We start from the raw sequence: 139026 nt of genomic DNA, 5'->3' as shown, positions 1-139026 counted from the left end.
TCGTGCGAGAGTTCTTCGAAATCAGCGTTCATGTTTTCTTTGTATTCGCACTTAAAACATTCAAATCTTTATAAAAACAATCAATATTCGTTAGCTTTATTTTAAAGAAAACACTTGTTATTTCAACGTTTATAACCTCTAATCACAGTGCAAGGAAGTGATTCGATAGCTTGAATGATATTATTGCGGAGCTTTACAATTCTTTCGCTCGTGGCGCTAGTGAAAAAAGGCTGAGGACGCACATAAGCTCCGATTCCACGATGTATTTTAACGAAATTTAACTCGTTAATAGAGAATTCACACTGCGTCCGATGTATGATATTTAATCCAATAGGAGAATTCGTTTTCTAGAGATTTTACACGCAATGTGAATTCTCCATTAACGGGTTAAATTCCGGTTAAGGTGATCCTGGAGTTGCTAGTGACCTATGTTTTCACTATAGCGATGGTAATTGCAGTTTCGAAAATTCTCTTTATTGCTTGTGCAGAATAAAAAATCCTTTTCCACAAATGAAGTATAGATAGAAAGCCCGCTCTACAGGACTTTATATTCAAAATGGAAAAAAGTTAAAAACTTGCATTTGTCTTTTCTAACTTTTTTCCATTTTGAATATAAAGTCCTGTAGAGCGGACTTTCTTTCTATCTATACTTCATTTGTGGAAAAGGATTTTTTATTCTGCACAAGCAATAAAGAGAATTTTCGAAACTGCAATTACCATCGCTATAGTGAATTATTTTTTCACTATAGCGATGGTTTTTAACTTTTTTCCATTTTGAGTATAGAGTCTTGTAGAGCGGACTTTCTTTCTATCTATACTTCATTTGTGGAAAAGGATTTTTTATCCTGCACAAGCAATAAAGAGAATTTTCGAAACTGCAATTACCATCGCTATAGTGAAAAAATAGTTCACTAGCAACTCCAGCTTCCCCTTACAGCAAGTTGTAGAATTGAGAGTTGCGCTACTGACCCAGATAGCCAAGTCTGCCGAAAGCAGATGATGCTAACCATTTGCTATCAACTATTGCCAGCCAAAAGACAACAAATTTGATACAGAAGTTGTTGTTAACGATTAATTCGACAAATTGGTGCCAGAAATGTAACAGAGCTTGCTCACAAAATCTAAGAACAGATTGGCGGCAGAAACCGAGCAGAATCTGTAAACATGGCTTGAAGTCGGATTGTCGACAGAAACCGAGCAAGATCTGCGCGCGCGGAATCTAACAGCAGATTGGCAGCAGAAACCGAACAGGATCTGCAGCTTTTGACAGTATTCAAATTTACACGGCTATGAATATGTGTTTTCGCTGCGCACCGCTATGCGGTGCACGCGTCGAGTTCTTGCTCGATGTTAAGATTTAGCCTAACAGTTATATAAGTTAATATACGCGCCTTGGCATGATAATATTAATTTTTCTGAACATTTTTGCGCTTGCGGCACAGAGGCTCCCATGGACAACGTCCATATAGTTCACGCACGCCACAAGCAATCTGAAGTTCGAAAGCGAAATTCGGACTTCGGATTAGAATAAATCAACAATAAGAGAGAGATTATGCAACGAACTGTCAGAAAGACACATCAAGCCAAATGTACTTTAATTGAACAAACAAACAAATGCGTTCTTTTAACAATTTATAGTGTGTTAAAAGTAAACACATGCTTTAATATATCGTAAATATGAATGGCCAAAAGCTACAGATTCTGTTCGGTTTCTGCCGTCAACCTGCCGTCAGATGTTAACAGATCCTGCTCGGTTTCTGCCGCCAATCTGCCGTCAGAGTCTGTTAGCAGGCTCTGCTGGCAGATCACTATCCTAACGCGGACATAACGGATGCCAATTTGCTATCAACTTCTGCAGTAATCTGTTGCCAATCTGCTGGCAGATTGCACGCATTTTGCTTACCCAGATAGCCAAGTCTGCGGAACGCAGATGATGCTAACCATCTGCTATCAACTATTGCCAGCCAAAAGACAACAAATTTGATGCAGAAGTTGTTGTTAACGATTAATTCGACAAATTGGTGCCAGAAATGTAACAGAGCTTGCTCACAAAATCTAAGAACAGATTGGCGGCAGAAACCGAGCAGAATCTGTAAACATGGCTTGAAGTCGGATTGTCGACAGAAACCGAGCAAGATTTGCGCGCGCGCAATCTAACGGCAGATTGGCGGCAGAACCGAGCAAGATCTGCGCGCGCGGAATCTAACAGCAGATTGGCAACAGAAACCCAACAGGATCTGCAGCTTTTGACAGTATTCAAATTTACACGGCTATGAATATGTGTTTTCGCTGCGCACCGCTATGCGGTGCACGCGTCGAGTTCTTGCTCGATGTTAAGATTTAGCCTAACAGTTATATAAGTTAATATACGCGCCTTGGCATGATAATATTAATTTTTCTGAACATTTTTGCGCTTGCGGCACAGAGGCTCCCATGGACAACGTCCATATAGTTCACGCACGCCACAAGCAATCTGAAGTTCGAAAGCGAAATTCGGACTTCGGATTAGAATAAATCAACAATAAGAGAGAGATTATGCAACGAACTGTCAGAAAGACACATCAAGCCAAATGTACTTTAATTTAACAAACAAACAAATGCGTTCTTTTAACAATTTATAGTGTGTTAAAAGTAAACACATGCTTTAATATATCGTAAATATGAATGGCCAAAAGCTACAGATTCTGTTCGGTTTCTGCCGTCAACCTGCCGTCAGATGTTAACAGATCCTGCTCGGTTTCTGCCGCCAATCTGCCGTCAGAGTCTGTTAGCAGGCTCTGCTGGCAGATCACTATCCTAACGCGGACATAACGGATGCCAATTTGCTATCAACTTCTGCAGTAATCTGTTGCCAATCTGCTGGCAGATTGCACGCATTTTGCTTACCCAGATAGCCAAGTCTGCGGAACGCAGATGATGCTAACCATCTGCTATCAACTATTGCCAGCCAAAAGACAACAAATTTGATGCAGAAGTTGTTGTTAACGATTAATTCGACAAATTGGTGCCAGAAATGTAACAGAGCTTGCTCACAAAATCTAAGAACAAATTGGCGGCAGAAACCGAGCAGAATCTGTAAACATGGCTTGAAGTCGGATTGTCGACAGAAACCGAGCAAGATTTGCGCGCGCGCAATCTAACGGCAGATTGGCGGCAGAACCGAGCAAGATCTGCGCGCGCGGAATCTAACAGCAGATTGGCAACAGAAACCCAACAGGATCTGCAGCTTTTGACAGTATTCAAATTTACACGGCTATGAATATGTGTTTTCGCTGCGCACCGCCATGCGGTGCACGCGTCGAGTTCTTGCTCGATGTTAAGATTTAGCCTAACAGTTATATAAGTTAATATACGCGCCTTGGCATGATAATATTAATTTTTCTGAAAATTTTTGCGCTTGCGGCACAGAGGCTCCCATGGACGATGTCCATGTAGTTCACGCACGCCACAAGCAATCTGAAGTTCGAAAGCAAAATTCGGACTTCGGATTAGAATAAATCAACAATAAGAGAGAGATTATGCAACGAACTGTCAGAAAGACACATCAAGCCAAATGTACTTTAATTGAACAAACAAACAAATGCGGTCTTTTAACAATTTATAGTGTGTTAAAAGTAAACACATGCTTTAATATATCGTAAATATGAATGGCCAAAAGCTGCAGATTCTGTTCGGTTTCTGCCGTCAATCTGCCGTCAGATGTTAACAGATCCTGCTCGGTTTCTGCCACCAATCTGCCGTCAGAGTCTGTTAGCAGGCTCTGCTGGCAGATCACTATCCTAATGCGGACATAACGGATGCCAATTTGCTATCAACTTCTGCAGTAATCTGTTGCCAATCTGCTGGCAGATTGCACGCATTTTGCTTACTGGGTGATATAGTGTTTAAGCTTTTCAGTCAAATGCTTCATATCTAAATATTCATGCATCAAAACTGCATATAACAATTTAATTTTATACTGTTGTTTGTGCGGGAAAATAAGACAAAATGTGTAATTAGAAAGTAGATGCGATAGATTGCACAATAGTAAATCAAGAAAAAGTAATCCTGGAATTTTCATTAACAGACATTCCATCGGAAAAAGCGCGTATTCAGAAACGAAGGCATACACGCTGCATTTTCTTGTCCGAAAATCCAACCTACTTGATTCATTAGGGGGGAAACGAGTTGCACCGATATTTTTCTACAATTATTTTAATAGAAAATATATGTACACATGTTCTGTTATAAAATCTATCTATTACATACTACATCGATCAGCAACATTTTAATAGTAAACTTTTTGGACAATTTCGTCATACTCGTTCCGAATCGTGCGTTTTACTTCGCTTATACAATTATTTTCTTATACGATGCGAAAATCATTCGCAATGAGTATATTAATATAATGGAATACAATTGGCACTGTACACTGAGTAAACTTCATTTCCTGATAGCGATAGATAAGCTTAAATAAAGATCGCACCGTCGGAAATTATACATCACAGAATGAAAGGTGCGATCGCGGCAAAGCGCGCGCGCGCGCGATGCTCCGCGCGCAGTCGTGTGCGTTTACGCCTGACCACCACACAGTGGCACACGAATAAAAGGGCAGAGACCGAATGAATACATTCTTCCCCGGCCGCTATTCCACCATTCTTCGAAGTTTAAATTTAGCACTCGCCACGTTCTCTCATCTCCACGAACATTTCAGCGGATAAATTTAATGGCGTGTCCGGAAGCAAGACGCGATGATACAGAACACATAAACTTCCGGTAGATTATAGCTTTACGCGAGTCTACAAAAACAAGCAAGGTCAATTTCGCTCGCTATGGATATTTGATAAAAATTTCGTTCTGTCTCAAGTGGCTTAAAAAGGAGAGCCATATACATTTATATAAAATCGTGAGATAAAAGTAGTTGCATTATTTGTTGCCGAATCCGAAAGACGCAGGAAGAGATTATCGAGCGAGCGATGCAACAAATAATTCGAGTTAATCAGAACGGACAATTTCAAGTGTCCGTGCACAAAGAGATGGGCAGACCGAATATCTCGCTCGTATCACTTTTGTGTGCCGTAGGTCAAATGTATAACGACACATTGAAGGCACTTGGGGGCGGACAGCTCGATTGCGCATTCGCTCGTCGACTTCAGACTTGCGTCTCGCTGCCGGAATGATACTTTCGGTGCTTCCGATACTTCTTGTGGTTCCTGTGCGGCATCTGCGAGCCCGCGATCGCCTGCTGATGCAGCAGGGGATGCTGCGGCGGCGCGAGATGCCCGAGATGATGAATCTGGTGCGGCACCGGGCTGGCGGTGCCGGCGCTGTAACAGTGCACGACCGGCACCGGATGGCACTTGTGCGGCGGCTGCTTGCAGCGCGACAGCCTGCGGCACACGCTCGTCACTTCCGGCCACCAGATCCACGCGGCTGACATGACGCCGGCGCCGAGAGTCATCACTAATCGCAGCACGAAAACCTGCAGGAGCGGCCGCGCGGGCACACGCGGGGCCGTCGACGGTTCCGGTGCCCGCAGCCACGTCTCCCTGCCCCACCACTCGTAGAAGGTCGTGCTGGTGAGGCATATTATCAGGACGGCGTAGAGATAGCTGAAGATACCGACGCGCGTCAATAGCCGCTTCTGTCGCCGATGTATCTCAGCCGGCGACAGTTTGCCCGGTATTTCACGTTGCTGGCGCATCAGCGGATTTGCGTGAGACGCCGCCGTCACCGCTCCCGCTGCCGACGACGACGACGACGTCGCGGTTAACGCCGATGTCACCGTCCGACGTCGTAGTAGCATCAGCGACGCCAAACCGATCAGCAGAAACGTCATGCCGAATGAGAGATAGAGAAACTGCGGCACCAGCACCAGCACCAGCAGGGAGCGCGTGTTCTGCTGGCCGACGAAGCAGTTCGCTGCAACGAAAACCAGAATATTTTATAGCACATTCTCATAAAACGTGTATAATACATGTGTATGTTATACGTTCCCAGCAAGCAAAATGTGTGCAATCTGCCAGCAGATTGGCAACAGATTACTGCAGAAGTTGATAGCAAATTGGCATCCGTTATGTCCGCATCAGGATAGTGATCTGCCAGCAGAGCCTGCTAACAGACTCTGACGGCAGATTGGCGGCAGAAACCGAGCAGGATCTGTTAACATCTGACGGCAGGTTGACGGCAGAAACCGAACAGAATCTGCAGCTTTTGGCCATTCATATTTACGATATATTAAAGCATGTGTTTACTTTTAACACACTATAAATTGTTAAAAGACCGCATTTGTTTGTTTGTTCAATTAAAGTACATTTGGCTTGATGTGTCTTTCTGACAGTTCGTTGCATAATCTCTCTCTTATTGTTGATTTATTCTAATCCGAAGTCCGAATTTCGCTTTCGAACTTCAGATTGCTTGTGGCGTGCGTGAACTACATGGACATCGTCCATGGGAGCCTCTGTGCCGCAAGCGCAAAAATGTTCAGAAAAATTAATATTATCATGCCAAGGCGCGTATATTAACTTATATAACTGTTAGGCTAAATCTTAACATCGAGCAAGAACTCGACGCGTGCACCGCATGGCGGTGCGCAGCGAAAACACATATTCATAGCCGTGTAAATTTGAATACTGTCAAAAGCTGCAGATCCTGTTCGGTTTCTGCTGCCAATCTGCCGTTAGATTCCGCGCGCGCAGATCTTGCTCGGTTTCTGCCGCCAATCTGCCGTTAGATTGCGCGCGCGCAAATCTTGCTCGGTTTCTGTCGACAATCCGACTTCAAGCCATGTTTACAGATTCTGCTCGGTTTCTGCCGCCAATCTGTTCTTAAATTTTGTGAGCAAGCTCTGTTACATTTCTGGCACCAATGTGTCGAATTAATCGTTAACAACAACTTCTGCATCAAATTTGTTGTCTTTTGGCTGGCAATAGTTGATAGCAGATAGTTAGCATCATCTGCTTTCGGCAGACTTGGCTATCTGGGTAAGCAAAATGCGTGCAATCTGCCAGCAGATTGGCAACAGATTACTGCAGAAGTTGATAGCAAATTGGCATCCGTTATGTCCGGATTAGGATAGTGATCTGCCAGCAGAGCCTGCTAACAGACTCTGACGGCAGATTGGCGGCAGAAACCGAGCAGGATCTGTTAACATCTGACGGCAGATTGACGGCAGAAACCGAACAGAATCTGCAGCTTTTGGCCATTCATATTTACGATATATTAATGCATGTGTTTACTTTTAACACACTATAAATTGGTAAAAGAACGCATTTGTTTGTTTGTTCAATTAAAGTACATTTGGCTTGATGTGTCTTTCTGACAGTTCGTTGCATAATCTCTCTCTTATTGTTAATTTATTCTAATCCGAAATCCGAATTTTGCTTTCGAACTTGAGATTGCTTATGGCGTGCGTGAACTACATGGACGTTGTCCATGGGAGCCTCTGTGCCGCAAGCGCAAAAATGTTCAGAAAAATTAATATTATCATGCCAAGGCGCGTATATTAACTTATATAACTGTTAGGCTAAATCTTAACATCGAGCAAGAACTCGACGCGTGCACCGCATAGCGGTGCGCAGCGAAAACACATATTCATAGCCGTGTAAATTTGAATACTGTCAAAAGCTGCAGATCCTGTTCGGTTTCTGCTGCCAATCTGCTGTTAGATTCCGCGCGCGCAGATCTTGCTCGGTTTCTGCTGCCAATCTGCCGTTAGATTGCGCGCGCGCAAATCTTGCTCGGTTTCTGTCGACAATCCGACTTCGAGCCATGTTTGCGGATTCTGCTCGGTTTCTGCCGCCAATCTGTTCTTAGATTTTGTGAGCAAGCTCTGTTACATTTCTGGCACCAATGTGTCGAATTAATCGTTAACAACAACTTCTGCATCAAATTTGTTGTCTTTTGGCTGGCAATAGTTGATAGCAGATAGTTAGCATCATCTGCTTTCCGCAGACTTGGCTATCTGGGTAAGCAAAATGCGTGCAATCTGCCAGCAGATTGGCAACAGATTACTGCAGAAGTTGATAGCAAATTGGCATCCGTTATGTCCGGATTAGGATAGTGATCTGCCAGCAGAGCCTGCTAACAGACTCTGACGGCAGATTGGCGGCAGAAACCGAGCAGGATCTGTTAACATCTGACGGCAGGTTGACGGCAGAAACCGAACAGAATCTGCAGCTTTGGGCCATTCATATTTACGATATATTAAAGCATGTGTTTACTTTTAACACACTATAAATTGTTAAAAGAACGCATTTGTTTGTTTGTTCAATTAAAGTACATTTGGCTTGATGTGTCTTTCTGACAGTTCGTTGCATAATCTCTCTCTTATTGTTAATTTATTCTAATCCGAAATCCGAATTTTGCTTTCGAACTTCAGATTGCTTATGGCGTGCGTGAACTACATGGACGTTGTCCATGGGAGCCTCTGTGCCGCAAGCGCAAAAATGTTCAGAAAAATTAATATTATCATGCCAAGGCGCGTATATTAACTTATATAACTGTTAGGCTAAATCTTAACATCGAGCAAGAACTCGACGCGTGCACCGCATAGCGGTGCGGAGCGAAAACACATATTCATAGCCGTGTACATTTGAATACTGTCAAAAGCTGCAGATCCTGTTCGGTTTCTGCTGCCAATCTGCTGTTAGATTCCGCGCGCGCAGATCTTGCTCGGTTTCTGCCGCCAATCTGCCGTTAGATTGCGCGCGCGCAAATCTTGCTCGGTTTCTGTCGACAATCCGACTTCAAGCCATGTTTACAGATTCTGCTCGGTTTCTGCCGTCAATCTGTTCTTAGATTTTGTGAGCAAGCTCTGTTACATTTCTGGCACCAATTTGTCGAATTAATCGTTAACAACAACTTCTGTATCAAATTTGTTGTCTTTTGGCTGGCAATAGTTGATAGCAGATAGTTAGCATCATCTGCTTTCGGCAGACTTGGCTATCTGGGTCAAAACGATGCACAGGATCGAGTTAGATCCTGGTAATTGTCTAAAATTAATTAATCTAAATTATATTTTGAGTTATAATATGATTAATTTTTGACAATCATAGCGACTAGAGTTGCGGAGGCGTAACCGAGCTTAGCAGGCTCTTTCCATCGAGACTCGTAAATTGGTCTCGTTACCATGCGGTCACGCATCGATGCGGAATTGCGCTTTGTCGAGCCAACGGACGAGTATAACGAGCTATAATTTAATGCATCGTTAGTTTTTTTATACAATTTTAATAGCAACGTAATGAGTTCTTCAACTTTCTCGATAAACAATGACGCGAAACATAAAGTAACGTAATCGCGGACATTCAATCTGCAAAATAAAGGCCGATAATAGGGGAATCCGAGGCTAAAATCTCTTATGCACGACGGCTCGGGTCTTAAAGTAGCTCGTGGTCCTATCGGCGGACAGTGATAAGTTGCGGGACAAGTTTGAAGGTATGTGCATTGAGTGTCGCCTGCTAGGAGAGAGAGACGGAGAAAGGATCTCGACTAACCGGGCACGTTGCCTTACACGCGCTCGCGGATGGCTTCGTAACTTCGCGAAATGCTGCCAGCAAAGTGACCCGATTGCACGTAGGGAGTATGCAAATTCAGCGGCGAGCATACGTTTCTCGAGCATTCGCGCATTTTACGGGGCGTAAAAAAATTATACGTTCAAACGCTTCGTCTTCATCTAATTGAATCATTTTGCGCGAGAACAATTCTTGGTGTATAGCATGGAACGTAAATTTGGGAAATAATGCGTTAACGCGTGAGCACGCGCGAAGAATTTCATGGTCTCGCCGCCCACACGCGTGCCGGGAGCATTTTTACTTCGCGAGAGGGAATGCGGCAGATTAATTCGACGTGGACTGACGGTGGAACGCATTGCCGACATTCCTTTCGCGATCCACGAATCACCTGGATCGATCCAATTTTTTTCTCCTCCGCGGTCCAGAATTGAAGGATACCGCGAGTAAAGAATATTAAGCGCAATTTTAATAATTTTAATTTCCGCTCGATAATACCAGAAATGAGATATTTCCTACAAATCTTACAACTCTGACGCTAATAATTCACACGGTACTGTACTTATATTTTTCACTTATGTTCGCTACGACTCATATTTACATTTCGAAATAAATAGGATGATTATAAAAATATTCGAAGGTTGTATCGCCGTGGCGGGGACCGGTCGTTTAAATTCAAAGATGCTAATCTCGGCCGCAGTCGCCTTCGAGCATAACTTATCGGGACCATAAACACGGGAGAGCGGCACGTATTAGCATAAAATAGCCTCAGCTGGACCACTCGAATTAAGATAGATGAAGAGGAGAGGCCTAGCAAGGACAGATAAAGATAGATACAGATAGCTGGGTAGAGATGAGTAGGCTTAGGGATTAAGAAAGAAAAAAAGAAACAATTACTGGAGAACTGGAAAAAGGTTTGCACGGACGAGGGACGAGTCCCGCGGATCCAACTACGCCAATGGGGCAACCTCATAAAACAAACGGTATAACGAGGCGTGGCCGTAAAACCCTCCGGGCGTTCTTCTTAGAGGCTGACCAAACGCGAGTTCTATTAGGAGTGTGATTTAGTTTTGAGGGTTTTGCAACAGATGGCTGTAGTGTCAGTTTGTTCCAATAGCTGTTTCCGATAACTGTTCTTTCATACAGTCTTGACATTATCCATGACATTTAGTAGCATTATAGCAATAGATGCAATAACAGTCGTGTTTATATCATCGTAAAAATGCAACTTCCGAAACAGCATTTTCGACAGGCGTTGCTTTTGTTTTTTAATCAAAAGAAAACTGCGGCTGACGGTTATAGAATCTTGTCGAAACTTATGGTGATTCTGCCCCATCAATTAAGACGTGTGAATACTGGTTTAGACGCTTTAAAAGTGGTGATACTGGTGTGAAGGACAAAGAACGCTCGGGACAACCAAGAAAGCTTGAAAATGCAGATTTGCAAGCATTATTGGACGAAAATCCAACACAATCCACTTCAGAACTTGCCAGAGCATTAAATGTTGATCGTACAACAGTTACCAAACATTTACATGAAACGGGAAAAATTCAGAAAGAAAGGAAATGGGTTCGACATCAATTATCGGAAAATGCGATTGCGAACCGGTTGAACATTTGCATTTCGTTGACCGCCAGGCAAAAAAAGAAGAGTCTTTTGTCTCGGATTGTTACTGGGGATGAAAAGTGGATCTATTTTGATAATCCGAAACGCAGAAAATCATGGGTGGATCCAGGCGAACCATCAACATCCACTCCGAGACGCAATATTCACGGTTGAAAAGTAATGCTCCGTATTTGGTGGGATAGTGTACTATGAGCTGTTAAATCCTCATGAGACTGTCACGGCTGATCGTTATCGACACCAATTGTACAAGTCGAAGCAAGCATTGGACCAAAAACGACCAGCAATTGCGAGTAAACGACGGAAAGTGATTCTTCTTCGTGGCAACGCTCGACCTGACGTTGCGTTATCAGTGAAACAAACACTCTTAGAGCTTGAATGGGAAGTCTTACCGCCCCCGCGTATTCTCCGGACCAATGAGCAATCTCCATGCAATTATTATTTGTTCCGGTCGATGCAACACGCTTTAGAGGATACACACTTTCATAATTTGGAAGAAGTGCGAAAATTCGTCGACGAATGGATCGACTCGAAAGAAGAGTCATTTTATCGTGGTGGAATCCATCTCTTGCCAGAGCATTGAATGTTGATCGTACAACAGTTACCAAACATTTACATGAAACGGGAAAAATTCAGAAAGAAGGGAAATGGGTTTCACATCAATTATCGGAAAGTGCCATTTGAACATTTGCATTTCGTTGATCGCCAGGCAAAAAAAGAAGTCTTTTGTCTCGGATTGTTACTGGGGATGAAAAGTGGATCTATTTTGATAATCCGAAACGCAGAAAATCATGGGTGGATCCAGGCGAACCATCAACATCCACTCCGAGACGCAATATTCACGGTTGAAAAGTAATGCTCTGTATTTGGTGGGATAGTGTACTATGAGCTGTTAAATCCGCACGAGACTGTCACGGCTGATCGTTATCGACACCAATTGTACAAGTCGAAGCAAGCATTGGACCAAAAACGACCAGCAATTGCGAGTAAACGACGGAAAGTGATTCTTCTTCGTGGCAACGCTCGACCTGACGTTGCGTTATCAGTGAAACAAACACTCTTAGAGCTTGAATGGGAAGTCTTACCGCACCTCGCGTATTCTCCATGCGATTATTATTTGTTCCGGTCGATGCAACACGCTTTAGAGGATACAGACTTTCATAATTTCGAAGAAGCGCGAAAATTCGTCGACGAATGGATCGAAAGAAGAGTCATTTTATCGTGGTGGAATCCATCTCTTGCCAGAGCATTAAATATTGATCGTACAACAGTTACCAAACATTTACATGAAATGGGAAAAATTCAGAAAGAAGGGAAATGGGTTTCACATCAATTATCGGAAAGTGCCATTTGAACATTTGCATTTCGTTGACCGCCAGGCAAAAAAAGAAGAGTCTTTTGTCTCGGATTGTTACTGGGGATGAAAAGTGGATCTATTTTGATAATCCGAAACGCAGAAAATCATGGGTGGATCCAGGCGAACCATCAACATCCACTCCGAGACGCAATATTCACGGTTGAAAAGTAATGCTCTGTATTTGGTGGGATAGTGTACTATGAGCTGTTAAATCCGCACGAGACTGTCACGGCTGATCGTTATCGACACCAATTGTACAAGTCGAAGCAAGCATTGGACCAAAAACGACCACCAATTGCGAGTAAACGACGGAAAGTGATTCTTCTTCGTGACAACGCTCGACCTCACGTTGCGTTATCAGTGAAACAAACACTCTTAGAGCTTGAATGGGAAGTCTTACCGCCCCCGCGTATTCTCCGGACCAATGAGCAATCTCCATGCAATTATTATTTGTTCCGGTCGATGCAACACGCTTTAGAGGATACACACTTTCATAATTTCGAAGAAGTGCGAAAATTCGTCGACGAATGGATCGACTCGAAAGAAGAGTCATTTTATCGTGGTGGAATCCATCTCTTGCCAGAGCATTAAATGTTGATCGTACAACAGTTACCAAACATTTACATGAAACGGGAAAAATTCAGAAAGAAGGGAAATGGGTTTCACATCAATTATCGGAAAGTGCCATTTGAACATTTGCATTTCGTTGACCGCCAGGCAAAAAAAGAAGAGTCTTTTGTCTCGGATTGTTACTGGGGATGAAAAGTGGATCTATTTTGATAATCCGAAACGCAGAAAATCATGGGTGGATCCAGGCGAACCATCAACATCCACTCCGAGACGCAATATTCACGGTTGAAAAGTAATGCTCTGTATTTGGTGGGATAGTGTACTATGAGCTGTTAAATTCGCACGAGACTGTCACGGCTGATCGTTATCGACACCAATTGTACAAGTCGAAGCAAGCATTGGACCAAAAACGACCACCAATTGCGAGTAAACGACGGAAAGTGATTCTTCTTCGTGACAACGCTCGACCTCACGTTGCGTTATCAGTGAAACAAACACTCTTAGAGCTTGAATGGGAAGTCTTACCGCACCTCGCGTATTCTCCATGCGATTATTATTTGTTCCGGTCGATGCAACACGCTTTAGATGATACAGACTTTCATAATTTCGAAGAAGCGCGAAAATTCGTCGACGAATGGATCGAAAGAAGAGTCATTTTATCGTGGTGGAATCCATCTCTTGCCAGAGCATTAAATATTGATCGTACAACAGTTACCAAACATTTACATGAAATGGGAAAAATTCAGAAAGAAGGGAAATGGGTTTCACATCAATTATCGGAAAGTGCCATTTGAACATTTGCATTTCGTTGACCGCCAGGCAAAAAAAGAAGAGTCTTTTGTCTCGGATTGTTACTGGGGATGAAAAGTGGATCTATTTTGATAATCCGAAACGCAGAAAATCATGGGTGGATCCAGGCGAACCATCAACATCCACTCCGAGACGCAATATTCACGGTTGAAAAGTAATGCTCTGTATTTGGTGGGATAGTGTACTATGAGCTGTTAAATCCGCACGAGACTGTCACGGCTGATCGTTATAGACACCAATTGTACAAGTCGAAGCAAGCATTGGACCAAAAACGACCAGCAATTGCGAGTAAACGACGGAAAGTGATTCTTCTTCGTGACAACGCTCGACCTCACGTTGCGTTATCAGTGAAACAAACACTCTTAGAGCTTGAATGGGAAGTCTTACCGCCCCCGCGTATTCTCCGGACCAATGAGCAATCTCCATGCAATTATTATTTGTTCCGGTCGATGCAACACGCTTTAGAGGATACAGACTTTCATAATTTCGAAGAAGTGCGAAAATTCGTCGACGAATGGATCGACTCGAAAGAAGAGTCATTTTATCGTGGTGGAATCCATCTCTTGCCAGAGCATTAAATGTTGATCGTACAACAGTTACCAAACATTTACATGAAACGGGAAAAATTCAGAAAGAAGGGAAATGGGTTTCACATCAATTATCGGAAAGTGCCATTTGAACATTTGCATTTCGTTGACCGCCAGGCAAAAAAAGAAGAGTCTTTTGTCTCGGATTGTTACTGGGGATGAAAAGTGGATCTATTTTGATAATCCGAAACGCAGAAAATCATGGGTGGATCCAGGCGAACCATCAACATCCACTCCGAGACGCAATATTCACGGTTGAAAAGTAATGCTCTGTATTTGGTGGGATAGTGTACTATGAGCTGTTAAATTCGCACGAGACTGTCACGGCTGATCGTTATCGACACCAATTGTACAAGTCGAAGCAAGCATTGGACCAAAAACGACCACCAATTGCGAGTAAACGACGGAAAGTGATTCTTCTTCGTGGCAACGCTCGACCTGACGTTGCGTTATCAGTGAAACAAACACTCTTAGAGCTTGAATGGGAAGTCTTACCGCACCCCGCGTATTCTCCATGCGATTATTATTTGTTCCGGTCGATGCAACACGCTTTAGAGGATACAGACTTTCATAATTTCGAAGAAGTGCGAAAATTCGTCGACGAATGGATCAACTGAAAAGAAGAGTCATTTTATCGTGGTGGACTCCATCTCTTGCCAGAAAGATGGGAAAAAGTGATAGAAAACGAATGAAAATATTTTGATTAAGGTATTCATTCATTATTATATTTAAATACATGCGTTTTTGAGCAAAAAAACCCTCAAAACTAAATCACACCCCTAATAATATCGCGCCCTACCGGCCCAGGCGAGTGCCGGCTGCAAGCACAAAAATTGCTCAGAATCCATCATTTCAGGGATTAACATCCGTGAGCGCGCGCGCGCGAGAAAGCGCGCGAGGAGGCAAGGGCACGATTTGAGGAGTGTGCTCGATTGTTAAGCCGTTATAATTCCGTAGGATTTCCCTTGGATTTCTTCGACCTGTGGAACACTAAAAGACCCAACGTTGAACCTACCGGTCAACTCGTCGGCGTCGACATCTCTTGTGACCAGCACGGCGATGGTGTGTGCAGCGGGCAGACCCCAGGCCGCGACGGCGGCGACGGTTGAGAATCCCTGCTGCAACCCGAAACTATCCTCCTTGCAGTTGCCGGCCGTCCTCGTCCATTTTCTGGCCATTATGCACCACCACGCGCATATCACGACCCACCTGCAAACGAATTATATCGAGTAACATGAAGAGAGATCTCTGCAGGGCTGTCCGGATTCGGAAACAAAAAAAGAACGCGTTCAGTTATTTCACGTGGTCCCGAAAGTCGAAACTTAAGCCACGTCAGGATTAGATTAAGGGATACAAGAAAAATCAGGAAGGTTGTTAATGGACGAGAAATCTGCCAGTGGACCCGGCAGCCTCTCGGACCTGAGTGTTCCTCGGAGGCTTCTTCGAAGTCGATTATACGGCCCTGCAAAAGAGTTTACAGCTCGGAATAAAAGGAAGAATGCGAGGGGTCCGCGAGAGGGATGCGGCTACCCGGTGGAGGCGCACGTGAGAGCGAGACGGAGTTGCGCGAGGAGGCCGAGGAGCGTTTGCGCCTCGTTTGACCTGTTCGCGCTGCTTTTCGATCTCGTCAAAGACTCGCGTGATTAATTAGTCGGCTTTTCACTGCGACCACTTTCTCGACAGACTGGTTGCCGGCGAGAACGTGGATTATAGCCGACGCGGCAGTACGCGAGAGGTGCATGCGCGTGTACACGATGCTGTCGGAGAGGAGGACGCGCATACCGTCTCACGCGACCGACCGACCGACCGCTGGACCATTGTTCGTCCGGGTTCTGAGATACGACGGACGGTTCTCAGCGAGTCGATGGGCCTTGTTTCATCGTTCTCTCTTTCATTCTCTCTCTTCCTCCCTTGAGAGGAACACCTCTTATCTCAAATTCTTCTACACAGAGAAAGAAGTTTACTCATACATTTCACGCTGGTAAATAATTGCGTCAGTCATATGTTATTATTATAATATATATTATCGTTATGTTATTATACATTGTCGAATAGAATTTTATTATTTATGTCGGAGCGATGACAATCTCGATGATAAATTGTATTTACTGGAGATATCGTATTTTATTTAGCAACAAGTTAAATTCACTTTAGCATCAGATTCGTACTTTGCAAGAAAATTCGTACAGCAGGTTTTACATTCGCAAATAAAACAGGTTTTGCTGCAATCGGTTAGTAAAGTAATCGTTTTAATCGTTTTCTCATATCAGATATGCAACAGTGCTGATAATTGACTACGTAATTATCTTTCTTTATGTATAAAGCGAAGTAAAATCAGATCGTGATATTATTGCACAAAGTATGCCAGTAATCATCATAATCTCGTCGTTACTGAAATAACATAATTTAATATTAATAAACGATTAACGTTCAATGTGATGTAAATTTAAACAAAGCTAAAAGCTAAAAGCTGCATAAAAGTGATACAAATCTCACGTTGTTATATTGTTTAAAGGGGACAATCATCTTTACTTTGGACTTCCAGTCTGGATGGTCGGACACCAAAAGCCAGTCTTGTAAGGCAGTCAACCTCGTCGAGTGTTTGCCGCCGCTGGTATTTACCGAGTGGATGACAGTAGTCGTGTCTCTTCGCGCGGATCGACACGATCTACAGATCGACTAACAGGTAACTCTCGCATATTTGCGTCGTAATACGTCTGAGAATGTAATGAATTATTTATTATGTTTTTCTTTCACGATAAATATATCTTTAAATAAACCGTGATCTTCAAGGTTTTTTTACCGAAGCCTTCCAAGCATCGGGTTTGATATCTTTATCACAATTCTTTATTCAAGTACTAGCAACGACCCAGATAGCCAAGTCTGCCGAAAGCAGATGATGCCAACTATCTGCTATCAACTATTGCCAGCCAAAAGACAACAAATTTGATACAGAAGTTGTTATTAACGATTAATTCGACAAATTGGTGCCAGAAATGTAACAGAGCTTGCTCACAAAATCTAAGAACAGATTGGCGGCAGAAACCGAGCAGAATCCGCAAACATGGCTTGAAGTCGGATTGTCGACAGAAACCGAGCAAGATTGCGCACGCGCAATCTAACGGCAGATTGGCAGCAGAAACCGAGCAAGATCTGCGTGCGCGGAATCTAACGGCAGATTGGCGGCAGAAACCGAACAGGATCTGCAGCTTTTGACAGTATTCAAATTTACACGGCTATGAATATGTGTTTTCGCTCCGCACCACTACGCGGTGCACGCGTCGAGTTCTTACTCGATGTTAAGATTTAGCCTAACAGTTATATAAGTTAATATACGCGCCTTGGCATGATAATATTAATTTTTCTGAACATTTTTGCGCTTGTGGCACAGAGGCTCCCATGGACAGCGTCCACGTAGTTCACGCACGCCCATGCAATCTGAAGTTCGAAAGCGAAATTCGGACTTCGGATTAGAATAAATTAACAATAAGAGAGAGATTATGCAACGAACTGTCAGAAAGACACATCAAGCCAAATGTACTTTAATTGAACAAACAAACAAATGCGTTCTTTTAACAATTTATAGTGTGTTAAAAGTAAACACATGCTTTAATATATCGTAAATATGAATGGCCAAAAGCTGCAGATTCTGTTCGGTTTCTGCCGTCAGATGTTAACAGATCCTGCTCGGTTTCTGCCGCCAATCTGCCGTCAGAGTCTGTTAGCAGGCTCTGCTGGCAGATCACTATCCTAACGCGGACATAACGGATGCCTATTTGCTATCAATTTCTGCAGTAATCTGTTGCCAATCTGCTGGCAGATTGCACACATTTTGCTTACCCAGATAGCCAAGTCTGCCGAAAGCAGATGATGCCAACTATCTGCTATCAACTATTGCCAGCCAAAAGACAACAAATTTGATACAGAAGTTGTTGTTAACGATTAATTCGACAAATTGGTGCCAGAAATGTAACAGAGCTTGCTCACAAAATCTAAGAACAGATTGGCGGCAGAAACCGAGCAGAATCCGCAAACATGGCTCGAAGTCGGATTGTCGACAGAAACCGAGCAAGATTTGCGCACGCGCAATCTAACGGCAGATTGGCAGCAGAAACCGAGCAAGATCTGCGCGCGCGGAATCTAACGGCAGATTGGCAGCAGAAACCGAACAGGATCTGCAGCTTTTGACAGTATTCAAATTTACACAGCTATGAATATGTGTTTTCGCTCCGCACCGCTACGCGGTGCACGCGTCGAGTTCTTGCTCGATGTTAAGATTTAGCCTAACAGTTATATAAGTTAATATACGCGCCTTGGCATGATAATATTAATTTTTCTGAACATTTTTGCGCTTGCGGCACAGAGGCTCCCATGGACAACGTCCATGTAGTTCACGCACGCCACAAGCAATCTGAAGTTCGAAAGCAAAATTCGGACTTCGGATTAGAATAAATTAACAATAAGAGAGAGATTATGCAACGAACTGTCAGAAAGACACATCAAGCCAAATGTACTTTAATTGAACAAACAAACAAATGCGTTCTTTTAACAATTTATAGTGTGTTAAAAGTAAACACATGCTTTAATATATCGTAAATATGAATGGCCAAAAGCTGCAGATTCTGTTCGGTTTCTGCCGTCAGATGTTAACAGATCCTGCTCGGTTTCTACCGCCAATCTGCCGTCAGAGTCTGTTAGCAGGCTCTGCTGGCAGATCACTATCCTAATCCGGACATAACGGATGCCTATTTGCTATCAACTTCTGCAGTAATCTGTTGCCAATCTGCTGGCAGATTGCACACATTTTGCTTACCCAGATAGCCAAGTCTGCCGAAAGCAGATGATGCCAACTATCTGCTATCAACTATTGCCAGCCAAAAGACAACAAATTTGATACAGAAGTTGTTATTAACGATTAATTCGACAAATTGGTGCCAGAAATGTAACAGAGCTTGCTCACAAAATCTAAGAACAGATTGGCGGCAGAAACCGAGCAGAATCCGCAAACATGGCTTGAAGTCGGATTGTCGACAGAAACCGAGCAAGATTTGCGCACGCGCAATCTAACGGCAGATTGGCAGCAGAAACCGAGCAAGATCTGCGCGCGCGGAATCTAACGGCAGATTGGCAGCAGAAACCGAACAGGATCTGCAGCTTTTGACAGTATTCAAATTTACACGGCTATGAATATGTGTTTTCGCTCCGCACCGCTATGCGGTGCACGCGTCAAGTTCTTGCTCGATGTTAAGATTTAGCCTAACAGTTATATAAGTTAATATACGCGCCTTGGCATAATATTAATTTTTCTGAACATTTTTGCGCTTGCGGCACAGAGGCTCCCATGGACAGCGTCCACGTAGTTCACGCACGCCACAAGCAATCTGAAGTTCGAAAGCAAAATTCGGACTTCGGATTAGAATAAATTAACAATAAGAGAGAGATTACGCAACGAACTGTCAGAAAGACACATCAAGCCAAATGTACTTTAATTGAACAAACAAACAAATGCGTTCTTTTAACAATTTATAGTGTGTTAAAAGTAAACACATGCTTTAATATATCGTAAATATGAATGGCCAAAAGCTGCAGATTCTGTTCGGTTTCTGCCGTCAATCTGCCGTCAGATGTTAAACAGATCCTGCTCGGTTTCTGCCGCTAATCTGCCGTCAGAGTCTGTTAGCAGGCTCTGCTGGCAGATCACTATCCTAACGCGGACATAACGAATGCCTATTTGCTATCAACTTCTGCAGTAATCTGTTGCCAATCTGCTGGCAGATTGCACACATTTTGCTTACTGGGGAGGTGGCCTGACGATATTGCGAAACAAGAGGAGATCAGCTAAGGGGATGCTAAGGGGATTTCGGGGGTGCCGAACCGCTAATTTCTTTCCGACTTATCGCGTTGTCCCACGGAAACGCATAAACTCGCCCGACGAATCGTGCCGTTCGTGCGGTGATGAATGGAGTGATGCGCGGCGCACGATGCGCGACTGTTTGCGTCCGCTTGGAACGCTAACAAAAGGAGAAGAGGAAAAATCGCGACGTACCTTAATGTGAACCTCGTGAGACACGATCGGTGAGGAAGACCGAGTCAAACGGAAATTTAGGCGCTCAAAAAGGCTTGATATGTGTGCAGGAATGAGATAAGATATATAAGAGAGCAGCGAATTTGCTCGTTTCCCAAGATCAGGGATGTCGATCGGCCCAATCAGCACGATCACGAAGATTAACGAGCCTAATCTCGTTAAAACTATGCGTAATAGGAGCGATTAGTCGCGGCACGAGATTCCCTGCTGCCTCCTCGTAACGCACTAGACGGTACACACGGCTGGGTGGTCGAACACTCGCAATTTCCGTGCAACTCCGGACTCCGGCGTGGGAAGAGGAGGAGAAGGTGAAGGAGGAGGATGCGAGGGAGAGAGAGAGAGACTACCTAACGACTCGCTAACTAACAAAACAAACAAGAGGTAGCTAGGTGCCCCTCTCATCTCATCTTGCTGATTATATACCCCGCGGGCTCCGCTATACATGACGATGCCTCCTCTTCCTCCTCCTCCCGCGTTTCTTCCTTACTCCGCCTCACCGTCAATTTCTCTCCCTCTCCCCCCCCCCGTCTCGCTTCGTCTCCTTTCACGATGAATTCGGAAAAGTTAAGTATTGGCAGCATTCGAAGGTTCTCCCGCAAGAGCGCCTACGTAAAGAACGTGCACGCGAGCGCTCATACGAGCTCACCATGAGTTCACGAGTTCCTGACTCGCGCGACTTCTCGAAAAACTTCTGGATTTCATTTAGTGATATCGAAAGCCAACGTTATTAACTTGTTAAGCGAACGCACAGCTGATTGCTGAAAATCTATAGGGCTCTTCGCAGCCACGACGCGCGTCCTTCCGGGTCGCATCGCTTCGAAAGAAGAAGATCATAGAGGATCGTGCGAGTCTCGCGGATCTCGCGATTACGTCTATTACGATGTATCGACATCGTACTTGTATGAACAGCGAGCAGGGCACTCCTCCGTCCCCCTCGGAACAGCAGACAGACGGCAGGATGCGCCGGATAATGCCGACGGCTTGTTATCGGGGCCCCGATGGCCCCGCCGTTCTTCATCGGTGCGCGGTCGTCTCGGTGGTGCGCTCTTATCTCGGATAAATTATCGAGAAATTCTCGGATCCGGGTCCTTAAGCTTTAAGACCCGGCTGAGCGCCGAGAGAGAGATGATGGATCAGCTCTTTCCTCGAGCCCCTCTTTCGACTTATCCTTTTTTTCCTCGTTCCTGAGACGGCCGTCAAACCCTCGCGAAGCAGAGGGCAGGCGTGAGGGACGAAGAAGAGGGAGAGAAAAGAGAGAAACGGAAACACGAAACTGCCGGACTACCTACTACCGCGGAGCCCATACAATCCTCTTTGTCAATGGCGTAGCACCGCCGATTATTGATTCGATCCTTCGGATGTGGGAGAACTAAAAGCCCTGCCTTGTTTCTTCAAATTTAACGCGTCAATAATTTTTCTCCTTAAGGGGGGAGCCTGCTTTAGAACGTTGAAAATAAGGTATAATTTTACGAATTTTTTTGGAGAAACTGTACAGCGGATCATTATAAAACTTTGATGCATTTATTAGTACATGTTTAAAGATAAAAAAAATTATTTTTTGATTTGAATATATCGCCTGTAGAGGTCGTCCTGGAGGCGTCTTAGTGCAGCCGGCATTGCAAATTGGTGAGCATTCTCCCGCCTCCAAATTTCATCCAAACTGAAAAATTGAAATATTTTCTCGTTATTTATGAATTCCCATCGTCGATGAACCTTTAATATTCATAAAAACATTAAGTTAAACAATTATTTTTGCATGAAAAAGTTCAAAAACTTTGCCTAAAAATCGTACTTTTGTGTTCTAAGCTCCACCATTTTGGCACTTTTCAACTTTTTTCTTCTCTCCTTGGTTCATCGACGATGGGAATTCATAAATAACGAGAACATATTTCAATTTTTCAGTTTAGACGAGATTTGAAGGCAGGAGAATGCTCACCAATTTGCAATGCCGGCGACGCGGCTGCACCAAGACTTCTCCAGGACGACCTCTACAAGCGATATATTCAAATCAAAAATAATTTTTTTTATCTTCAAACATGTACTAATAAATGCATAAAACTTGGATGCATTTATTAGTACATGTTTAAAGATAAAAAAATTATTTTTTGATTTGAATATATCGCCTGTAGAGGTCGTCCTGGAGGCATCTTAGTGCAGCCGGCATTGTAAATTGGTGAGCATTCTCCCGCCTCCAAATTTCATCCAAACTGAAAAATTGAAATATTTTCTCGTTATTTATGAATTCCCATCGTCGATGAACCTTTAATATTCATAAAAACATTAAGTCAAACAATTATTTTTGCATGAAAAAGTTCAAAAACTTTGCCTAAAAATCGTACTTTTGTGTTCTAAGCTCCACCATTTTGGCACTTTTCAACTTTTTTCTTCTCTCCTTGGTTCATCGACGATGGGAATTCATAAATAACGAGAACATATTTCAATTTTTCAGTTTAGACGAGATTTGAAGGCAGGAGAATGCTCACCAATTTGCAATGCCGGCGACGCGGCTGCACCAAGACTTCTCCAGGACGACCTCTACAAGCGATATATTCAAATCAAAAATAATTTTTTTTATCTTCAAACATGTACTAATAAATGCATAAAACTTTGATGCATTTATTAGTACATGTTTAAAGATAAAAAAATTATTTTTTAATTTGAATATATCGCCTGTAGAGGTCGTCCTGGAGGCATCTTAGTGCAGCCGGCATTGTAAATTGGTGAGCATTCTCCCGCCTCCAAATTTCATCCAAACTGAAAAATTGAAATATTTTCTCGTTATTTATGAATTCCCATCGTCGATGAACCTTTAATATTCATAAAAACATTAAGTTAAACAATTATTTTTGCATGAAAAAGTTCAAAAACTTTGCCTAAAAATCGTACTTTTGTGTTCTAAGCTCCACCATTTTGGCACTTTTCAACTTTTTTCTTCTCTTCTTGGTTCATCGACGATGGGAATTCATAAATAACGAGAACATATTTCAATTTTTCAGTTTAGACGAGATTTGGAGGCAGGAGAATGCTCACCAATTTGCAATGCCGGCGACGCGGCTGCACTAAGATGCCTCCAGGACGACCTCTACAGGCGATATATTCAAATAAAAAAATAATTTTTTTATCTTTAAACATGTACTAATAAATGCATAAAAGTTTTATAACGATCCGCTGTATAGTTTCTCCAAAAACAATTCGTAAAATATACCTTATTTTCAGCGTTCTACAGCAGGCTCCCCCCTTAAGAGCCCGCGATGAATATTGTCGGACTGTTCTGAAGGTATCGCATTTGGTTTCCACCTCTGATTTTTCTATGTCTCAATCTTGATTTTAGCAACAATTAATTAACATCTATTCTTGCACCCTTAAGAAAATAGAAACATAGAAATAAACGACGAGTAAGGGGTGGTTTAGATAAAAAAAATGCAGTTACGAGCTGTAGAGTACTCTGGGGTTGCGAGCCGCGCGACGCCTCTTTATCCGGCTAGAGATCTCGGCATTAAATTCGGTGCTTTTCGCACAAACTTGTTACAGAGGGACGTTACGCAGGGACAGGAGGAAAGGAAGGTCGTAGAAAGCCGAGACAGGACAATGCAACGGCGAGGGCTGCCGAGGGCCCTATGGGTCCATGGTGCACGGCTTCGTGGCTTCGTGTCCGCAGGGCGCGATGTTTATCGGCTCTTTCGATGTAAATTATGGCCATACGCTATACAGTTCGCTACACCACAGCGCGCAAAAGTATCCGGGCCCCAAGTTCCAGGGCCGGACCCACGCTTCCGCAGGTAGGTTTCTAATAAGTCTCTGGCCGTGTCGCATCGATTACCTCGTCACTTAGGACGCAAATCGTAAACGAAAAGGGGTGTATCGAATTTCGAAATTCGCGAAACCGGAACTTTTAATTTATGCAATGAACGGGAAATTACCCTCTAGTGTCGCAAAAGATCATAAGCAGGATAACAATGAACGTAAATAATCAAATAAGCAATACAATAATCCAAATCGCAAACTCCAGAACCGAAAAGTTCAAAATCGAGTGAAAGCAGGATAAAGAAAAAAGGCATTATGCCAACCAAATATTCTGATTAAAGTCGTTAAAAAAGACAAATAAATTCCATTGCACACAAAGAATATTCGTATTACAGCCCAATAAAATTAATTAAACGCATGTAACTTAAACTTAATAAACGCATATCAAGACAACTAAATTCAATTGCACACAAAGAATAAAGATACAGCCTAATAAAATTAATTAAACGCATGTAACTTAAACTTAATAAACGCATATAGCAAGTAAAAAAGTCCAAGAACGCAATAGAACATTAAGGCAAGACAGATGCAAATACGAACGCAACGTATGCAAAATAAAAATAAGCTAAAGTAAATACAAACCCTGATACAAACGCAAGGCATAAAGGCATAATCACAATAACCTAGCCGCATGTAACAGTGTATAAGTATGCAAGGTATAAAGATATAATCATAATAACCTAACCGGATGTAATAGTATAAAAGTATACAAAATTCAATATTGCACAAGAATAAATAAAATTGTGCAAAATTCAATATCGAGCAAGAAAAAATAAAAGTATACAAAATTCAATATTGAGCAAGAATAAATAAAAACTCACACAAAGACATAATCATAATAACTTAGCCGCATGTAACAATATACAAGAATACAAAATTCTTGTATAACAACAACTTTACGTGAACGAAGGGTTGACAAGGCCGGGAAGCACGTGGAACGAAATTTTGGGACTTACATGGATGATTTACGCTTAAATATTCATAAGTCTCGCGAGGATCGAATGGCTGATCGAATTCGCGAAACTCATTTGCACAATCGCGACCACAAATTGCATCCATGCATTGCGAATCATCTTGTTCCCTTGGCTCGGTTCGAAGCGCCGTTTCGTCTATCGCCCTTCGTTTTTCATTCTCCCTCTCGCTCTTCTCCCTTCATTCTCTTTCTCTCCTTCTCGTTTTACTTTTCTCGCACTTTCTCTCTCTCTCTCTCGAAGCAGCTTGCTTTCTCTAAGATGGAATGCCATTATCAAAAAATAATTTTTTTATCCTTAAACATGTACTAATAAATGCATCAAAGTTTTATAATGATCCGCTGTATAGTTTCTCCAAAAACAATTCGTAAAATATACCTTATTTTCAGCGTTCTAAAGCAGGCTCCCCCCTTAACTCAACGTGACAACGTGTGAATTGTAGATTTGAATCGACGAACTGCGATACTTTTTACGAGACGTGAAGCGAAACATTATGGTTTTAGGACTCAAGTATCCAAGTACTGCGAAGAAAAAGCTTCGTCACTTTGTATCGTTCCTTATGTTTTCGTCGGACCTTTCATCTTCGTTCAGATTTGAGTCCTAGGTCTCGCAACGCAGACTCAAATCCAGAGGATTATTGGCACTTTCGGTTTCGAAATTCTTTGACCCTTTAAAGCTTAATACCTGTCGCTTTCCTCAAGTTTACGACTCTTTTGATTCTTGAATACACAAAAAGGTCACCCGGTATATGAGGTGGGTCGAGAGGAACCTTGTTGCCAGATATGCATGGAGTCCAGAAATTTTGTTTTCCCCCCCGCCAAAACGGGGTCCCCCCCAGACCTAAAAATAAAGCCGCGGCCTTTCTCGCTTTGGGTTTGTAAGCCCGTTTGGGGTTTTTCGGCGTGAATGTCCTTGCGGGGCTGCTTCAATTCAGCCGTTCACACCACTGATGTGAGGCCGTTTAACGATTTGTCCCCGTAGAGTATCCACTTGTTCAAATCGGCAGGTGACATTCGAGTTAAAAAAAGATTCGCCATTTTTTGTGTTGACGGGGAAAGCAAAGAAAGGGAAAGGCCTCTAGACGTTGCGAGCCTGCTGCGCATCGGTCAATTCGTTGCGGGACCGCGTTTGTCCAACTTCTGTTATCTACCATTGCGAGCTAATATGAAGCCAAGTATGGTGGGTAGGAGAAACAATTGAATATCGATGCCATATTGCCAACGCTGTACTTTTGAGATGGATGCGAACTCTATACTACGGCTCCAAGTGATCAATTATCGCACCTTCGTCTCTTGGGTCTCCCCAGCGTGGCTCATTAGCGAGGCTGAATCTGCTCATCTCTGAAGTTTTGAACCAAGTTGCCCACCGATTGCTTCTAGTTAGGTTGAACGCTTCACCAAAATTACAGCGTTTGATATTAGCGAGCTGTCGTCCGACGCACTTGTGGTTCCACGGTGGAACTCATATTCATAAATCACACGAAATCTTTGGACTTTTCCATAGTTCTATAAAGAATCCACCAGAGTAAAACTAATGAAGAATATTTGAACAAACAAAAATATGACATTTGAAGAGCAGAGCAAATACATCTATCAAGCTAACCTAACCTGGATCAGCTGACGTCTGGCGCAAAGTTTGAGATTAACAAATGTTTTAAAGATGTGCGCTTTTGACATTTGGTAAAGTTTCATACTTATGACCCAATATATTGGTTATAATAATAACAATAATATGAACTTAAATACTGCGATGTTGTGTATAGACTTGTATATATTTGCATATTGATTCGTCTATGTTATATACCATTTTTTAAACATAAGAGCATGGAGTCGTTGCGCGCTAGCAATGGCTTCCGTTTCTCGTATGCAAATATGAATACAAAATATATATGAAAACGGTGATCACGGCAAGGGCGGTACAACTTGTGATTATAAGGTCCTATTTCTGACAATGAAGTGGGTGAACATTTTCTGGAACGAATAATAAATAAGAGCAAAGTTAACGAACTCTGCATAACGTTTAAGGGGAAAAAAATTTTAATTTTTTTAAAAAAGCAAACGCTATAGTTTGTAGAAAGAGGAAGAAAGAATAATTATATTTCATTTATGTAACATTAAATAACATTTTAGTAACACGTTATATTACTGTTATATTACTGCAATTTCGTATGAGTGGGAAATTACAACTAAGATGTACATTACATGTAACGAACATGTTATATTGCGTGTTACATTCTGTTATATTATGGCAATATCACTGTTATATGACTGTGTTTGCTGGCGGTTTACCCCGTTTACACGCAGAGAATCATCGTAAGTTACTATAATTCGAGTAAGTTACTACAGAAGTAGCGCTCGTGTAAATGTAGTAATTGTCATGCTATATTTATTTATTTTATTATAAATATAATTATATAATATATAATATGTAATTAATAATATGAGAATGCAATGACGTTTGCTTCAAACCGATTACAGAAACGTTATTATTATTATTTATTAATATTATTAATAAATTATAGTAACAATTTATCAACTATGCAGGTGGCCAAACTGAAGAAGAAATATGGGATAGCGATCGAGCTGCTGGTCGAACTGGCGTCGTTACAGCACAACTTCCGGGTCCTCGACCAGGTAATCAAAGAAACGAATCGTCGCGTGAACGCTCTCCGGTACATCATCATACCGCGATTAGAACGAACCCTTGCATACATCATCACCGAACTCGACGAGTACGAGCGTGAAGAGTTCTATCGTCTTAAGAAGATACGGGAACAGAAGGCAAGACGGCGAGCTGGAAAGTCCTCACATGATCTAACTCGAAACCCGGGCCATGCGGACATGCTCGACAACACGGAGGAGGATCTTCTTTTTTAACATTGTCACAAAGTCACAATAACACGGGACACGTGACTTCCCCTGAATAGCTCTGTAAAGATATATGATTCTCGACTGCCGCTGCGTGATAATTTGAAGAAATAGAATGGACTATATAAGTGAAGAAACTTATTATTGCAAACTATATAACACATATAGTGCTATATATAATATATTATATTATACTATATTATTATATATATTATAAGTTATATAATATTAATAATTAATAAATTAATATTATATATTATATATTATATATAATATATTATTATATATAGCACTATATGTGTTTATATAGTTTGCAATAATAAGTTTCTTCACTTCACTCGAACGAGAAAAATAATGACCACCTGCAATAATAAATGCTGGGACGCCAACAAGGAGAGAAGAGAGTGAGAGAGAAAGAAGAATGCAAAGAATGCCGACAAGAGAGAGAGAGAGAGAGGAGGGGGAGTACGAGCAGTGGGCCCAATTATACCAAGAAAATACAGCCCATAAAACCAGCCTTAACTGCCGCCAAACATCAGGATATGATAATGAGAACGTGACTGTTGCTACTCTTTTTCCACCCTTCCTAACTTCTTCCTAACCCCGCTGATAGATCTTGCGGATGTAGCAGCTATCGCGAGACGTGGAAATGAGAATTCCAGCCCGCCAGATATTTCGCATCCAACTTTTGTCCTAATTATTTTGAATGAAAGTCCTCCGGAGCCTTCGGCTCCGATAAGATTTTGTACATGCCTTTTTTGCTACTCATAATATATTCATTCAATTTTAATGATTTTTCGAAGTGCAATTCTCACGAATGAATAAATAAATAAATAGCATATATCTACATATATATTTTTAATATTTTAATTTTAATATATTTAATTTATATATAGAGGAGAATCCCCTATTATGAGATATGCTCCTAATATGAGATAATGGGGTTTCTGTTAAACTAGTGAGCACCATCTGTTAGTTCCACCATAAACTTATTACTCTTGGTGTAAAATGTATTTAGTGAAAAATTCATTGTTCGTTATTGCGTTTAGCCTTTGCAAGAAAAGGTTTGTGGAATTGTGAACATGTCAAAGGAACTTGAGGTAAGTCTTTAAACTTGTTTATTACATAATAAAGAAATGGTTGGCAATAAATTCAGTATGCAATGATAGAGTAGAATCGTAGTAACAGGAAAATACGCAATTTGTTGAATTGCTTAATTGTAGAGGTTAGATTTCATGATCGCGAAACCGCTGGGCGTGTGGCTCGTATAATGAGATATTCAGGGTACTCTTAATATGAGATAATTATTGCTCGAATATGAAGATTATGTAGTGTAATAAAAAGAAAGAAAATACTACGTTAAGGTTAAAGAAAAGTTAATACGAATTTATATTACGAATTTTTGTGTATTTAATTTTTATAGAATCTGACTATGGAGGTTAGAGAAACGAGGAAGCGTCGACAGTGGAATCGTGAAGATTTGGCGAAGGCTGTGGCAGCAGTATTTTTATAAAACTATCTAATAAAGTTTTTTACTTGCAATACTGATGTATTTTGCACTTGTAACACGATTTCTCGAGGTATCTTATATTAGGAGCACACTTTCTCGATCCTGAGTAAAGCTCTTTTTTCAAATTTTTTTAATTTTCAGAAAAAATAACATTTAAATTAGATTTTTCATTTGACCAACCTAAAGCTTATTAAATTCTCTTCAAGATAACGTATTACATTTTTAAATTCTGCCTATAGATTTCCTTACATTCGGCAAAATCGATATGGTATCTCATAATCGGGGACTTTCCTCTATTAATATAATTTAATTTATATATTTAATTATTAATTATTAATTTTAATATATTTTATATATTACATATATAGGCTATTATAAAAATTGGTTATATATATTATATAAAAATACATTTCTCTCTCTCTCTCTCTCTTCCTCCGCTGAATAACAAAGCGCGAAGCGATCTGGTCGATCGGACCGATCGACTTGATCGCCGCCGCGACCACACAGAACACCTGCGTACATATACACGGAGCGTGGACGGAAATCTCGGCGGGGGGAGAGAAGGAGCCCTGCCAGAAGGCCCTGCGAAGAAGCGAACAAGAGGGGAGGGATAAACAGACGTCGCTAGGGCGCGATCGTGGGCGAGAGCTCAGTTGTACGGAGGCTGTCTAGGGGAGAGGTGTACTCGAACGTTCCGCATTCGATCGTCGACTTTCAATCGTGATGACTTCCACGAGCGATTGTCGCAGCACACGTGACTGCTTTCCGTGATCGGCGATATTCAGTGTTCGATAGACGACGGACGCGTGACGATTTTCTGTGTCTTTTCACGTGAGAACGCGACTGCCTTTGTGATCAATTCACGTCGCTGGAACTCACACTGGAGCCGGAGTGCACTCCCGCCCTTGCTCCGAACACGCACGTGTCACGTGTTTCGCCGAATTGTGGCTAATTTCGTTTTACAGTTGCTGCATACGTCCGCGTATACGTGCGTGCATGCGTGCTTGCTGCGGTCTACACGGTTGTCTACGGTTGCGTATGCACGTGCGTGCACATGAATGGTTCGTGAACTGTTTCGTCTCGGAGGAGGAAACCACGAATCAGGTTTGACTGGTTAAAAGAAACTTTTTATTATTTATTGAAATACGGTTGTGCGCGCTGCATTGACTAGTGGGTGCTCCAATAAGTTACGTCCAGTGCAGTCTGAAGTTTCAACTGTTGTTGAAGTGTTGAACCGAAATCAAGATCGTGATTACACCGTGCAGACCCAGTAAGCAAAATGTGTGCAATCTGCCAGCAGATTGGCAACAGATTACTGCAGAAGTTGATAGCAAATTGGCATCCGTTATGTCCGCATTAGGATAGTGATCTGCCAGCAGAGCCTGCTAACAGACTCTGACGGCAGATTGGCGGCAGAAACCGAGCAGGATCTGTTAACATTTGACGGCAGATTGACGGCAGAAACCGAACAGAATCTGCAGCTTTTGGCCATTCATATTTACGATATATTAAAGCATGTGTTTACTTTTAACACACTATAAATTGTTAAAAGAACGCACTTGTTTGTTTGTTAAATTAAAGTACATTTGGCTTGATGTGTCTTTCTGACAGTTCGTTGCGTAATCTCTCTCTTATTGTTAATTTATTCTAATCCGAAGTCCGAATTTTGCTTTCGAACTTCAGATTGCTTGTGGCGTGCGTGAACTACGTGGACGCTGTCCATGGGAGCCTCTGTGCCGCAAGCGCAAAAATGTTCAGAAAAATTAATATTATCATGCCAAGGCGCGTATATTAACTTATATAACTGTTAGGCTAAATCTTAACATCGAGCAAGAACTCGACGCGTGCACCGCATAGCGGTGCGGAGCGAAAACACATATTCATAGCCGTGTAAATTTGGATACTGTCAAAAGCTGCGGATCCTGTTCGGTTTCTGCTGCCAATCTGCCGTTAGATTCCGCGCGCGCAGATCTTGCTCGGTTTCTGCTGCCAATCTGCCGTTAGATTGCGCGTGCGCAAATCTTGCTCGGTTTCTGTCGACAATCCGACTTCAAGCCATGTTTGCGGATTCTGCTCGGTTTCTGCCGCCAATCTGTTCTTAGATTTTGAGAGCAAGCTCTGTTACATTTCTGGCACTAATTTGTCGAATTAATCGTTAACAACAACTTCTGTATCAAATTTGTTGTCTTTTGGCTGGCAATAGTTGATAGCAGATAGTTAGCATCATCTGCTTTCCGCAGACTTGGCTATCTGGGTAAGCAAAATGTGTGCAATCTGCCAGCAGATTGGCAACAGATTACTGCAGAAGTTGATAGCAAATTGGCATCCGTTATGTCCGCATTAGGATAGTGATCTGCCAGCAGAGCCTGCTAACAGACTCTGACGGCAGATTGGCGGCAGAAACCGAGCAGGATCTGTTAACATTTGACGGCAGATTGACGGCAGAAACCAAACAGAATCTGCAGCTTTTGGCCATTCATATTTACGATATATTAAAGCATGTGTTTACTTTTAACACACTATAAATTGTTAAAAGAACGCACTTGTTTGTTTGTTAAATTAAAGTACATTTGGCTTGATGTGTCTTTCTGACAGTTCGTTGCGTAATCTCTCTCTTATTGTTAATTTATTCTAATCCGAAGTCCGAATTTTGCTTTCGAACTTCAGATTGCTTGTGGCGTGCGTGAACTACGTGGACGCTGTCCATGGGAGCCTCTGTGCCACAAGCGCAAAAATTTTCAGAAAAATTAATATTATCATGCCAAGGCGCGTATATTAACTTATATAACTGTTAGGCTAAATCTTAACATCGAGCAAGAACTCGACGCGTGCACCGCATAGCGGTGCGCAGCGAAAACACATATTCATAGCCGTGTAAATTTGAATACTGTCAAAAGCTGCGGATCCTGTTCGTTTTCTTTTGCTTTTGCCAAGTTTCTGCCGGGTTTAAGATTCCGGCCCCCGCGGCGGGGGCAGAAGATTCTTTGGCTCGGTTTTTTTCTTTGCTGCCCCAATCTTGGGGCCGTTTTAGAGTTTTGCCGCGTTTTGGCGCAAAAAGAAAATTTCCTTTTTTGCCTCGGTTTTTTTTCTTTGGTCCGAAACAAAATTTTTTTTTTTTTTTTCCCGGACCCTTTTTTTTTTTTCAAACAAAAAGAAAAAGGGGCAAATTCCTTTCTCCTTTCTTCAACACTTCAACAACAGTTGAAACTTCAGACTGCACTGGACGTAACTTATTGGAGCACCCACTAGTCAATGCAGCGCGCACAACCGTATTTCAATAAATAATAAAAAGTTTCTTTTAACCAGTCAAACCTGATTCGTGGTTTCCTCCTCCGAGACGAAACAGTTCACGAACCATTCATGTGCACGCACGTGCATACGCAACCGTAGACAACCGTGTAGACCGCAGCAAGCACGCATGCACGCACGTATACGCGGACGTATGCAGCAACTGTAAAACGAAATTAGCCACAATTCGGCGAAACACGTGACACGTGCGTGTTCGGAGCAAGGGCGGGAGTGCACTCCGGCTCCAGTGTGAGTTCCAGCGACGTGAATTGATCACAAAGGCAGTCGCGTTCTCACGTGAAAAGACACAGAAAATCGTCACGCGTCCGTCGTCTATCGAACACTGAATATCGCCGATCACGGAAAGCAGTCACGTGTGCTGCGACAATCGCTCGTGGAAGTCATCACGATTGAAAGTCGACGATCGAATGCGGAACGTTCGAGTACACCTCTCCCCTAGACAGCCTCCGTACAACTGAGCTCTCGCCCACGATCGCGCCCTAGCGACGTCTGTTTATCCCTCCCCTCTTGTTCGCTTCTTCGCAGGGCCTTCTGGCAGGGCTCCTTCTCTCCCCCCGCCGAGATTTCCGTCCACGCTCCGTGTATATGTACGCAGGTGTTCTGTGTGGTCGCGGCGGCGATCAAGTCGATCGGTCCGATCGACCAGATCGCTTCGCGCTTTGTTATTCAGCGGAGGAAGAGAGAGAGAGAGAGAGAAATGTATTTTTATATAATATATATAACCAATTTTTATAATAGCCTATATATGTAATATATAAAATATATTAAAATTAATAATTAATAATTAAATATATAAATTAAATTATATTAATAGAGGAAAGTCCCCGATTATGAGATACCATATCGATTTTGCCGAATGTAAGGAAATCTATAGGCAGAATTTAAAAATGTAATACGTTATCTTGAAGAGAATTTAATAAGCTTTAGGTTGGTCAAATGAAAAATCTAATTTAAATGTTATTTTTTCTGAAAATTAAAAAAATTTGAAAAAAGAGCTTTACTCAGGATCGAGAAAGTGTGCTCCTAATATAAGATACCTCGAGAAATCGGTGTTACAAGTGCAAAATACATCAGTATTGCAAGTAAAAAACTTTATTAGATAGTTTTATAAAAATACTGCTGCCACAGCCTTCGCCAAATCTTCACGATTCCACTGTCGACGCTTCCTCGTTTCTCTAACCTCCATAGTCAGATTCTATAAAAATTAAATACACAAAAATTCGTAATATAAATTCGTATTAACTTTTCTTTAACCTTAACGTAGTATTTTCTTTCTTTTTATTACACTACATAATCTTCATATTCGAGCAATAATTATCTCATATTAAGAGTACCCTGAATATCTCATTATACGAGCCACACGCCCAGCGGTTTCGCGATCATGAAATCTAACCTCTACAATTAAGCAATTCAACAAATTGCGTATTTTCCTGTTACTACGATTCTACTCTATCATTGCATACTGAATTTATTGCCAACCATTTCTTTATTATGTAATAAACAAGGTTTAAAGACTTACCTCAAGTTCCTTTGACATGTTCACAATTCCACAAACCTTTTCTTGCAAAGGCTAAACGCAATAACGAACAATGAATTTTTCACTAAATACATTTTACACCAAGAGTAATAAGTTTATGGTGGAACTAACAGATGGTGCTCACTAGTTTAACAGAAACCCCATTATCTCATATTAGGAGCATATCTCATAATAGGGGATTCTCCTCTATATATAAATTAAATATATTAAAATTAAAATATTAAAAATATATATGTAGATATATGCTATTTATTTATTTATTCATTCGTGAGAATTGCACTTCGAAAAATCATTAAAATTGAATGAATATATTATGAGTAGCAAAAAAGGCATGTACAAAATCTTATCGGAGCCGAAGGCTCCGGAGGACTTTCATTCAAAGATAATTAGGACAAAAGTTGGATGCGAAATATCTGGCGGGCTGGAATTCTCATTTCCACGTCTCGCGATAGCTGCTACATCCGCAAGATCTATCAGCGGGGTTAGGAAGAAGTTAGGAAGGGTGGAAAAAGAGTAGCAACAGTCACGTTCTCATTATCATATCCTGATGTTTGGCGGCAGTTAAGGCTGGTTTTATGGGCTGTATTTTCTTGGTATAATTGGGCCCACTGCTCGTACTCCCCCTCCTCTCTCTCTCTCTCTCTTGTCGGCATTCTTTGCATTTCTTCTTTCTCTCTCACTCTCTTCTCTCCTTGTTGCGTCCCAGCATTTATTATTGCAGGGTGGTCATTATTTTTCTCGTTCGAGTGAAGTGAAGAAACTTATTATTGCAAACTATATAAACACATATAGTGCTATATATAATATAATATATTATATATAATTATATAATATATAATATGTAATTTATTAATATTATTAATATTATAGTAACTTATAATATATATAATAATATAGTATAATATAATATATTATATATAGCACTATATGTGTTTATATAGTTTGCAATAATAAGTTTCTTCACTTATATAGTGCCATTCTAGTTTCTTCAAATTATCACGCAGCGGCAGTCGAGAATCATATATCTTTACAGAGCTATTCAGGGGAAGTCACGTGTCCCGTGTTATTGTGACTTTGTGACAATGTTAAAAAAGAAGATCCTCCTCCGTGTTGTCGAGCATGTCCGCATGGCCCGGGTTTCGAGTTAGATCATGTGAGGACTTTCCAGCTCGCCGTCTTGCCTTCTGTTCCCGTATCTTCTTAAGACGATAGAACTCTTCACGCTCGTACTCGTCGAGTTCGGTGATGATGTATGCAAGGGTTCGTTCTAATCGCGGTATGATGATGTACCGGAGAGCGTTCACGCGACGATTCGTTTCTTTGATTACCTGGTCGAGGACCCGGAAGTTGTGCTGTAACGACGCCAGTTCGACCAGCAGCTCGATCGCTATCCCATATTTCTTCTTCAGTTTGGCCACCTGCATAGTTGATAAATTGTTACTATAATTTATTAATAATATTAATAAATAATAATAATAACGTTTCTGTAATCGGTTTGAAGCAAACGTCATTGCATTCTCATATTATTAATTACATATTATATATTATATAATTATATGTTATAATAAAATAAATAAATATAGCATGACAATTACTACATTTACACGAGCGCTACTTCTGTAGTAACTTACTCGAATTATAGTAACTTACGATGATTCTCTGCGTGTAAACGGGGTAAACCGCCCAGCAAACACAGTCATATAACAGTGATATTGCCATAATATAACAGAATGTAACACGCAATATAACATGTTCGTTACATGTAATGTACATCTTAGTTGTAATTTCCCACTCATACGAAATTGCAGTAATATAACAGTAATATAACGTGTTACTAAAATGTTATTTAATGTTACATAAATGAAATATAATTATTCTTTCTTCCTCTTTCTACAACTATAGGTTTGTTTAATTAATTTTCCTAAACGTTATGCAGAAGTTCGTACTTTGCTCTTATTTATTATTCGTTCAAAAATGTACCACTTCATTGTAGAAATAGACTTATAATACAAGTTGTACCGTGCCGTGATCACCGTTTTCATATATATTTTGTATCATATTTTGCATACGAGAAACGGAAGCCATCTAGCGGACGACTCGACATCTGTATGTTAAAAATGGTATATAACATAGACATAATATGCAAATATTACAGTTATATAACATCGCATATTTAAGTTATATTATTGTTATATTATAACCAATATATTGGGTCATTAAGTATGAAACTTTACAAATGTAAAAGCGCCATCTTTAACATTTGTTATCTCAAATTTGGCGCCAGACGTCAGTATCAGGTTAGGTTAGTGTGATAGATGTATGCTCGCTCTTCAAATGTCATATTTGTTTGTTCAAATATCTTCATTAGTTTTATTGGTGGATTCTTTTTTATAGAACTATGGAAAAGTCCAAAATTCGTGTGATTTATGAATATGAGTTCCACCGTGGAACCACAGTGTCGGAGACAGCTCGTAATATCAACGCTGTATTTGGTGAAGGTTCAACTACTAAAGCAATGGTGGGCAATTGGTTCAAAAACTTCAGAGATGGAGATTTCAGCCTCGCTAATGAGCCACGTGGGAGACCAAAGACGAAGGTGGATAATGATCACTTGAGAGCCGTAGTAGAGTCCGATCCATCTCAAAGTACACGTGAATTGGCATCGATATTCAATGTTTCCATACCCACCATATTGGTTCATTTAGCTGCAATTGGTAAGATAAAGAAGTTGGACAAACGGGTCCCGCACGAATTGACCGATGCGCAGCAGGCGCAACGTCTAGAGGCTTCCCTTTCTTTGCTTTCCCGTCACAAAAATGAATCTTTTTTTAATCGAATTGTCACCTGCGATGAAAAGTGGATACTCTACGACAATCGTAAACGCTCACATCAGTGGTTGAACGCTGATGAAGCACCGAGACATCACGCGAAACCCAACGTTACACAGAAGAAGCTTATGGTGACCGTTTGGTGGTCCAGGTCAGGTGTTATCTACTACAACTTTATGAAACCTGGTACATCGATAACGGCTGAAGTATATTGCAAGCAACTGGACGAAATGATGCAACAACTTGCTATTAAACAACCGAAATTGGTCAATCGGTCAATGCCAATCCTGTTGCATGATAATGCTCGACCGCACGCTGCACGACTGACCGTGGCAAAGCTACGGGAGTTGGAATTGGAAACTCTCCGTCATCCACCATATTCACCAGATCTATCACCTACCGACTATCACTTCTTCCGGAATTTGGACAACTTGTTGGTGGGAAAATTCTTCAATTCTCAACAGGCAGTCGAATCAGCCTTCCGCGACTTCATCGATTCCCGTACTCCTGGCTTCTATAGTAGAGGCATAGACCAACTACCACTAAAATGGCAGAAGTGTGTAGATAACATGGGCGCATATTTCGATTGAAAATAAATCATGTCCATGTGCCAAAAAATGCAAAAGTTTATGTTCTATTTGTAAAGTTTCATACTTAATGACCCAATATAACAGAGCAATATAACAGTTTTATAACGCAGTTATATTGCAGTTACAAAGAAAATGATGTAACTTTAACATTAATAACATATAACAGTTGTTATTGCGTGTTACTTCTGTGTTATATAACAGTTATATTTTGTGTTTGCTGGGCGATAATTCACTGCGTGTAAACGGGGTAAGTTACTATAATTCGAGTAAATTACTACAGAAGTAGCGCTCGTGTAAATGTAGTAAATCATTACTTGTTGGCCGCCTCTGCCTAACCCAGCAAGTTCGAAAGGATCACGGCCGCTGTGGAACGGCTCGTAAATCCGCAATCGAACGCCGCCGATGATCTCTTGTCTGCAATGGATTCTCGTTCTCGCCTTGTCGATCGTCTGCAGGACCAGTTCATTTACGCCACCTGTCGTATAATTGACTTCGGCCAATGAGAAGGCCGCCTCCCTCATGACCTCGCCGAGCCGCGACTTGTTCATGACCAATTGCAATAGAACCGCGCGAAATCGGATTAAGAGACCGTCGACTTTTTTCGCGAGCAGGTCACGACCCCTGCGCGCACAAATCAATCGGCACTTCACTTTCGTGTACGAGCTGGCTGTCGGGAACACCGCCAGCCTGTCTACGATCTCCATGACTCTCCGGAATCCGGAATAGATCATCAATTGCCGATCAGAATGTACGATGACCATGGCGATTATCAGCGACTAATTGCCTATCTTCAGGTTGAATATATTCATTGAAGCTCCCCATCAAACTTCAATTATTGAATGACATACAAGCATCGGTGGTTCAGTGGTAGAATGCTCGCCTGCCACGCGGGCGGCCCGGGTTCGATTCCCGGCCGATGCAAAATGATCTTTTTCTTTTGCGATTTATTTTTTCCTTTTTATTGGGTTGGCCAAAAAGTAATTGCGTTTTTTTATATAAATAAAAGGCGAATTTTTCATGGGAAACAAAAACTTTATTAAACAATATATTGTCCATTTTGTTTGATTATCTTTTGCCATTTTTCAGGCAACTTCATGGTTCCGCGCTCAAAAAAGTTCTTATCTTTTTCAGCAAAAAACAATTCCAACAACGATTTGATATCCTCATCAGCAGTCAAGGTTTTACCATTCAAGGCGTTTTGCAAAGAACGAAACGAATGGTAATCTGATGGTGCCAGGTCTGGCGACTATGGTGGATGTGGTAACATCATGGTAACACATCCCATCCAAGCTGCAACAATTTTTCACGAGTGACCAAACTTGTGCGTGGTCTAGCGTTATCGTGGTGAAACACAACACCTTTGCGATTCACCAATTCTCGACGTTTCTGTTTGATGGCATCATTTAATTTATCCGGTTGACGACAGTATACGTCTGAATTAATGGTTTGATTCCTTGCAAGCGGCTCAAAATACACAATACCTTTAAAGTCCCACCAGACTGACAGCATAATCTTTCTTTGGTGAATATCTGCTTTTCAAGTGCTTTCAGCAGGTTCATCACGATCTTTTTCGTTTGACGTTGTTGTAGACGATCGATTTTTCGTCGCCTGTTATCATACGTTTCAAAAATCGATCATTTTCCTCACGTTTCAAAAGAGAATCGCAGATGTCAATACGCTTAGTGAGATGAATTTTTTTGAGCTCATGTGCTACCCAAATATCGAACTTACTAATGTATACAAGTCGTTTTAAATGGTTTTCAACACTCGATTTCGATACGTTAAGATTCTCAGCAATCTCTCGTGTCGTTAAACGCCGATTCGAATCGATCAGTGCCTTTATTTTGTCATCATCAATTTCGATTGGCCTTCCTGAGCGTGGTGCACCTTTCACATTAAAATCTGCAGATCGAAATTTAGTAAACCAATTTTGACACTGCCGCAGTTTTAAAGCATCTTCGCCATATATTGGGTCGTCCGAAAAGTTCGTGCCGATTTTGAAGGAAAATTCAAAGGCAACATTTTTTTATGTCGATAAATATTTATTGACTTATGTGTGCACCGTTTTGTTTCACAACCTTTGTCCATCTTTCACGCAACTGGAAGATTCCATTCTCCCAGAACTTCTTAGGTTTCTCGGCGAAAAACTCCTCAAGGTGGTTTTTTATGTCGATCAAAGAGTTGAAGTTCTTGCCGTTAAGAGAATTTTGCACAGACCTAAATAAGTGAAAGTCTGAAGGTGCAATGTCTGGTGAATACGGTGGGTGAGGTGGCACATCCCAGCCAAACTCTAACAATTTTTGTCGGGTAGTCAAAGAAACATGAGGTCTGGCATTGTCCTGATGGAACACGACGCCCTTCCTATTAGCTAATTCTGGACGTTTTTCCTGAATCGCTGTCTTTAATTCGTCCAGTTGCGAGCAGTACTTATCTGCATTTATCGTTTGGTTGTGTGGTAGGAGCTCATAATATAGGATTCCTTTCCAATCCCACCAGACACAGAGCATGACTTTTTTTGGATGAAGGCCGGCTTTCGGAGTGGTTAATGCTGGTTCATTTCGCTTACCCCAGGATCTTTTTCGTTCTACATTGTTGTAAATGATCCATTTTTCGTCACCCGTCACTAATTGCTTCAAAAATGGTACGTTTTCGTTGCGCTTGTACGGCGAGTCGCAGATGGAAATGCGATCCGTTAAATTTTTTTCGGCCAAATTATGCGGAACCCATACATCATAGCGACTTACGTAACCAAGCTTCACTACATGATCGTGGACAGTGGTTTTCGATATTTTCAGTACCTCTGCTAATTCACGTGTCGTGTAGCGCGGGTTATTCTCGATCAGTGTCTTGATTTGGTCATCATCAGTAGTAGAGGGTCTGCCCGAGCGTTCTTGGTCTTTAAGGTTAAAATCACCAGCTCTAAACTTAGCGAACCACTTACGTACGGTTCTTTCAGCTAAAGCGCCTTCTCCGTAAACAGAACATATCGAATTTGTTGCTTGTGAGGCATTTTTGCCTTTCCGGTAATAGAAAAGCATCAAGTGTCTAAAATGTTCTTTGTTTTCTTCCATCTTCAAAAGAGTACAAAACTGACACGAATCAATTTATCTGAAACAACTTGTTTCCTAAAGATGCGTTGAAATGTCACCCTTAAGCATATGTATATAAATCGTATGTTTTCAATAACATTGATATATTCAGACATGTTCCAACGCCATCTATTAAAAATCGGCACGAACTTTCCGGACGACCCAATACATCAGATAACTTTTTATGAGCTTGCACAGCGTTTTTCCCTTTTCGGAAGTAATAAAACAAAATATGAGGAAAATGTTCTTTTTGATTTTCCATTTTGAAATCGACGGCAAACAAACAATCGTTAACGAAATCGTGTACTTTCTTTTTCTAAAACAAGCTTGAACCGTGAGTTGTTAACCTACATAATGAATTTGCGGTTTAGAATGAAGTTAGTTACATTTCAAGACATGTATGTCCATCTATTGGAAAAAAACGCAATTACTTTTTGGCCAACCCAATAATTTAATTTTTATACAGAAAACGATTTTAGAGCTTAAAAATCATGTAAAAATAATTCTACACATCGCTCGCGATGGTAAAAATTAAGCTGCATCGGCCGGGAATCGAACCCGGGCCGCCCGCGTGGCAGGCGAGCATTCTACCACTGAACCACCGATGCTTACGATACATTGCTCTTTTTTAGAGGCTTTTCATCGAATATATTCAATTAATGACTAGTTCAATAATTTTATCATTAACACTGTTGTTTATGCTTTTTATATTTAAGATTAGTTTTATTTGATAAACAATTTATGAACAATAAATTTTAATAACAATCAGTTAATGATTCAAGTCCCAATACTGCTCGCCATACTCTCCTTTCCTGTTACCCCATTTTATCTAAAATATGTAACAAATTAATTCTTCATAATTAGAAATATATATATATATATAACCACAATAAATAAATCTCTGTTAAAGAATAAAATAAATTCGAAATATTATTTTACTCTAATAAGAATCCTATAAACATATGTGAAGTACAAAATTTGAAGCATTGAAACATAAACTCTCAAATACATTACAGCGTGAATGTATATTATAAATACATTAAACAGTATACTTCCTATTCAATCAAATTAACTTTAAAAGAAGATATAATTACCTTGCCACTGTAGCGATTGTTGTCAAAATCCTTCCGTTCAAATTTCTGTTCCCATTCACTGGGGTTCTCATACACATGACCAAATTCAATTTTCAGGGGCTCCAAGTGCTCAGAAAATATGTCTCTGCATTATACAGGATTGATGTTGCGTGAAAATACACTTACTAATATAAATATTACCTTGGACATGGACATTTATCATTACTCACTGAAAATATTGTCCTATTGACAAAACATCTGCCATTTCTTGTCTTGAAGTCTCTTCTTTGCTCAAATCTTGTGAATCTGATTGTAATTAAAGCTGGTAGATAACGCGTAACATTATATAAATTGCAATCGAAGCGATTCACATATGCTGTAATGCTTACCGATCAAAATGCTTTCTCCAAGTTTTCCCAACGGATCGGCTTTAGCAAAATACAAAGCAAGCAGCGCTTGTGTCAAGAATAAATACAAATTATATCTCCGGTACATTATATTTAATTTTGCTTGAAACAAGTAAATAGATTGACTGCCGAGTGAAGACTGAACGCGAATTGAGTGAAATTGTGACTCTTCTTGATCTTGTTTTTTTTTGGCGTAACGCGCTCTATTTAGTAAAAACAGTGAAAGTACAATGCGTCGTTGATCCAGAACGTGCGATATGGATGTTTCGTTTTCACGGATGATGCAGATATTGCAACATGAAATACAATTATTTTATTTTCAACGCTAGAATAAGGATTTTATTTTTGCTATACAAATCACAATTGTATGCATGGCGAAGCAAACGTATTTTCATGAGAATCAAGTAGTATTTGAATTTTATGTAAGTCAATTATTTGTCGAACGATAGGAGATTGCTGTTCTTCGCGCACTTCATCAACGATTGAATTAATTTAACAAATCCAGTGTCCTTCGGTTTCTCAAGGCCACGAAGAACACGATTCTTCATCACTGCAACGAACTCGCGATTACTAAGCTGTCCGTCCACTGTAAAACAAGATGAATGAGTCTCGCTTTAAGCACATTTTGCACGTTCGTTACATCGAATAATGTAATCATGCGGTATTATAAAAAAATTGACAGATAGCTTTTTTTTAGCAGCTTGTTAATTACAAATAGCAGTTATCTACTTTACTTTCTTTCATATTTATAAAACCTTTTATATTAATGTTTATTAATCAATTAAATCCTATATATAAACTTATCTATTATTAACTAGTTAATACAACATTAAATGATTAATTAAAATGTAATTATAAATCTATTGAAAAGAAAAATCGACTCACTGTTTTCATCGAAGATCGTGTATACTACTTGGATAATATGATCACTCAGATCAACGTGCGCAACAGTTTTCGCTACGTGTTTCAACGTCGCTGTAATATAACACACAAAGATATATGTAAATAAATAAAAAATATTTTATTTTATCAAAATATTTAAAATATTGTATTTTGTTGCCAGTTTTGGTCAACAAATAAATTAAATAAAAAATAATTATTACTTAAATTGTTTTAAAACATTGTTGAATCATTGTCACATGTGAAATCAACACAGTTTTATCTATACAAAGTACGATTATACGATCCTAATCAATTTTATAATGATTTAAATATCAATATACACACCTTGATCGATAGCCGCGCCAGCTATATGATAGAATGTCAGAGCTGTATCCACGTCGTTAATGTTGTTCAAAAAGTGGAAAAACTTGAGGTATTCCTCTTTGCTAACGCCTGTCGGATTTTCTTTGAAACTATGAACGGTTTATGTGTTCAGTTATAATAATCTGTTATTTTTTATATATAGATGAAATATAAAAATATAAAATAGAAATATATCTATGCTCACGTCTTCTTCACTCTCTTCAGCATTTTCGCCTTCTTCTTTGCTGGATATCCGGCGTAGGCCAACAGCAATTCCGTAAAATCCACCTCGGTAATATTGCCGTGCTCATCCGGGTTTCGTCGTTCAAACTAAGCAGAGGTGCATACAAATGTAAGAAATGTAAAATGATGAATTGATGTAAATTGTTATTTAATTAAACCCGAACCTATGACCGATCGACGTACCTCAAGACTCAAAATCTCTCGCTGCAGCTGTTGCTGGAAGTCCAGGAATTTCTCGATCGTTAGCTTCTGATTCATTTGTGGTCCGAAAAAGTACGTTGTCAGTGCAGAATTTACTCCCTAAAAAAACCCACAAAAAAATGCTTAAGGCTAATTATTCAATCAAACGTAACTTTTTAAGCGCTCTCGTATAATTTAGCGAACATTTAACACTTATTGTTTGCAAGTTTGATGATTTTAATAATATCAATAATTAACAATTGAGACCTTAAATGTATTTCCTGTGGTCGCGTGATCACGGTGCCGAGTGCCTATACTAGTCTGCTGGCGTATCAACGTGGCTACTTTCCCAAACTCGTCGGAATCAACGTCACCGTCTCCGTTAAAGTCAAACATCCTGAAGGCAATCTCGAAGTGTCGCCTGGAAGCTGTAAAAAGATTCAAGTCATTGAAACTTGACGTTCATATCGTACTAGAACTTTAAAATTCATTTGGAATATATTTAAATATAAATTTCTTGTCACAATGCATTTTTTCGCTACAATTTATTGAAATGTATTGTTGTGTAGCTTACTTGACAATACGGTCAGTAGGAAGATGTAATCGGAGAAAGTAATGAGGCCTGCACTGCCCAATTTGTAGAAGATGCTATCTTCGTCCAGCTCCAACTCTAATTTTGTGTGAATGTTCTAAACACAAAAGCAAGCGTTCTTTTACTCTGTCTCGTTCGCGGTTTCTTTGTTCAGTTTCATTATCGCGTACCTTTGGATCGTAGCGTTTGTACTGGTCCAGTCCGAGACCTGAAAGTTAACAGTGTCACGATTATTATTTTCCCTGACTTTTTTCCGATATATTTTACGCAATTAAATTAAAACCCAGCAACTCAATCTTTGCACAGTTGAGAATGTTAATTTGCACATGCAAGAGAGTTATCGCAACTCTATTATCACGAAGCATCTTCATGATCAAAGAATCGTGTAATACCACGTACAGCACCAAGCGACACTTAAGGGGGGAGCCTGCTTTAGAACGTTGAAAATAAGGTATAATTTTACGAATTGTTTTTGGAGAAACTATACAGCGGATCATTATAAAACTTTTATGCATTTATTAGTACATGTTTAAATATAAAAAAATTATTTTTTGATTTGAATATATCGCCTGTAGAGGTCGTCCTGGAGGCGTCTTAGTGCAGCCGGCATTGCAAATTGGTGAGCATTCTCCCGCCTCCAAATTTCATCCAAACTGAAAAATTGAAATATTTTCTCGTTATTTATGAATTCCCATCGTCGATGAACCTTTAATATTCATAAAAACGTTAAGTTAAACAATTATTTTTGCATGAAAAAGTTCCAAAACTTTGCCTAAAAATCGTACTTTTGTGTTCTAAGCTCCACCATTTTGGCACTTTTCAACTTTTTTCTTCTCTCTTTGGTTCATCGACGATGGGAATTCGTAAATAACGAGAACATATTTCAATTTTTCAGTTTAGACGAGATTTGGAGGCAGGAGAATGCTCACCAATTTGCAATGCCGGCGACGCGGCTGCACTAAGACTTCTCCAGGACGACCTCTAGGAGCGATACATTCAAATCAAAAAATAATTTTTTTTATCTTTAAACATGTACTAATAAATGCATAAAAGTTTTATAATAATCCGCTGTAGAGTTTCTCCAAAAACAATTCGTAAAATATACCTTATTTTCAGCGTTCTAAAGCAGGCTCCCCCCTTAATCTGAAGAAGCGAGAAACGAGCGAAAGAATAGCGTAGCATTACCGTCGGGCTGTTTCACCCCAGGCGTCATCGATCTTAAAAAGTCGTCCGGCGTCATGAACACCTCGTGAATGTCGTTGCTCGTGACCTGGAGGGTCGCGAAGTAACGGAACACTTTGTCCGGTGTCGAGTAATGCCTCATACGATTTTCGTATTCTATTATCTGCGCACAGCACACAGTTAGTCGGTAATCGCGACCAGATTTCTCGAAGCGCGCGCGAGTCGCCGCAGATTTCATCTGCATCGCAGGCGACTGGCGCTCGCACGCTGCGCTTTTCGAATTGTTATTCAGTTATCAGTCAGTTTCATCTCAATTTCGACCATCAACGATTTTAGAATTGCTATTACATGAAGAATTCCTCACGCAACGTTGAAGCGAGAGATCGCGCAAAGCCTTGAGTTAGCAGAGCGAGGCAGGTGAGAGTGGTAGTTGTTAATGAGAGATCCGATAGGCAATCGCAGACGGAGGAAAGGGGCGACCAAGCCTCAAGTTATTTTATACTCTGCGAGCGCCAATACGGAATTTTACAGGAGCCCTACCATATGGCTGCTGCATGCCTGGCGTGATAGCTCGGAGAAAATCATCGGGTGTCATATAGACCTCGGTACCCTCTAAACTAGTTACTCTCACGGTCGCAAAGTAACGAAAGATTTTGTCCGCCGTCGAATACGCTCGTATCCTGTTCTCGTACTCTATTATCTGCAAAAACACTTCAGCCTGCATCGTCCTGCTGTACAGATACATGCGTTAGAGCGTTCAATCGGATTGGAATCTACGAAGCTACCGTTGTCTGGGGATATAAGCGGAAAGAATTGCTGTATCTTGCTCGTGTTTCTTTTAGTACACAACTTGAAATCTACATAACTTACTACAAGTAATTGTACATCTTGTTCTTTATACAACGTGATAAAAAAAGTTAAATTTTTGAAATACGTTTTTGGTATACGTGAGAACATTTGTTTCCCGTGGAAACGATCTTCTCGAGTGAGATTGACGAATTTTAACATGCATATATACAAGATTAACATCCATAGTAAATCTTTATTAAACCTTTCTATCGCGAAATCCGATCTTTTGTTTCTTATTCTTCCTTTTCTTCTGAGACTCTTGTTCGGCAGCTTCCAAACTTTCATTACTCTGACTTTCATTTTCCACTAACATGCCAGCAGCGTCCACTGTGGGAAGTTTTCCCTTGAAATAGCTACAAGATAACGCAAACGAATTAGTTTCTTAAGCAACGCTCGATTTCTTCGAGTCACGTTATTTACATTTCATGTTTAATTATTTTATCTTTATAATCATTATATTGCAAACTCACCTAGACCAATCAAAAAAAAGGGACATCATTATAAGGCTGCAAACCGCATATGGGATAGCAGTTCCCCAGTTGACCTTCGTTTTGGTATGACCGAAATCTTTAAAATCACGCTTTTGCTCGTACTCGTGCTTGTATGTTCTCTCCTTGTAACCACTGCATTCTGGAGCATAGAATGCACCGACTGCCAGTGGCCTGTTGCGCTGCAGGTACTGCTGAAAGATGCGTGTAGTTCTGCTCAGCAGCATTTTGTCACACTCTGAGGAAGATTAAAAAGTATTATCATTAACATTTTCTCAAAAGGTTTAAGAGAAGCTGCGCATTATTATACAAAAGATTACATTTAACCTCTTAATATTCCATATAATGAAAGAATTATCAATAAAAATAAAAATTCTCATTTGATGTACATTTTACAACCTATTACACCAATTACGAAACAAGTATCCCGAAAACCATAGCTTCAATAATACCGCACAACCATCGCCATCACCATGCGATCCAAAACCGTTGTCGGACAGCTGTGTCATAGGGAATTTAGTAAATTCTCCAGTAGTAGCTATTGGAGTTTCTATTAAGGGGAAGCTAGAGTTGCTAGTGAACTATTTTTTCACTATAGCGATGGTAATTGCAGTTTCGAAAATTTTTTTATTGCTTGTGCAGAATAAAAAATCCTTTTCCACAAATGAAGTATAGATAGAAAGAAAGTCCGCTCTGCAGGACTTTATATTCAAAATGGAAAAAAGTTAAAAACTTACATTTGTCTTTTCTAACTTTTTTCCATTTTGAATATAAAGTCCTGTAGAGCGGACTTTCTTTCTAGCTATACTTCATTTGTGGAAAAGGATTTTTTATTCTGCAAAGCAATAAAGAGAATTTTCGAAACTGCAATTACCATCGCTATAGTGAAAAAATAATTCACTAGCAGCTCCAGCATCCCCTTAAGGGCGATGGTAATTGCAGTTTCGAAAATTCTCTTTATTGCTTGTGCAGAATAAAAAATCCTTTTCCACAAATGAAGTATAGAAAGAAAGTCCGCTCTACAGGACTTTATATTTAAAATGGAAAAAAGTTAGAAAAGACAAATGTAAGTTTTTAACTTTTTTCCATTTTGAATATAAAGTCCTGCAGAGCGGACTTTCTTTCTATCTATACTTCATTTGTGGAAAAGGATTTTTTATTCTGTAAAGCAATAAAGAGAATTTTCGAAACTGCAATTACCATCGCTATAGTGAATTATTTTTTCACTATAGCGATGGTAATTGCAGTTTCGAAAATTCTCTTTATTGCTTGTGCAGAATAAAAAATCCTTTTCCACAAATGAAGTATAGATAGAAAGAAAGTCCGCTCTACAGGACTTTATATTCAAAATGGAAAAAAGTTAAAAACTTGCATTTGTCTTTTCTAACTTTTTTCCATTTTGAATATAAAGTCCTGTAGAGCGGACTTTCTTTCTATCTATACTTCATTTGTGGAAAAGGATTTTTTATTCTGCACAAGCAATAAAGAGAATTTTCGAAACTGCAATTACCATCGCTATAGTGAAAAAATAATTCACTATAGCGATGGTAATTGCAGTTTCGAAAATTCTCTTTATTGCTTGTGCAGAATAAAAAATCCTTTTCCACAAATGAAGTATAGATAGAAAGAAAGTCCGCTCTACAGGACTTTATATTCAAAATGGAAAAAAGTTAGAAAAGACAAATGCAAGTTTTTAACTTTTTTCCATTTTGAATATAAAGTCCTGTAGAGCGGACTTTCTTTCTATCTATACTTCATTTGTGGAAAAGGATTTTTTATTCTGCACAAGCAATAAAGAGAATTTTCGAAACTGCAATTACCATCGCTATAGTGAAAAAATAATTCACTATAGCGATGGTAATTGCAGTTTCGAAAATTCTCTTTATTGCTTTACAGAATAAAAAATCCTTTTCCACAAATGAAGTATAGATAGAAAGAAAGTCCGCTCTGCAGGACTTTATATTCAAAATGAAAAAAAGTTAAAAACTTACATTTGTCTTTTCTAACTTTTTTCCATTTTGAATATAAAGTCCTGTAGAGCGGACTTTCTTTCTAGCTATACTTCATTTGTGGAAAAGGATTTTTTATTCTGCAAAGCAATAAAGAGAATTTTCGAAACTGCAATTACCATCGCTATAGTGAAAAAATAATTCACTAGCAGCTCCAGCATCCCCTTAAGGGCGATGGTAATTGCAGTTTCGAAAATTCTCTTTATTGCTTGTGCAGAATAAAAAATCCTTTTCCACAAATGAAGTATAGATAGAAAGAAAGTCCGCTCTACAGGACTTTATATTTAAAATGGAAAAAAGTTAAAAACTTACATTTGTCTTTTTTAACTTTTTTCCATTTTAAATATAAAGTCCTGCAGAGCGGACTTTCTTTCTAGCTATACTTCATTTGTGGGAAAGGATTTTTTATTCTGCAAAGCAATAAAGAGAATTTTCGAAACTGCAATTACCATCGCTATAGTGAACTATTTTTTCACTATAGCGATGGTAATTGCAGTTTCGAAAATTCTCTTTATTGCTTTGCAGAATAAAAAATCCTTTTCCACAAATGAAGTATAGCTAGAAAGAAAGTCCGCTCTGCAGGACTTTATATTCAAAATGGAAAAAAGTTAAAAACTTACATTTGTCTTTTCTAACTTTTTTCCATTTTGAATATAAAGTCCTGTAGAGCGGACTTTCTTCCTAGCTATACTTCATTTGTGGAAAAGGATTTTTTATTCTGCACAAGCAATAAAGAGAATTTTCGAAACTGCAATTACCATCGCTATAGTGAAAAAATAATTCACTAGCAGCTCCAGCATCCCCTTAAGGGCGATGGTAATTGCAGTTTCGAAAATTCTCTTTATTGCTTGTGCAGAATAAAAAATCCTTTTCCACAAATGAAGTATAGAAAGAAAGTCCGCTCTATAGGACTTTATATTCAAAATGGAAAAAAGTTAAAAACTTACATTTGTCTTTTTTAACTTTTTTCCATTTTGAATATAAAGTCCTGTAGAGCGGACTTTCTTTCTATCTATACTTCATTTGTGGAAAAGGATTTTTTATTCTGCACAAGCAATAAAGAGAATTTTCGAAACTGCAATTACCATCGCTATAGTGAAAAAATAGTTCACTAGCAACTCCAGCATCCCCTTAATAGATATCTACATAAAACTACAAAATAAAGTATATAAATAGCATAGAAATACATAACTAGCAATACAAATCGATTTCGGCATATTATCTTTCGACTTATCAGCCGATGATTAATCAAGGCTTAAAAGGTAAGTGGTGAAAGTAGCCGCGGATGGTAACATCCGAAGTTATATCGATATATTGCAATTAACTTTTAAACTCGCGTCTGCTTTGAGATTTCTCCTCATTTTGTTATATCTATGCAACTAGGAATTTGTTTAGAACATTTCACGTATGGCACGGCATCTTAATATGGAATGACCATTAGTAATAACTCAGAATCAAGAAATAGAGCATAATTAGCAACGCGAACTCGGATACACGAATTCCAGAAATGAACAAAGACGATTGTCGCGCCGAGTCTAACTCGAATATTCGAAATAAAACCCCGGCGAGACGTATATATCCAGACTTTTCTAACTTTACTAGATAATTACGAAAACATACGAGACTTTAATATTATTGCAATGGGTCTTGAATTCGCTTTCAGAACGAGAATCATTATGCGACGTGCCAGACAACCTCGGTGCTTTCCAATGCGCGTCACAGGACGCGCGAGAACGAGAAGCGTTGTTGTACCTGGAGGAGAAAAGAATTTACGACATCGTCGATTTCCTGATGGGCAATCTCCTGCTGCGTCGGCCTAACGATCCTTACGAGTACCTGACTCAGCTTCTGGACAAATGCGCGCTGTCTCGTGACGGCCTCGTCAATCCTCCGTCCCCTTTTTCTTCGCGGTAAATAAATGCAAAATAAGTATAATATGCGTATGTACCCAGATAGCCAAGTCTGCCGAAAGCAGATGATGCTACCCAGCAAACACGGGTGTATAACTATTACATTACCGTAATAAAACGGAATGTAACACGCAATATTACATAGATGTACTAGGCTATATACACGTTAGTAGTAATTTCCTACTCACACATGTTACAATTATATAACGTGAATATAATACGTATGTAACACGTTATATACTCTTAACAAAGTTAGCGAATAATTATATAACATATATTATATAACATATATATAATCGTGATGTAAATTATGTAATTGTTATATTACTGTTATATTTTTTGTAACTGAATAGTAACTGTAGAATGAAAATATATATTTTATACATACTAATCCCAGAAAAGGTCTTTGAATTAATTCTAAGCGAGAACAAACTATTTCATTTGCTTTCGCTCGAAATTAATTCAAAGACCTTTCCTGGAATTAGTATGTATAAAATATATAAGTTAATACAGTAACATATACAATAACAATCACGCTATAGTTATTATAATGATGCAGTTTTTCCAGAGGAAAGGGAAAAATATAAATATTTAATCATTATATTTTGCACTCTAAACATATACATATAAAATATACACAGTGTGTTGTTGCATGTTATGGAAGCGTTCTCTTTATCCAAGGTAATCTTTTCTAACAGTAACATTAATATTAAAAGTATTCAAAATAAGTATTATATTATAAAGAAAACTAAATATTTGTACATATAATTTTACCAGTATTCTTTAATTTATTGCAGTTAATCTATGCATATGTAAAATGGTAATAGATGCAAAAGTCGCATTGCAAGAATGCAACGCAGAGTCATTTCCACTTCTACGGAGCATTTTGAAATACTTAATTTCATTATCAATCTTTAGAGTTGTGTACATTTGATAATGATAAGCATTTCTAAATGTTCCGTAGAAGTGAAGACGACCGGTATTGTATTCTTGCAATGTGACTTTTGCATACATAACCAACTACACCATTTTAATTACATATACATAGGTTAACTGCAATAAGTTAAAGAATACTAGTAAAAATATATGCACAAATAGTTAGTCTTTATAATAATACTTTTAATCAATGTTAGAAATTAAGGATTACCTTGGATAAAGAGAGCACTTTCATACCACGCAACAACACGCTGACACGATGAAAGAACCAGCAAGAACTGAAAAGAACGCAAGGATACCAACAACGAAAAGAGGCAACATTTTAAACATATATGTTATATTCATGTTACAATATACAGGGTGTCCCGGGTTTTAACCGACAAACTGCGGGAGCATATTCTACTAGTGGAAATAAGAAAAAATTCTTATATCGAGTTTGCTTAGAAATGCTTTATTACAAAGTTATAAACCACTATTGAAAAGAAATATGAGATAAGTAACAACGGAACATAGTGTAGAATTTGGAAGGTCGAAGATGTTTACGTTATGTGTATTCACATGTATTCATGTTCACTATGTTGAAACGATTCAGTATGATTGTTACTTTCACAACAGTAGCTGTTAGATTTCAATCGTCGTGTGAACTAGCAATTACTATCAGAATGCCAAAAGTGTTTTCAAATGAGGAATACACTGATATTCATTTCGTGTACGGATTCTGTGACGGAAATGCACGAGCTGCCGTACGAGAGTATCAACGTAGATTACCTAACAGGAGAGTACCAGATAGATTTAAAGCAACGAATACTAATTCAGTTACTAAGATGCAACAAAATTTTCAGGAATGTCGTACTGTAACAAATTCTGTACTACGTCGATGTCTAGCTTGTATCAATGTGCAAGGACAACATTTTGAAACGCGTCACTAAATCATTGCGTACATAATTTTTATTTTTGTGAAAAAATCCGTTGTTACTTATCTCATATTTCTTTTCAATATTGGTTTATAACTTTGTAATAAAGCATTTCTAAGCAAACTCGATATAAGAATTTTTTCTTATTTCCACTAGTAGAATATGCTCCCGCAGTTTGTCGGTTACAACCCGGGACACCCTGTATATAATATAAAATGAATATAACATCTCTATATAACACGTTGTATAACATCAAAGTAATAATAATATAGCATTTGTAATATCACGTGTTATGTTCAATTTATATTGCTGTTATATTATTATAACCAGGAAATAACACAGTTATAATAAAGTTTTAAAACAAAGTAATATTACAGTTATAAAAGGCAATTATGTAGCCTCAATATTAATAGTGTATAACAACTGTTATATTACGTGTTACTTCTGAGATATATAATAGTTATATTCTGTGTTTGCTGGGTAACTATCTGCTATCAACTATTGCCAGCCAAAAGACAACAAATTTGATACAGAAGTTGTTATTAACGATTAATTCGACAAATTGGTGCCAGAAATGTAACAGAGCTTGCTCGCAAAATCTAAGAACAGATTGGCGGCAGAAACCGAGCAGAATCCGCAAACATGGCTTGAAGTCGGATTGTCGACAGAAACCGAGCAAGATTGCGCACGCGCAATCTAACGGCAGATTGGCAGCAGAAACCGAACAGGATCTGCAGCTTTTGACAGTATCCAAATTTACACGGCTATGAATACGTGTTTTCGCTGCGCACCGCTACGCGGTGCACGCGTTGAGTTCTTACTCGATGTTAAGATTTAGCCTAACAGTTATATAAGTTAATATACGCGCCTTGGCATGATAATATTAATTTTTCTGAACATTTTTGCGCTTGCGGCACAGAGGCTCCCATGGACAACGTCCATGTAGTTCACGCACGCCACAAGCAATCTGAAGTTCGAAAGCAAAATTCGGACTTCGGATTAGAATAAATTAACAATAAGAGAGAGATTATGCAACGAACTGTCAGAAAGACACATCAAGCCAAATGTACTTTAATTTAACAAACAAACAAATGCGTTCTTTTAACAATGTATAGTGTGTTAAAAGTAAACACATGCTTTAATATATCGTAAATATGAATGGCCAAAAGCTGCAGATTCTGTTCGGTTTCTGCCGTCAATCTGCCGTCAGATGTTAACAGATCCTGCTCGGTTTCTGCCGCCAATCTGCCGTCAGAGTCTGTTAGCAGGCTCTGCTGGCAGATCACTATCCTAACGCGAACATAACGGATGCCAATTTGCTATCAACTTCTGCAGTAATCTGTTGCCCATCTGCTGGCAGATTGCACACATTTTGCTTACCCAGATAGCCAAGTCTGCCGAAAGCAGATGATGCTAACCATCTGCTATCAACTATTGCCAGCCAAAAGACAACAAATTTGATACAGAAGTTGTTGTTAACGATTAATTCGACAAATTGGTGCCAGAAATGTAACAGAGCTTGCTCACAAAATCTAAGAACAGATTGGCGGCAGAAACCGAGCAGAATCCGCAAACATGGCTTGAAGTCGGATTGTCGACAGAAACCGAGCAAGATTTGCGCACGCGCAATCTAACGGCAGATTGGCGGCAGAAACCGAGCAAGATCTGCGCGAGCGGAATCTAACAGCAGATTGGCAGCAGAAACCGAACAGGATCCGCAGCTTTTGACAGTATTCAAATTTACACGGCTATGAATATGTGTTTTCGCTCCGCACCGCTACGCGGTGCACGCGTCGAGTTCTTACTCGATGTTAAGATTTAGCCTAACAGTTATATAAGTTAATATACGCGCCTTGGCATGATAATATTAATTTTTCTGAACATTTTTGCGCTTGCGGCACAGAGGCTCCCATGGGCAGCGTCCACGTAGTTCACGCACGCCACAAGCAATCTGAAGTTCGAAAGCAAAATTCGGACTTCGGATTAGAATAAATTAACAATAAGAGAGAGATTATGCAACGAATTGTCAGAAAGACACATCAAGCCAAATGTAATTTAATTTAACAAACAAACAAATGCGTTCTTTTAACAATGTATAGTGTGTTAAAAGTAAACACATGCTTTAATATATCGTAAATATGAATGGCCAAAAGCTGCAGATTCTGTTCGGTTTCTGCCGTCAATCTGCCGTCAGATGTTAACAGATCCTGCTCGGTTTCTGCCGCCAATCTGCTGTCAGAAGAGTCTGTTAGCAGGCTCTGCTGGCAGATATATTTTCCTGATTTTTCGATTCATTTTTCGATCCATACACTCATGTGTGATCGTAATTCTTCAGAGATATAATAGCATGGGCCAAGAGAGCACGCTCGAGCCAATTCGGCTTTCAGTTTTAACGATGGGCAATAAAGAAACAAAAATGAGACGCTTTCTGAGAGAGAAAAAGAGAGAATTTCAACTCGCTCTGAAATCAAGATTTCTTTATGACTTTCAAACACACGATGACAACAAACTATATTTCACTGAGAGAAGAACATCAACATTTTGAGCTATAAACCCATACATACATACATACAGCACAGAAAGTTGAAATAACGTTGCGAAGATGGTACAATGTTGAATATTAAAATATAAATATTTTTTCAACGTTGAATCTATGTTGATTCTTCTACATTGATTCTGTATGTTGCTACAACATTGAAACAACATGTAACAAATATATTTTATTAATTAATGGTCAATTTAAAGATTGTCATTCTTCTTATATGTAACAAATAATTATATTATATTTAGTAATAATTAATTAATAATGTTAAATCAATAGGTTTTCTTTTCCGCTGTACTTCTGAACTAGTGCAATAACTCAAGAAGAACAAAAAGTCACGATAATGTCAAAATGATGTCTTTTTGACTCAAAATGGTCAATTTTGTTTGTGTGCTGTATGGGAAAGCCATCGAAACGAATAGGAATTGCGAAAACACGTGCAAAAAATCCAATAAATCGAAAATTAACGGGGAAATTACTTCCTTTTCCTTTTTTGACAATTTAATATCGATGTAATATATCGGATCTGAAAGTACAGAGAGATACGCGCAGATGCGTGACGCAAATGTGCACGTTAATCGTATGCAATCGGGCACGAGGGGGACGTTTTCTCCCTCGTTTTTGTCTCGTTGACGTATAGGAACGTAGGCGCGACTGGTCCGTGTAAAAGTCCACATACACATACATGCCGTTTTGCTCTAGTCTAGTCCTGCCCTACCCCTGACAGAGAGCGAAAACTGGCCTCTCGCCGAGCCTGTCCGCGGAGTTCGCTGGGCAGTTTAGAATCTAGTGGGGGATATATATGTACAGCGGCGATCGTAACCGGTGAACGCTCGCCTTTCCTCTCGCGTGGACGTGAAACAATATCGTAAAAAGAAACACACGCGCGTAAAGAGCAGACTGCAGGGCTGGAAAGATTCGCATGCGCGAATTCTTTCATTCTCTCTGCGGGACGAATGCTTCGTTCCGTCACAAACAAGTGCGTAAATTGTTTCAAATTCAACAGCTAAAATAATTTGTGCATATATTGGGTTGTTCGGAAAGTTATTTCGTTTTTTCAAGGAAAAATGAAAGGCGGTTTTTTCATATTTAGAAAAAATTTTATTCAGTGATGTATTGGCCATTTTGTTCCACTACCTTTCGCCATTTTTCTGGCAACTTTAAGATTCCACGCTCATAGAAGTCCTTCTCCTTATTGACAAAAAATTGAAGCAAGTGATTTTTGACGCCTTCATTTGAATCGAAGTTTACATTGTTCGAAGAATTTTGTAGAGACCGGAACAAATGGTAATCGGATGGTGCCAGATCAGGAGAGTATGGTGGGTGTGGTAGCACATCCCATCCAAGCTGTAAAAGCTTCTGGCGAGTGACCAAACTTGTGTGTGGTCTGGCATTGTCGTGATCGAATACGACACCTTTCCTATTCGCCAATTCCGGTCGCTTCTGCTTGATGGCAGCATCCAATTCATCCAGCTGACGACAATACACTTTCGAATCAATCGTCTGGTTGCTTGGTAGTAGCTCGAAAAATACGATTCCCTTCCAATCCCACCATACAGAAAGCATCATCTTCTTTTGATGAATATCTGCCTTGGATGTTGATTGAGCAGGTTCATCTTGCCTGGACCATGATCGTTTTCGCTTAACATTGTTATAAACAATCAATTTTTCATCTCTAGTTATGATTCGCTTCAAAAATGGTTCATTTTCTTCACGTTTCAACAATGAATCGCAGATGGTAATGCGTCGAATCAAGTCAATTTCCTTTAAATTGTGTGGGACCCAAATATCGAGCTTTGAAACGAATCCAAGGCGTTTCAAACGATCGTAAACGGTCGAATTCGATAAATTTAACTTTTCAGCAATTTCGCGTGTTGTTATGCGACGGTTTGCATCCACCAGAGCCTTTATTTTCTCGTCATCAGCTTTAATTGGCCGACCTGAACGTGGTGCATCTTTCAAATCGAAATTTCCAGTACGAAATTTCGAAAACCAATTCTGACACTGACGTTCACTCAATACATCTTCTCCGTACACGGCACACAATTTTTTCTCGCTTGCACTGCATTTTTACCCTTTCGGTGGTAAAAAAGGCAAAATATTACGAAAATGCTCACTTTGATTTTCCATGTTTGATGTGATGCCAAACAAAAATTACTTGACAGATCGCAACACAATAAGATACTAAATGACGTCTGAAATGTCAGTTGTCAAAATATAAAACGAATTTGTCGCTTAGAGTAAGGTTAAGTATCGAGGAACGCGACTAACGACATCTCTTTGTGAAAAACGAAATTACTTTCCGAACAACCCAATACAATTATTTTTCACGTTTCCACAGAAACGAAAAATGTGTTTTGTTAAATTGATTTGAAATTATATAATTAATATAGAAAAAATAGTAATTTCTACTTACTGTGCGAGTATTAATTATTTTTACATCATACGTTTCAATGTACTCGATTATGGAACAAGAGACAAAAAGCAACACAAGTGTGTGTGATTCCCACCTCTGATTCACCAAGCGACCGATAGATGGCCAGGCCAGACGTGACGTTCTCGCAAGTAACATTTGTGTTATCACCTTATAAATAACCATCCGGAAAACCGATCCAATACTCTTTTCTCTCTTCTTTTCTTTTGAAACTTTTGAGATCACTATTACTTGAAAGTGATATTTCAAAAGAGTGAGATTCCACTACACGAAATTTAGAGAGTAATTCATAAAATATAAAAATCTAGTTTTTTACAAAAATGTGACTCAACTCTGTCTATCTTTGAGGCACTGATATATAGAATTGATAAATATTTTTCTGATGGTTTCCGAAACGTTTTTTTGCCGAAAAAGAAACGTTTTTTCGTTGGACATTTTTCTCCTAAATAAACGTTTCAATAAAATGGTTATGAAACGTTACGGCAAAACGTTTATGAAACGGTTTTGAAACCAATGTGTGCTGCCTGGGTAACTATACATCGACAAGGGAATCGGTAGCGAGGCCGCAGCGAGAAGAAAGCGAGACGAGAGAAAGACACGACCGCCTGCAACGAGAGCAAAAAGATCGGACGCTGATACCGCATACATTTTCTAAGTCCATTACCGCCAAAGTGGACGGTGCCAGTAGACGGTGCGCAGTCTCCCTTTCCCCTCGATACGACCGCCCGTGTCCCCGATCCTCTCGCCCGTATCAGCGCGCGCGCACGCGCACGCACGCGACGACGGGCTCGCGACTACCTTCAGTCGCCTCCGGCCTCTTTCGACTGGTTACTGGTTCGCCGCGTGGTGGTGTTGACCGCGTCGTGGCTCAGCGAGAGCGCAGTGAACGGCGGCGAGTGCTCGCGTCGCCGCGTACCTCGCCGTTCGAGATACGCCGCCGAACGACGTTCCTGCGACGTGCTAATTGACCGCGCAAGGGTGTCGTACGGCAATAAAAAAAAAGAGGGTGCGCGTAGGAAGATCGCGTCGCAGCCCCGCCGTTGGCGGGCGGCCTCTGGCGATTCGAGAAACGATCGCGTCCTCCGCGCATCTCGATCGCGAGCGCGCTCGGGTCGCCGTACGCAGCGACCACCTTGCCTCTCCGCGGATGCGCGTGCCTCGCGGGAGGGTTCGGGATCGTCCGTGCCTCTCGTTGGCGACGCGGGCGGCCGCCCGCGAGTCGTTCGAGGGGAGGCAGCGCCGTCGAGGTGCCCCGTGATCGCGAGGAGTCTCGACGCTCGGGCATCCGTGCGAGGACTCCTCGAGCGATGACGTCGCGATATCGCTTCTGACCTTCCGAGGTGTCTCGAAGGATCCTCGTACTCCCCGGGTACTTCGCTCGAACGTGGACGGGGGAGCGAGGAGCGGCGGGTCCTGTCGCGACGCGATCTTACGCGCGGATCGTCCCGGAGGCGTCGAAGATGTGACCGTGCTGTTGCACCTGGACGTACGCTACGAGCATGCACACCGGAAAAATGATACGCGCGACGATCGCGGCCCTCGTCCTGGTCTCCGTTTCTATATCTGCCTTCGAGCACGACGCTGTGGATCAATGCGATTGGTTCGGAAGGTTAGTGCTCTCCAGTGCACCGTTCTAATTTATTCGGCTGCGCTATGACTTTCACGCGTCAGTGCCGTAACCAGTTCACCGCCACCAGTGTGATTTGCCGACTAACTGGATTGGTCATAGCCAGCCAGGCAGAAATGAATCATGCCGAAATTGCTGAAATTGCACGTAGTCATTAATTGCTCACTTGTCTTGTCGTATTCTGCAGAAGTTCTATTTTTGTATATCTTATAACGTGTGTATATTTTAATTTAATCACCAAGAAGTGGCCAAAAAGATGAAAATCAAATGTCTTTTGTTTATTATGAATTTATGAAAAAAATCTGTTTTTTGTTTATTCTTTGGTACAAAATATACTGGAAATATTTTAACGTATAAAATAAGACCTCTAGAATTGATTTTGGAAATTTCTTATGCTCTAGCTAATTTAATTAATTATGCCTACAGTTATATATTTTAATTAAATTTATGTTTTTAATTAATATTTAATTTAATTTATATTTTAATTAATATTAACGCATTGCATTATTAATAAATTCCTTTGACTACATTTTATTCTCACTTCATTCTGTAATGAGATTTTAAAAATGATTATAATCGTAGCTATTATTGTAATAAAAATTCGTAAAAATATATATTAAACGTGTGTGTAATTTACGTAGCGGAGACGGAGGCGATGGCAGTGTTCGGTCAGTGTACCTGCGCTGTAGCAGAGGAATGGTACAATGGCGCTATCCCCGTGGCGCTTTGAGGATACTTCTCTCCCTGCCGAGCAATTCTGTCTTTGGCAACCGTGACTTTCGTACCTGCCTCAAGATCTCCGGACCCGTGCGAGTGTTCCTCGAGTCCAATGGAAAGCTAATGCGCCTGTACTCGCCGTTCGACGGCAAGCACGAGCTCTCGCACCGATGTTTCCGCTCGCGGAAGCACGTAACCGCTCTCTTCATGGAAGCAGAAGACAATAATTCCTTCAAGAACATTCAGGTCAAGCTGCAGTACAACCTGGAGCCGACCTCGTTGAAGGGCGGCGTGCTGCATATCCCGGACGAGGAGGAGGAGTGTAGACCCTGCACCACGGAGGAACTGGCCAAGGCTTACTGCGAGAGCGACCTGGTCGCCAGAGGCACCCTCACTGCCGTCCAGCAGCAATACGTCGACACGGAAGCTGCCGAATTGACGTTCAGAATCACCAGAGTGCTGCGCCAAGTCGCGCAGGAGACCGAGGTAAGACTTGTTCACTCGTGACGAGACATGCACGGCTCCTTTATCCTCATATTCGAATTAGGGGTGTGATTTAGTTTTGAGGGTTTTTTTGCTCAAAAACGCATGTATTTAAATATGATAATGAATGAATACCTTAATCAAAATATTTTCATTCGTTTTCTATCACTTTTTCCCATCTTTCTGGCAAGAGATGGAGTTCACCACGATAAAATGACTCTTCTTTTCAGTTGATCCATTCGTCGACGAATTTTCGCACTTCGAAATTATGAAAGTGTGTATCCTCTAAAGCGTGTTGCATCGACCGGAACAAATAATAATCGCATGAAGAATACGCGGGGTGCGGTAAGACTTCCCATTCCAGCTCTAAGAGTGTTTGTTTCACTGATAACGCAACGTGAGGTCGAGCGTTGTCACGAAGAAGAATCACTTTCCGTCGTTTACTCGCAATTGCTGGTCGTTTTTGGTCCAATGCTTGCTTCGACTTGTACAATTGGTGTCGATAACGATCAGCCGTGACAGTCTCGTGCGGATTTAACAGCTCATAGTACACTATCCCACCAAATACGGAGCATTACTTTTCAACCGTGAATATTGCGTCTCGGAGTGGATGTTGATGGTTCGCCTGGATCCACCCATGATTTTCTGCGTTTCGGATTATCAAAATAGATCAACTTTTCATCCCCAGTAACAATCCGAAACAAAAGACTCTTTTTTTTTTTGCCTAGCGATCAACGAAATGCAAATGTTCAACCGGTTCGCAATCGCACTTTCCGATAATTGATGTCGAACCCATTTCCCTTCTTTCTGAATTTGTCCCGTTTCATGTAAATGTTTGGTAACTGTTGTACGATCAACATTTAATGCTCTGGCAAGAGATGGAGTCCACCACGATAAAATGACTCTTCTTTTCAGTCGATCCATTCGTCGACGAATTTTCGCGCTTCTTCGAAATTATGAAAGTGTGTATCCTCTAAAGCGTGTTGCATCCACCGGAACAAATAATAATCGCATGGAGAATACGCGGGGTGCGGTAAGACTTCCCATTCCAGCTCTAAGAGTGTTCGTTTCACTGATAACGCAACGTGAGGTCGAGCGTTGTCACGAAGAAGAATCACTTTCCGTCGTTTACTCGCAATTGGTGGTCATTTTTGGTCCAATGCTTGCTTCGACTTGTACAATTGGTGTCGATAACGATCAGCCGTGACAGTCTCGTGCGGATTTAACAGCTCATAGTACACTATCCCACCAAATACAGAGCATTACTTTTCAACCGTGAATATTGCGTCTCGGAGTGGATGTTGATGGTTCGCCTGGATCCACCCATGATTTTCTGCGTTTCGGATTATCAAAATAGATCAACTTTTCATCCCCGGTAACAATCCGAGACAAAGGACTCTTCTTTTTTTGCCTGGCGATCAACGAAATGCAAATGTTCAACCGGTTCGCAATGGCACTTTCCGATAATTGATGTCGAACCCAGTTTCCTTCTTTCTGAATTTTTCCCGTTTCATGTAAATGTTTGGTAACTGTTGTACGATCAACATTTAATGCTCTGGCAAGAGATAGATTCCACCACGATAAAATGACTCTTCTTTTCAGTCGATCCATTCGTCGACGAATTTTCGCGCTTCTTCGAAATTATGAAAGTGTGTATCCTCTAAAGCGTGTTGCATCCACCGGAACAAATAATAATCGCATGAAGAATACGCGGGGTGCGGTAAGACTTCCCATTCCAGCTCTAAGAGTGTTTGTTTCACTGATAACGCAACGTGAGGTCGAGCGTTGTCACGAAGAAGAATCACTTTCCGTCGTTTACTCGCAATTGGTGGTCGTTTTTGGTCCAATGCTTGCTTCGACTTGTACAATTGGTGTCGATAACGATCAGCCGTGACAGTCTCGTGCGGATTTAACAGCTCATAGTACACTATCCCACCAAATACAGAGCATTACTTTTCAACCGTGAATATTGCGTCTCGGAGTGGATGTTGATGGTTCGCCTGGATCCACCCATGATTTTCTGCGTTTCGGATTATCAAAATAGATCCACTTTTCATCCCCGGTAACAATCCGAGACAAAAGACTTCTTTTTTTGCCTGGCGATCAACGAAATGCAAATGTTCAACCGGTTCGCAATGGCACTTTCCGATAATTGATGTCGAACCCAGTTTCCTTCTTTCTGAATTTTTCCCGTTTCATGTAAATGTTTGGTAACTGTTGTACGATCAACATTTAATGCTCTGGCAAGAGATGGAGTCCACCACGATAAAATGACTCTTCTTTTCAGTCGATCCATTCGTCGACGAATTTTCGCACTTCGAAATTATGAAAGTGTGTATCCTCTAAAGCGTGTTGCATTGACCGGAACAAATAATAATCGCATGAAGAATACGCGGGGTGCGGTAAGACTTCCCATTCAAGCTCTAAGAGTGTTCGTTTCACTGATAACGCAACGTGAGGTCGAGCGTTGTCACGAAGAAGAATCACTTTCCGTCGTTTACTCGCAATTGCTGGTCGTTTTTGGTCCAATGCTTGCTTCGACTTGTACAATTGGTGTCGATAACGATCAGCCGTGACAGTCTCGTGCGGATTTAACAGCTCATAGTACACTATCCCACCAAATACAGAGCATTACTTTTCAACCGTGAATATTGCGTCTCGGAGTGGATGTTGATGGTTCGCCTGGATCCACCCATGATTTTCTGCGTTTCGGATTATCAAAATAGATCCACTTTTCATCCCCGGTAACAATCCGAGACAAAAGACTCTTCTTTTTTTGCCTGGCGATCAACGAAATGCAAATGTTCAACCGGTTCGCAATGGCACTTTCCGATAATTGATGTCGAACCCATTTCCCTTCTTTCTGAATTTTTCCTGTTTCATGTAAATGTTTGGTAACTGTTGTACGATCAACATTTAATGCTCTGGCAAGTTCTGAAGTGGAGTGTGTTGGATTTTCGTGCAATAATGCTTGCAAATCTGCATTCTCAAGCTTTCTTGGTTGTCCCGAGCGTTCTTTGTCCTTCACATCAGTATCACCACTTTTAAAGCGTCTAAACCAGTATTCACGCGTCTTAATTGATGAGGCAGAATCACCATAAGTTTCGACAAGAATTCTATAACCGTCAGCCGCAGTTTTCTTTTGATTAAAAAACAAAAGCAACGCATGTGGAAAATGCTGTTTCGGAAGTTGCATTTTTACGATGATATAAACACGACTGTTATTGCATCTATTGCTATAATGCTACTAAATGTGATGGATAATGTCAACACTGTAAGCAACAACAGTTATCGGAAACAGCTATTGGAACAAACTGACACTACAGCCATCTGTTGCAAAACCCTCAAAACTAAATCACACTCCTAATATAATAAATACGTGCATGAAACTACAAGTAGATTTGTCAACAGGGTAACGAGACCGTCGACGTAGCGACGTTGAAGAGCGTGCGTGTGAGGGTGCCGGCGGTGTGCGATGCGCGACACGGCCGCGGCGAGTTTGCAATAATGGCCAAACGACGTTTCGAAGACTTCGTTCTGGTATGCGCGCCTAGACTGGAGGAATGGGCGCAGGCTGTCCGGGAGATGAGCAGTGCGCCATGCGTCCTCAACAGCTAGCCAATGTGACGCAACGTCGAGATGCCGTAGGCATCTGTACATCGCGCGCGCACAGCAGGTATTGCAGGTATTGCACACACGCACGCGCAAATTCATCGGATACCTTCTGCAAAAAATTCGCATTATCATGGTAACAATATCGCGTCGAAGAAACTGCCGATCTAGCCGCTCGTACAAGGATGTAGTGTATATAGGAAGCATCATTCTTCATGTATATATCGCGCACTGTCGATCTCCAAACTGTGATATTATCGTTGCATTAAGAGGAACGCGAAAGAGCGTGCGCGACGGGGGCGGAAAGCACGCTTACTCCAATACTTGCTCTAACGATCAGAAATTGTTATACAGCGGTTTCGAACAACGCACACTTTGTGACAAATATCTCCTTCGACGCAGCTTTCTTTCTCAGAGTTTCTTCGTTTCATCCGGTATGGCGTAATAACTGCACTCAAACTGCATATCAAAATGTCATTAAAACTCAATTCAAATATTAACATTTAATTACGTTTCATTAGCGAAAAACGCGACATTGCGTCAAACTGTGTCATATTCGTTAATAATTTATCATCATCATTCAATATTATTGTTTCTTAAGAATGATCTAACAATGCGTTAAATGAATACCGCATGGGAGAAGCGACACTAATCGATTTTATTTATTATTACGATTTCAATGTGACGCTTCACCAATTTGTGCGCCATAAATTAATTAAAATAAAGTTAATTTTTAAAGCTAATTCTATGTAATTTACAGCAACTAACGTTGGTCTCGTCGATAAAGCGTTATTTAATTTGCAACTTTGAAAGTATCGACGTGAGAGCAAGTATTTCTTTCTTAGTATGTAGAGTTTATCAGTAGAGTTATCTTAAGCGTCAAGAAAAAGTGCGCAATGTGATTACGACATCCTATGTACATCGCAACTTTATCGTAGATGAGTAGACTCAGAAAAAGCCGACTCGGAAGAAGTCGACCGCAGAATCGAATATATTTTGTTTACATTGATTACAAGTTTTATAACAGTTGTACAGATTTAATAAACACGTTTTATATCAAAATTCCGATATCATCGGGATAACTGTTCTTGTCAGTATAAAAACATGTGCGTAAATAAAGAAATTATATCTGGAAATAAACAGAAACTGGACTCTTCTATTTTTCAATATAAAACATTTCGTACGTAATTGTCCGTAGCGAGTTCAAATCACTTAGTAAGCGATAGAAAGGGACCTCGAATAATAATTTCGTACAATTTCAAGATTATTCCATCCTTCCGCCTGATTTGAAAAAGAACCTTGAAAGAGTAGCTGATAATTTACAATAATTTATTTTTGCAAAAACTTTGTTACAATATACCTCTGTGATTTAACTCTAGAAACACAACGTGAGATCGACGACGGTGCAAGTCTTAAACATAAAAACGTCGTTTGATAAATCTTTTACAAAATATATTTGCTTCATCGCAATTGATTTTATTTATATTTGAACGCATGAATCGGCCGTTGTAGAACGTAATGTGCCTAACGTTTGATAGAAAAATTCCCCGCCGGATTAAGAGTGTTCGTGGCTTCTACCGTAACAAGATCACGTTGTGACTCTAGGATTCTTGCACCGTTAATATTAATCTCCCTGAGACACGCAAATACACCAATTCTCACACATATATTTGTATAGGATCCAACAAAACGTGACAGCTCACGGATCAAGCTGGATAATGGATAACCGTTTTTACGATTACACAACCACAAACATGTTGCTTCCCTTCCCTCTAATGTTGAACGAGCACATAATTTACTTAAGGGGGGAGCCTGCTTTAGAACGCTGAAAATAAGGTATATTTTACGAATTGTTTTTGGAGAAACTATACAGCGGATCGTTATAAAACTTTGATGCATTTATTAGTGCATGTTTAAAGATAAAAAAAATTATTTTTTGATTTGAATGTATCGCTTGTAGAGGTCGTCCTGGAGAAGTCTTGGTGCAGCCGCGTCGCCGGCATTGCAAATTGGTGAGCATTCTCCTGCCTCCAAATCTCGTCTAAACTGAAAAATTGAAATATGTTCTCGTTATTTACGAATTCCCATCGTCGATGAACCAAAGAGAGAAGAAAAATGTTGAAAAATGCCAAAACGGTGGAGCTTAGAACACAAAAGTATGATTTTTAGGCAAAGTTTTGGAACTTTTTCATGCAAAAATAATTGTTTAACTTAACGTTTTTATGAATATTAAAGGTTCATCGACGATGGGAATTCATAAATAACGAGAAAATATTTCAATTTTTCAATTTGGATGAAATTTGGAGGCGGGAGAATGCTCACCAATTTGCAATGCCGGCTGCACTAGATGCCTCCAGGACGGCCTCTATAGGCGATATATTCAAATAAAAAAATAATTTTTGTTATCTTTAAACATGTACTAATAAATGCATCAAAGTTTTATAACGATCCGCTGTATAGTTTCTCCAAAAACAATTCGTAAAATTATACCTTATTTTCAACGTTCTAAAGCAGGCTCCCCCCTTAAGGGGATCCTGGAGTGGCCAGTGAACTCCGTCGCGGCGTCTGAATTACCGGCGGAATCGATGATTTTCCTGTATTTTCTTTTTATTGAATTCACAGAATGAAAAATCCTTTTCCACGATGAAAGTACACACAATAATGTAATGTGAAAAGCAGGACTTAACTTTCCAAACGGAAAAAAATCACAATTTTTTATTCCGCCACGATTTCACAGGCATACGTAGGCACGAAATGATCACGAATCTTTCTGCACCAATTACTTTTACACTAGGCTTCTAAACTCATTTCTAAAAGCTTCCCCATATTCTTTCATTTTGTTCCGTCCTTGCGATTATCGAATTTTGGCCACACAAACTGCAAAACATTTATATTAGGAACATTAATGTACGAGGTGACGTCACAATAAGCCGATAATAAAACTGTAAATGTTTTTTGTCGTTTTTAACACAAAGTCGAGTTTCGCTCGGTATATTTCTTTGTATACTTTAATCGTGGAGAAGGATTTTTCATTCTATACAATCATTAAAGAGTAATTAGTACAGTAAGATCGACCAATTCCGCCGGTAATACAGACGACTCCAGGATCCCCTTAAGCAATCGAACACGGAGAAGAACGGACATTTCCGCCATGACATTCGTTGCAAAGCTGATGAGTACGAGTTTCTCGGTTCGTGGTGGTACACGAAGAAAATGGGAGAAATTCCCGCGTTCATTTTGACAGATTGGATTGGCGTAGCGCAGCTCTGTGCCCTCGCATTGACAAACCACACATGCAAAATAATAACACTTCACACCTATTTGTGATTTGCGTGGCTATTACACCGTTCCCGTTAATAAATAAATTCAATCCAGGATTAACGAGTTATATATCACATTTTTTTCTCTTCTGCACGTCTTCGCGATCGTTAACTACATTTGCGTTTGATTAGATTGCAGACTTGATTTATTAAAACTATGTAAAGTTTCACCGCTCCGTGGGGTGTCTCATTTTGTATCTCACTTTACATACGTTTCTCAACTTCTCGGCAGTTTTGTTAATTTTACTTAAACAAATGTGCCGATTGTTCAGTTTTATTAAATTATTTTATTCAATCGCTTTACAACAGTACTTTAATAATAATTTAATAAAATACTTTGCGGCAGCTGTGATTAAGGGGGGAGCCTGCTTTAGAACGTTGAAAATAAGGTATAATTTTACGAATTGTTTTTGGAGAAACTATACAGCGGATCGTTATAAAACTTTGATGCATTTATTAGTACATGATTAAAGATAACAAAAATTATTTTTTTATTTGAATATATCGCCTGTAGAGGTCGTCCTGGAGGCATCTTAGTGCAGCCGGCATTGTAAATTCGTGAGCATTCTCCCGCCTCCGAATTTCATCCAAACTGAAAAATTGAAATATTTTCTCGTTATTTATGAATTCTCATCGTCGATGAACCTTTAATATTCATAAAAACATTAAGTTAAACAATTATTTTTGCATGAAAAAGTTCAAAAACTTTGCCTAAAAATCGTACTTTTGTGTTCTAAGCTCCACCATTTTGGCACTTTTCAACATTTTTCTTCTCTCCTTGGTTCATCGACGATGGGAATTCGTAAATAACGAGAACATATTTCAATTTTTCAGTTTAGACGAGATTTGGAGGCAGGAGAATGCTCACCAATTTGCAATGCCGGCGACGCGGCTGCACTAAGACTTCTCCAGGACGACCTCTACAAGCGATACATTCAAATCAAAAAATAATTTTCTTATCTTTAAACATGTACTAATAAATGCATCAAAGTTTTATAATGATCCGCTGTATAGTTTCTCCAAAAACAATTCGTAAAATATACCTTATTTTCAGCGTTCTAAAGCAGGCTCCCCCCTTAAGTAATTACGTAAACAACCACATACACGGCACATTCTTCTTCTGTTCTTCTTTCTGAATGAACAGTGCCGCGATTTTATATGATTGCAGTAATACAATCAAATAGTCTGCAGCAAGTCCACATTAACGTTAAAAAAAGTGCCTTACTTCTCTGTGCGTTTTTCTCTTTTGCTCATTATATATATATATTTTTACCACACTTTAATAAAAATGGATCTCACTCATAGCGAACTTTTTCTCTCCTACCTCCTCTTTCTCTTGATTTTTATAAATACAAAGATAATATAAATAATATTATATATCACAAGTATTCTTTTTTTCTTGCATAGCCTAATAAAATGTTTCTTGTGGCAAATAACGTAATAATAATATTAAAAATCGTGTACAAATAGCTAGAATAGCTACGTGGTTTTCATTCGCGAAATCAGAAAAATTCTATCGCTTTCTCGTAGGTTCCTGTCAAAGAATTTTAATAAATTGTCTTAGCAACGCGAGAAATTCATCTCTCTCAAGCAACAACCTATTAAGGATGTTTGCATTGTCGATCGTTGACGTGAAACGTAAGAAAAAAAGGTATAGAAGCAGAACACTGCTTTGGCCGGTATAAGATTCGTTTACGTTGCAACGAAGGGATAATTTGGGCAGAGCGATAGGACCAAATCATCCATGTTTGGTAGAACGACTAGCTTTTCGAACTCCCTGCGCAGCTTATTCTCAATCCACTTGGTCACGTACACAATGTTGACGGTCCTCTCGCCAACGGCTGGCTGCACAGTTACGGCGATTTTCGGCACCGGTTTGAAGCCATACCAGAGCCGATCGGAGGGCGGCGGAGGAATGTTCACCGATAAGCAACCTTCGATGCCGGATACGCTCACCATGAAGCGGATCTCCGTGTTGGAAACGCCCTGCATCGCCCGTCGTATGTAGGACAACTCCGTGGCCTGCGGGAAAGTTGCGTTTGTCTGACAATTTGTCTTTGTAATTAAATTGAACATTTAATTAAGTAAACAGAAAGAAAAATCGCTCTCTTACGTGACGGAAATATTTGTTAGCCGTCAACTTGTCGACCATATTGAGAAACTTCTTGCCCGAGGATTGTACTGGTCTGTAACACATCAAAGTCTTTTAATCTTTTATCATTCTTATAATTATATAATACAATTAATATATTATAACTTCGCCACGGAATAATTTTACAGATTACACATACAATATCTCGCATTGAGATTGAGATGTTCAATTACGAATAATTAAGCTTTGCACAATTTCTATATTTTTATAAAGATTTTTCATACGAAAGGGACTGCGATTAAAATATATATTAAACAAATAAATTAATTCAATTAATTAAAAAAACAGATGAGAGAAAAATCGTGCGACGAGCAATGTCTCTATTGAAATTGACTAAACTTTGATTCAAGAATTCTCTTACGTGGTGTCTTTGGACGTGATGCACGACGCGACATTCCCGACGTCTTCGTCTTCTGTGGAGGTCTCCGGACTGTCCTCCACATCACTATCGAATATTGGCGATCTGGTAGGGACAGTCTTCTCGTCAACGATGTCACCGGGTACGCTGGTCGTGCGCGTTAGCTTCATTAAATTCAGCTTCGTCTCGACAGTCATTGTCACGTAGCCCTTGTAGGTGATGTTTAAATCAAGCCAAAATCCCCGTTCGTCGAGTACTGGTTTAGAAATTTTATCAACAACCGGAGCATCCTGCCCAATTACTACTTCCGTTACCAGGAGACTCTCCATAAAGTACGGGAGCTTGATATTGGAGAGTTTCCGCTGTACTTTGTCCTGAATAAGATTGATTGTGTCCGGAGAGCTGTGCATGTCGAACAGCAGTCTTCCTAGAAAGCTGTTTACCCAGAGGACATCACACTCTCTCGGAGAACCCTCAGGATCCACCTGAAAGATAGTCAATCAATAGTCAGTCAATCAGTGTCATAAGAATTCTGGAATTAATTCGATCACTGCAACGCTTACGTTCAGGTACTTGCTCATGTAGGTGTTGTAGTTAATCTCGGGAGACGTCTCGAGTTTCGCTTCTGCCGTGTCCGGCTGCACAGAAGTCGTTGCATTCGCGCAAGACGTAGAGTCGTTTACGGAAGAAGTCGAGTGTCGTTTCCGCGAGAGCGACGCCGCTGACGTCAATCTCCGATACCTGAAAAAATTATCTGTTAAGATATTCACGACAATTGAACGGGATGAAGTTTTGAATCTCAAATCACTTCATTTACACTTCCAACCGAAGAGATTCTTTTAATCGGAATTCTTACTTCAAACACTTCAATTGATTTTATTAAGGGGGTATTCTAGTGTAGCATGTCAGAAAAATCGAATTTTTTTGGCATATTTTGCAAGTATATGGTATGGAAAATATGTCTGCGAGAAGATTTAGCCCGATTCGCAAAATTAACAAAGTAATAGCACCTAATAGAAAATAACTTTTGGCGCGCGCTCGGCGGTTGGACCGCGCGGCACACACCAGAGCATTGTGTTAGTATTTTAGGTAGGATCGGAAGATCGTTATTCTTTGAAGGTCGTACATTTGAATTGGAGCCTTTGTATAGTACAGGTTACATAGTACAATGAATCTCTAAGTTCATTGATTTGGACTTTTGCTCCAAAACATCCCCACGCTGGCGTGAAAGTTGTTGAAATAGCAACATTCTTGGCAGTTATAATTTTCAATAAAGGATTTATGCCAATTTTCAAACTTATGAACGTGATGGGAGTTAGTATTGGTCAGCAAGCGGTGATGTACGCAAACTCCCGGAGCGAAGCTCGTATCACCCGCTCGGAGCGGCGCTCCACTAACTTCTCTCGAGATCAGAGAATGAATCGCAGGGAAGAGAGATCAGCTCTGCAGGACTTCTACGAACAAGAGGAATGTCCCCTGTATGGCCCTGGACTAGCCGATTGATCGTAAGTAACATTATCTCTATGTAATCAGTATGAAAAACTTTAAACGTGTTTTTCTCGAAACCATGTTTTTCAAATTGGTTCCCATGATATCTCAAAAACCAGTTAATCAATTGACTCAGGCTTTTGCACACATCTTCAGTATATGTGTGGCTATAGCCCCTACCACAATCAAGTCGAAATATTGTTTTTTGGAATTTCTACAGCCCTTCAAGGGTGAAAAAAATGGCACAAATCGAAACTTAATTTTCTCAATGAAGTCATGTTTTAAATTTTCAACATTTTTTTTCATTCTGGTACCTGCTATAGCCACACTCATACTAATTAAGAATCTCTTTGGTTTTTTTGTTTCAGATGAGCAGAACAGCTGAAATCATGGGAACCATGGACCAACTTTTTTTTCATGTTCTTATTTAATATCATGTGCAGCGCTTTATAGTTATTGTCTACTACCAAAATTTGGAAACATACACCAAATATGTATGAATAAGCAGGGAAAACCCTGCCTCAAAAAACATACTTTTCTCAAAAACCATTCACCAAAATAGCATACAAATTCCGCTTTTACACTAGGATACCCCCTTAATGATACATCTCTTTGGTTTTTTTGTTTCAGATGAGCAGAACAGCTGAAATCATGGGAACCATGAACCAACTTTTTTTTCATGTTCTTATTTAATATCATGTGCAGCGCTTATTTATAGTTATTGTCTACTACCAAAATTTGGAAACATACACCAAATATGTATGAATAAGCAGGGAAAACCCTGCCTCAAAAAACATACTTTTTTCAAAAACCATTCACCAAAATAGCATACAAATTCCGCTTTTACACTAGGATACCCCCTTAATGATACATCTCTTTGGTTTTTTTGTTTCAGATGAGCAGAACAGCTGAAATCATGGGAACCATGAACCAACTTTTTTTTCATGTTCTTATTTAATATCATGTGCAGCGCTTATTTATAGTTATTGTCTAATACAAAAATTTGGAAACATACACCAAATATGTATGAATAAGCAGGGAAAACCCTGCCTCAAAAAACATACTTTTTTCAAAAAACATTCACCAAAATAGCATACAAATTCTGCTTTTACACTAAGATACCCCCTTAATGATACATCTCTTTGGTTTTTTTGTTTCAGATGAGCAGAACAGCTGAAATCATGGGAACCATGGCCAACTTTTTTTTCATGTTCTTATTTAATATCATGTGCAGCGCTTATTTATAGTTATTGTCTAATACAAAAATTTGGAAACATACACCAAATATGTATGAATAAGCAGGGAAAACCCTGCCTCAAAAAACCTTATACTTTTTTCCAAAAAAATTCACCAAAATAGCATACAAATTCCGCTTTTACACTAGAATACCCCCTTAATCTAAATTCATTGATTCAGAAAAGAAAACGTTACCAGTCTTCCTTCTCTCGATCAGCGCGCGCGAACACATAAAGCTTGCATTTGGTAATTTCTTCGTCGTCGCGGCAATCCTCATAAATACTCCTAATAGACTTGGACTGCGAGATATCGTCATCGTCGTCATCCTCGTCGATTTTCAATTCCTCATCCTCGTTATCCTTAAAGAGTTCAAATCTCGAATCTTCGTCCTCGCTTTTCGTATCATCGGCCAAAGTACTCTCCTCGCCCTCCTGACCCTCCTGGACAATTTTCTTCTCATCCTCGAGAGATTCTTTCTCGAGGATGTCCGTCCAGTCACTCAGCGTCCCGCTATCTATTAACGCTCCCCGATCCATCGTGATGCAAATCGGATATTTTTTGCTCCATCTCCTGCAATAACAAACATCTTCATTCAATGATCCATTTTACATAAAAGTTTACGTAGGACGCTTACCTTCTGCGAATAAGTCCCTCTGGCAATAATTCTATCTTCGCACCAGCGAGATTATACACGCGTCTCCTGGTGAACTTAAACTTTCGCTTAGGCTCATCCCACACCGCTCTCTTTGGTACTTTCATCCTTGTCTCCATAACGCGCAGCACTCCACCTTCCAGGCTAAAAAAGACTGACTTTGTGCGCGCTACATGGTAGTTTTGGGGATCGTAAGTGTACGGTAGTTGGTTCAACCATCCCTCGTATCTTTCTTGGACCACGTGCTCCTCCGCTGCTGGTATCTCCAGCACAGGCACCACTGTGTGCGTTGGCTCTTTGTCTAACGGCGTCGTCAAGATTTCCTTGATCTTCTGCACCAGTTTATACGCTGTCACCGTCACGAAAACGCCTATGGAAAAACCAACCAAGTGCGCAGGCAGCGGAATCAGCGAGCAGACAGCGATTACGAGTGCCAGCAATGTAACCAGCTGCCTCGTTAGTTGCCGGAACACGTGATCCTTCATGTAAGAAAGCAGTGTGCCAAATTTCACTTGCTTCTTTTCTCGGACAGACCCGTCCGACTGGTCGAAGCGATCACGGGGAGACGCGGCGTCGGTCTTCGCGTCCTCGGCGCGAGAATCATCCTGCAGCTCGAAGGAGGAGTCAGGAGCAGATTCGGCGAACTCGGCGGCCTCCACGCCACTCTCTACGCTGTCGTCCTGGGAGTTCTTGGTCTTTAAACCGGTCCTCACTTGCGAGAAGCCCACAAACCTTGCGGCATTACTCTTGCAATGGACAACGGAGAAACCCGGCTCCCTTTCTTGCTTGTCGTTGACGTTCTCGTCGGTAGGCGTGACGTCTCCGAGATCCTCCGGATCGCTGATGCTGGAATCCTTGTGGATCTTCCTCTTCTTCTTGTCGCTCTTGATCTCGGAAAGTTTCTCCTCGAACGTCTTCGTGATCTTTCCCTTGATTTCAGACAGTACTTTCCATGGATCCGATGGTGGCGTGCCTTCGGACAGATTACCGGAATCAACGGAACGCCTCTCGGACTCATTCTCCATTCCCTGGCCATTATCGCTGCCCTTGGAGGGGCTTGACGGTACCTTCTGCTTGTCAGACTCCGGCGTAAGGCGTTTCTCCTCGTCGGAGGAGCTCGGATACAGTTCCTCCAGCTCGTCGTCATTGGCTCGATAGTGAATCACCGGCACGGACGTGGCGATCGGTTTGCCTGCGTGGTGGAAGAATAAGAGCTCAAATCAGCTGAATTTACGGAAATTCGCGAGAAAGCCGTTGTCGTATTCGCGATTCTGAGTTTTCGTGCGTACGTGTGCACTTTTCTCACCCACCTTTTATTATCGCCAGCTTAATTTTTCCGGGACTGTGTTTGCTGCTCATCGTTAACCGTTACAGCTCAACGGCCGTATGAAAAGCTTATCGATGACGACATTGGATCAAGTGTTCCAGCTAATCTGACCAGGGGAATCTGTTATTTATTTACAGCGACAACACCGCCCTCCGCCTTCCGGAGTGGCTCGACGCCGCTCGACGCCGTGTCGAACAATTACGATCGCCTCGTGAGCTACATTGAACAGCGCCGTTCCATTCCACGCGACAATTAACGACAACAATCAGCAATTGTCGCGATCTGATGACACCCGACACATCCGACATCCCCCGAGACCCTCTTCTTCTTCTTCTTAATGTTCCATGGCACCCGATCCCTTTCAGGTTCGATATGGCCAACAGCAAAATTGTGCAGTGACTCGGACCCGGTCAGGTTGTCCAACGTACAGTTGTTGAATTGATTGCGCGCGGAATAAGAAGGGGAAGGATTAAGGAAACAGTTGGACAGATTTGAAAAATGCAACTAAAAGCCGGCATAACTTGGCAGGTGGATCATGGAGCAAAGGAGTTATGTCATTAAAAAGACGATGATACTGAGACTGAATAAAAGTAATCAAAAACAAAGCTCTATCTCGATATAACGGACAATACAAAATCACATGGTTCATATCCTGACGTGGATTACCGCACGTGCAGCCCACAGACGAAACTATATTTTTACGAAATAAACTATAATTTAAATTATAATAGTTGCTACGCGGCTTGTTTCATAATACAATAGTTTGTCTATTCAATTGTTTATGATAATACCATGGGTAACGTCTCGCTGAATGATAATGAGTAAAATAGTGCGAACCTGTGAGAGCCGCTTTACCTTGCAAATAAGTCTCAAACCGTAAAAAATGCGAATCTTTAATCTCGGCAAATAAATCCGTATAGGGAACTTTAAAATAAGGTCTAAAGCGTCCCCAGCGGCCTCTTTAGCAAAACGATCCGCCGTCTCGTTTCCCAAAATTCCCTTGTGCGAGGGAACCCAAATAAACACAATCTCCAAATCGAGGCGCGCGGTCTGTTCCAATTTGGACTTAAGGGGATGCTAGTGAACTATTTTTTCACTCTAGCGATGGTAATTGCAGTTTCGAAAATTCTCTTTATTGCTTGTGCAGAATAAAAAATCCTTTTCCATAAATGAAGTATAGATAGAAAGAAAGCCCGCTCTACAGGACTTTATATTCAAAATGGAAAAAAGTTAGAAAAGACAAATGCAAGTTTTTAACTTTTTTCCATTTTTAATATAAAGTCCTGTAGAGCGGACTTTCTCTCTATCTATACTTCATTTGTGAAAAAGGATTTTTTATTCTGCAAAGCAATAAAGAGAATTTTCGAAACTGCAATTACCATCGCTAAAGTGAAAAAATAGTTCACTAGCAACTCCAGCTTCCCCTTAAGGAAACAGTTGGACAGATTTGAAAAATGCAACTAAAAGCCGGCATAACTTGGCAGGTGGATCATGGAGCAAAGGAGTTATGTCATTAAAAATACGATGATACTGAGACTGAATAAAAGTAATCAAAAGCAAAGCTCTATCTCGATATAACGGACAATACAAAATCACATGGTTCATATCCTGACGTGGATTACCGCACGTGCAGCCCACAGACGAAACTATATTTTTACGAAATAAACTATAATTTAAATTATAATGGTTGCTACGCAGCCTGTTTAATAATACAATAGTTTGTCTATTCAATTGTTTATGATAATACCATGGGTAACGTCTCGCTGAATGATAATGAGTAAAATAGTGCGAACCTGTGAGAGCCGCTTTACCTTGCAAATAAGTCTCAAACCGTAAAAAATGCGAATCTTTAATCTCGGCAAATAAATCCGTATAGGGAACTTTAAAATAAGGTCTAAAGCGTCCCCAGCGGCCTCTTTAGCAAAACGATCCGCCGTCTCGTTTCCCAAAATTCCCTTGTGCGAGGGAACCCAAATAAACACAATCTCCAAATCGAGACGCGCGGTCTGTTCCAATTTGGACTTAAGGGGATGCTGGAGTTGCTAGTGAACTATTTTTTCACTCTAGCGATGGTAATTGCAGTTTCGAAAATTCTCTTTATTGCTTATGCAGAATAAAAAATCCTTTTCCACAAATGAAGTATAGATAGAAAGAAAGCCCGCTCTGCAGGACTTTATATTCAAAATGGAAAAAAGTTAAAAACTTGCATTTGTCTTCTTTAACTTTTTTCCATTTTGAATATAAAGTCCTGTAGAGCGGACTTTCTTTCTATCTATACTTTATTTGTGGAAAAGGATTTTTTATTCTGCAAAGCAATAAAGAGAATTTTCGAAACTGCAATTACCATCGCTAAAGTGAAAAAATAGTTCACTAGCAACTCCAGCTTCCCCTTAAGGAAACAGTTGGACAGATTTGAAAAATGCAACTAAAAGCCGGCATAACTTGGCAGGTGGATCATGGAGCAAAGGAGTTATGTCATTAAAAATACGATGATACTGAGACTGAATAAAAGTAATCAAAAGCAAAAAGCTCTATTTCGATATAACGGACAATACAAAATCACATGGTTCATATCCTGACGTGGATTACCGCACGTGCAGCCCCCAGACGAAACTATATTTTTATGAAATAAACTATAATTTAAATTATAATGGTTGCTACGCAGCCTGTTTAATAATACAATAGTTTGTCTATTCAATTGTTTATGATAATACCATGGGTAACGTCTCGCTGAATGATAATGAGTAAAATAATGCGAACCTGTGAGAGCCGCTTTACCTTGCAAATAAGTCTAAAAACCGTAAAAAATGCGAATCTTTAATCTCAGCAAATAAATCCGTATAGGGAACTTTAAAATAAGGTCTAAAGCGTCCCCAGCGGCCTCTTTAGCAAAACGATCCGCCTCTCGTTTCCCAAAATTCCCTTGTGCGAGGGCACCCAAATAAACAATCTCCAAATCGAGACGCGCGGCCTGTTCCAATTTGGACTTAATTGTAGCAATTATAACTCCGAGACCCTCGGCCACGGTTTTATATACAGGTCTGGAAACTTCAGAGATGGAGATGGATCATTTTGTGTGTCACTTTTTATTTCTGTAGTAGCCACTAGAGGCGTTGCGATCGATGTTCGCAGGGCGACGAGGGACGTCAGAGGCCGGGGGAATATTTGTCTGTCTTTATTCCACTCGCAGTCTTCACGAAACAATATGATAAATTAATAACGCTTTAAATAATTTAAGACTGTAAATGAATTAGTGAAATATGTATATGAAATAAAATTGAGTTTTTATTCTCAAAATTAAGTGTGAATAAAAACGAATCCTTCCGTGATGGAAAAAATGTAATAAAATTTGTTGAAATGTATTTGAAACTCTCTGTCAATTGACCTCGATTTATTATCATTTCATCATAAATTTTTATATTTTATTATAAATTTTCGTATTTTATTATAAATTTTATATCTAATATTCCAAAAGTTTGAAAATTTATGATGAAATGATAATGAACCGGGATCAATTGATAGGAATTTTCAAATACATTTTAGCAAAATTTTATTATATTTTTTCCATCAGGATTTTATGTTTAAATCTGTCCTTTATCTTTTTATTTTATTTTTGCGGGTAATAGCTTTTTCCCACTTTTTCCAAGTAACAATGTCTTTCGGCACTCGAAATAAAGAACGTTTCTGCTCGGTTCTACTGCCGGTCTTGCAATTCGGTACCGCACACCATTTCGTCATTTCAATAAACGTTTCGATAACTTTTGTAGTCAATAACCGTTTTTCAATAAGAGTCATGAACACACGTAGGTTCTTATCTCCGGTTTTTCAGGTTATATTTATCTGCGGACGTCGATGACAGCGACGAGTAGTGGTTATGCTAGAAACTAAATGTGTCTTCAAAAAGCGGCCATACTCCCACCACTGAAATTAGAGGTAGTTCCGGACCTATATGTAAGACCGTGCCCGAGACCCTCGGCGATGCGATTTATTCGCCCCGCTTCGCGCTGCATCCTCCAATACGCAACGAAAAGCGACAATAACCTAAAGGCGACGTTATTGCGCACGACGGGCCCGGACGAGCTCACCAGCGGCGAGCTGCGACTGGTTGGGACGAGCGCACATGCGGATTTGCCATAATTTCCTTGTTGACGAACTCGTATGATTCTGCAAAAATAGAAACCTTGAAGAAAAGGGGGGAAAAACGCGTTGCGTCCGGAGATAATACGCCGCGGAAGGAGAAGATAAATCTTCGTCTCGTGGATTATCTTTGCCGCGGTTCGCCATCGCAAGTGAGTACAGCGGAGCAACGTTTACGGCTTTTGCGGTTTTAGGTTAGGAAGCCTCTTCTGCTTTCCGCTTTAGTGCTCGTTTTTTTCAAGATTATCTGTGAAATTTTGATTGAAACCCAAACTGATACGTAAATTGATTGCAGGATAATATACGCGTACATTCATGAACAGCATAGGCGAGACATGCAACGAGCTGAAGCAACAGTACGACTCTTGCTTCAACACGTGGTTTTCCGAGAAATTCTTGAAAGGTGACACGAGTGATAGCACATGCTCGCATTTATTCAAAATGTATCAGCAGTGCGTTAAGGTAATCAAAACAAGTATCTTATTTTGCTTGCATCTTTAGGAAGCCTGTGAGCTTATAACACGTAAAAGAAAAAGGGAAGAAGGGAGAAAAAGCGAGAGCGTGCAACATGGAGGATTGCAGTGAGTTAAAACAGAAGTACGACGCTTGTTTCAATAGTTGGTTTTCCGAAAAGTTTTTAAAAGGCGATACCAACGATACAATGTGTGCCTCCTTGCTTAAAGTCTATAAAGATTGCGTGGCGGTAAGTTCTCAGAAGATTCTCCCTTCTTGCAAATCAGATTTCTTACTAGCGTAAGCTGTTGATTTATTAATCAACTTAGAGAAGGAAATTTTAAAAATGGTACTATAACAGTATTGTTACTCTGAAAATTTTAAGTAAAATAAAATACAAAGTGAAGCCAAGCGATGCCAATGATCTTTTCGTGTTGTAGAAGGCGATGAAAGAGCAGCATATTGAATTAAAAGATATGGAGGCGAGTTACTTAGAACCCGAAAAAGAAAAGAAGCCGCATAGCTGACAAGAGTGGTCATGCTTCATGCTAAGTTCCTACTTAAATTTCAGACGTCACCAGTAATATAAATAAACAAATGCTTTCTACACCAGTCTTAATTTCTTTTTATAAAACGATGAGTAATATTTAATGAACAAGACAAATGTGTCCTCGATCTTTTCTAGAAGATTGCCGTTTTAGGTTTGTTCTTCTTCGTATCTTAAGAGACACTTAACCATATTGTACAATTGTACACTATATTACCGCTGAGCGAGCATTTTACATGTTGCGTCTGTAGTGCAGTACGTTATATGTTGCACCGTGGAAGAAATTATGTGCTGAGTATATCACGTTTATTATTAATTGCAAATTTAATTATTTTTGCAACCTGTGCGTGAACTTGTTAATAAACTGTTAACTTTTTCGCACTTTATCCAGAGAAAAAGGATCATAAAGAAATATTGTTGTATAGAACGAATGATCATTGTAACATAAAAATAAATATGCCACCATGCCACCTAAAGAGGACTTTTCCTTTATGTGTTTCTTTCATTGGCGAACAAAATGCATCTGCTTGAAGAATAAGGTCGCGAGGGTTTAATTAAGGTTCATGGTGACAGAATTTAAATTGCTCCCAGGTTTAATGTTATTGTTTAACACATCTACATCTTAACATATTAATTCTTAAATTAATGCTTTATAAGTTTCCTTCCTTTCTTCCATGCTCGTAGATGCAAAACGGGTAATTATTTTTATTACTGAAAGATTCAACAATAATGAAAGTCCATCTCATTTCGCGCACATATTGTTCCACGGTTCAGATTCGTGAGTGCGCGCTGACGCACGTAGACAAGGTAAAATAAGAAACGATACGCTCGCTCGAATCTTTTACACACACAACTTTCCTTAATCACTGTCCTTGGATTCCGCGTCGGATGACGGCGGAGTACTCTCGACGGGTTCTTCCGCGTCGCTCTCATCCGACTCCCGTTTGGCTTTTTTCGTCGTCTTCTTTCCACTACTTTCCACAGGTCGCTTCTTCTTTTTACGTTTCTCCTCTTCGCTCTCGTTATTTTGAGATTGCTTCTTCTCGGACTTCTTGCTCTCGTCGCTGCTGCTGTCGTCGTCGCTGATGTATTCCTTGCTCTTAAATGCGGTGCCAGTCATCATCTTGCTAGGCGAATCTTTCTTGGTTTCCTTCTTCTTCTTCTCCGTCTTTTCCTTCTTCTCTTTAGCCTTACCACCTCCGCTCGCCTCGTATTCTTTTATCGATGCCGCGTACTCCTTTTTCGCCTTTGCCGCTTTCGCTTCCCACTCGGACTTGTCCTTGAGTTCTCGCCACATCTCGCCACCCTTCTTCGCGATTTCCGTCACAGCTATTCCCGGATTATCTGCCTTGATGCTCTCACGTGTGCTGTTAAGCCACAACATGAACGCCGTCGGTGGCCTCTTCGGTCTATTCGCGTCCTTCTGTTTCTTCGGTTTCCTCGACTTCCGTGTCTTCTTCGGAGCCGTCTTTGCCGTTTTAGGTTTCTTCTTCTCCTTCTCCTTTTCCTTCTTCTCCTTCTTGTGACTCGCCGCGGACGCATCCGAGTCCTCGTCGCTCTCAGAACTGTTGGCGTCGGTGTCGTACTCTTCGGCAACGTCGCTCTCATCCTGATTCGGCTTGAATTCCTCGTCGGACGAGGCGTCCTCGGAGTCCTGATTCTCGTCGCCGTCGCGTTCCTGTGCTTCCGCCTTCACCCGCGCCAAATAGGCGTCCGGTTCGTCCTCCTGATCGCTGTCACCGAAGTCCTCGTCGTAATTGAGCTTGTCGCTCTTACCGCGATTTTTAACGCGGAGCTTCTTCGACGTAATGAAATCGAACAGTTTGCCGTACTCCTCTTTCTCGATACTGCTAAACGTGTGCACCACGCCGCTCGTAAGCTCGATTTCAAAGTCGAAGGATCTAGTCGAACCGCCGCCGCGCGCAAAATTCACCGATGCTATCTCCTCGAAACGGATGTGTATCGGCGGCTTGTGCACGTAAATGAAGCCTCGCTCGAGCGGATACAGGTACCCCGCCGCAGCTTTGAAAGAACAACCAATCGCGGGAGTTCCGGTGTGACCAGTGAAGTGGCCAGGCCCCGTCAACTTCCGATTAATGATCACTTTCATCACCTAAAATGTAAACGAACAATTCGTCATGAAAAACCGAGATGATGTAAGACGATACAAAAGTCAGAAAAAAATAGTTGAATAACTTTTCTTCGTCTTTCTTCACCAACCTTGCCAAGTACTTCGTACGTCGGTCCTGATAATTCCTTCGTTAATTTGTCCTCGTACTTTTCCTTCAGCTCTTTCTCGGTGAACGGTAGCTCGATAGACGTTTCCTCTTCCTGATTGAACAGCAGCACCAGGTAATGATATCGCGTTTGGCCTTGCTTTATGGGAGGATCCAGGCTCACGACGAAGAACATTTGCCGATTATCCTTGTGCGGCAGAAGGAAGAGTCTCAGCACAGTCGACATGGGAATTTTGTAGTCGAAAGTCTTGCCGTGCAGTTGGAAGAAAGATTGGAAAATTTTGATGTCGTAACGACCACGGGGCGTTAGGCAGTGAATCTCCCTGAATATGGCAATCGCATCGCCGCTCACGCTGATAACAGATGCCTTCTCCATCACCTGTCGCGATCAATGAAATAAGTTATTCCCTTTTCACTCGATTTAATACGTGCGTGAGCACACTTGTTCGTTATTTAAGGGGGGAGCCTGCTTTAGAACGCTGAAAATAAGGTATATTTTACGAATTGTTTTTAGAGAAACTATACAGCGGATCATTATAAAACTTTGATGCGTTTATTAGTACATGTTTAAAGATAAAAAAATTATTTTTTTATTTGAATGTATCGCTTGTAGAGGTCGTCCTGGAGAAATCTTAGTGCAGCCGCGTCGCTGGCATTGCAAATTGGTGAGCATTCTCCTGCCTCCAAATCTCGTCTAAACTGAAAAATTGAAATACGTTCTCGTTATTTATGAGTTCCCATCGTCGATGAACCAAAGAGAGAAGAAAAAAGTTGAAAAGTGCCAAAATGGTGGAGCTTAGAACACAAAAGTACGATTTTTAGGCAAAGTTTTTGAACTTTTTCATGCAAAAATAATTGTTTAACTTAATGTTTTTATGAATATTAAAGGTTCATCGACGATGGGAATTCATAAATAACGAGAAAATATTTCAATTTTTCAGTTTGGATGAAATTTGGAGGCGGGAGAATGCTCACCAATTTGCAATGCCGGCTGCACTAAGATGCCCCCAGGACGACCTCTACAGGCGATATATTCAAATCAAAAAATAATTTTTTTTATCTTTAAACATGTACTAATAAATGCATCAAAGTTTTATAATGATCCGCTGTATAGTTTCTCCAAACAAATTCGTAAAATTATACCTTATTTTCAACGTTCTAAAGCAGGCTCCCCCCTTAAGGGGATGCTGGAGTTGCTAGTGAACTATTTTTTCACTATAGCGATGGTAATTGCAATTTCGAAAATTCTCTTTATCGCTTGTGCAGAATAAAAAATCCTTTTCCACAAATGAAGTATAGATAGAAAGAAAGTCCGCTCTACAGGACTTTATACTCAAAATGGCAAAAAGTTAAAAAATGCATTTGTCTTTTCTAACTTTGTTCCATTTTGAATATAAAGTCCTGTAGAGCGGACTTTCTTTCTATCTATACTTCATTTGTGGAAAAGGATTTTTTATTCTGCACAAGCGATAAAGAGAATTTTCGAAACTGCAATTACCATCGCTATAGTGAAAAAATAGTTCACTAGCAACTCCAGCATGCCCTTAAGGGGGGAGCCTGCTTTAGAACGCTGAAAATAAGGTATATTTTACGAATTGTTTTTGGAGAAACTATACAGCGGATCATTATCAAACTTTGATGCGTTTATTAGTACATGTTTAAAGATAAAAAAAATTATTTTTTTATTTGAATGTATCGCTTGTAGAGGTCGTCCTGGAGAAATCTTAGTGCAGCCGCGTCGCCGGCATTGCAAATTGGTGAGCATTCTCCTGCCTCCAAATTTCGTCTAAACTGAAAAATTGAAATATGTTCTCGTTATTTACGAATTCCCATCGTCGATGAACCAAAGAGAGAAGAAAAAAGTTGAAAAGTGCCAAAATGGTGGAGCTTAGAACACAAAAGTACGATTTTTAGGCAAAGTTTTGGAACTTTTTCATGCAAAAATAATTGTTTAACTTAATGTTTTTATGAATATTAAAGGTTCATCGACGATGGGAATTCATAAATAACGAGAAAATATTTCAATTTTTCAGTTTGGATGAAATTTGGAGGCGGGAGAATGCTCACCAATTTGCAATGCCGGCTGCACTAAGATGCCTCCAGGACGACCTCTACAGGCGATATATTCAAATCAAAAAATAATTTTTTTTATCTTTAAACATGTACTAATAAATGCATCAAAGTTTTATAATGATCCGCTGTATAGTTTCTCCAAACAAATTCGTAAAATTATACCTTATTTTCAACGTTCTAAAGCAGGCTCCCCCCTTAAGGGGATGCTGGAGTTGCTAGTGAACTATTTTTTCACTATAGCGATGGTAATTGCAATTTCGAAAATTCTCTTTATCGCTTGTGCAGAATAAAAAATCCTTTTCCACAAATGAAGTATAGATAGAAAGAAAGTCCGCTCTACAGGACTTTATACTCAAAATGGCAAAAAGTTAAAAACTTGCATTTGTCTTTTCTAACTTTGTTCCAATTTGAATATAAAGTCCTGTAGAGCGGACTTTCTTTCTATCTATACTTCATTTGTGGAAAAGGATTTTTTATTCTGCACAAGCGATAAAGAGAATTTTCGAAATTGCAATTACCATCGCTATAGTGAAAAAATAGTTCACTAGCAACTCCAGCATGCCCTTAAGGGGGGAGCCTGCTTTAGAACGCTAAAAATAAGGTATATTTTACGAATTGTTTTTGGAAAAACTATACAGCGGATCATTATAAAACTTTGATGCGTTTATTAGTACATGTTTAAAGATAAAAAAAATTATTTTTTTATTTGAATGTATCGCTTGTAGAGGTCGTCCTGGAGGCATCTTAGTGCAGCCGGCATTGCAAATTGGTGAGCATTCTCCTGCCTCCAAATCTCGTCTAAACTGAAAAATTGAAATACGTTCTCGTTATTTATGAGTTCCCATCGTCGATGAACCAAAGAGAGAAGAAAAAAGTTGAAAAGTGCCAAAATGGTGGAGCTTAGAACACAAAAGTACGATTTTTAGGCAAAGTTTTGGAACTTTTTCATGCAAAAATAATTGTTTAACTTAACGTTTTTATGAATATTAAAGGTTCATCGACGATGGGAATTCATAAATAACGAGAAAATATTTCAATTTTTCAGTTTGGATGAAATTTGGAGGCGGGAGAATGCTCACCAATTTGCAATGCCGGCTGCACTAAGATGCCTCCAGGACGACCTCTACAGGCGATATATTCAAATCAAAAAATAATTTTTTTTATCTTTAAACATGTACTAATAAATGCATCAAAGTTTTATAATGATCCGCTGTATAGTTTCTCCAAACAAATTCGTAAAATTATACCTTATTTTCAACGTTCTAAAGCAGGCTCCCCCCTTAAGGGGATGCTGGAGTTGCTAGTGAACTATTTTTTCACTATAGCGATGGTAATTGCAATTTCGAAAATTCTCTTTATCGCTTGTGCAGAATAAAAAATCCTTTTCCACAAATGAAGTATAGATAGAAAGAAAGTCCGCTCTACAGGACTTTATACTCAAAATGGCAAAAAGTTAAAAACTTGCATTTGTCTTTTCTAACTTTGTTCCAATTTGAATATAAAGTCCTGTAGAGCGGACTTTCTTTCTATCTATACTTCATTTGTGGAAAAGGATTTTTTATTCTGCACAAGCGATAAAGAGAATTTTCGAAACTGCAATTACCATCGCTATAGTGAAAAAATAGTTCACTAGCAACTCCAGCATGCCCTTAAGGGGGGAGCCTGCTTTAGAACGCTAAAAATAAGGTATATTTTACGAATTGTTTTTGGAAAAACTATACAGCGGATCATTATAAAACTTTGATGCGTTTATTAGTACATGTTTAAAGATAAAAAAAATTATTTTTTTATTTGAATGTATCGCTTGTAGAGGTCGTCCTGGAGGCATCTTAGTGCAGCCGGCATTGCAAATTGGTGAGCATTCTCCTGCCTCCAAATCTCGTCTAAACTGAAAAATTGAAATACGTTCTCGTTATTTATGAGTTCCCATCGTCGATGAACCAAAGAGAGAAGAAAAAAGTTGAAAAGTGCCAAAATGGTGGAGCTTAGAACACAAAAGTACGATTTTTAGGCAAAGTTTTGGAACTTTTTCATGCAAAAATAATTGTTTAACTTAACGTTTTTATGAATATTAAAGGTTCATCGACGATGGGAATTCATAAATAACGAGAAAATATTTCAATTTTTCAGTTTGGATGAAATTTGGAGGCGGGAGAATGCTCACCAATTTGCAATGCCGGCTGCACTAAGATGCCTCCAGGACGACCTCTACAGGCGATATATTCAAATCAAAAAATAATTTTTTTTATCTTTAAACATGTACTAATAAATGCATCAAAGTTTTATAATGATCCGCTGTATAGTTTCTCCAAAAACAATTCGTAAAATTATACCTTATTTTCAACGTTCTAAAGCAGGCTCCCCCCTTAACTGCATTCTTTCTTACCTGCTGATGGAATGCCTCCACTGGATCTTGATCGACACTGTCACTGACAGGAATATGAAATCTCATCTCCATCAGACTGACTGGAGCATCGTCATTCTGATGAAATTCCAGGGTCACTTCATTCTTCCCGGTGTTACACTGTGATACATCGTACAAAGGTATTTCAAAAGCAGTGTGATGGCCAACATCAAAGCTCAAGATAGATCCACTGAATTTTGCGGTACCCCAGTTCCATCCTTTCAAGCTCAGCTCTTTCTCCAACATGTCTTTCTTATAATTGATGGAAAAGAACTTGGCTATTTTCTCCTGATCGGCTTCCTTGAATCCCTTGAAACGGTGCAACGTGCCGTTCTTCAAGAAGATGCGCAAACCCCAGGTTCCAATAAATTTCTGGTAGTTTACCATCTCCATGTCAGAGGCAGAGATCTGTTCGACCTTTCCAGTCTTCTGATTTTTAAAGATCAGATGCTGGTCGGTCAATTTTAGTCTGCCCGGCGTCTGATGAAAATAAAGAGCAATTCAGCAATCGTAAAGTCGTTCAAAAATTATCATTCGAGATCATTTTAACGTAATTGAATATACGTAAAAATACCATAACATAAGACTAAACAAATCATAATAAAATACATCTAAGTATATCAGAGAAACATAACCCAACATATAAATAATACAATAATATAAAAGAAAGATAACAGAAAAACATAGAGAAACAAATAATATATTGTACAAATAAAGTAATAATTACTTGTTAATTATTACTTTATTTGAACAACTTCACTGTATTTATACACGTGGTTTGACAAAGTTAACGACAAAGTCATTTATTAATAAAAAAAAGTCCCGATTCAAACGTGTTTTTACAAAAGACAATAAAGAATTCTTACCATAGCGCCTTTAACCTCAGCAAAAATATCTGGATACTCTAAAAAATCCATTTTCTCCTCTGCTTATTCTTTTTTCGAAAAATTCACGGTTTATGTTCAAGAATTCAATATCGAGCAATATATTAAAAAATTACATAGACTACTCTCGGAATAACACGCAATCAACAAACCTGAGTATCGCTAACCGCGAAAATGCTTTCCGTTTACTTTCGGGAAGTTCAAACTGCAGTGTCCCCTACTTTAAGGCCGATATTCATTGGCCGCATTCAGCAGCTCAACAGTTGAGCAACGTTACTAGATTTTCCGCTAAGTGGATTGGTCACTTAACAGAAAATCTAGTAATGTTGTCCAATTGTTGAGTCTGCCGAACGGGGCCATTGTCGTTACATAAACAAATTGTTGTCGTTATAAACTTATTATTTGCCGTCCACGTGGACCATTCTTTGTGGCCGCGAAGCGACAGGGCCACAATATATAGACCTCCTACTACTAATAATAATAATAATAATAAAAACAACTGTGGATTTTTTCTGCCAAGCGTTACAATTTCTTTGTTCCTTTTTGTATTTTTCTATGTTCCCCATTAAATTTCCGCTAAGAACTTAAAAATTAAACCGTTACACTCTCACATATCTTTCGGATCAAACTGTGCTAGCAGAGAGAAACCTGAGAGCGGCCACCAGCCTCCACGGGCACATTTCCTGACGTTTGACGCGCCGCCTGGCAAAGTGGACGTGAACTAGTTCGTTACACTCGGTAATGATACATGATTCGTGTCCAAACTATTCACAAGAAGCTTTCCCATGTAAACTCTACTTTCGAACGAGTCATAGTGCGTTCGAAAGGGAAGGTAAAAATATTAATGTCGTGTTCGAGGGTTTGGGCGTATGAGCCTTGGTTTCGGAGAAATTTACATCTAAAAGTGAGCATTTTCCAGCGGTACGAAAAGTACCATGAATAGCTACAGTTTGGCATGAAGCGTCGTGGTCCAGTGGCTAAGCGCGAGACTCGTACTTTGCCATCCGCGCAAGTTGGGTTCGAGACCGAGTTGTGATAATTTTTTTTCTTCGGATTTTTGTTTCTTTGTGTTTGCATTATATTTTTTTATTATGTAAATAATGATTTATTACGTTTTATTATATTTTGGAAGGTATACGTATATGTATAATGAGACATAAACATATACATTTAACATTTGTAAACTTTTTATTTATTTATATAGTTTGTATACTGTCGAGTGTTTATTTATTATAAAATTCTGACTCATTAAAAAAAAGTGTCACAACCTCTGTGCCTATGACTGTACAGTGTTGCGGATGAAAATTTATACAAAAGCATTTCTGTTTTTTATGCTTTTATATAAATTTTCCATCCGCAACACTGTACAGTCATGTCAGAATTTTATAATAAATAAACACTCGACAGTATACAAACTATATAAATAAATAAAAAGTTTACAAATGTTAAATGTATATGTTTATGTCTCATTATATACGTATACCTCCAAAATATAATAAAACATAATAAATCATTATTTACATAATAAAAAAATATAATGCAAACACAAAGAAAGAAAAATCCGAAAAAAAATTATCACAACTCGGTCTCGAACCCAACTTGCGCGGATGGCAAAACACGAGTCTCGCGCTTAGCCACTGGACCACGGCGCTTCATGCCAAACTGTAGCTATTCATGGCACTTTTCGTACCGCTGGAAAATGCTCACTTTTAGATGTAAATTTCTCCGAAACCAAGGCTCATACGCCCAAACCCTCGAACACGACATTAATATTTTTGCCTTCCCTTTCGAACGCACTATGACTCGTTCGAAAGTAGAGTTTACATGGGAAAGCTTCCTTGTGAATAGTTTGGACACGAATCATGTATCATTACCGAGCGTAACGAACTAGTTCACGTCGACTTTGTCAGGCGGCTGGTGGCCGCTCTGAGGTTTCTCTCTGGTGCTGGATATAGAAGGAATCCCTGAAATCTCTCTCTCGTTGCTCATATGAAGATAATCTAGAGAATGAATTCCCGCGCAACGAAAATAAAGAGCAGGAAAGGAAATGCCACATCGTGCCAATCTGCCACGATGCTCTCGTACCAAGGGGTACGTTTCCGCTGCGCTCGACGAATCGTCTTCGGATCAGGGAAATGAGTAGGACAAGAATGTTCAGGCGATTAGCAGTTTATTAATCGCATTATCGATAGATAGATATGGCACCGGAACGATAATGTACTTTGATCGAACGCCTGTCGCGCTCGACGGTCGATGTCTTCAATTTTCCTTCGTTTTATTTCCCTTTCGACTTTCTGCTTCGTCTTCGTGTCGCCAATGTTCGCACCCAGCGCTCTTCAATGGACGACTCGACGGCTCTGCCGCCGCTCCGCAGTAGCGCGGTAGCGCATCTCGCGCGGCTCGACGCTCGTCGAGCTTTACCGTTGTCTCTGTCGCGAGTAGACTTTGCGACGACCGACGCGGTCGGTGAGACGCGAGGACAAAAGTGCGCCACGTGAGCAGCGGAATCACGACGGCTTGCAGGATGGGAATCTCTTGATGCTGATGCACGAGATCGGCTTCCGCCACCTCCGCTTGTTCTGACCGTTGCTATTGGATTTCGCACGATGGCTGTTGCGACCGCTCTTCCCATCCTCGCTGATGCGATCCAGCTCCTCGAGTCTTCGTTCTTCTGTGACAAAAAAGAATACTTGTTTTTTCTTTTTTCTTCCGTTTGCTTCAGGCTTTACGGAACCTCTCCGCGTCACTGCCAGCCGAAGACTTGGTTCCCGACGAACGTACCTACCGTTCAATTGGTGTTCCGTGTAGTACACGGGGTTGTCGTCGACTCCGTCCTGATGGTACTCCATCAGGTATGGCAGAACGGTCATTCTGTGACAGCCGTTACTTTTGAGAGGCGGTATCGGCACTTCTTTCTGTGTTTTCGGGTGCTTGCGTACCGTCCAACAGTGTCTTTTGACCTGTTGCAACGTGAATCTTTTGTCCGCGTCTTTCTGCAACATTCCCTCTATCAGCGATTTTAAAGGTTCTTCTACGTCTTTTGGTATCGTATATTCACCCCTTCCGATGTTTTCGTATAACTTATATATGTTATCCCCCTCGAAAGGATATAAACCTGTCGTTATGTTGTACCTATAAAATACGGATACACTGTTTCGTCCTTCGTATTGGGTCGCGCGTCAGCCTTACTTACAATGTAACACCGCTGCTCCATATGTCTACTTTGAAACCTGAGAAGCTCTCGCAGCCGTTTGCGATTTCCGGTGGTTGAAACGCTGGGGATCCTTGACCTATCGTACATGTATCGTCTTTGGAAAACGTGTCTAATGCCTGGCACAGTGGAGATGCGCAATCACAAATAAGAATCAGACGCCGACGAGTTTGCGAGGTATTTGTCTACGATTTTTCGAGATCGAGCTTGTCGCGATCGTGACCGCGTAACTTTTCTTTTTTTCCCGACCGCGCACCGAACTCGAACGGACCGAACAACGGATAACGAGTTGCGAATCGAGCCCGTACCTCTGCGACGCCGAAGTCGCTGATCTTCAGAGTACCATCTACAGTGAGCAACAGATTTCCAGGCTTGATGTCCTTGTGAACTATTCCTTTGCTGTAGAGATACTCCAAACCATCCAACAGCTGGCAGAAATAATCGTGTGCTTGCCAAAGCGGGAGCTTCTTGGTCGGTGTGCTTTCCAACATGTCCTGTAAAGGATCTGATAAATAGAAATCTGATTGTGATTGATTCGTGCGAGCCGCTCTTACGGATATCGAGAGTCCTCCGACCCGTTTCTCTGTTTCTCGTTGCGACGTTATCGCTAGTCGTCTCGCGCAATCTTTCAGACACGCGTATCGCATGATCGAGTCGTCGTTGTCACGACATCGGTCGTGCGACTTTAATAATAATTTAATAACGCGCGAATCATACGGAGAAGCGAGAGGAGCGAAAGAAGCCGAGGCCCCCGATGCCTCTATCCCGACACCTCGCTCCGACTTCATCGAGACCGCGAATACTCTTACCAACGTTCCGCCAATGCGCTTGCGATCACGGTGACACTTACCTGTAACCCACATACGCAGAATTCCATGACGAGATACATCTTCTCCTTCTCGTCGCTGTATAAAACGTCCACAAGATTTATCACGTTTTTGTGTTTCAATGTCCTTAACAATTTTATTTCTCTGCGAATAGACGTAAGATGTTAGTCAATTAGACAAAAGCGACAAAAACAAACAAAATTTTCCACGCAAGAGAACGTGCGTGTTCATGCATGTGTGTGTGTTTATAGTAATAGGCATATAGAATCTATTAGCGTTTAAAGCACCGTTAAGGGGATGCTGGAGTTGCTAGTGAACTATTTTTTCACCATAGCGATGGTGATTGCAGTTTCGAAAATTCTTTGTTGCTTGTGCGGAATAAAAAATCCTTTAACGCACCGTTGAACGTTCTGTTCCCCATTGGGTATCCTCCGAAGTTTTCTCTTCTTTAATATCTTGACCGCTCTTCGGCAGAGCGTTTGTGAATCCAGTACCTCCTTCACCTTGCCGTAACTACCCTCGCCGAGAACATCGCCCATAACGTATTTACCTATAAATTTACACTTCTTCTTCTTTTCCTTGTATATTATTTGATCCGAATCAACCCTGTGAAAAAACATGTTGATCTCGTCCAGATCGTAATTCGGATCGTCGTTGATCCACATGACTGGTTCGATGTCACGTAACAAATCGTTTTCTATCTCTTCTTCGTCGGGATCGCATATCGTTATTTTATTGTCCATTTTTATCTACCTATTTATTTATCTATTCTTCCCCCTCGTTTCCGTTTCTTGTTCCTTTTTTTTACCGTGTTTAACGGGTTTATCTTACTAACTAGGCGAGATCACGCGAGTGATTTAACCTAAAATCCAACCGGCACGACCATTGTTGTCACACTGATGAGATGCGCGAAAAGTGGCAAGATTACATGCTTGGGAACGATACCACCGTACATTTCAAATGGCAATTGCTGCATTTCGGCAGATTAACAGTTGGACAAAGTTACTAGACTTTCCGCTGACTGACGTTTCCGATTGGTCATTCAACGGAAAATCTAGTAACGACTTTCGTCGTTTGCAGATTCTGATTGGCCGCTATGAATCGGCATTTTACTGCGGGAACGTTCAAGCGACCTCTGATTGGCGGCCACTGCACGTCCATCGACCGTCTTGTCTTTTCCCACTTCGTGATCACGTGCAGTTGTCAACGTTCGGAGCATTTCGGCTGTCGTCCAAATATTAAATTTTTGGAATTCGGAGTCAGCGACCGCGATTCTGTGTTGGAGGTCAACGCGAAATCCAATGAATTTTGTCGGTCACATTTTGTGGGATATGTATCATTTTATACAGATGGCTAAAAAGTCAATTCAGCCGATGTCCCGGTCGGTTCTAGTGTTTTTTCACCAGAATTAAAATTCATTATTAAACATAAGTTGCCGCCAGTTACATCTATATTTTCCGCTGAAGCATGGGCTATCTCTGAGGCTATATCGATTATTTTACAATTTAATTGTTATAAATCGGTTATTTTTACAGATTTTCAAAGTGTTCTCGATACCCTTTCTTCGCCGGCATTAAATCATCCTAATTATATAATTGCTACAATTAAGGGGAAACTGGAGTTGCTAGTGAACTATTTTTTCACTCTAGCGATGTTAATTGCAGTTTCGAAAATTCTCTTTATTGCTTTGCAGAATAAAAAATTCTTTTTCACAAATGAAGTATAGATAGAGAGAAAGTCCGCTCTACAGGACTTTATATTAAAAATGGAAAAAAGTTAAAAACTTGCATTTGTCTTTTCTAACTTTTTTCCATTTTGAATATAAAGTCCTGTAGAGCGGGCTTTCTTTCTATCTATACTTCATTTATGGAAAAGGATTTTTTATTCTGCAAAGCAATAAAGAGAATTTTCAAAACTGCAATTACCATCGCTAGAGTGAAAAAATAGTTCACTAGCAACTCCAGCATCCCCTTAAGTCCAAATTGGAACAGACCGGCGCGCCTCGATTTGGAGATTGTGTTTATTTGGGTTCCCTCGCACAAGGGAATTTTGGGAAACGAGACGGCGGATCGTTTTGCTAAAGAGGCCGCTGGGGACGCTTTAGACCTTATTTTAAAGTTCCCTATACGGATTTATTTGCCGAGATTAAAGATTCGCATTTTTCACGGTTTGAGACTTATTTGCAAGGTAAAGCGGCTCTCACAGGTTCGCATTATTTTACTCATTATCATTCAGCGAGACGTTACCCATGGTATTATCATAAACAATTGAATAGACAAACTATTGTATTATTAAACAGGCTGCGTAGCAACCATTATAATTTAAATTATAGTTTATTTCGTAAAAATATAGTTTCATCTGGGGACTGCACGTGCGGTAATCCACGTCAGGATATGAACCATGTGATTTTGTATTGTCCGTTATATCGAGATAGAGCTTTGCTTTTGATTACTTTTATTCAGTCTCAGTATCATCGTATTTTTAATGACATAACTCCTTCGCTGCATGATCCACCTGCCAAGTTATGCCGGCTTTTAGTTGCATTTTTCAAATCTGTCCAACTGTTTTCTTAAGGGGAAGCTGGAGTTGCTAGTGAACTATTTTTTCACTATAGCAATGGTAATTGCAGTTTCGAAAATTCTCTTTATTGCTTTGCAGAATAAAAAATTCTTTTTCACAAATGAAGTATAGATAGAGAGAAAGTCCGCTCTACAGGACTTTATATTAAAAATGGAAAAAAGTTAAAAACTTGCATTTGTCTTTTCTAACTTTTTTCCATTTTGAATATAAAGTCCTGCAGAGCGGGCTTTCTTGCTATCTATACTTCATTTGTGGAAAAGGATTTTTTATTTTGCACAAGCAATAAAGAGAATTTTCGAAACTGCAATTACCATCGCTAGAGTGAAAAAATAGTTCACTAGCAACTCCAGCATCCCCTTAAGTCCAAATTGGAACAGACCGGCGCGCCTCGATTTGAAGATTGTGTTTATTTGGGTTCCCTCGCACAAGGGAATTTTGGGAAACGAGACGGCGGATCGTTTTGCTAAAGAGGCCGCTGGGGACGCTTTAGACCTTATTTTAAAGTTCCCTATACGGATTTATTTGCCGAGATTAAAGATTTGCATTTTTCACGGTTTGAGACTTATTTGCAAGGTAAAGCGGCTCTCACAGGTTCGCATTATTTTACTCATTATCATTCAGCGAGACGTTACCCATGGTATTATCATAAACAATTGAATAGACAAACTATTGTATTATTAAACAGGCTGCGTAGCAACCATTATAATTTAAATTATAGTTTATTTCGTAAAAATATAGTTTCATCTGGGGACTGCACGTGCGGTAATCCACGTCAGGATATGAACCATGTGATTTTGTATTGTCCGTTATATCGAGATAGAGCTTTTTGCTTTTGATTACTTTTATTCAGTCTCAGTATCATCGTATTTTTAATGACATAACTCCTTCGCTGCATGATCCACCTGCCAAGTTATGCCTGCTTTTAGTTGCATTTTTCAAATCTGTCCAACTGTTTTCTTAAGGGGAAGCTGGAGTTGCTAGTGAACTATTTTTTCACTATAGCGATGGTAATTGCAGTTTCGAAAATTCTCTTTATTGCTTTGCAGAATAAAAAATTCTTTTTCACAAATGAAGTATAGATAGAGAGAAAGTCCGCTCTACAGGACTTTATATTAAAAATGGAAAAAAGTTAAAAACTTGCATTTGTCTTTTCTAACTTTTTTCCATTTTGAATATAAAGTCCTGTAGAGCGGGCTTTCTTTCTATCTATACTTCATTTATGGAAAAGGATTTTTTATTCTGCACAAGCAATAAAGAGAATTTTCGAAACTGCAATTACCATCGCTAGAGTGAAAAAATAGTTCACTAGCAACTCCAGCATCCCCTTAAGTCCAAATTGGAACAGACCGCGCGCCTCGATTTGGAGATTGTGTTTATTTGGGTTCCCTCGCACAAGGGAATTTTGGGAAACGAGACGGCGGATCGTTTTGCTAAAGAGGCCGCTGGGGACGCTTTAGACCTTATTTTAAAGTTCCCTATACGGATTTATTTGCCGAGATTAAAGATTCGCATTTTTCACGGTTTGAGACTTATTTGCAAGGTAAAGCGGCTCTCACAGGTTCGCATTATTTTACTCATTATCATTCAGCGAGACGTTACCCATGGTATTATCATAAACAATTGAATAGACAAACTATTGTATTATTAAACAGGCTGCGTAGCAACCATTATAATTTAAATTATAGTTTATTTCATAAAAATATAGTTTCGTCTGGGGACTGCACGTGCGGTAATCCACGTCAGGATATGAACCATGTGATTTTGTATTGTCCGTTATATCGAGATAGAGCTTTGCTTTTGATTACTTTTATTCAGTCTCAGTATCATCGTATTTTTAATGACATAACTCCTTCGCTGCATGATCCACCTGCCAAGTTATGCCTGCTTTTAGTTGCATTTTTCAAATCTGTCCAACTGTTTTCTTAAGGGGAAGCTGGAGTTGCTAGTGAACTATTTTTTCACTATAGCGATGGTAATTGCAGTTTCGAAAATTCTCTTTATTGCTTTGCAGAATAAAAAATTCTTTTTCACAAATGAAGTATAGATAGAGAGAAAGTCCGCTCTACAGGACTTTATATTCAAAATGGAAAAAAGTTAGAAAAGACAAATGCAAGTTTTTAACTTTTTTCCATTTTGAATATAAAGTCCTGTAGAGCGGACTTTCTTTCTATCTATACTTCATTTGTGGAAAAGGATTTTTTATTCTGCAAAGCAATAAAGAGAATTTTCGAAACTGCAATTACCATCGCTAGAGTGAAAAAATAGTTCACTAGCAACTCCAGCATCCCCTTAATCCTTTCCCTTCTTATTTCGCGCGCAATCAATTCAACAACTGTACGTTGGACAACCTGACCGGGTCCGAGTCACTGCGCAATTTTGCTATTGGCCATATCGATTATCAAACCTGTAGGGCGATTCTGTAACTCGATCGACAGTTTTCGGTATCGTTAACTAGCGACAGCCAATGGCAAAGACGACTTAGAGAAAAGCGTGGCTCTCATAGGCTGTCGCTACATAACGATAGCGAAAACTGTCGATACGAGTTACAGAATAGGCATACTGAAAGGGATCGGGCGCCATAGAACACTAAGAAGAAGAAGGAGCATTTCGGCAGTACGCTTTGATGTGTCATGAGTGTGATGAGTTCTCCTCATGTTTATCGTTTTCTCTTAATTTCGGCTCTGCCGGCATGTCGGACGATTGACACTCGGGGGTATAACGATGGATAAAGTGTACAAATTTTATGGTCGCCATGCATCGCCGAATATCCAGCTCAAACATTACTTTCGGGAATACAGTGAGTCGCTCGAGTCCTGGGCGCGTCGCGACCCGGCTGGATCGTGCGAGGAAAACATCTTCCGACTTATGGATGCCGACCTTTCGCAAGCGAGGACGCACTTGATGACGCATTATTGCAGGTATACGGCGTTGCTCCGCTCTCTCAAGTAAAACTCGCAAGCACTCCTCCGCGTTGAATGGAACTGAATTTTCTTCCAGCACCGATCACTTAACTTTGCCGATGGAAGCTGCCAATGCGGAAGAACGGGAAAAGCATGGGTACGTCCGCATACCGGAAAGAATTCTCCAGAACACTTCGTTGGAAACGATCAAGGTATTGAAGACATTGCCCAAGGACGCGTTTGTCAAACCAAAGAATCACAACGGGATCCTAATTGTTAGTGGCCACTTCCATGCAACGATGTGCCAACGAGACGCTCGCACCTTCTCTTACCATTTCCTTTTTCTCCTCTTTTTACAGAAATATGAGGACTCCAGATTGTCGGACAACAATGCCACCGTGATACCGAATAAAGACTTTTTAGTTTACGTTAAAGTGTACGAGCCGTTCAAGAGCCAGTCCAGCCTCAATAAATTGAGGACAATGAATCGTTTTCCGGTCCTTAAACTCAGGACTGTCGTGTCGATACTCGGTCATCAAAGTCTTTACGAGTTACGCCAAAAGATATTGTGTCAGTCCGATCTGTCGATTGCCACGGAAGTCAGTGAAAATCCGAATCGAACACCTGGACCAATGGCGAAGGTAATTACCTTTTGCTTTTCAATTTTAATTGTTTATGTTCTCATTCTGAGTGTGAATATCTTTTTGCCGTTGCAGGATACCTATAAATCAGGATTCTTCTACATTGGTGATACTTTTTACAATGACACCAGCGTACCAATCAATATCGATTACAGTGACGTTATACTGAAATGGGCCGAGACTCGTGACGTCGGTTCGTTCAAAGTTGAGACCATGGATACAAGAATAGATTCCCTTTGCGTGAGGTTTGGTTTCCCATGGGTATATCAGCATCAAGGTTGCTGCGAGCACGTTATTGTACTGTCCGATGCCAGGTACCTTCTTCTTTTTTCCCCATGACTCGTGTAAAGCCTCAAGATTTTAAAAGCTTTCATTTCCATTTCAGGTTAGTGACCGAGACCGACGTACCAGCACTGTCCGCCTATCCAAAGATAGAGAGGATAAGGCCCATGTCCGGGAAGAACTGCATAATGTGCGGAATGCTCAACGTGCGTTGGATCTTGACCGATCACGACAGGATACCGCACGATACTAGCTACTTCTGTAACAAGTGCTTCGTCTCTTACAATTACGTCGACGGTAAAAAGGTGGGAAATTTCAAAGCGTACAATTACCCCTGCATAACGAAACTGATGCCTCGAAGGGGCAGCAGCGACTAGAAGAATTCTTGTGCGCGTATCGGTCGTGTTTATAACTTTCCTGAACAGTGGCAGGGATATTTGAAAGGTGGTACGTTTCGAAGGCGTAAACACGAGCGTTGTGCAAAATGGGAAGGAAGAAACTTTTATATTGTCGACGCCTTTAAAGCGTACAATTTTTGCAAATTGTTTCTTGCGCTGTACAGATCCGGTTTCAGTTGCAACGCTCTTCTGTACATTTGTTCTGCTGCATGCAATTTGTTCCAACGATGATACAGAACACCTGGAACGAGAAAAGAAAAAATATACGTCTCGAGTACAGTCGTGTTACATTATATCATCCCTCAGCGTCTTATACCGAAATTTGCGTAAATCATGGGATCTGTTGGGCTTTTCGATATCGCCAGTTTGAACTGAACTTCCGCTTCTTGATATCTTCCCTTCTTTCCCAAGATGTTGGCGATATTGAAATAGATCGGAGCGTGATCCGGGATCAGCTTTAAAGCTTCGCTCGCCGTTTCCAGTGCCTCTTCTGTCCTACCTAAAATTGGATATTTGCACACGTGTGTGACACGAGGGGTGCGAAGGGCGTTTGTTCTTAGCTGAAGTTCGTCCGCGCGTGCGTCTTCGTACGAACCTAGATCGTCCAACAGTAGAACCATGTTCGTCCACGCTCGTCTGTGCGCTGGCTTTTGCTTGGTCGCGTTTATCCAGGCCTTCAACGCCCTGTCGTGCTGTTTTCGCTCCAGATACTTCGCCGAAAGAGGTTTGGATAGTTCGTTCCGACACTGTCCCCGCACAACGGTAGGATATCGCGAGCTCGTAGCACAAGGAACGTAATTTTACTCACCAATACGCCTAGGTTGTAAAAGCAGTCTGGGTAATTTGATCGATACCGTAGAGCCGTAAAATAGCTCGCTTCCGATTCCTCGTATCGCATGAGCGCCGACTGAGCTATACCTAGATTCATCCATGCGGTGGCAAAGTCTTTCCTGAAACTCGGAAACTCGTGATACCATCCTTACGTTACGCATCAAAAGAAAAAATCGAAGACGGAAGGGAAAGGCACGCTTTAACCGCTACTCGTCTTGAAGTCCCAAGTCGAGGACGACGCAACTTACTGTAAACTGACGGCCTCTTTGAACAAGCCTACAGCTTCGGACAGCTGCCCGTTGTCCTTGAGTAAATTGCCGAGATTGTTCATGGCTTGGGCGTACTCTGGATTTAATCTGTAACGAATGGACCATTGAACGCGCGATTGACACATGAAACGATGAGCAAATTCCGCCCGGACATTGTCGCACGTACCGCAGGGCTTCGCGATACTCCAGCTTCGCGAGATCGACGTTTCCCGCGTCCGCGGCATTTTTCGCGATATTGTAATGCACTTTGGCATTCAGGGGACATACGCTTAATGCTGATTGGAAAAGCTCTTTCTCGCTTCTCCACTGATCGCTCCTCACCCAGGAACGCGTAAAGAGTAACGCGATCAACGCTGCATACGCGATCGACGATTCCTTCGGTAGGACAAATCGTGTGGAGAATCGCTGTAGGCCTACGGCGACCAACAGGCAGTACCCTGCCGAGGGTATGTACAGTGTCCTTTCCGCCAAAACGAATCCAACATTGAAGAAGATGTTGCTAGCTGGCAGAAATGGAACCATCAGCATTGCTAGTCCCACGGTCGTGTACCTGCAAAAGTTGACAAAAGTATACAGGGTGATTCGTATAAAGTGACCGATTTAAGTATTAGTGAAATTTGAAGACATGAAAAAAGAGTTTATACCGATATGTTCAGTACAAAAGGGGACACCATATTATTTTATGAGTGGAGGCGTTGAGGACACTTGAAAGTCAACTTCTTTTTTTTAATGGGATGCTGTATTTTTTATTTTATAGGATAGTAGCCTTTTTTAATATAAATTTAATGATACATTACATAAAAGCATTCGAGGTCAATCAAGGCCAAAAATACATGATAAAATAAAATTCAAACGTATGATCTGTATTTCTGTTCCTCACAATAAATGTTCAAAGTTTTCACCTTGAACTCGACGACGCAGATGAATTGTCTTGCTCGTGATATAATCCGTAATATTGAACGGGCACTATGTCTATGTCGATCTGGATATCGTTCATTTAAGGGGGGAGCCTGCCTTAGAACGCTGAAAATAAAGTATATTTTACGAATTGTTTTTGGAGAAACTATACAGCGGATCATTATAAAACTTTGATGCATTTATTAGTACATGTTTAAAGATAAAAAAATTATTTTTTTATTTGAATGTATCGCTTGTAGAGGTCGTCCTGGAGAAATCTTAGTGCAGCCGCGTCGCCGGCATTGCAAATTGGTGAGCATTCTCCTGCCTCCAAATTTCGTCTAAACTGAAAAATTGAAATATGTTCTCGTTATTTATGAATTCCCATCGTCGATGAACCAAAGAGAGAAGAAAAAAGTTGAAAAGTGCCAAAATGGTGGAGCTTAGAACACAAAAGTACAATTTTTAGGCAAAGTTTTTGAACTTTTTCATGCAAAAATAATTGTTTAACTTAACGTTTTTATGAATATTAAAGGTTCATCGACGATGGGAATTCATAGATAACGAGAAAATATTTCAATTTTTCAGTTTGGATGAAATTTGGAGGCGGGAGAATGCTCACCAATTTACAATGCCGGCTGCACTAAGATGCCTTCAGGACGACCTCTACAGGCGATATATTCAAATCAAAAAATAATTTTTTTTATCTTTAAACATGTATTAATAAATGCATCAAAGTTTTATAATGATCCGCTGTATATAGTTTCTTAAAAAACTTCGTAAAATTATACTTTATTTTCAACGTTCTAAAGCAGGCTCCCCCCTTAAGGGGATGCTGGAGTTGCTAGTGAACTATTTTTTCACTATAGCGATGGTAATTGCAATTTCGAAAATTCTCTTTATCGCTTGTGCAGAATAAAAAATCCTTTTCCACAAATGAAGTATAGATAGAAAGAAAGTCCGCTCTACAGGACTTTATACTCAAAATGGCAAAAAGTTAAAAACTTGCATTTGTCTTTTCTAACTTTGTTCCATTTTGAATATAAAGTCCTGTAGAGCGGACTTTCTTTCTATCTATACTTCATTTGTGGAAAAGGATTTTTTATTCTGCACAAGCGATAAAGAGAATTTTCGAAACTGCAATTACCATCGCTATAGTGAAAAAATAGTTCACTAGCAACTCCAGCATGCCCTTAAGGGGGGAGCCTGCTTTAGAACGCTGAAAATAAGGTATATTTTACGAATTGTTTTTGGAGAAACTATACAGCGGATCATTATAAAACTTTGATGCGTTTATTAGTACATGTTTAAAGATAAAAAAATTATTTTTTTATTTGAATGTATCGCTTGTAGAGGTCGTCCTGGAGAAATCTTAGTGCAGCCGCGTCGCTGGCATTGCAAATTGGTGAGCATTCTCCTGCCTCCAAATCTCGTATAAACTGAAAAATTGAAATACGTTCTCGTTATTTACGAATTCCCATCGTCGATGAACCAAAGAGAGAAGAAAAAAGTTGAAAAGTGCCAAAATGGTGGAGCTTAGAACACAAAAGTACGATTTTTAGGCAAAGTTTTGGAACTTTTTCATGCAAAAATAATTGTTTAACTTAATGTTTTTATGAATATTAAAGGTTCATCGACGATGGGAATTCATAAATAACGAGAAAATATTTCAATTTTTCAGTTTGGATGAAATTTGGAGGCGGGAGAATGCTCACCAATTTACAATGCCGGCTGCACTAAGATGCCTTCAGGACGACCACTACAGGCGATATATTCAAATCAAAAAATAATTTTTTTTATCTTTAAACATGTATTAATAAATGCATCAAAGTTTTATAATGATCCGCTGTATATAGTTTCTTAAAAAACTTCGTAAAATTATACTTTATTTTCAACGTTCTAAAGCAGGCTCCCCCCTTAAGGGGATGCTGGAGTTGCTAGTGAACTATTTTTTCACTATAGCGATGGTAATTGCAATTTCGAAAATTCTCTTTATCGCTTGTGCAGAATAAAAAATCCTTTTCCACAAATGAAGTATAGATAGAAAGAAAGTCCGCTCTACAGGACTTTATACTCAAAATGGCAAAAAGTTAAAAACTTGCATTTGTCTTTTCTAACTTTGTTCCATTTTGAATATAAAGTCCTGTAGAGCGGACTTTCTTTCTATCTATACTTCATTTGTGGAAAAGGATTTTTTATTCTGCACAAGCGATAAAGAGAATTTTCGAAACTGCAATTACCATCGCTATAGTGAAAAAATAGTTCACTAGCAACTCCAGCATGCCCTTAAGGGGGGAGCCTGCTTTAGAACGCTGAAAATAAGGTATATTTTACGAATTGTTTTTGGAGAAACTATACAGCGGATCATTATCAAACTTTGATGCGTTTATTAGTACATGTTTAAAGATAAAAAAATTATTTTTTGATTTGAATGTATCGCTTGTAGAGGTCGTCCTGGAGAAATCTTAGTGCAGCCGCGTCGCCGGCATTGCAAATTGGTGAGCATTCTCCTGCCTCCAAATTTCGTCTAAACTGAAAAATTGAAATATCTTCTCGTTATTTATGAATTCCCATCGTCGATGAACCAAAGAGAGAAGAAAAAAGTTGAAAAGTGCCAAAATGGTGGAGCTTAGAACACAAAAGTACGATTTTTAGGCAAAGTTCTTAAACTTTTTCATGCAAAAATAATTGTTTAACTTAATGTTTTTATGAATATTAAAGGTTCGTCGACGATGGGAATTCATAAATAACGAGAAAATATTTCAATTTTTCAGTTTGGATGAAATTTGGAGGCGGGAGAATGCTCACCAATTTACAATGCCGGCTGCACTAAGATGCCTTCAGGACGACCTCTACAGGCGATATATTCAAATCAAAAAATAATTTTTTTTATCTTTAAACATGTATTAATAAATGCATCAAAGTTTTATAATAATCCGCTGTATATAGTTTCTTAAAAAAATTCGTAAAATTATACCTTATTTTCAACGTTCTAAAGCAGGCTCCCCCCTTAATACTCTTGCAGTTTCAGCTGCATTTTTTCCACATTCACCAAAAGTTATCAAAATGTCTACAATTTGTGAATTATTGTAATTAGCCATTACGTTCAGTGCTACGACTAATCTCATACTAAGGCTGCGTTCGCTTTGGAACTCGCAACGTTTGTAAGCATCACTTGCCCTTACAATCTTCGTATTAATAACATTATAATAGCAGTTTCCAAAGAAAACACAGCTCATAAACATAGACCTAGACATACTGAGAGCCAAAGCGAACGACGGACGGATATACAGATCATACATTTGAATTTTATTTTATCATGTATTTTTGGCCTTGATTGACCTTGAATGTTTTTATGTAATGTATCATTGAATTTATATTAAAAAGGGCTACTATCCTATAAGATAAAAAATACAGCATCCCATTAAAAAAAAGAAGTGACTTTGAAACGTCCTCAACGCCTCCACTCATAAAATAATATGGTGTCCCCCTTTGTACCGAACATATCGGTATAAACTCTTTTTTCATGTCTTCAAATTTCACTAATAATTAAATCGGTCACTTTATACGAATCACCCTGTATGTGTGCTTTTTCGCTCGCTTGCTTCGCGTTTTTTCGTTTCGACATTTTAACGATGCCCTTTAAAGAGGAACGGGAAGTACCTTCCAGTTTCACCCCTACGGAAGAGAAAAGCGTACGCGATCAACGCTCCGAGCGTCAACCAGAAGACCGCAACGGCCCAGAGTCTGTGGTCGTAGCCGGTGATGAGAGGTATGCAACCCATCGACCAATCGAAGCAGAGCCACACGGGGCACACGAGTAGCCACACGTTCAGGCAATAGATGTAATTGTAATTGAGCATGCGAAGCAACGCGTTGTCCATGAACGACGCTGGATTGTCCAACGGCTGAAACTTTGGCGTGGAGAACCCCATGACGCTGAATCTCAGAGATAGAAGCGTCGTTGCGACGAAAACGAGCGCCACGAGTCGCGATACTGTACTTTTATACCAAACCGGTTTCCAAAGCCGACGGACGTCCACGTAGGAACGTTTAAGCAGCCGATCAATCACGTCGATCGGGTGTATCCTATTGATCACGATTATATCGTATATAGCGCAGATGCCCTGAAAGCAAAACCAGAGCTGCGTCTAATTTTCCACGTAATCGGATACGATAAAGGATGGATTACCCCATTTCTCTCTACTCACGATGGCAGTGATTCCAGTCTCTTTGCACAGCATCGCCACGCTCGCGCAAACGGCACAACCGGCCATAGCGGCCCACGTGTGCCGGGCATCCCTGGCACGCACCGCATGATCGTACGACAAAACTGACAGCCAAGTAAACAAGGTGCACAGTAACTCGGCACGTCCTACTATGCCAGATACCTGTTTCGTCAACAAACAGAGCGGAGCAAGATTTTAGTTTCCCTGCGCCTCACTACGAACAAGCAACACGCTTCGACATTTCTCACCGCTTCCGCGTGGACCGGATGAACCGCGAACAAGGCTGCGGCGTAAAACGAGATGTCTCGTCCTCGCGGACCCAGGAGTACATTGTACACCAGTAGAGTCAGCAAGCAATTTATGCCGTGCAGCGCTATATTCACAACGTGATAGTCTTGCGGCACCGAATCTTGCCGCAGCCAAAAGTGTAATCTGTTGGAAAGAAGCGTGCGAGGAACGAGATTAATTTTTTGACAGCACAATCTTGCTCATCTCTCGGATGAAGAGACAAGCTGTCCTGCATTACGCCCGGTACGATAATGATGATCGCCTTACCTGAAGCTCAAGATGGTGAGAGGTCTGTACGACTTGTGGCTTTGTTTATGGGACAGCCTCGTACCCCAAAAGTCATTTTTGAATATCTCCCGCAAAGGGGTGACGCGCGTGTCATCGTTATTGACGATAGCCTCGGTATCGTCGAAAACAAAGTCTCCGTCGTAACTGTTAACGAAACAAAGTGACAAAAGCACGATTATCCAGCGGGAAAACGACGGCGAAGCAACTGAAAGTTTACAACATCTTTGCGTCAACGGTCTACTTCATCTTCCGTGCGTCCACCACCTCTGTATACATAATTCCATATGGAAAGCGCATTTAAGAAAGCAAATGGTTGATTGTGTAGTTCACCTGGCAGATGAGTCGTTATTTTATTATTCATAGCCTCTATGTTACTTTATTTTTCATGTCCTCTATGATATTCTCCACGAGAATGATCTCGACGAGAAATCATGTAAAGCGTAAACCATTTAAATCAGCGAGGCGTGAACAATTTTTTTTTAAATTGTTCCGATTGGAACAAGATCGCCTTCAACCGTCCTTTGGATTATTAAGCCAGGCGTAAACAAACCTCGACACAGGTTAGGACAGGTCGCGCACTCGAGTAATACCACAGTATATACAGTAGCGCAACTCTCCCAATTTTCCGTGGCGAAAATGGAGTGCGCATGCGCGACCAAAGGAGATCTAGAGGAAAGAGGATAGTGATAGTACCTCTTTTTCTAACAGAAGATAGGCGCCAATTTTAACGCAGTTTATACGTGTATGTTGACGCGTTGTGTGATCAGCAGCATAATAGTGTAGTGCAGTGTGTAGTGTGTGAAGTGAGTTAATGATTTACAGCTGTGTTGTGCGCGAGAAGAAAAATATAAGTGGATTTTTAACCTATATTAATATTATATTATTATATTATTTTAATCATAATTTAATGAAGTTTGACAACTTACAATTTCACTATAACAAATCCTGTTAACTTGCATAAATATTGGCTATAAAATTAAGCATACATAAAGTAGTAGTAAAGTAACAACATCGATTTCATTCACTGATTTGCATTAATTTATGAATCTAGATATGTAAACTTTATTAAATTGGTTATTGCAATGATATTAATTACTTGATCTCTTGATATCTTGAAATAATTGAGATATGTGTACTTGATAAATGTAATAATAAACTAACAAAGTTAGGACAGTTTACTTTTCATTTAATTGCATTGTAATTTCCATTCCATTGTCAGGGACAAATCAAGAAGCACTGCCAGGATAACGTAAAGAGTACGCTTGGAGGATTTTCAGACTACAATAAATCTGCTGTCGGAACCTTCGGATGTCTACAATAACTGAATATACGCTTGTGAAAGTGCTAATTGAGCAACTACTAGTTATTCTATTGACATAGGATTTTTCTCGATACTGCGTTTACAGAATTATGTGCTTAAAGACTTTTGTGCACTATACTTTTCATTTTTACATGTAGAAATTGTACTATATTTAAGTATAGAGAAATGTATATTCTTTTATATATTGTTAAATGTGTCTGTCAGAGTATAGCAAAAAGCATGTTTATGCCAAGTATACATGTGTCAGAATATTGTCTTATTAAATAATTATTTTGACCTTTGATCACAATAGAGTTTGAAGAAGTTATATTTAATAACATTAACGCCAGACATGATTTGAAATATACATAAGTATAGAGACATTTAGACCTTTACAAAAATTAATCTAAATATTATCTGATATAATTATTTTTTTCAATATGTTACCTTACTTTTCATTCCATTTTTACAACATATTTGTGTTAGTAATTAAATCATTACTTATATTATATTATTACTATATTAATAAAAAAACAAAAAACAAATTAGTATACTTCATTATCTCTTTATTTTTATTATAAAAATGCAATTACGCAATATATATAAATTTCATTATATCTTTTTGACATAGAGATGATCTCAAGTCGCAATTAATGTATTAATAATAATTAATAATTGTACTTAATAATACATTAATAAATAACATTAACTATTGCCAATAAGTTTTTATGACTCTCATTGTTTACTACGTTCCTGCAATTGTGCTGCTCCCGCGCACATTTTCCTTGCTGCTGCCCTGGCGTGTTAGAAAGAGACATCAATAGGTTCTCTCTTTTCCTCTACATCTCCTTTCGTCACGCATGCGCACTCCATTTTGCAGTGTCCGTAGCACGAGTGCCACGATTGGTGGCGAATGGAACTCACTCGATGAAAACAGCTTTTAGATGTTCGCGAATTTGTTTGGAGAGAAATATAAAGTGCGAATTGCCGAACGTTTGTGCGTTTAAGGGGAAGCTGGAGTTGCTAGTGAACTATTTTTTCACTATAGCGATGGTAATTGCAGTTTCGAAAATTCTCTTTATTGCTTGTGCAGAATAAAAAATCCTTTTCCACAAATGAAGTATAGATAGAAAGAAAGTCCGCTCTACAGGAGTTTATACTCAAAATGGAAAAAAGTTAGAAAAGACAAATGCAAGTTTTTAACTTTTTTTCCATTTTGAATATAAAGTCCTGTAGAGCGGACTTTCTTTCTATCTATACTTCATTTGTGGAAAAGGATTTTTTATTCTGCAAAGCAATAAAGAGAATTTTCGAAACTGCAATTACCAATCGCTATAGTGAAAAAATAGTTCACTAGCAACTTTAAAATAAGGTCTAAAGCGTCCCCAGCGGCCTCTAGCAAAACGATCCGCCGTCTCGTTTCCCAAAATTCCCTTGTGCGAGGGAACCCAAATAAACACAATCTCCAAATCGAGGCACGCGGTCTGTTCCAATTTGGACTTAAGGGGATGCTGGAGTTGTTAGTGAACTATTTTTTCACTCTAGTGATGGTAATTGCAGTTTCGAAAATTCTCTTTATTGCTTGTGCAGAATAAAAAATCCTTTTCCACAAATGAAGTATAGATAGAAAGAAAGTCCGCTCTACAGGACTTTATACTCAAAATGGAAAAAAGTTAGAAAAGACAAATGCAAGTTTTTAACTTTTTTTCCATTTTGAATATAAAGTCCTGTAGAGCGGACTTTCTTTCTATCTATACTTCATTTGTGGAAAAGGATTTTTTATTCTGCAAAGCAATAAAGAGAATTTTCGAAACTGCAATTACCAATCGCTATAGTGAAAAAATAGTTCACTAGCAACTTTAAAATAAGGTCTAAAGCGTCCCCAGCGGCCTCTAGCAAAACGATCCGCCGTCTCGTTTCCCAAAATTCCCTTGTGCGAGGGAACCCAAATAAACACAATCTCCAAATCGAGGCACGCGGTCTGTTCCAATTTGGACTTAAGGGGATGCTGGAGTTGCTAGTGAACTATTTTTTCACTATAGCGATGATAATTGCAGTTTCGAAAATTCTCTTTATTGCTTTGCAGAATAAAAACTCCTTTTCCACAAATGAAGTATAGATAGAAAGAAAGTCCGCTCTACAGGACTTTATACTCAAAATGGAAAAAAGTTAGAAAAGACAAATGCAAGTTTTTAACTTTTTTCCATTTTGAGTATAAAGTCCTGTAGAGCGGACTTTCTTTCTATCTATACTTCATTTGTGGAAAAGGATTTTTTATTCTGCAAAGCAATAAAGAGAATTTTCGAAACTGCAATTACCAATCGCTATAGTGAAAAAATAGTTCACTAGCAACTCCAGCATCCCCTTAATTTGCACGTTTTGTTACGTGAGCAAGCGTGACGAAGATCCGCAAAAAGTGCAACTAAAAACATACAACATGCAAGTAAAACATCGTTCGTTTCGCTCGGTCATTCGTCAGTCGTAGGTCAGTCGTTCAAGTGACTTGGACTATGGTCGCTCGGTCGAAGTGGACGATCATCTTGTCGCGTAAGGCGGCGTAAGGTTCCTCGTACTTTTCGTATCGTATAGATTGATACGCGGCGACTTTTACACTCGTGAACACGCAAGTATGGATGACAAGGAAAAAGGGACGAAAAATCAGGTGGAAGACGAAGAATTGAACGATCTGCTGGATAGTAAGTAGACCGTCTCGTCGTTTTACCCAGATTCGGATGATGAAATCCGTAACCGAGAGAAATCTGTAACCGTGAATTACGCAAATTACATAAATAAGAAACTTGCCTACGGATTTGCAAGGAGTCGTCGATCATCGTTTCGTAGATCGACTGCTCCCCGGCACCGTCGTTCGATGCAAAAAGAACACGATTGCCCATTGCACTTTTCGCAAGCTTCAAACCGAGTAACAACTCGTCAACTTTGACACATTTTCCCGGCGTGCGTGTGCATCGTTGTCCTCCTTTTAGATGCCTTGAAGGATTTTGACAAAGTGTCCGTGTCGAGTGCCGAGAAACGCGACGCCGCGGCTGCTCGGCAGGATTCACCGCAGAAGCAAGCGGATGAACACGTTACGTTTCCAACGTCCGAGGACAACTGGACGGAAGATTTTCTCAAACAAACGGCGGACCAGTTTGAAAAGAATCTGCAAAACTTGTTACAAAATGGTGAGCTGATTAAACGCGCGGTGGATGTACATAAATATATTGGGTCATTAAGTATGAAACTTTACAAATAGAACATAAACTTTTGCATCTTTTGGCACATGGACATGATTTATTTTCAATCGAAGTATGCGCCCATGTTATCTACACACTTCTGTCATTTTAGTGGTAGTTGGTCTATGCCTCTACTATAGAAGCCAGGAGTACGGGAATCGATGAAGTCGCGGAAGGCTGTTCGACTGCCTGTTGAGAATTGAACAATTTTCCCACCAACTAGTTGTCCAAATTCCGGAAGAAGTGATAGTCGGTGGGTGATAGATCTGGTGAATATGGTGGATGACGGAGAGTTTCCAATTCCAACTCCCGTAGCTTTGCCACGGTCAGTCGTGCAGTGTGCGGTCGAGCATTATCATGCAACAGGATTGGCATTGACCGATTGACCAATTTCGGTTGTTTAATAGCAAGTTGTTGCATCATTTCGTCCAGTTGCTTGCAATATACTTCAGCCGTTATCGATGTACCAGGTTTCATAAAGTTGTAGTAGATAACACCTGACCTGGACCACCAAACGGTCACCATAAGCTTCTTCTGTGTAACGTTGGGTTTCGCGTGATGTCTCGGTGGTTCATCAGCGTTCAACCACTGATGGGAGCGTTTACGATTGTCGTAGAGTATCCACTTTTCATCGCAGGTCACAATTCGATTAAAAAAAGATTCATTTTTGTGACGGGAAAGCAAAGAAAGGGAAGCCTCTAGACGTTGCGCCTGCTGCGCATCGGTCAATTCGTGCGGGACCCGTTTGTCCAACTTCTTTATCTTACCAATTGCAGCTAAATGAACCAATATGGTGGGTATGGAAACATTGAATATCGATGCCAATTCACGTGTACTTTGAGATGGATCGGACTCTACTACGGCTCTCAAGTGATCATTATCCACCTTCGTCTTTGGTCTTCCACGTGGCTCATTAGCGAGGCTGAAATCTCCATCTCTGAAGTCTTTGAACCAATTGCCCACCGTTGCTTTAGTAGTTGAACCTTCACCAAATACAGCGTTGATATTACGAGCTGTCTCCGACACTGTGGTTCCACGGCGGAACTCATATTCATAAATCACACGAATTTTGGACTTTTCCATGGTTCTATAAAAAAGAATCCACCAATAAAACTAATGAAGATATTTGAACAAACAAATATGACATTTGAAGAGCGAACATACATCTATCACACTAACCTAACCTGATACTGACGTTTGGCGCCAAATTTGAGATAACAAATGTTAAAGATGGCGTTTTTACATTTGTAAAGTTTCATACTTAAGGACCCAATATTACTGCGAACGTTTATCGTTAGGCGATAGTGAACTGGAAGCTGCTTTACAAAAGCTTGGACAAGGATCAGCCAGCGATGTAACGGAGGATACGGATAACGCGAGTACAGAGTTTCACTCGACCATCTCGCGAGTCTTGAAGGACTTGACTACAAATAGCGAGAATTTACAGGTAAATAGTGTTGCGACTTGCGATGTCTGTTTTCCAACTATAGTTTTCTTAGCATGATGGAACCTGTTATCAATACGACAACGATAAATACATTTCAGAACGACGTAAATTTAGCTGCTATGCTTGAACAAACGTCTCTCGATGGTGAGGCTGGTAATGTACTACCGTTCATGCAAGAGATGATGAAACAACTTCTGTCAAAGGATATTCTTTATACGCCAGTGAAAGAGTTATCTGATAAGTATCCAGCCTGGCTAGAGGAGCACAAGGCGACTCTGAGTCCCTCCGACTTGCAGAGGTATACCAAGCAATCCGAGTTGATGAAACAGGTATGTATGTTGATCAGAATAGAATAGACAATCGAAAATTTGAGAATTTGGCACGTTATTTCGTATCGCGTTCGCAAGGTGTGTACCGAATTGGAGAAGGAAAAGGAAGACGACACCGAAGACACGAAAAAACATCGGTTTGAAACGGTACTGAAACTCATGACAGAGATGCAAAATTACGGCCAAGCACCGGAAGATCTCGTCGGCGAACAGAACACGCTGTTTCAGTTTGACGCCGAGGGAAATCCTTTCCCATTACCTGGAGCAGACTCGCAGCAAGAGTGCTGTATTATGTAAATAAATATATATGCATAAACAACCGTTTCCGGAATACTGTACATGGTGTTAGCTACTTTATCATTTTTAGTCAGTAATTGTTTTGGTTAGTTTTTAAACACTCTGTGATATAGCTTGCTGCACGGATATACAGTATATGTACATAGAATATACAGGGTGTCCCATTTTATATTTGTCAGTAAAATATTTCGATACGACGTCGTTTCAGAGAAAAATGTTTCAGACAAAAGTTATATGGCTTCGAGGGGGCAAGATGATGATATTCTCAATTTAATTGTAGATGGCGCCACTTTCGAGATTTCATCATGGCGGCCATTTTTTTAAATGGAAGTCGATTTTTCTCTCTAAGTGAAAGTTGTAGCTGATAATGAGACGAATACAACGGTTTTTTGTTTTTTGAAATTGGACCATTTTTCAGTGAGTTACAGCGTTCCAAAGTATACTGTTTTATAATTTAAGTATACACATAAACCAAATCTTGTATCGAAAAATGTTTCTTACAAAAGTTTTATGACTTCAAGGGGGACATAAGATGCTGCCACTGATTTGACCTTGGGTGCACCTGTCAAGGTTTATGTGAAGGTTAACTTTTTTTTTAATGGATCTCTTTATTTCTCATTATACAGTCTTGTAGCTTACCTCGAGAGCTTTTCAAAACACTATAATAAAGTATTTTTTCGTTAAATATTATTCGAGTTATGAGAACTACAAGTTACAATACTGCCGGCATTTGCATTACCCAAAGTGTACCTTGACAGGTGCACCCAAGGTCAAATCAGTGGCAGCATCTTATGTCCCCCTTCATCATCATCTTGCCCCCTCGAAGCCATATAACTTTTGTCTGAAACATTTTTCTCTGAAACGACGTCGTATCGAAATATTTTACTGACAAATATAAAATGGAACACCCTGTATATTCTCTGTGCGTGTGTGTGTGTCGCTGCAAACTAGGCAGTTTTGTGCTACACTGTTTTGTATTCCAGAGCAGCTTTAACAGAGATGTCATTATTCACCCTTCTGCAATAAATTCAACCGCCTTTTTACAGTTAACGAAGTTTTGTTTGAAATTATTTCCAATTATATATTATTATTTCCAATACTTAAAATCCAAACTTATATTGCTACGAATGCTTCATCATGTTGGAAGAAAACGGGAAGAAAAAAGATTTGCAAGCACCAAAAACAATTTCGTGTCGTGTGATATATTTATTTTGCCTGACAGACGCCTGGTGCGCGCGCGTGCGCCACCTTAAGATTCGACGCGTATCTCCCTCAAGGGCCGCTTCGACTCGTCTAAATGTTACTGTGGATTTCGTTCTTCCAATAGCGTGACCAATAGCCGAGATACGAGTCAGTTTTGTCGACGTTTACGTCTGTCTAAACCTCCGATCGTTTCGGCTGATTTTATCGACGTGCGTGCCGTCGTCCGACGCGGCAGACGTAACTTAAGAGGGGAGCCTGCTTTAGAACGCTGAAAATAAGGTATATTTTACGAATTGTTTTTGGAGAAACTATACAGCGGATCATTATAAAACTTTGATGCATTTATTAGCACATGTTTAAAGATAAAAAAATTATTTTTTTATTTGAATATATCGCTCGTAGAGGTCGTCCTGGAGAAGTCTAAGTGCAGCCGCGTCGCCGGCATTGCAAATTGGTGAGCATTCTCCTGCCTCCAAATCTCGTCTGAACTGAAAAATTGAAATACGTTCTCGTTATTTACGAATTCCCATCGTCGATGAACCAAAGAGAGAAGAAAAAAGTTGAAAAGTGCCAAAACGGTGGAGCTTAGAACACAAAAGTACGATTTTTAGGCAAAGTTGTTGAACTTTTTCATGCAAAAATAATTGTTTAACTTAACGTTTTTATGAATATTAAAGGTTCATCGACGATGGGAAGTCATAAATAACGAGAAAATATTTCAATTTTTCAGTTTGGATGAAATTCGGAGGCGGGAGAATGCTCACCAATTTACAATGCCGGCTGCACTAAGATGCCTCCAGGACGACCTCTACGGGCGATATATTCAAATAAAAAAATAATTTTTTTTATCTTTAAACATGTACTAATAAATGCATCAAAGTTTTATAATGATCCGCTGTATAGTTTCTCCAAAAACAATTCGTAAAATTCGACCTTATTTTCAACGTTCTAAAGCAGGCTCCCCCCTTAAAGCACGCGCAACGTATGCATAATTGCAGAAACGACATTAAGCGAACGTGGGGTGGACGTGTGCGAGCGATATCAATCTTGTCAAGGCGTGCTATAAGAGGTGTTTCTTGGTTGCGTCTGAAGAGTCTGTTGCTGACTCGTCGCAGCAGCTTGCGTCGAGGCTATCGTCGTAGGAGCGATAACCCGAGCGTAAACGGCACCACCCGCAGTTTTCAATCCAGTCGGAGTGGGAATTACTTTAAGTCCGTGTAACGTTTTGATGTTGAGCAACTGACTCGGCAAGATGATCGGTTGTTGCGTTTGTTGCTGCTGCTGTTGTTGCTGCTGCTGCTGTTGCTGCTGCTGCGACTGATGGGAGGCTGGGTGTTTGCCCAACACTACGTTTCCGCCGCTGGTGCTCACCGCGACCCCGACGTTCTTGTTACCACTTGCTAGTACGATGGGTTTCCCGGCGAGTTGGGCAGTGACCATTCGAACGGTCTGACCCTGTTGCGGAGATTGCTGATGCTGGGTACTGACGGCTATTATCTTCGATTGGCCAGAAGACGCTTGCGCTTGCGGTACTACCTGCAAGTTACATCAAGAGGAGCGAGAAGAACGATGCAGCGGTCGTTAGTAATTATCAGTATCCGCGACAGATAAATTTCTAAATAATTGCCACACGCGCGCGAAAACTGCGTCTATACCTGATACTGAGCCTGTATAACTTTGCCCTGTCTGTTAAGTTGATTAGCGTGACTGGCAGTAGTCGCCAGCTTCAACCCTTTCTGACCGAATAAGTTCTCAACGGAAATGATTTGTCCCCCGCCGCTGTTCGTCAAAACTTTTGCCAGTATTTTCTGTTGCTGCTGCTGCTGCTGCTGCTGCTGTTGATGATGAGGCGACTGCTGTATTTGCACAGCGATCGGTTTTCCCCCAATTTGCGCGATTATACGTTGCATTCCGGGAGTCTGCTGTATAGGCTGTTGTTGGCTGGCAACCACTCGTTGTTGTTGGAGCTGCTGTTGCTGCTGCTGTTGAAGTTGTTGCTGCTGATGGAAAGATTCATGTAAAAGGAAATATTAGGTTGTTCGTTAAGTTCTGCGGTTTTCTTGATAGATAGCGTTTGTCCATTGAAAAAGATAGCATGCATCGCCTGAACCGCGGATTGCCGCATACTCCGTGGCAGGTTAGACAACGCTCGACATTTCGCCAGAGTCTTTGTTGTGCTTTGACGTGTTGCGCGTACGCGCTATTCATTGAAAATGGAGGATCAAAGGGTGCATTTTCGGCACATTTTGCTATTTTGTTTCCGCAAAGGAGCAAAAGCGACGGACGCACAACGTGAGATATGTGGCGTGTACGGGGACTCGGCCATAAGCGCTGACACCCGTCAGCGTTGGTTCGCGCGCTTTCGTTCCGGAGATGTGAACGTCTCCGATGCTGCTCGCTCCGGTCGTCCATCCACCACTGACGACGACCAAATCGCGGCCGCAATCAAAGCGGACCGACACCTGACGACGCGAGAGATCGCGGAGCGCCTCGACATCGCCCATACAACGGTTGCGCAGCGATTAAAACGGCTTGGGATGTCGAAAAAAGCAGATGTTTGGGTCCCTCACGAGCTCACCGAAAAGAACATTTTGGACCGCGTCATGATCTGTGAATCCCTGCTGAAATGGAACTCGCTGGAGGCCTTTCTCAAACGGGTGGTCACGGGAGATGAAAAATGGGTGGTACGTAACAACATTCGACGCAAGCGGTCATGGTGCGGTCCGGGTGAGTCGTCACAATCGGTTGCCAAGGCGGATTTGCGTCCGAAGAAAGCGATGCTGAGTGTGTGGTGGGATTGGCGAGGCGTCCCGTACTTCGAGCTGCTTCCGCGCGGTCAGACCATCGACGCCGGGAAGCATTGCGCTCAGTTAGAAAAATTGAAGCAGGCAGCGGCGGAGAAGCGGCCGGAATTGGCGAACAGGAAGGGCGTTGTCTTCCACCACGACAACGCCAAACCACACACTGCTTTGGTGACCAAGAAGAAGTTGAAGCGCTTTGGCTGGGAAGTCATGCAGCACCCACCGTACTCCCCAGACCTTGCGCCGTCGGGTTACCGTCTGTTCCGGTCACTCCAAAACAATCTCGACGGGCAGCGCTTTAATTCAGTGGACGATATTCAAACGTACTTGGAGGACTTTTCCGCGCAGAAGTCGCGCGACTTCTACAAACGCGGCATTTTGTCCCTTCCAGAACGTTGGCAGAAGGTGGTCGATCAAGATGGACAATACATTCCAGGTTGAATAAATGTGTAAGTATTGGGTCATTAAGTATGAAACTTTACAAATGTAAAAGCGCCATCTTTAACATTTGTTACCTCAAATTTCGCGCCAGACGTCAGTATCAGGTTAGGTTAGTGTGATAGATGTATGTTCGCTCTTCAAATGTCATATTTGTTTGTTCAAATATCTTCATTAGTTTTATTGGTGGATTCTTTTTTATAGAACCATGGAAAAGTCCAAAATTCGTGTGATTTATGAATATGAGTTCCGCCGTGGAACCACAGTGTCGGAGACAGCTCGTAATATCAACGCTGTATTTGGTGAAGGTTCAACTACTAAAGCAACGGTGGGCAATTGGTTCAAAGACTTCAGAGATGGAGATTTCAGCCTCGCTAATGAGCCACGTGGAAGACCAAAGACGAAGGTGGATAATGATCACTTGAGAGCCGTAGTAGAGTCCGATCCATCTCAAAGTACACGTGAATTGGCATCGATATTCAATGTTTCCATACCCACCATATTGGTTCATTTAGCTGCAATTGGTAAGATAAAGAAGTTGGACAAACGGGTCCCGCACGAATTGACCGATGCGCAGCAGGCGCAACGTCTAGAGGCTTCCCTTTCTTTGCTTTCCCGTCACAAAAATGAATCTTTTTTTAATCGAATTGTCACCTGCGATGAAAAGTGGATACTCTACGACAATCGTAAACGCTCCCATCAGTGGTTGAACGCTGATGAACCACCGAGACATCACGCGAAACCCAACGTTACACAGAAGAAGCTTATGGTGACCGTTTGGTGGTCCAGGTCAGGTGTTATCTACTACAACTTTATGAAACCTGGTACATCGATAACGGCTGAAGTATATTGCAAGCAACTGGACGAAATGATGCAACAACTTGCTATTAAACAACCGAAATTGGTCAATCGGTCAATGCCAATCCTGTTGCATGATAATGCTCGACCGCACACTGCACGACTGACCGTGGCAAAGCTACGGGAGTTGGAATTGGAAACTCTCCCTCATCCACCATATTCACCAGATCTATCATCCACCGACTATCACTTCTTCCGGAATTTGGACAACTTCTTGGTGGGACAATTCTTCAATTCTCAACAGGCAGTCGAAACAGCCTTCCGCGACTTCATCGATTCCCGTACTCCTGGCTTCTATAGTAGAGGCATAGACCAACTACCACTAAAATGGCAGAAGTGTGTAGATAACATGGGCGCATACTTCGATTGAAAATAAATCATGTCCATGTGCCAAAAAATGCAAAAGTTTATGTTCTATTTGTAAAGTTTCATACTTAATGACCCAATACAATAGATTTATGTTTTAATTTAGGGCAAAGAAACCGCAGAACTTAATGAACAACCTAGTAATATAGTGATGAGGAAGGATTTTGGGCACAGGTACCTTTAATTGTTGTTGTTGCTGCTGCTGTTGCTGCTGCTGCTGTTGTTGCAACTGCTGCTGCTGCGACTGATTATTCGATGGTGAGGACTGCTTGATGAATATAGCCTGTCCCTGAAGACCGTGGGTCGTAAGTATCGATTTAATTTGACTCGAGCTAACCAACTTGATTTGCGACGCCAAGAGAGTTTTGCCTGGCAATACGTGCTGCTGCTGCTGCTGTTGCGACTGTTGCTGCTTCATGTTAGTGGCTTGTAAAATACTCTTCGCTGCTTGATTCGTTACCACGGCTGTCTGCTGTTGCTGCTGGTTCTGCGCTTTCGTGGGCGGCAACATCGCCAGATTGGTCGCAGTTCCATTCGTCACGCTAGTGTTACTGCTAGCCGAGACGGACTGTTGCGCGGACTGCAGCACCGAGTGTCCAGACAGACGAATCGTTTGCAATCCAGCGGACGTGGACACTTGAATTTGGTGATGCGGAAAATTGTGTTGATTCGACTGCAGCAGGCTCTGCGTGGCGTTTGTTTTCACCACGGCGACAGGCTTCCCGCCGATGGTCGCTGGTTTTTTTATGGGTGTCACCGGCGCAAGTTGCGATTTCGCCTCCATCGCGATGTTGTCTCGTGCTTCCATGCTCGCTACGCTCGTGCCGAGTGCCGTAGCCGACGAGCCGACGAGCGACGCAATGGGAACAGGCGCTTCGACGCGGGAGACGGCCGGTGTCGTTGTCGCTGTACCGATTGCCATTTCCACGCTGGCGTTGACGGATTGTTCGCTCGAGATGGAATGTTCACTGACAGTTTTCTCCTCGGCTTTACGCTGCTCCTTTCTACGAGACGGTAATTGTAATCATTATCGTGACGACGGCAAATGCGTCTACACATGTCGCCAGATATCCGTCAAAGACGTTTCTCCGATAAATATCCGGTACTTACTTGGGCATAGCAGGCTGCACAGGTACGGTCGTTGTTCGCCGTTCTTTCTTGAGGGTAACTTCCTTGTTGTTCGGAGCCTGTTCCTTGTTTGCACCGGTTGACCCCTTGACGACGGGTTGTTGAGCTTTACTTCGCGACGTATTTCCAACGTTTTTCTTATTCTTTGGAACACCTTGCAATTGCTGGTGATACATTTCTGTCAAAGGTAAGGGGAAAAAGCACACATGTTTATGTAATCGCACGTGAGAATTAGTATCTATCTAGTCGATCGAGTGAAAAGGAAAAAAAAACGAACCGAATTCGGACTCGGAACGTGCCCGATGAAGGTACAGCCATTCCTTTCGACGAGGATAATATCTGACGCAGGGATCTGGCTCGTAATGCAACCTGTCAAGCGCTCCCGACACCGCCGAATGGAAATTCTCGTCGCTGTTTCCCTGTTCGATGATGTACTGCGAGTCCTTGAGCAACTGGCAAATGTCAGCCCGGGTCCCTTCGCCGTTGGGCAGTCGGGCAGTAGCATCCCTGACCAATGCCAGAATCGTCACGTAGTTTGGCCGATCCGCCACCAGCAGTATGTGATCCCGCGCTTTACTCTGTCCCGAAGCTGAATCGATATAACAACAACCGATTGTTACTAACAACATTGTCACCGACATTGCAAATGACTGAACGTGATACCGAAATGAAATGTCAAATGTAACATCGCCTCTCAACATATCAATCAACATTTACGTATGGCCGACGCATGGTTTAAACTTGCCGATGTTGTGCTGATAGATTCCTTTGACCGGGCCAACCACGGACGCGTAACCGTGCATGCGATAAGTGAACGCTTTGTGGGGCGTAGAGTAGCGCATACGCTCCTGCCTCCGAAATTCCTCGCGTTCCTCCGCTGTGGACGGGCGGACCTTCCATTCCGTGGGAAATAGCGCGCGAGGTGGTTCCAGCTCGGCGACAGTTCCAGCGGCACCAGCCTCTATACCGGTGGGTTCCAATGCCAGACTGCCGCTGTTGGTGTTGCTCGAGGGAGTAAGCTGAGTCTGCTGTTGCTGTTGCTGTTGCTGCTGCTGCTGCGGTTTCGTGACCGCTACAGCGTTGTTGGCCGACGGTGTCAACGAGTCTCTGTACATAATTGTCGCCAATTATTATACAGGGTGATTCGTATAAAGTGACCGATTTAATTATTAGTGAAATTTGAAGACGTATGAAAAAAGAGTTTATACCGAAATGTTCAGTACAAAGGGGGACACCATGTAACGGATACGATTATTTTATGAGTGGAGGCGTTGAGGACACTTCAAAGTCAACTTCTTTTTTTTAATGGGATGCTGTATTTTTTATTTTATAGGATAGTAGCCCTTTTTAATATAAATTTAATGATACATTATATAAAAGCATTCGAGGTCAATCAAGACCAAAAATACATGATAAAATAAAATTCAAACGTATGATCTGTATTTCTGTTCCTCACAATAAATGTTCAAAGTTTTCACCTTGAACTCGACGACACAGATGAATTGTCTTGCTCGTGATATAATCCGCAATATTGAACGGGCACTATGTCTATGTCGATCTGGATCTCGTTCATTTAATACTCTTGCAGTTTCAGCTGCATTTTTTCCACATTCACCAAAAGTTATCAAAATGTCTACAATTTGTGAATTATTGTAATTAGCCATTACGTTCAGTGCTACGACTAATCTCATACTAAGGCTGCGTTCGCTTTGGCACTCGCAACGTTTGTAAGCATCACTTGTCCTTACAATCTTCGTAATAATAACATTATAATAGCAGTTTCCAAAGAAAACACAGCTCATAAACATAGACCTAGACATACTGAGAGCCAAAGCGAACGACGGACGGATATACAGATCATACATTTGAATTTTATTTTATCATGTATTTTTGGCCTTGATTGACCTTGAATGTTTTTATGTAATGTATCATTGAATTTATATTAAAAAGGGCTACTATCCTATAAGATAAAAAATACAGCATCCCATTAAAAAAAAGAAGTGACTTTGAAACGTCCTCAACGCCTCCACTCATAAAATAATATGGTGTCCCCCTTTGTACCGAACATATCGGTATAAACTCTTTTTTCATGTCTTCAAATTTCACTAATAATTAAATCGGTCACTTTATACGAATCACCCTGTATATGAATTTCTCAAGTCGAGCGTTCGTCTGATCTGCGACGCATACTTGTACGTGAGGAATTTCGTGCACAGATCCTGCAACAGGGTATCCGAGTCTCGACCCGCACCGATCCACGCATATACCCCTCGACCTTTGTTTTCCAGATACGGCACTAGTTCCTGATCCCGTTCCTGCTGTTGCTCCAAGTCTTGAGGATACGTCAACTCGCCGGCGAGGAAGCCTAGAGCCAGCGGCACTAACGTCGGCCATGAAGGTTCCAGAGGGTACCTACGACGCGTCAAGCGCGCGATATTAATCTAATAAACACGGACAAACGTTACATTTGCACGTGATATCGCGGTTCCGAGCGACTTGGTTCTTACCAAGCGTTCAGAGGTGAAATAGGATTGCCCTGCCACTGCGTTATCGCATCGTTCATGTCCGCCGCGCTCATCTGGTACTTTCCCTTGGTGAAGGCATCCCGCAATAGGGAGAAGAAGCAAGCGTGCGTCTCTTGCATCAATTCCGTCCCGTTGCCGACGCAGTCCCTGGTGATATCGTTAGAGGACAGAGTCAATTCCTTCTCCGGTATCGATATAACGCCCTCATCCTCGCACCTGTAACGTCAGTTTGCAATTTTAGACACTCAGTTTTGCTACGGTGGTGGATGGCGTTACACAAAAATAAACGTTTACTTGACGTCATCAAGAATGTCGATTCCGTCGTCAAGTTGAATCGGTAACTGCATCATGTCGATGCTGTCCAAATCGAGCTCTTTCCTCGACTCATTCTCCTCTTCCTCCTCGGTGTCGGCTAGCGCGTCCTCGTTCACGCCGGAACCTAGTTCCGCCTTGACCTCGTCGTATTCCAGATCCTCGATTTCTTTCTTTATCTCCGGTGGATTCGTCATCGCCGGCTTGCTGCTGCTTTTCACCGGAGTCACCGGGCCCCTACGAAGGTAGAGAGAAGGTCAATAAAAAAAAGAACTCCGTCCTACCCTTGATGTTACGTTGTTTCGCTGTATATACATTTTCTTTTTAGCCAATTGATGCGGCTCGTACGAATCGGCCGGTTCCGACTTCACGAGGGTCGCAGCTATTCTGTTGTAATCCACATCGGCGACATTCGCCTGTCGGTTATCATCCGTAGTGTGGGAATAGTCGCTGTTGTCACTCTCGTGCTTTATTGCAGAATTGGAACTCGTCAATTTTGATGCGGGCGGACACAGCGAGGTTTGCTCCAGCTTGATTTTCTTCTTGGCTGGTGTAATCCTCATGGAATTACCGATCGAGAGCTTGTGCTTCTGACCAATCTGCGACCTCTGCGTGAGGTCGGCAAGCGCGATTCCCTGGGTATTCAATTCCGGATGGATCTGTGACCGATACGTGACACAGTGTTTAGTTACTTGAGCATTATCGATCATCGCATAAGGGAGCAAGCAGAAGCGATACGTACATCACGACGAGCTCGTCGTTTTTTGTGTTCTATCAACATGGCCCGATAGGCGTCTTCCATCTGCTCGCGTACGAACAGCGACCCGTTCGGAACATATTCCATTCGTTGCAAAGTGGAGAATACAGGTCGAATCGTCTCATCCTCGTGGCTGAATTGCAAGCCTTTGACCGATAATCCTTGAAAGCTCATGGTAGAACGCCGTTTCCTTCTCTGTTTAGCCCCAGTCGTCTGGAAATGCGGATAATTCTCTTCGTTTTCGGACGTCGTGTCGGCGGACAGTCTCGTGTTGGCCCCGAGCTCTGCACGAACCGCGTTCAGTTCTTCCACATAGCGCAGCTGGGTCTTCTCTTCAACTGTCATTCATTCGCGTGCATTAGTATTGTCCATAGTATTATCTCCCCCACTGGAAGATACTACTTGTGTCCGCCAAACGGCTCAAACATGCGCTAAATAGTCGGAAGATACTTTAGGTCGCACAAAATAATCACTTACCCATCACCGGCTTCGATTTACGCAAGTGGAGCTTCGACACCGTCCGGTTCGCCGGCTGACTGAAGCCCTGCTTGTACGCATTCGACAGCAAACTCTCCCGCGACTTGAGTAACTGGCTCGCTAATTCGTACGAGCGTTTCCGCTCCTCGAACAACAATCGCCTCTTCCGCGCTTTGCAAAGTAGACCACGCATTCGCCTGATGTCGGGACGATAGTGACCGGTGGAAAGGTGATTGTGAAACGCATCCAGCGCCGTGATGCCGAATCTACACAATGATCGACAGTTTATATTCAAATTGCGACAACAAGCGTTGACTGTCATCTCCGTTACCTGTCATTTTCTCTGTTAAACAGCATCTGCAACGACTTGTCCACTTCCGCCTCTACGTCACAGTCCTTTGGAAACATTGGTAAGAGGTTGTACAACGTTTCCCTCTGACTCTCCGTCAGACATTCGTTCCAAAGACGCGGGTAATCTAGCATCTCCTTGAAAACGCCGAAATGTTCGCAAACGTCCTGCGGTAATTTTACTTTAGTATTGGCGGCGACACACATCTCCCATCTCTGAAAATCGAGTTGCGTTTTAATCGGTGGCAGACGGCTCGCGCCGTCGTTTCCGACGCACATAATCCACTCATCGAATGTACAGGCGTAAGACGATGCATGAATCTTACCAAAGCATCGCAACTCTCTACGTTTACCATGTATTCTGTATTTTCATTCTCATCTTCGTCCTCCTCCGCCGAGCTATGGCTTTCGCTACTGCTCGTACCGTGCTCCTCTGCGCTGTCTTCCTCACTGTCTGTACTCGTGCTGGTACCGGTCATGCTACTACTGCTACTCTCGCTCCTAGAACCGTGCATCGAACCCTCGTCTTCGTCCTCCTCCGCTCCGCTCTCTCCACCAGCTGAACATTCGTCCATCTAGTAGACATAATATACATTTCATATTACACAAACACGTATGTATTGCATTGTCAACTATTGTTAAGTCTTGATTCGTGTAAAATGGGGGTGTTTGTTGAAATAAACGTGACATTCTCGTTACAGTAAAGATACATAAAGGACTGGAAACACAAAGATTCACTATTATGGTATCAATGCAGGACTTTCACGTGCACTGGAATGTTTTGCACTTCTATTGTATTCATTCCTGATTCACTTCGGAATTGAAACCAACCTCCATATCTCCCTCGAATCCTCTTGAATTTCCAACCTGGTGTAGCGGCTCCGCAATCGAACAAAACAACGAATCCTTCAGCCAACGATGTAACGAGATATGTAACAAAACTGGGAAAAAGACGCGAGAGAACCTCCTCGACGTAACGTATCGTATCGCTTCTTGCTTGCACGGAAATACCAGCGAATACTACTATCATGCGGTACGAACGATCGTTGGAGTGGATATTAAGTAACGTCGCTGTTTGCCGTTTGTCCCCACGCGAGTGTAATTTTCCAACATATTTTAGTCATTACGTTAAATGCTGAGAACGACCACGACGTTGTATACAACCAGTCCGATTTCGTAGGTCTGTTCGTTTTTAGCTGCACTCCGTATTCGCGGTGAAACTAGAGTCCGTAACTTCTAGGGACTTCTAGGAAACTAAGCTGTATTGCTGCCAATCGCTGCATTCGCACCACCAGTGGCATTTTGGCACTTGGTGTCGCATCTAGAGACTCTGTACACACACACACAACTTTTAAATTCTCTTTCAATTTTTCAAAACATTTAAATTAGAATATTACTTCATTTCATTTTTGTAATTTTTGACTCTGTACACCACACACACACGCACACAACTTTTAAATTCTCTTTCAATTTTTCAAAACATTTAAATTAGAATATTATTTCATTTCATTTTTGTAATTTTTGACTCTGTACACCACACACACACAACTTTTAAATTCTCTTTCAATTTTTCAAAACATTTAAATTAGAATATTATTTCATTTAATTTTTGTAATTTTTGACTCTGTACACCACACACACACACAACTTTTAAATTCTCTTTCAATTTTTCAAAACATTTAAATTAGAATATTATTTCATTTCATTTTTGTAATTTTTGACTCTGTACACCACACACACACAACTTTTAAATTCTCTTTCAATTTTTCAAAACATTTAAATTAGAATATTATTTCATTTAATTTTTGTAATTTTTGACTCTTTACAACACACACACACAACTTTTAAATTCTCTTTCAATTTTTCAAAACATTTAAATTAGAATATTACTTCATTTCATTTTTGTAATTTTTGACTCTGTACACCACACACACACAACTTTTAAATTCTCTTTCAATTTTTCAAAACATTTAAATTAGAATATTACTTCATTTCATTTTTGTAATTTTTGACTCTGTACACCACACACACACACAACTTTTAAATTCTCTTTCAATTTTTCAAAACATTTAAATTAGAATATTATTTCATTTACTTTTTGTAATTTTTGACTCTGTACACCACACACACACAACTTTTAAATTCTCTTTCAATTTTTCAAAACATTTAAATTAGAATATTATTTCATTTATTTTTTGTAAATGTGCTTGACATCAATATTGAAAAAACTGTAGAGAAATTAGAAAAATATCTTTATTTCTTCATCGTGTACTATCTCTTGTTTCATTTTAATTCATATTTGTATACAAGCTGGTATATTATAGGATTGGGAGCACACGTACCAATCTTTTACAAATAAAACTGAGTATTTTACAATTCGATACTTATTGCTAATGAAATTTGTACAGAGGTAGAAATGGTAGATGAGAAATGAATATATAGCCATGATTATTTGCCACTGGATAACAGGAATATTTAAGCGTACAAACATTAAGCACGTGGTAGCGCTATATGATTAATTTTACCAAAATTATTTACATCCCCTCGTACATCGTTTAGATTAGCACTTTTGTATTATACTTTCGTATACTATTTCGCAGACATCATTGCATATAACAAAATATATCTGCATATAATAGCAAACAATTGTCCTTATTTGATATTTGGGATATTTCTAATTTTTCTTTGGATCGCATGTCTCATGGATTGGATGGTTTGACGATTATCTACCAATTCTATAACACGTTCGTTCAAAGTGGCAAGGTTTGCATTCCGCTGTCGCCCGCCTACATCACGTAGAAAACGATCGTTCCTCGATCACGGTTCGCGGAGAGTGCGCTCAATTAATTATGTCTATAAAATAATTGGTTTCCTATATTTTACAGTTCTATGAGATTAGCCTCCCTCGTTGTCGCGTTTGACGCAGACGACGACGCGTCGACGAACGAGCGTACGTGAGACCTGAAGCTGGAAGCTGGCTCCCAGCTCTCGTCTCGTACGACACCCTGATTCCTGGGATACATGAGCAATGGATCTTTACCGGTTTTCTTGCACAATCTCTCTTGTAGCGTGATCAAACGAGACCTCCAGTGTTCGTAGCTCGCCTGCCTAAGCGCACTGACCCACTGTTCTACCTGAGACTCCGATCGGCCGCTCAGTACATGACGCTTCTCGTGCTCGTCACGAAACGAGATACTGAAGGCAAACGCTCCTTCGGACGATGTATCGATATTAATGCTGTAATTCTCTAAGATGATGACGCCAGCCGGCTGCCTCCTGTCAATGTGGCCGAGGTCGTTGATGTTGAAATAAAACAGCAGATTGTACCTTAACTTGAACCACTTCTCTTTAAACACTGCAAGCAGATGGGAATCAGCGTATTGAGTACGAGGTATCAGCATACACACACACACACGTACATGTATTTATGTGTCAATAGTTGCTTTCAATTTACATGAAAACCCGGATAATTCTCACTAACTCAGTCGAACGCACTTCCTTTTGATGCTGGAAAATTGAGATTCGAGCGAATTTGCAGACTTGACTCGAGGTGTTTTTTCATGCTGATACGCGATGCTCAGTTTTAGCATGAAAATAGGTCTGTGTCCACAATCGACCATTATCCAGCGTTACTCACTGAACAATTGATGTCTTATCCGAGTACACAATAGGTCTGGGTCCACAATCGACATTATCCAGCGTACTCACTGAACAATTGATGTCTTATCCGAGTACACAATAGGTCTGGGTCCACAATCGACATTATCCAGCGTTACTCACTGAACAATTGATGTCTTATCCGAGTACACAATACTCGCATAAGCGAGTAACTCGGTATCACTTCAGTGCAAATGGAAAGCAACTATCGATCAATCTAAACGAGATGACGGGGGATCAGGCCCTGACCATCAGGCCAGCGTCCGCGTCACGTTCACCATTTATTTCATTGGGTTCGCGCGTTAGACTAACCTGACTTGTGGGCCCGCTTGTGATTTAGACGTCCCTCGAGATCCGCGGGCCCAAAGCTCACCTCCGCGAGCTCCTTGTCGTTGAACCTCATACCGGAGTCAAAGGTGCAGACCTCGCAAACCGTGTGTCGCCATGACGATGCACTCCGTTCCTCGATTCTTTATTCACGTTAATCACGTAATCACGATTGACGGGATTAGGACGAGGCGGTGGCGAGCGCACTCTCGTTCCACCCGTTGATCGACATTGACGCTGCCTCACATCTTCGTTTCTCCAAAGGGCCGATTTGTCTTTACGTCGGTTAATTGGCGGAATAATCGATATCACCGCAAGATATCTTGTATCTTGTCATTGAGTCGCCGTATATTGCTCCATCACGTTGTCCACGGTCTTATATACAGGTCTGGAAACTTCAGAGGTGGAGATGGATCATTTTGTGTGACACTTTTTATTCCTTTAGTAGCCGCTAGAGGCGTTGCGATCGATGTTCGCAGGGCGACGAGGGACGTCAGAGGCCGGGGGAATATCCGTCCGTCTTTATTCCACTCGCAGTCTTCACGAAACAATATGATAAATTAATAACGCTTTAAATAATTTAAGACTGTAAATGAATTAGTGAAATATGTATATGAAATAAAATTGAGTTTTTATTCTCAAAATTAAGTGTGAATAAAAACGAATCCTTCCGTGATGGAAAAAATGTAATAAAATTTGTTGAAATGTATTTGAAACTCTCTGTCAATCGACCTCGATTCATTAACATTTCATCATAAATTTTTATATTTTATTATAAATTTTCGTATTTTATTATAAATTTTATATCTAATGTTCCAAAAGTTTGAAAATTTATGATGAAATGATAATGAACCGGGATCAATTGATAGGGATTTTCAAATACATTTTAGCAAAATTTTATTATATCTTTTCCATCAGGATTTTATGTTTAAATCTGTCCTTTATCTTTTTATTTTATTTTTGCGGGTAATAGCTTTTTCCCACTTTTTCCAAGTAACAATGTCTTTCGGCACTCGAAATAAAGAACGTTTCTGCTCGGTTCTACTGCCGGTCTTGCAATTCGGTACCGCACACCATTTCGTCATTTCAATAAACGTTTCGATAACTTTTGTAGTCAATAACCGTTTTTCAATAAGAGTCATGAACACACGTGGGTTCTTATCTCCGGTTTTTCAGGTTATATTCATCTGCGGACGTCGATGACAGCGACGAGTAGTGGTTATGCTAGAAACTAAATGTGCTTCAAAAATCGGCCATACTCCCACCACTGAAATTAGAGGTAGTTTCCAGACCTGTATGTAAGACCGTGATGTTGTCTCCATCGGATACAGCGATGCTCCTTGAATCGGAGTCACGTCAGAACGTCAGAAGTAACGTCAAGTTCGAGCGGCGACACGTCTCTGCTAAAATAATCATGGCGGGAAATTTAATTGTCGAAGCATAGTATTTGAAATGTAAAATATAAATAACACGGATAAAAAATAAACTTTTATTTTTAATATTAAATATTATGCATTGCCATAGTTTTACTATCAAAATGTCTCTTTGGTGCTTTACGGTTTTTAGTTCTCTATACGCAATCTTGCATCTAAACAGCATATTTATTAAATATCTTCATTTTTAAATTGTGACAACCAGTGATGGAAAGAAATTTTAAATTCTTTTTAAAATGTAACACATTAGGAGGAGGATTCTTGAATTGCATATAAATGAAAATGGATTTTTCACACAGTCTTCTATGGAACGACCAGTAAAAAAACAAATTCAAATGCTCTTTTTCTTCTAACAAATAAAAATTTATTATGCCTTTTCGCTTGAATTGTTCTTTTTTCCAAAATGAAATGAGCTTTTCTGTTTCTGTGACTTTCAGACGCAATTTGAATTTGTTTTTTCACTGGTCGTTCCATAGAAGACTGTGTGAAAAATCCATTTTCATTTATATGCAATTCAAAAGAATCCTCCTCCTAATGTGTTACATTTTAAAAAGAATTTAAAATTTCTTTCCATCGCTGGTTGTCACGATTTAAAATCGATAAGAAATAAACATTTCCTCGAAAAATGGAAAATGCGAGATTTAAAGGCGAGATTCCTGCGAAAATCTGTCGCGTGCGACAAAAATTCAAAATAATCTCAAACGTTTTTACAGATTTTACATTATCTCTGCAATATAGCGTCAGCATTTGAATTCGTCTTTTTACTGGTCGTTCCATAGAAGACTGTGTGAAAAATCCATTTTCATTTATATGCAATTCAAAAGAATCCTCCTCCTAATGTGTTACATTTTAAAAAGAATTTAAAATTTCTTTCCATCGCTGGTTGTCACGATTTAAAATCGATAAGAAATAAACATTTCCTCGAAAAATGGAAAATGCGAGATTTAAAGGCGAGATGCCTGCGAAAATCTGTCGCGTGCGACAAAAATTCAAAATAATCTCAAACGTTTTTACAGATTTTACATTATCTCTGCAATATAGCGTCAGCATTTGAATTCGTCTTTTTACTGGTCGTTCCATAGAAGACTGTGTGAAAAATCCATTTTCATTTATATGCAATTCAAAAGAATCCTCCTCCTAATGTGTTACATTTTAAAAAGAATTTAAAATTTCTTCCCATCGCTGGTTGTCACGATTTAAAATCGATAAGAAATAAACATTTCCTCGAAAAATGGAAAATGCGAGATTTAAAGGCGAGATGCCTGCGAAAATCTGTCGCGTGCGAAAAAAATTCAAAATAATCTCAAACGTTTTTACAGATTTTACATTATCTCTGCAATATAGCGTCAGCATTTGAATTCGTCTTTTTACTGGTCGTTCCATAGAAGACTGTGTGAAAAATCCATTTTCATTTATATGCAATTCAAAAGAATCCTCCTCCTAATGTGTTACATTTTAAAAAGAATTTAAAATTTCTTCCCATCGCTGGTTGTCACGATTTAAAATCGATAAGAAATAAACATTTCCTCGAAAAATGGAAAATGCGAGATTTAAAGGCGAGATTCCTGCGAAAATCTGTCGCGTGCGACAAAAATTCAAAATAATCTCAAACGTTTTTACAGATTTTACATTATCTCTGCAATATAGCGTCAGCATTTGAATTCGTCTTTTTACTGGTCGTTCCATAGAAGACTGTGTGAAAAATCCATTTTCATTTATATGCAATTCAAAAGAATCCTCCTCCTAATGTGTTACATTTTAAAAAGAATTTAAAATTTCTTTCCATCGCTGGTTGTCACGATTTAAAATCGATAAGAAATAAACATTTCCTCGAAAAATGGAAAATGCGAGATTTAAAGGCGAGATTCCTGCGAAAATCTGTCGCGTGCGACAAAAATTCAAAATAATCTCAAACGTTTTTACAGATTTTACATTATCTCTGCAATATAGCGTCAGCATTTGAATTCGTCTTTTTACTGGTCGTTCCATAGAAGACTGTGTGAAAAATCCATTTTCATTTATATGCAATTCAAAAGAATCCTCCTCCTAATGTGTTACATTTTAAAAAGAATTTAAAATTTCTTCCCATCGCTGGTTGTCACGATTTAAAATCGATAAGAAATAAACATTTCCTCGAAAAATGGAAAATGCGAGATTTAAAGGCGAGATTCCTGCGAAAATCTGTCGCGTGCGACAAAAATTCAAAATAATCTCAAACGTTTTTACAGATTTTACATTATCTCTGCAATATAGCGTCAGCATTTGAATTCGTCTTTTTACTGGTCGTTCCATAGAAGACTGTGTGAAAAATCCATTTTCATTTATATGCAATTCAAAAGAATCCTCCTCCTAATGTGTTACATTTTAAAAAGAATTTAAAATTTCTTTCCATCGCTGGTTGTCACGATTTAAAATCGATAAGAAATAAACATTTCCTCGAAAAATGGAAAATGCGAGATTTAAAGGCGAGATTCCTGCGAAAATCTGTCGCGTGCGACAAAAATTCAAAATAATCTCAAACGTTTTTACAGATTTTACATTATCTCTGCAATATAGCGTCAGCATTTGAATTCGTCTTTTTACTGGTCGTTCCATAGAAGACTGTGTGAAAAATCCATTTTCATTTATATGCAATTCAAAAGAATCCTCCTCCTAATGTGTTACATTTTAAAAAGAATTTAAAATTTCTTTCCATCGCTGGTTGTCACGATTTAAAATCGATAAGAAATAAACATTTCCTCGAAAAATGGAAAATGCGAGATTTAAAGGCGAGATTCCTGCGAAAATCTGTCGCGTGCGACAAAAATTCAAAATAATCTCAAACGTTTTTACAGATTTTACATTATCTCTGCAATATAGCGTCAGCATTTGAATTTGTTTTTTCACTGGTCGTTCCATAGAAGACTGTGTGAAAAATCCATTTTCATTTATATGCAATTCAAAAGAATCCTCCTCCTAATGTGTTACATTTTAAAAAGAATTTAAAATTTCTTTCCATCGCTGGTTGTCACGATTTAAAATCGATAAGAAATAAACATTTCCTCGAAAAATGGAAAATGCGAGATTTAAAGGCGAGATTCCTGCGAAAATCTGTCGCGTGCGACAAAAATTCAAAATAATCTCAAACGTTTTTACAGATTTTACATTATCTCTGCAATATAGCGTCAGCATTTGAATTCGTCTTTTTACTGGTCGTTCCATAGAAGACTGTGTGAAAAATCCATTTTCATTTATATGCAATTCAAGAATCCTCCTCCGAATGTGTTACATTTTAAAAAGAATTTAAAATTTCTTCCCATCACTGGTTGTCACGATTTAAAATCGATAAGAAATAAACGAGTATTTGATTGCGTTTTGCAGGTGGATCATTAGTCGTACATGAAATATTTGACAGCGTTCCCGCTATTGAAGATAAATCATCAACACATAAAAGATTCAGCATATCCCTACTCCAGGCGAACGTTATTAATACACAACCTCGTTCACTCTCGTCAACTGGGACACGCATTAAAATCACCACAGGCGGCAGACGTTGCTGACAAAGGATGGCATATTATTTTATGTTATAAAAGATTTATACATTTATGTACATCGTTGATATTATATACACATGCAAAAAACTACTCTACTCGCAGTATGCTTTTTTATAAAAATCACGCATCGCGCAAAACTGAAGATGATGATATAACTGAGTCAAATAAGTAACGAACGGAGTATAACGAAGCTTGATCTGAAAAATGTGACGTGTAAGCGTAACTCGCTTTTTCGTCAATTCATCAAATCATTTTCGTGGATTTCGTGGCCGCGTACAATTGCACGGGAAATACTGCGTTCCATTTGAAACATGAAATTAATCGTTGTCTCCATGATTACGCTGATTCAGCGAGTGTTACGAGCATCCACTGACGCTATTGCAGAAATAATGTAAAATCTGTAAAAGCGTTTGAGATTATTTTGAATCTTTTTCGCAGGAATCTCGCCTTTAAATCTCGCATTTTCTATTTTTCGAGGAAATGTTCATCTCCCAGGATCAGCAAGCATCACGCCAATCGTATTAGGGACCTGTCCAAAGTGAGGACAGATCTGTGGTTATCGCGTTATTTTTACCTAACGGTAAAGATGTGTCCGCTGTGGTGGAGACGGTGGAGGCGGAAGGGAAACCTGCACTGCCCGGTTTCTCGCAGCCATGATTGGTAGTGGCCGTCAGTACTTGCTTAACCGTTGCGGTGTTAGCAGGCGCGAAATACCTCCTGGTACAATACCTTCTAGTTGTCCAAGTTTCTCGATCAGCGTCCTCTCCCGCGTCCCTTTTCTCTCTCTTGGTTCCCTTGGGGACTCGACGACGACGCTCGTCGCGCCGATCCGGCAGTGACGGTCCGATTTACAATTTTTGCCGTAGCGGAGGAAGATATCGTCTTCCGTCTGTGACCAGGTGAGTCACCGGGATGAATTATTTTGCACGATGACGCGATCTACTTGTCGCCCCGTAAAGAGAGAGATGAATCCTTTTGATTCTCGAGAATAATGTTACCGATAAGGCGATATCGCTCGCTCGCTCAGCGTCTTCGGATGAGAGATTTATCGTCGTTTTTCACGGTTGCCCTGGATCTCCGCGGGTGAAAGTCTCAAGTCGTAGCGGTTGCGATACTTTTGGCAGCCAGTCAACGACTCGTAGATTCATTTGTATTTACTGATGGCTGCTGAATTAATCTGCTTACAATTAGTTTGATTCACAAGAGATCGGCGAGATTTGATAGCTCGCTCCATTTTTCCCCATAATAAACAATAATAAACAAATACGTTGAATGCGGAAGAGAAATTTAGTATGGATATAGTCATGGGCGTCCGCAGGGGGGGGGCAAGACCGGGCATTTGCCCCCTCCTGGAATCAGCAAACAATTTAACAATTTATTTTTCCTTGAAATAAAGAAAAAAGATCGCAGATTGTCGCCGCAACGCACGTTTAGAGCACGTCGACCGAGAAGCATAAATCTATTAGTCGATTTAAAAAGCATTTCGGAACAATATTAGAACAATATATTGCTTGAAATTTCTGAAGGGTCCACTAGTGGTAAGCAAAAAGCTCGTTGTTTATACTGTTCCGCGATTAGACCGACATTTCTATTATGCCTATTTATAATATCAAAATATTCCGAAATACTAGAACCAATTTCTGTACTATTACAAATAAACAAATAAATTTGCTCGGATGTCAAAATCATATAAAACGTTTAATCTCTATTCTTCGTGAAAAACGGGATAAATTTGACAATATTTTTACAGAATACGAGAAATTTAGTATGGATATAGTCATGGGCGTACGCAGGGGGGGGGGGCAAGACCGGGCATTTGCCCCCTCCTGGAATCAGCAAACAATTTAGCAATTTATTTTTCCTTGAAATAAAGAAAAAAGATCGCAGATTGTCGCCGCAACGCACGTTTAGAGCACGTCGACCGAGAAGCATAAATCTATTAGTCGATTTAAAAAGCATTTCGGAACAATATTAGAACAATATATTGCTTGAAATTTCTGAAGGGTCCACTAGTGGTAAGCAAAAAGCTCGTTGTTTATACTGTTCCGCGATTAGACCGACATTTCTATTATGCCTATTTATAATATCAAAATATTCCGAAATACTAGAACCAATTTCTGTACTATTCCAAATAAACAAATAAATTTGCTCGGATGTCAAAATCATATAAAACGTTTAATCTCTATTCTTCATGAAAAACGGGATAAATTTGACAATATTTTCACAGAATACGAGAAATTTAGTATGGATATAGTCATGGGCGTCCGTAGGGGGGGGGGGGGCAAGACCGGGCATTTGCCCCCTCCTGGAATCAGCAAACAATTTAGCAATTTATTTTTCCTTGAAATAAAGAAAAAAGATCGCAGATTGTCGCCGCAACGCACGTTTAGAGCACGTCGACCGAGAAGCATAAATCTATTAGTCGATTTAAAAAGCATTTCGGAACAATATTAGAACAATATATTGCTTGAAATTTCTGAAGGGTCCACTAGTGGTAAGCAAAAAGCTCGTTGTTTATACTGTTCCGCGATTAGACCGACATTTCTATTATGCCTATTTATAATATCAAAATATTCCGAAATACTAGAACCAATTTCTGTACTATTACAAATAAACAAATAAATTTGCTCGGATGTCAAAATCATATAAAACGTTTAATCTCTATTCTTCGTGAAAAACGGGATAAATTTGACAATATTTTCACAGAATACGAGAAATTTAGTATGGATATAGTCATGGGCGTCCGCGGGGGGGGGGGGGGCAAGACCGGGCATTTGCCCCCTCCTGGAATCAGCAAACAATTTAGCAATTTATTTTTCCTTGAAATAAAGAAAAAAGATCGCAGATTGTCGCCGCAACGCACGTTTAGAGCACGTCGACCGAGAAGCATAAATCTATTAGTCGATTTAAAAAGCATTTCGGAACAATATTAGAACAATATATTGCTTGAAATTTCTGAAGGGTCCACTAGTGGTAAGCAAAAAGCTCGTTGTTTATACTGTTCCGCGATTAGACCGACATTTCTATTATGCCTATTTATAATATCAAAATATTCCGAAATACTAGAACCAATTTCTGTACTATTACAAAATAAACAAATAAATTTGCTCGGATGTCAAAATCATATAAAACGTTTAATCTCTATTCTTCGTGAAAAACGGGATAAATTTGACAATATTTTTACAGAATACGAGAAATTTAGTATGGATATAGTCATGGGCGTCCGCAGGGGGGGGGGCAAGACCGGGCATTTGCCCCCTCCTGGAATCAGCAAACAATTTAGCAATTTATTTTTCCTTGAAATAAAGAAAAAAGATCGCAGATTGTCGCCGCAACGCACGTTTAGAGCACGTCGACCGAGAAGCATAAATCTATTAGTCGATTTAAAAAGCATTTCGGAACAATATTAGAACAATATATTGCTTGAAATTTCTGAAGGGTCCACTAGTGGTAAGCAAAAAGCTCGTTGTTTATACTGTTCCGCGATTAGACCGACATTTCTATTATGCCTATTTATAATATCAAAATATTCCGAAATACTAGAACCAATTTCTGTACTATTCCAAATAAACAAATAAATTTGCTCGGATGTCAAAATCATATAAAACGTTTAATCTCTATTCTTCATGAAAAACGGGATAAATTTGACAATATTTTCACAGAATACGAGAAATTTAGTATGGATATAGTCATGGGCGTCCGTAGGGGGGGGGGGGGGCAAGACCGGGCATTTGCCCCCTCCTGGAATCAGCAAACAATTTAGCAATTTATTTTTCCTTGAAATAAAGAAAAAAGATCGCAGATTGTCGCCGCAACGCACGTTTAGAGCACGTCGACCGAGAAGCATAAATCTATTAGTCGATTTAAAAAGCATTTCGGAACAATATTAGAACAATATATTGCTTGAAATTTCTGAAGGGTCCACTAGTGGTAAGCAAAAAGCTCGTTGTTTATACTGTTCCGCGATTAGACCGACATTTCTATTATGCCTATTTATAATATCAAAATATTCCGAAATACTAGAACCAATTTCTGTACTATTACAAATAAACAAATAAATTTGCTCGGATGTCAAAATCATATAAAACGTTTAATCTCTATTCTTCGTGAAAAACGGGATAAATTTGACAATATTTTCACAGAATACGAGAAATTTAGTATGGATATAGTCATGGGCGTCCACGGGGGGGGGGGGGGCAAGACCGGGCATTTGCCCCCTCCTGGAATCAGCAAACAATTTAGCAATTTATTTTTCCTTGAAATAAAGAAAAAAGATCGCAGATTGTCGCCGCAACGCACGTTTAGAGCACGTCGACCGAGAAGCATAAATCTATTAGTCGATTTAAAAAGCATTTCGGAACAATATTAGAACAATATATTGCTTGAAATTTCTGAAGGGTCCACTAGTGGTAAGCAAAAAGCTCGTTGTTTATACTGTTCCGCGATTAGACCGACATTTCTATTATGCCTATTTATAATATCAAAATATTCCGAAATACTAGAACCAATTTCTGTACTATTACAAAATAAACAAATAAATTTGCTCGGATGTCAAAATCATATAAAACGTTTAATCTCTATTCTTCGTGAAAAACGGGATAAATTTGACAATATTTTTACAGAATACGAGAAATTTAGTATGGATATAGTCATGGGCGTACGCAGGGGGGGGGGCAAGACCGGGCATTTGCCCCCTCCTGGAATCAGCAAACAATTTAGCAATTTATTTTCCTTGAAATAAAGAAAAAAGATCGCAGATTGTCGCCGCAACGCACGTTTAGAGCACGTCGACCGAGAAGCATAAATCTATTAGTCGATTTAAAAAGCATTTCGGAACAATATTAGAACAATATATTGCTTGAAATTTCTGAAGGGTCCACTAGTGGTAAGCAAAAAGCTCGTTGTTTATACTGTTCCGCGATTAGACCGACATTTCTATTATGCCTATTTATAATATCAAAATATTCCGAAATACTAGAACCAATTTCTGTACTATTCCAAATAAACAAATAAATTTGCTCGGATGTCAAAATCATATAAAACGTTTAATCTCTATTCTTCATGAAAAACGGGATAAATTTGACAATATTTTCACAGAATACGAGAAATTTAGTATGGATATAGTCATGGGCGTCCGTAGGGGGGGGGGGGGCAAGACCGGGCATTTGCCCCCTCCTGGAATCAGCAAACAATTTAGCAATTTATTTTTCCTTGAAATAAAGAAAAAAGATCGCAGATTGTCGCCGCAACGCACGTTTAGAGCACGTCGACCGAGAAGCATAAATCTATTAGTCGATTTAAAAAGCATTTCGGAACAATATTAGAACAATATATTGCTTGAAATTTCTGAAGGGTCCACTAGTGGTAAGCAAAAAGCTCGTTGTTTATACTGTTCCGCGATTAGACCGACAGTTCTATTATGCCTATTTATAATGTCAAAATATTCCGAAATACTAGAACCAATTTCTGTACTATTCCAAATAAACAAATAAATTTGCTCGGATGTCAAAATCATATAAAACGTTTAATCTCTATTCTTCGTGAAAAACGGGATAAATTTGACAATATTTTTAGAGAATACGAGAAATTTAGTATGGATATAGTCATGGGCGTACGCAGGGGGGGGGGCAAGACCGGGCATTTGCCCCCTCCTGGAATCAGCAAACAATTTAACAATTTATTTTTCCTTGAAATAAAGAAAAAAGATCGCAGATTGTCGCCGCAACGCACGTTTATAGCACGTCGACCGAGAAGCATAAATCTATTAGTCGATTTAAAAAGCATTTCGGAACAATATTAGAACAATATATTGCTTGAAATTTCTGAAGGGTCCACTAGTGGTAAGCAAAAAGCTCGTTGTTTATACTGTTCCGCGATTAGACCGACAGTTCTATTATGCCTATTTATAATGTCAAAATATTCCGAAATACTAGAACCAATTTCTGTACTATTCCAAATAAACAAATAAATTTGCTCGGATGTCAAAATCATATAAAACGTTTAATCTCTATTCTTCATGAAAAACGGGATAAATTTGACAATATTTTCACAGAATACGAGAAATTTAGCTGCTCGATTGGTGTTGAGATTAAAGTACCACGAATTATATTAAAACAAACTAAAAGAGCGAACTATTTCACAGAGGATCCCAAAGAATACTAAATACTATAAACTAAGCCTGTTTTTACCATGTGTAGATTCGCTTATAAGTTCTTTAAGCATTAGATTTTCTGAAGAAAATTCCAGTATTTTTAATCTTTTCCATTAATTCCATTAAATTATAAGTATTTTAATTCTGAAAGTAACATTTTAAACCATGCCCCCCCTGGAAAAAATCCTACGGACGCCCATGGATATAGTTTGATGCCGAAGCTTTCGATTTATTATTGTTACTTTAGATACGCATACGTATCTTGTTGTTCCAATTACTGTGGCATTTTAATCATCCCACATTTTTGCAAAATATAAAAGGACAGTATACATAAAAATAAGTTTTTCCAAGAACTATTTAATTGTATAATAATGCATAAAACACGAGGGAAATCTTTGATTTTACTGGAATTCTTAGCTTCTCTCGCGTCATTTTGTCGAGTTGGTTTTCCCCTTCGTAATTGTTCAACTCGTTGAAAATTAACGATAATTTCCCGGAAAAAACCGGTATCGAGAGGCACCACGAGGAAGATTTCGCAAAAGAGGGGAACTGCCCAACGACGGAGTTATACCGACACCTGTGCGCGTGTCACCTACGTATATAATTGTATTTAATTACTCGTGACGTTTGGCAACATTCCTGGTATTTGTGTACTCATCTCTGCGTCTACCGCGCTGTCTTCCGCGTTTTCACTTCTGTAATATATTCGTAAGAAGAATGATTTATGAT

General features: G+C 40.2%; 18 protein-coding genes, 1 long non-coding RNA gene and 2 other non-coding genes across 34 annotated transcripts in view; 10 read left to right on the top strand and 11 right to left on the bottom strand.

The window, feature by feature from the left end:
- The window catches only part of LOC105282280 (nuclear nucleic acid-binding protein C1D), an 852-nt gene extending 561 nt beyond the window's left edge, over positions 1 to 291 (bottom strand). The window contains exon 1 of the mRNA XM_011344141.3: positions 1 to 291. This exon is cut by the window's left edge and continues 182 nt beyond it. Coding sequence (XP_011342443.1) covers positions 1 to 32 — 32 coding nt within the window. The 5' untranslated portion in view covers positions 33 to 291.
- Positions 292 to 4178: 3887 nt separating this feature from the next.
- On the bottom strand, positions 4179 to 16014 carry LOC105282284 (frizzled-9). Its single transcript, XM_026973212.1, has 2 exons — positions 15451 to 16014; positions 4179 to 5901 (listed from the first exon to the last, which is right to left on the bottom strand). Exons 1-2 carry the CDS (start codon positions 15611 to 15613, stop codon positions 5132 to 5134), a joined length of 933 nt encoding a protein of 310 aa, XP_026829013.1. The 5' UTR covers positions 15614 to 16014; the 3' UTR covers positions 4179 to 5131.
- Positions 16015 to 16927: 913 nt separating this feature from the next.
- On the top strand, positions 16928 to 25201 carry LOC109611162. Its single transcript, XR_002193511.2, has 2 exons — positions 16928 to 17121; positions 24052 to 25201. It is a non-coding gene; the product is annotated as an uncharacterized LOC109611162 (long non-coding RNA).
- Positions 25202 to 27832: 2631 nt separating this feature from the next.
- LOC113562815 (V-type proton ATPase subunit D-like) lies at positions 27833 to 28171 on the top strand. The gene has a single exon (XM_026973312.1). It carries the CDS (start codon positions 27833 to 27835, stop codon positions 28169 to 28171), a length of 339 nt encoding a protein of 112 aa, XP_026829113.1.
- Positions 28172 to 35603: 7432 nt separating this feature from the next.
- Positions 35604 to 38640, bottom strand: LOC105282306 (V-type proton ATPase subunit D). Its single transcript, XM_026973234.1, has 2 exons — positions 38251 to 38640; positions 35604 to 35936 (listed from the first exon to the last, which is right to left on the bottom strand). The coding sequence occupies exons 1-2, from the start codon at positions 38638 to 38640 to the stop codon at positions 35604 to 35606; spliced, it is 723 nt and encodes a 240-aa protein (XP_026829035.1).
- On the top strand, positions 36917 to 37936 carry LOC113562785 (histone-lysine N-methyltransferase SETMAR-like). The gene has a single exon (XM_026973233.1). It carries the CDS (start codon positions 36917 to 36919, stop codon positions 37934 to 37936), a length of 1020 nt encoding a protein of 339 aa, XP_026829034.1.
- A 146-nt stretch (positions 38641 to 38786) lies between the features above and the next one.
- Trnag-gcc lies at positions 38787 to 38857 on the top strand. The gene has a single exon. It is a non-coding gene; the product is annotated as a tRNA-Gly (tRNA).
- A 2592-nt stretch (positions 38858 to 41449) lies between these two features.
- On the bottom strand, positions 41450 to 42704 carry LOC105282283. Its single transcript, XM_026973124.1, has 3 exons — positions 42329 to 42704; positions 42120 to 42243; positions 41450 to 41854 (listed from the first exon to the last, which is right to left on the bottom strand). The coding sequence occupies exons 1-3, from the start codon at positions 42361 to 42363 to the stop codon at positions 41795 to 41797; spliced, it is 219 nt and encodes a 72-aa protein (XP_026828925.1). The 5' UTR covers positions 42364 to 42704; the 3' UTR covers positions 41450 to 41794.
- On the bottom strand, positions 41563 to 41633 carry Trnag-gcc. Its single transcript has one exon. It is a non-coding gene; the product is annotated as a tRNA-Gly (tRNA).
- A 112-nt stretch (positions 42705 to 42816) lies between the features above and the next one.
- On the bottom strand, positions 42817 to 47815 carry LOC105282281 (calcium uptake protein 1 homolog, mitochondrial). Of its 6 annotated transcripts, none has more exons than XM_011344143.3 (12): positions 47674 to 47815; positions 47267 to 47522; positions 46999 to 47149; positions 45951 to 46110; positions 44936 to 44973; positions 44748 to 44862; positions 44441 to 44601; positions 44177 to 44293; positions 43956 to 44080; positions 43733 to 43860; positions 43391 to 43480; positions 42817 to 43091 (listed from the first exon to the last, which is right to left on the bottom strand). In XM_011344143.3, exons 2-12 carry the CDS (start codon positions 47509 to 47511, stop codon positions 42937 to 42939), a joined length of 1485 nt encoding a protein of 494 aa, XP_011342445.1. In that variant the 5' UTR covers positions 47512 to 47522; positions 47674 to 47815; the 3' UTR covers positions 42817 to 42936. The 6 variants fall into 6 exon arrangements, with proteins under 6 accessions (XP_011342445.1, XP_019888197.1, XP_011342447.1 ...); XM_020032638.2 differs by lacking the exon at positions 45951 to 46110 and adding an exon at positions 46488 to 46647 and having other exon boundaries at positions 47612 to 47796; XM_011344145.3 differs by having other exon boundaries at positions 47605 to 47795.
- Positions 47816 to 50800: 2985 nt separating this feature from the next.
- Positions 50801 to 58665, top strand: LOC113562814. The gene is made up of 5 exons (XM_026973311.1): positions 50801 to 50864; positions 50957 to 51203; positions 55389 to 55417; positions 56761 to 56777; positions 58588 to 58665. The coding sequence occupies exons 1-5, from the start codon at positions 50801 to 50803 to the stop codon at positions 58663 to 58665; spliced, it is 435 nt and encodes a 144-aa protein (XP_026829112.1).
- A 186-nt stretch (positions 58666 to 58851) lies between these two features.
- On the top strand, positions 58852 to 65614 carry LOC105282285 (meteorin-like protein). Its single transcript, XM_011344153.3, has 3 exons — positions 58852 to 59638; positions 60298 to 60859; positions 64268 to 65614. The coding sequence occupies exons 1-3, from the start codon at positions 59529 to 59531 to the stop codon at positions 64472 to 64474; spliced, it is 879 nt and encodes a 292-aa protein (XP_011342455.1). The 5' UTR covers positions 58852 to 59528; the 3' UTR covers positions 64475 to 65614.
- A 3418-nt stretch (positions 65615 to 69032) lies between these two features.
- On the bottom strand, positions 69033 to 75384 carry LOC105282286 (testis-expressed protein 2). Its single transcript, XM_011344154.3, has 7 exons — positions 74985 to 75384; positions 73657 to 74866; positions 73218 to 73592; positions 70862 to 71039; positions 70302 to 70783; positions 69902 to 69974; positions 69033 to 69810 (listed from the first exon to the last, which is right to left on the bottom strand). The coding sequence occupies exons 1-7, from the start codon at positions 75031 to 75033 to the stop codon at positions 69481 to 69483; spliced, it is 2697 nt and encodes an 898-aa protein (XP_011342456.1). The 5' UTR covers positions 75034 to 75384; the 3' UTR covers positions 69033 to 69480.
- A 3599-nt stretch (positions 75385 to 78983) lies between these two features.
- Positions 78984 to 80609, top strand: LOC105282287 (TP53-regulated inhibitor of apoptosis 1). 3 transcript variants are annotated; one of them, XM_011344156.3, is made up of 3 exons: positions 78984 to 79332; positions 79434 to 79600; positions 80032 to 80609. In XM_011344156.3, exons 2-3 carry the CDS (start codon positions 79454 to 79456, stop codon positions 80116 to 80118), a joined length of 234 nt encoding a protein of 77 aa, XP_011342458.1. In that variant the 5' UTR covers positions 78984 to 79332; positions 79434 to 79453; the 3' UTR covers positions 80119 to 80609. The 3 variants fall into 3 exon arrangements, with proteins under 3 accessions (XP_011342458.1, XP_011342457.1, XP_011342459.1); XM_011344155.3 differs by having other exon boundaries at positions 78989 to 79290; XM_011344157.2 differs by lacking the exon at positions 78984 to 79332 and adding an exon at positions 79640 to 79841 and having other exon boundaries at positions 79434 to 79541.
- A 109-nt stretch (positions 80610 to 80718) lies between these two features.
- LOC105282289 (FACT complex subunit Ssrp1) lies at positions 80719 to 92703 on the bottom strand. The gene is made up of 11 exons (XM_011344159.3): positions 92174 to 92703; positions 91798 to 91918; positions 91256 to 91441; positions 90930 to 91066; positions 90522 to 90868; positions 90248 to 90407; positions 89822 to 89856; positions 87719 to 87777; positions 86835 to 87332; positions 82359 to 82754; positions 80719 to 82251 (listed from the first exon to the last, which is right to left on the bottom strand). The coding sequence occupies exons 1-11, from the start codon at positions 92515 to 92517 to the stop codon at positions 80998 to 81000; spliced, it is 3537 nt and encodes a 1178-aa protein (XP_011342461.2). The 5' UTR covers positions 92518 to 92703; the 3' UTR covers positions 80719 to 80997.
- A 4039-nt stretch (positions 92704 to 96742) lies between these two features.
- Positions 96743 to 98854, top strand: LOC105282293 (snRNA-activating protein complex subunit 3). Of its 2 annotated transcripts, none has more exons than XM_011344171.3 (5): positions 96743 to 97272; positions 97352 to 97466; positions 97614 to 97895; positions 97971 to 98209; positions 98281 to 98854. In XM_011344171.3, exons 1-5 carry the CDS (start codon positions 97076 to 97078, stop codon positions 98552 to 98554), a joined length of 1107 nt encoding a protein of 368 aa, XP_011342473.1. In that variant the 5' UTR covers positions 96743 to 97075; the 3' UTR covers positions 98555 to 98854. The 2 variants fall into 2 exon arrangements, with proteins under 2 accessions (XP_011342473.1, XP_011342472.1); XM_011344170.3 differs by having other exon boundaries at positions 96744 to 97272; positions 97352 to 97529.
- On the bottom strand, positions 98655 to 105989 carry LOC105282292 (transmembrane and TPR repeat-containing protein 4). Of its 2 annotated transcripts, XM_011344169.3 has the most exons (11): positions 105708 to 105988; positions 105357 to 105582; positions 105050 to 105233; positions 104784 to 104963; positions 104236 to 104699; positions 99842 to 100225; positions 99655 to 99762; positions 99384 to 99525; positions 99171 to 99285; positions 98892 to 99074; positions 98655 to 98816 (listed from the first exon to the last, which is right to left on the bottom strand). In XM_011344169.3, the coding sequence occupies exons 1-11, from the start codon at positions 105736 to 105738 to the stop codon at positions 98680 to 98682; spliced, it is 2154 nt and encodes a 717-aa protein (XP_011342471.2). In that variant the 5' UTR covers positions 105739 to 105988; the 3' UTR covers positions 98655 to 98679. The 2 variants fall into 2 exon arrangements, with proteins under 2 accessions (XP_011342471.2, XP_011342470.2); XM_011344168.3 differs by having other exon boundaries at positions 98892 to 99285; positions 105708 to 105989.
- Positions 105990 to 109064: 3075 nt separating this feature from the next.
- Positions 109065 to 112024, top strand: LOC105287387 (peroxisomal biogenesis factor 19). The gene is made up of 5 exons (XM_026973379.1): positions 109065 to 109373; positions 109662 to 109859; positions 111209 to 111357; positions 111456 to 111686; positions 111765 to 112024. Exons 1-5 carry the CDS (start codon positions 109307 to 109309, stop codon positions 111981 to 111983), a joined length of 864 nt encoding a protein of 287 aa, XP_026829180.1. The 5' UTR covers positions 109065 to 109306; the 3' UTR covers positions 111984 to 112024.
- A 1145-nt stretch (positions 112025 to 113169) lies between these two features.
- On the bottom strand, positions 113170 to 124397 carry LOC105282298 (nuclear factor related to kappa-B-binding protein). Of its 5 annotated transcripts, none has more exons than XM_011344180.2 (15): positions 124028 to 124397; positions 123523 to 123771; positions 123180 to 123412; positions 122849 to 123114; positions 122357 to 122709; positions 121930 to 122273; positions 121597 to 121851; positions 121285 to 121518; positions 120968 to 121189; positions 119523 to 119884; positions 119055 to 119366; positions 118760 to 118955; positions 117828 to 118653; positions 115105 to 115186; positions 113170 to 113440 (listed from the first exon to the last, which is right to left on the bottom strand). In XM_011344180.2, the coding sequence occupies exons 1-15, from the start codon at positions 124031 to 124033 to the stop codon at positions 113388 to 113390; spliced, it is 3993 nt and encodes a 1330-aa protein (XP_011342482.1). In that variant the 5' UTR covers positions 124034 to 124397; the 3' UTR covers positions 113170 to 113387. The 5 variants fall into 5 exon arrangements, with proteins under 5 accessions (XP_011342482.1, XP_026829178.1, XP_011342477.1 ...); XM_026973377.1 differs by having other exon boundaries at positions 115105 to 115183; XM_011344175.3 differs by lacking the exon at positions 113170 to 113440 and adding an exon at positions 114082 to 114722 and having other exon boundaries at positions 114842 to 115186.
- Positions 116634 to 117653, top strand: LOC113562834 (histone-lysine N-methyltransferase SETMAR-like). Its single transcript, XM_026973378.1, has one exon. The coding sequence runs from the start codon at positions 116634 to 116636 to the stop codon at positions 117651 to 117653; it is 1020 nt and encodes a 339-aa protein (XP_026829179.1).
- A 1034-nt stretch (positions 124398 to 125431) lies between the features above and the next one.
- On the bottom strand, positions 125432 to 127556 carry LOC105282297 (pleckstrin homology domain-containing family J member 1). The gene is made up of 2 exons (XM_026973121.1): positions 127166 to 127556; positions 125432 to 126551 (listed from the first exon to the last, which is right to left on the bottom strand). The coding sequence occupies exons 1-2, from the start codon at positions 127254 to 127256 to the stop codon at positions 126076 to 126078; spliced, it is 567 nt and encodes a 188-aa protein (XP_026828922.1). The 5' UTR covers positions 127257 to 127556; the 3' UTR covers positions 125432 to 126075.
- Positions 127557 to 139026: the final 11470 nt, after the last annotated feature.

This window comes from Ooceraea biroi, chromosome 10, assembly GCF_003672135.1.
Source record: "Ooceraea biroi isolate clonal line C1 chromosome 10, Obir_v5.4, whole genome shotgun sequence".
Lineage (NCBI taxonomy): Eukaryota > Metazoa > Arthropoda > Insecta > Hymenoptera > Formicidae > Ooceraea > Ooceraea biroi.
The sequence above is the reverse complement of the archived record's forward strand: the minus strand, read 5'-3'. Positions and strand labels throughout refer to the sequence as shown.

Bases quoted from the DNA above. Each gene is read 5' to 3' on its own strand.
- LOC105287387 (XM_026973379.1), top strand. From the start codon at position 109,307: ATGGATGACAAGGAAAAAGGGACGAAAAATCAGGTGGAAGACGAAGAA. The intron at 111,358-111,455 runs GTAAATAGTGTT...AATACATTTCAG, and splicing joins CAAATAGCGAGAATTTACAG to AACGACGTAAATTTAGCTGC. The intron at 111,687-111,764 runs GTATGTATGTTG...CGCGTTCGCAAG, and splicing joins AATCCGAGTTGATGAAACAG to GTGTGTACCGAATTGGAGAA.
- LOC105282286 (XM_011344154.3), bottom strand. From the start codon at position 75,033: ATGAGCAGCAAACACAGTCCCGGAAAAATTAAGCTGGCGATAATAAAA. The intron at 73,593-73,656 runs GTAAGCGTCCTA...TTGTTATTGCAG, and splicing joins GAGGGACTTATTCGCAGAAG to GAGATGGAGCAAAAAATATC. The intron at 71,040-73,217 runs GTAACGTTTTCT...TAATTTTTTCAG, and splicing joins GATCGAGAGAAGGAAGACTG to GTATCGGAGATTGACGTCAG.
- LOC113562834 (XM_026973378.1), top strand. From the start codon at position 116,634: ATGGAAAAGTCCAAAATTCGTGTGATTTATGAATATGAGTTCCGCCGT.
- LOC113562814 (XM_026973311.1), top strand. From the start codon at position 50,801: ATGAACAAAGACGATTGTCGCGCCGAGTCTAACTCGAATATTCGAAAT. The intron at 50,865-50,956 runs GTATATATCCAG...ATTCGCTTTCAG, and splicing joins AAATAAAACCCCGGCGAGAC to AACGAGAATCATTATGCGAC. The intron at 51,204-55,388 runs GTAAATAAATGC...GTAATTCTTCAG, and splicing joins CCGTCCCCTTTTTCTTCGCG to AGATATAATAGCATGGGCCA.
- LOC105282298 (XM_011344175.3), bottom strand. The intron at 123,115-123,179 runs GTAACGGAGATG...ATCATTGTGTAG, and splicing joins TTTAACAGAGAAAATGACAG to ATTCGGCATCACGGCGCTGG. The intron at 121,190-121,284 runs GTAAGAACCAAG...GACGCGTCGTAG, and splicing joins ATTTCACCTCTGAACGCTTG to GTACCCTCTGGAACCTTCAT.
- LOC105282306 (XM_026973234.1), bottom strand. From the start codon at position 38,640: ATGGAGATCGTAGACAGGCTGGCGGTGTTCCCGACAGCCAGCTCGTAC. The intron at 35,937-38,250 runs GTAATGATTTAC...TCAACTATGCAG, and splicing joins TAGGCAGAGGCGGCCAACAA to GTGGCCAAACTGAAGAAGAA.
- LOC105282285 (XM_011344153.3), top strand. From the start codon at position 59,529: ATGCACACCGGAAAAATGATACGCGCGACGATCGCGGCCCTCGTCCTG. The intron at 59,639-60,297 runs GTTAGTGCTCTC...TAATTTACGTAG, and splicing joins CAATGCGATTGGTTCGGAAG to CGGAGACGGAGGCGATGGCA. The intron at 60,860-64,267 runs GTAAGACTTGTT...ATTTGTCAACAG, and splicing joins AAGTCGCGCAGGAGACCGAG to GGTAACGAGACCGTCGACGT.
- LOC105282289 (XM_011344159.3), bottom strand. From the start codon at position 92,517: ATGGACAATAAAATAACGATATGCGATCCCGACGAAGAAGAGATAGAA. The intron at 90,408-90,521 runs GTAGGTACGTTC...TTTTTGTCACAG, and splicing joins CACGGAACACCAATTGAACG to AAGAACGAAGACTCGAGGAG. The intron at 89,857-90,247 runs GTGATTCCGCTG...CCTGATCCGAAG, and splicing joins TTCCCATCCTGCAAGCCGTC to ACGATTCGTCGAGCGCAGCG.
- LOC105282287 (XM_011344156.3), top strand. From the start codon at position 79,454: ATGAACAGCATAGGCGAGACATGCAACGAGCTGAAGCAACAGTACGAC. The intron at 79,601-80,031 runs GTAATCAAAACA...TTCGTGTTGTAG, and splicing joins TGTATCAGCAGTGCGTTAAG to AAGGCGATGAAAGAGCAGCA.
- LOC105282292 (XM_011344168.3), bottom strand. From the start codon at position 105,738: ATGAATAATAAAATAACGACTCATCTGCCAG. The intron at 100,226-104,235 runs GTACTTCCCGTT...CAACTTTTGCAG, and splicing joins CGTAGGGGTGAAACTGGAAG to GTACACGACCGTGGGACTAG. The intron at 99,763-99,841 runs GTACGTGCGACA...CATTCGTTACAG, and splicing joins GAGTATCGCGAAGCCCTGCG to ATTAAATCCAGAGTACGCCC.
- LOC105282283 (XM_026973124.1), bottom strand. From the start codon at position 42,363: ATGGCAGATGTTTTGTCAATAGGACAATATTTTCA. The intron at 42,244-42,328 runs GTGAGTAATGAT...TGTATAATGCAG, and splicing joins TCAATAGGACAATATTTTCA to AGACATATTTTCTGAGCACT. The intron at 41,855-42,119 runs GTAATTATATCT...TACATATTTTAG, and splicing joins ACAATCGCTACAGTGGCAAG to ATAAAATGGGGTAACAGGAA.
- LOC105282284 (XM_026973212.1), bottom strand. From the start codon at position 15,613: ATGGCCAGAAAATGGACGAGGACGGCCGGCAACTGCAAGGAGGATAGT. The intron at 5,902-15,450 runs GTAGGTTCAACG...TTTTCGTTGCAG, and splicing joins CGACGCCGACGAGTTGACCG to CGAACTGCTTCGTCGGCCAG.
- LOC105282293 (XM_011344170.3), top strand. From the start codon at position 97,076: ATGGATAAAGTGTACAAATTTTATGGTCGCCATGCATCGCCGAATATC. The intron at 97,273-97,351 runs GTATACGGCGTT...ATTTTCTTCCAG, and splicing joins TTGATGACGCATTATTGCAG to CACCGATCACTTAACTTTGC. The intron at 98,210-98,280 runs GTACCTTCTTCT...TTTCCATTTCAG, and splicing joins ATTGTACTGTCCGATGCCAG to GTTAGTGACCGAGACCGACG.
- LOC105282281 (XM_011344143.3), bottom strand. From the start codon at position 47,511: ATGCTGCTGAGCAGAACTACACGCATCTTTCAGCAGTACCTGCAGCGC. The intron at 47,150-47,266 runs GTGAGTTTGCAA...GTTATCTTGTAG, and splicing joins CTTTTTTTTGATTGGTCTAG to CTATTTCAAGGGAAAACTTC. The intron at 43,481-43,732 runs GTGTGTATATTG...GTTATATTACAG, and splicing joins TGGCGCGGCTATCGATCAAG to CGACGTTGAAACACGTAGCG.
- LOC113562785 (XM_026973233.1), top strand. From the start codon at position 36,917: ATGGAAAAGTCCAAAATTCGTGTGATTTATGAATATGAGTTCCACCGT.
- LOC105282297 (XM_026973121.1), bottom strand. From the start codon at position 127,256: ATGAGGTTCAACGACAAGGAGCTCGCGGAGGTGAGCTTTGGGCCCGCG. The intron at 126,552-127,165 runs GTTAGTCTAACG...ATCTGCTTGCAG, and splicing joins CAAGCGGGCCCACAAGTCAG to TGTTTAAAGAGAAGTGGTTC.
- LOC113562815 (XM_026973312.1), top strand. From the start codon at position 27,833: ATGCAGGTGGCCAAACTGAAGAAGAAATATGGGATAGCGATCGAGCTG.